We start from the raw sequence: 114549 nt of genomic DNA on the forward strand, positions 1-114549 counted from the left end.
CAATAAACTTTACTTCTGACTAACCCAGAGAAAGACTAGTGAGTGCATTTCTCACACTACCACCGTACAAAATAGCCTACAGTGAAATGAGGCACAGCAGGTGGACAGCACTGCTTGCGCCAGCACACATCAGAAAGCATCACTTTGGATGTGCAGCAGGAAAATATGGGTGGAAGTCATCTTCCCAGTGAGGGAGGTGTGAATGGATGACGACGCTGTGTACTACTGACAGTTAGTGGCCTGTACTTCTGCTGCAGTAACCTGGTAATGTGCAGATCAGCCCCAAGAGAAATATCAGGGCCACACAGCTGATCGTGGCCATCAGACTGCTCTTGTGTTATAAGAGGGAGGGAGGGGGAGGGGGAGAGAGGTCCTCTTTCTGTTGTTTGCTCTGTATTCTGCATAACTGGGTTCACCACTAAAAAAATCTGAACTGTTTTTGTCATGATCATTCTAATTTGTCTTTTTCAACATCTTGTCCAGCTTTCTATTCCTCTTTCTGAGGTGAGAAACAGTAGAGAAAGAAATCACAGGTCAAAGGTTTTCATGGGCAGGTGCCCCAATGTTTTCACTTGGTAGTCAGCTGCATAATAAGTTTAATAAATATAATAAAATGAAGTGTGGAACTGACCCTGAAGCTGCACTCAGCCAAATAGCAAAGAATGAAAGGTTGGCTTGTTTTACAAATGTGGCACTGCTTTCCTGCCTGGGAAATAAGAACAACTTGACCCAACCAGCACAATCTTCTCTCTGCTGCTAAAATTCCAGAAGGTCGAGCTGGGCCTCCTATGGCCACCATTTTTCTTCTAAATTGACTCCAAAGATCATTTCACACTATTTATAGTGCCATGAGAGCATCAAGTGCAATAAGCCCCTTGTGTTCCTTTGAATCATAGTCAGCCTGCCTTTTCTACCAGCTTATTATCACTTAAGGTGGCCAAGAGGCTGGCAAAGTTGGCCGTCTTGTCCTTTTCAGGAATCATCTTTATATGGAATCAAACACAACCAGACTGTCTCCTTTTCCTCTGGAGATGATTCCAGGCAGGGCAGGCACAAGCTGAAAATATGCCTCCAAGGATGTTTTAACCAGTAGTCTACAGGCGGAGAACATACTTCCTAAAGGTTGGAGAAAGATGGAACTGAAAATGGTGAGAAATGGAGAAACCACCCAGGGCAGAAACCTTACTCTTTTCCTTGAGCTGCAAGGTTGGATTTAAGTTGCAGGAAAGGGGGAAATAGCATACTTTGTAAGGTTGGGCATAGATTCCAAGATACTGCATGAAAACAAAAAGTGTGAAATGATATTTTCTCCAGTGCTCCTCAAGGGTGTCTTTTCATTTTGCTACTCACGTTCCAGTAGAAACATTTAAGAAGGATCTAAAGTCAGAATGGTAGTGATAGCATAAGCCGTTGAACAGAGTACAAAATTTCTTGGACAATTGGAAGCGGGTTGTAACCTGGAAAACAGTAATTTACAAGGGTATCTTTCATCTTTATATCACATTTCAACAGAAGGTCAAGAGATTCACTGATTGCCCATATCTAAATAACACTGTCATCAGGAATGTGTTTACTCTCCTTCACATAATGTGCACCAAAAGATTCCAGAGGAGATGCATCTTTTGACAAAATTCACAAAAACAAATGTTATATTTTTAATTACAGGGTCCTTCACTAATGCTCTCTGAGAATTTTTTGCTCTCTCCCTATTGTTGCCCTTGTCCCAAGTCTGCCTTCTTCCTTTGCCCCAAAATAAATCCTTCTTACTGAAGACTTGATTATCTACAGCATCAAGAAGTAGAAGGAAGATCTGATTTCTAGATCAGGCTGGCATTATTTCATGGAAGGAGCACTAAGAGAGGAGGCGAGGGGGCTGAAATTGGGGGTCTGCCATTCACTCAATCATATTTACAATCTGTTCAGTTGTGTCTGTGTTCATTCTTACAAAAAACATTCATTCATCTCTCCCTGGCAGCACCTTCCCTTTGATCCTGCCAACGTGTTGGATGGAGCTTGCACAAGTTAACTTCTCCATTAATCATCTCATTCATCTGAATATGAAACTCTACTGTATATCCAACTGACCTAGCTTGTTCCCCTTCCATGCACCGTGAAGCTCTCTCTCTCGGACCCAGCAGGATAGTGATCCAATCCCTTATTTTCATGGCTTATCTGGATTGCCATTTGCTGCAGAGATCTCTGACAGCCAATAGCAATAGTATTAGAGGAGACAGTGGACATCAGAGAGCCCTGGCCTGCCCCAGTGCAGGAAATACAATAATAAAATCTTGCCCAGAATGGAGAGGAAGGAAGGAAGGAAGGAAGGAAGGAAGGAAGGAAGGAAGGAAGGAAGGAAGGAAGGAAGGAAGGAAGGAAGGAAGGAAGGAAGGAAGGAAGGAAGGAAGGAAGGAAGGAAGGAAGGGGTATGGGAGTGTTCTATATAACTCAATGAGGTAATTCAGTCATTTAATGGTGTTCATCTCCCCTTAACATTACCACAATCATTGAATAAAAACAAAGTTTCAGCCAAGAGAAGATTTCCAGTTTTTTTTTTTTCTAATAGAAATCTTATTTGAAATATCTTACAAAATAACCCCATTAATACAAAGCAAATGTAAACCATTGTCCACATATTGCAGGCTGGAAAGGACTTGACAGGGGAGACAATGACTGATGATCATCATATCACTCACAGTGAGTAGTACAAACCAGACTCTGCAGTACTTTCGAGACATATGACTTGGTTGCAAATATTATAATCAGTACAACTACTATAGAAATTTTACATAACTTTTAAGAAAAGCTATATGGCTGATGGTGAAGAGGGATTCTGAAAGCACATCTTTCTTAGGCCCACTCTTATCCTTGGGCCAGCTCAGATATTGCAGACCAGAGATGGGGCTACCTAAATTACCCCTCATAGGTCAAACTAGCCATTCCAGTGCATACAGAAGATTCATTGATTTACATGGTAGGCAGGCTGCATTTTAAAATGTTTCCAATCTAAATCATATATATTTTGTGCATTAAGACCCAGGACAATGTTCTCTGATGGATGCTTCCATTTTTGTTGTTTTCCCGATCTCCTCACACACAGCAGGAATATACTGCAAGATCCTATTCACCTATTCTCTAGGGCAGTGTTTCTCAACCTCGGCAACTTTAAGATGTGTGGACTTCAACTCCCAGAATTCCCCAGCCAGCATGGCTGGCTGGGGAATTCTGGGAGTTGAAGTCCACACATCTTAAAGTTGCCGAGGTTGAGAAACACTGCTCTAGGCTTTCTGTTTCTTTTTCTTTCTTTTTCTTTCTTTTTCTGCACTTCTGCTTTCCTTCTTTCTCTTTACACATTCTTTTCTTCTATTCTGTTTCTCAATTATTCGTTCTTGTTCGTTGTCATCTTTCTGTTTTTAAAGTTTAATAAAATTATTATTAAAAAAAGAGAGAGAGAGAAACACCGCTGTAGGCCTAGGTTCTCATGCCAAAAGATAGGCAGACCTTCTGCTGTGGCAAAACCCCCCCTATTTTTATTGCTTTGCTGCCTTCTAGTGGTCACCCACATTTTGGGTAACACTGGTCATTGGCGGTGGGGGGGGGAGAGTTTCATTAGACTTGGCTTGCAGAAGTAAAAACAAATTAAGTAGAACACCTGAAGTCCAAAGGGGACAGAAGAGGCTCTGTGGTCATTGATGCTGTTGGATTGGATGTGAGGAGCAGAAAGCAAGAGAAATGGGGGACTGAATCAAGAAAGACCCTTATTATCCTATATGCCACAGGAGAGTCGCACATTAAAAAAACGGCAGAGCTTCAATCACACCATTGCAGCTGCCATCTTGACTTTTTTTTTTTTTACCTCACCCTATGGAAACCTCAGCTTAGGCCAAATTATCTGCAGGATAACCTACCCCTGTACCGTCTGCCTTGTGCTTTCTGCTCTTGAGTGAGACACCTTTTGCAGGTCCCGCCCCAGATACATCTAATATGAAATCTGTCTTTTTCCATCACATGGACTTCTCTGTGGAATAAGTCTTTATCCGTGACTTTTAAAGGTTCTCAAACTGCTTAGGCTGGTGATTGCATGGTTTTTAAGGTATGCAATGTATATGTTGGTTGTGAACCGCCCAGAGTCCCTCCTTGTGGGGGAGTTGGGTGGTGATATAAATTTGATTTATAAATAAATAAATAAATAAATGTGTGTGTGTATTGTGAGAGATGGATAAAATATGTTATTATTGACAAAGAAATAGTAGCTTGAGCATGCTAAGAGTGCAGCTGTGTGAGAGATAAGGAAGTAGTGTTAAGTGTCATGGTTATCAAATAGTGGCAAATGGAGAGGAAGTTGTCTCCTTGTGTGGGACAATGTAAATAAAAACTAATTTAACCTGGGGCAGTCTTTATCAGTATAATGCAATTAGCTGAAACCTTGAGCAAATTACCATAGACTTGCAATGGATGAGGTGGGAGGGACCAGGAAGAAATCATAGAGCGGCCGGAAAGAGTGTACGCCCTGAGTTAGCCAATGGGGAAAAGGGGAGGGACTTGCGATCGGGAATGTATATAATTAGGCCGGAGTGTGTATGTGGGTGTGGCTTCTTATTTGCAATGAAGCCCACCAGCCTTTGCAAACACTTCCAATAAAACTTTACTTCTGACTAACCCAGAGAGAGATTTGTGGTGCTTGTTTCTCACAGTATCACTGCCCACAGCCATTTGGGATGGAGTGGCATGCAAATTTGTAAATATTAATGAATTCCATAAGTAAATGGTGTGGGCAGTTTTGCCTTATCTATAAGTACAAGTTTGCCCACCTAATCTATTATTTTATACTTGATCCCAGTGGGTGGACCTCTGTTTTTAATAATAATTTTTTGAAACGTTTTGAAAAGAATACAAGCTTGAAGTCTCCCTATTTCTAGTAGAACGCTACTCAATTTACCTGATTAATTCCTTGCTTTTGAATTCATTGGTCAATTAATCAGTTACACTGAGTGATATTTGCATAGTCAAAAGCTCAAACGCCTTTTCCAAAAACCAAAAATATGTGCTTAACTCACAAATTCACTAATTGCAATTATCTCTTACCAATTCAATCATCTTTCACTGATTAAAGTATAAATGAAAAATAGCTCTCCTTTGGTTTGTTTAGAAAGAAAATGAGAAGAAAGGAAGGTTATGTTGTTTCATTCTTAAGTGACTTGAGGGTGCAAAAATAGAAACCTCCCGCCAAACAGAGGAGGGGAAAAGGCAAACATTTAAATATGATGATGGTTTGGTCCCTTTAGAAAGAAACAATATCCTCTGTTATTAAGACTCATATATCTTTGCCACACAGTGGAATTCAGAATTTGTTTATAGAGCCTGTCTGGTTGCATAGCTCTGCAATTTCCATCCTTCATCTGCGTAAAAGCAGTTGCTTTTATCCAAACATGAAACCATCACCAATCTCAGAATTGCTAATAATAAATCTGAGTATAAGCCTTCACCCGGGTTCATTCTGCCACACTAGCCCCCTAAAATGAATGGGATTTTGATGTTCCTTCTTTCCACTGACAGAGTACCGTGAAGGGCTACAGATCTGGAGTAGGCAGATTTCGAGTACCATGAAGGACTACAGGTCTGGGATAGGCAGATCTCACTGGAGATTATATCCCACCTTAATTAATTTCCATAATTTGTACTTTCTCCTTTTTTTCTTTTGCCTCGTTTCCCACCATCAGAAGTATCTAAGTGCAAGATCAGAGCATCACAAGTGTTCTTTCTTTCATTCTCTGCAGACGCTCCTGGCAATTTTTCAGGTACACTTTCACTGAGAGTTGCCTAAGAGTGGAGCAGCTCAGGGATCCACCAAGCTCAGGGCTGCCAGTGTATAATTAATCCAGCAGCAGCTTTTAAGGGAGTTGGTCAGAAGTCTTGAGTCCCAGTTTTTGCACAGGGAATGTGCCATATTGATTTGTTGCAGCAAAGTTTTTTTCCCTGCTAACGGTGTCCATTCTGGAAGAATCACTACCACCACCACCACCACCCCATTCCATGACAGCCTTTCTGGTCTGATTGATTAGAAAAGCCCTATCTTCCCCATCTATTAAGGATAGAAATGCTGTGTATAATATGGATGGAAATGATACAAAGTCAAGCTTGAGTAGACCTTAGTCCTACATAACTGGCCCCTTGTCTCCATGCCCAGGGCGTCAAACGGAGCAGCACTTAGGGAATTTGTGGGCACTTCCAAGATGACCCTTGTTAGGGAAAGTGAGCCCTAGAAGCCACCTGAGAGTGCCAAGTTCTGTTAAGGTTCAAGCAAAAATGCCAAGTAAATACTGTTCCCCAGTATGGTGCCTTCCTAATCTGTTCATTTTTAAACTCCCATAATCACCAGTACACATGATATCTGGTCCTTTTCAGTTGGTGGTGATGAGATATGTAATTCATCACATCTGGAGAGCTCTAGTTTAAAAGCTGTTCCAAAGGGTAGAAAGCAATTCCCAAAACTTTTCCGTTACTTTCACCTATACATCTCTTCACCACTGAAGTTGTTGTGATGCTACATTGTTAGTCTGAGTGATAATTAAAGTCATACCTAGTAATTTTTCTACCTGGACAAAGCACAGTTTGAACCAGGAATCTTCCAGAAGCAGAGCATGCCCCGTGCCACTCTCACCCTGAGACATAGGTTAGAGTTAGTGCTACGGATTGGCCCATGTCTACCCATGAGCTTTAGGGGAAGATGGAGATTTCGTCTGCACCCCCTGATTGTGTTCCTCCAACTCACTAATTTAGGTTACTGTCAACTTTAGTTAGGGTTTTGTAACTTAGCGTAGTTGCATAAACACAGTCTATTTGATTAAGTATGGTTCAGTTAACCAGAAAATTCAATAACCAGGTTACGTATGTTATATGAACTCAACCTTAGTCAAATACTCAGCCATCGTGGCATATTTGTCAAATCTCTGCTTCTGACAAAATCACCGAAGGGAAGTAAATTTTCCCCCAATCTCTCTTTTTCCACTGATAGTCACAGAATGACAGACACTACCTGAAGAATTCTAACATCATAGGATCTGATGTGATTTGGTATACCTGGAAATATGAGGATAATTACTCCCTCAAGAAGATCTGCCCTACATTTCCAACCTCTTCTCTCCTCCTGAAGGAACTAGGATTTCCCTTGTCATAAGATGAAGAAAACTAGATTACAGATTCTAGCATCAGATGGCTACAGCTACAGCCTATTGAGATGTGGCCATCACTGTTAGCTATGCTCATCATAGGCATCCATAAGAACCCATGATGATAGTATACCCATGCAATAATGCCATGATATATGCAACATCATTGTGGTTTCTTAGACATCTGCAGTGGTAGTGGCAGCTATGGAGTAGGGTTCTTGTTAGTAACAAGGCTAGTAGCGGCAGCTATGGAGTAGGGTTCTTGCTAGCAAGGCTAGTCTGACCAGCAGAGGTAACTGGAGCTTGGATGATTGGAGGTTGTAGTGGCCTGGAGTCAAGAAGAAGACCATCAATGGCCCACTGGAAATTGAGATTTCTAGGGAATTGTTATATCCAGTGCTATCTGCTGTTAGACTGAAGCTGCTTGACAGGCTGGGGGTTTTGGGGAGGTGGGACAGTCAACCCAAACTTGGAGGAGGGTAGCGCTGCCCACTATGGGAAGAAGGCTGGGCCTTGTTGGGGGGCTGGAAGAAGAATTTGTCCTCACTTAAAAAGATGTTGCAAATGCAGGTCTGGCGTGCTTACAGTGCCATCTGCTGCCAGGCAAGAGGAATTGCTTCACAGGGAGAGGAATGGCAGAAAGACAGCGGACCTAGATCAAAAGGGATCAGACCAGGGGGCTGGGAGGTGTGGGGGGGGCTATAGCAGCTGGGGACTCTCAAAGCTATTAGAGATGGCAGTCACACTGAGAGCTCTGGAACTAGGAATTGCTACATGACATGCTCTGACGTGTCCCCTATGCATTAGGAACTCTAACACATGCATGATTAGCTTTCAGTAGTCATTGGTCATTGGTTTGTGTTAATGGTGGTGTACAAAAGTTTTTAACTCAACAGACAGCATCTACCAAGTCACTGGTGTGTAGCTATTCACTGCAACAACTATAGTGTCACCCTGATACAACCCTTCAAGGTGTAATTAGATATCCTGACTGTGAAACTACCGTAAAGCTGGATTCCCAAATCACGACACAGAATTTCAGTTGTTTCCATGTGGCCAAAGAAGAATGTAATTTCCTGAAATAAATTATGCTTTATATAATATTATTCCCAACCCTGGTGCTTTACATATGTGTTACATGAAGACTCCCTTCACCTTCAGGCAGGCGAGGGCCTGATTATTTATCGTTCTCTCCTTTCCTTTGGTTGGGGACCTCTAGATGTGTTGCACTTCTCACCCATTACCTTGTAGGGAAATCAGATGAATTGCAGTAGAGGCAGGACAGTGATCAGCGATGAGGACAGCCAGTGTCACGATGTATAGTTTTCTGTCAGTTTCAAGGTAGGTGGACGGCCCTTCCGTGGGGAAAAGCCCTCAGATTCGAGCTATTCCATGATTTTCTCCCTGTCTGTGTGTCAGTTTCTCTTTACTTAGTATTCTCTGGCACTGGAGTATGCTTAGTGTTCAGGGGACGGGTTCTGGAATTTTAGCCACTTAAAATTAATTTCCTAAATATTGTCCTCTGCTTTTGCAAGTTTCGGGGGTTCTCCTTAGTGTATTCTGATATCTGTTCCCCAGGCATTGGTTAAATGCACACAGTGGGTTCCATGTGCTTCCCAGAAGCTTTTTGATGTGCTCGCCTCCCAAGACTCTGAAAAGGTTTTACCAGATTATAATTTTATATGTGACCAAATGATGAAAGGATCGAAGGACTGAAGAGTAATCACATTAAGCTGATTTCATTTTAATTAATTGAACTGTAAATGAGTTCAAATGCAGACTTTAGCTCAGTAAACATCACACAGTGGAGTATAAATGGTCCATGTTGGCAACATACAACAGCCCAGAAAGGGAGGTGTTGCAAAAAGCTCTACGGCTGTATTTGCACAACCTATTGACTTCACTGAACTGTGATTTAATAAAATAACCCAGTTATATGGATTCACACAACATGCCTGAGCAGGTCAGTTTAAGTATTAGCATTTGCGCAACATAGTAAGTTTGGTTACTGTTGACTGTACATAGATTGTCTGTGTACTGTGGTTACATTAAGAAAGATAAACACGTGACTACACTGAGTCCTTGAGCTACAAATCAGACAATATTTTAGCCAAGTTATGTTGTGCAAACCCAGCCTGTGTCCTTTCTACTTGCAGATTTAGAGAAGACACAATAATTACCTTCAGTAACTTAGCTCCATCTCTTATTTTATTTCTACTTTGGTTCTCTTGTTGAGGACCAAGAAAACTGAGGCCCTATAGGTATAAAATATTAGGATTGTCCACACTTCAAATTTTATCCAGAAATTGTGCTTCAGAATGTGCAGGAGCATAAATTCAGCATCTCACAAACAGAAACATCCCCAGCACTATTCCAGAGGATGGAGTACAATTTTGGGAGAATATGGAGCAGCCCACACACCTGATAACTATACAGTGGTACCTCGGGTCACGAACTTAATTCGTTCCGCGACTCTGGTCGCGACCTGAATTGGTCGTGTCCCGAATCAAATTTTCCCATAAGGTTCAATGTAATTATGGTTAATCCGTTCTGAACCATATGTTTGTTTGTTTTTAAACCACAAAAATATGAAACAAAATACAGTACAGTGCAGTACGAAGAGAGAGAACGCTAACCTTGCTCGATGCGACTTCTGGCGTGGAGGACAGGAAGGCGGGTGCGGAGGCGGTTATTGCTTGGAGGGAGAATCCCCCACCCTACAGGAAGCCACGACCACGTGTCATGGCAGGGAAAATGGCCGCGGATTCTGTTCGTCACCCAATGCGGAGTTCACGGACGGAAGCAAAATTTTGCGAACGGTGCCGTTCGTGACCCGAATTGGTCGTGAACAGAAGCGTTCGTGACCCGAGGTACCACTGTATCTCTAGAACTTCTCAGGGGTGGGAAGTAGAGATAGGGTGTCCAACTCTTCACTGATAAGCAGTAAGGAATTAAACACCCTGTGTAATCCTACCATTTTGGCATTCACTTAGTCCCCTCTGCTAACAGTTTTTCCACAGCCAAATCAGCTGTATGGATTTTAAGTCATTTGTTCACACATAGTGTCTTATTCATCCTGACTTATTAATGTATTCCATAAAAACGATGCTAAATATTATATTATCAAATGCAAAATGTTCTTCAGGGGATTGCTTTTCTTTCTAAAAGCTCTTTCTCAAACAGGCTTCTTAAAAGGGAATGTTGTAAGGCTGAAGAAAATGCTAACCAGTGTGTGGAAGTGATGGAAATTTATGAAACAATTCTGAAATCACGAAGCCTTGTTTTAAGAATGAACTCCTCAGATTCTTATCAGTATAAAGGCCACCTCTGTAGTTTTATGTTCTGAGTCAGGTGTGTGTGTTTAAATCATGCTTGTGCTTGTTTTATCGCATAGTGACATGGCCTTTACTTGAGAAAGAATCCATACAAGCGCTCTTTTGTTATTACTACCCCAAGGAATAATGTTTCAATTGTCCTCAACCAGACCATTCCCCTTCAAGAACCTGGTTCTCCACTACAGGTCTGAATGGAAAAGCAGGGGAAATTATATCCATACCTGACCATGGTGAATCTCTGGCAAAAGGTATTTATTGTTACAGTTATTTTTAAGACAGAGGCCTGTGGGGTCGAAATCAGCACCCCAGCCACCCTCAGTTCAGCAATGCCAGCCTTGTAATACCTTGGAGTTAAGAGACACAATGGAAAGTTACAGAGGAAACACAGAAATGAGGACCGTTTTTATCACACAGGGGACTGACAATGGCAAAACACACAAGACAACATTCACCCCAGAGGTGATTTCACCTCCACTGCTTGCTCTTGGCTCATCACCAAATTTAGATTATTTTTCTTTCTTCATTGCCCCAGCCCACCCCCACCCCTTCTTTGACACTTCCCTACATAATCGGTATTCTTACCACCCCTCCAGTATGTGGATTCCATCTTGAGAAGGACCCATATGGGAAAAAACAACAGATCAGCTCACTGTTTGGGGGGTGTCTTCTGATCCATGCCCACCCTCTTCCCTCCCCAGATACGCACACTTCTTCTTCACAGCTTCCTCTTCCCCTTATGTCCCCCTCCCTCCCTGAAACACACGAGATGGCTTCTCCCATCAATTCTTTACATTCACAAACAACGAAAGCAGAGGACAATCCCAGTTCCTCAGTCAACACTTTGCATTAAGGCAGCCTCCACCATGTACTGCCGCCTGCCGCCATCTTTCCTTGGAGCCGTCAGTCCAAATTTTTATCTGCCTGAGTGCCTCTTTACCTTGAGGCCTCTTCCTTTAATTCCTTGTTCTTCCGGACCTCCTCAGCATGCTTATCCTGAAAAAGAAAAAAAGAAAAAAAAAGACACCACAAGATGTGGCTACAGTCACCAATTTAGTGGGATAGGCAAATTCATGTATAGGACTCCCATGGCTTCCATTAATCTCCTTGAGGAGCAGCATATCTCTGAATATAAATAGCCGTGGAAGAAAAATGGGGAAAAGGGCCATTGCTATCATGTTCCTAGAGGCATCTGGTTGGCTACCATGGAAACACAATTACTGGATTCACACAATACGCTCCTGGTGGGCCTTCAGATGCTGCTAGCACTGTGAACTGAAGATAATAATCCTGAAAAAGGAGTGATCCTGTTCTTCTTCACACACACACTGTAGTCTACTATACATGTCTTGATCTAATCTAACCCACACCTTCCATCTCCATTCTTACTACCATTCCCCCTCACCTTCTCCTGCAGACGTTCCAACATAGCAGCTAAATGTGCCTCTCGGTTCTCCTTATTGGACTCCATTTTCTGCATCAGCCTCTCCTTGGCAGTTTTGATGAAATTGTTGTTCTCCTCAATGGCTTTCTGGATGACCTCCCGTTCATGTTCCCGTTTCCCTGCCAGATGCTTCAGGAGTTCTGCTTCCTGGTACTATACCCATAGAATAATATGAGAATGATATACACATATTGGGTCTATTGGATGAAGGACAATGAAGCAGACCCTAGGTTAGATACTGTAGGCTCCAAGTAAAACTCCACTAATAAAATCTGTGCTTTACTGGGCTATTTTGCAGTGACAACAAGATTGGATCTCTTGACTTGATAAAGGGAGAAATCCCAACATCTAAACAGCTGATAATGCAAAGACATTCTGTTAAAAAGTCAAAAATCAGTACTGGGATTCAGTAATCTGCTTGTTGTGTATATCTAAGCTGGCCAATTTCTGCACTCTTGCCTCCTGCCCTGACCCAAAAACAAAGTTGGGGACGTTTATTGCTGAGAGCTTTGCAACAATAGATGAATGTGCTCAAACACAGCTGGAATATGTCATGCCAACTCCAGACAAAAGTATCAATATATGTGTGTGAGGCATGCATTATTCCCTTTAGAAGAAGGTTTCTATTTTACCTGGTTTAAAATTTGATAAAACTTCTGCATAAAACTATTCCAGGGGATAGCTGACATTCCCAAATGTTGCATTGCTATGTCCTTCTTTTCCCTTTCTAAAACCCTAAGTGTTGTCCAACCTGGCCATGCTGACTGGGGATGATGTGAACTGTAGTCCAACAGTAACTAGTTAAATTGATGAATGGCTGAGAAGGTAGATTTCCAACTGTCCTACAGGGATTTTGACATTTGTCAATCTCAGTTTTCCAACCACATTTCTTTCTGTACCCTGTGTTCTTCAAGATACATTTGGGAAGTCTTCTTTCACCTGCTGAGTGCTTAAATATAGCAGGAAAACCTGTTCAGTTTCACATATGCAGGTTTTTTACATCCCTGCCTTCTTCTCTCTGGTTGAATTAACACTGTTGGGACAAAGTCTTTCAATTTAACTTATGCCAGTTTCCCTTGCAGGTCAGGATCTCACTTCCCTCTATGCAACCTAAGAGCTCCTTTATAGAGTACTATTAACCACCAGCTCAGGCAGGCTAGCCTGGCTTTTAATTTGTAAAATGTCAAACAATTGTAATGAGATGGATAAGATATGACCTTTCAAAGATCACGTAGTACAAAAACAAGTAACTTATTGACAGCAGCACAGCATTTTTTAAAATAGTGTCCATGGCCTGGTGAGGTGATAACATTTAAGGGGGGTGGGGGCTGGATTCCTTCCCCTGCTTAAAAAAAAGGGGGCAGAATGCCTGGAGTTTTGTTTTCCACTTCTTTCAGTACAACAAGCCTATGTGAAAGCTGGACCTGAAAGTACCTCATTTCTTTCAGCTCCTACTAGAAATCAGTGGCAAGCCTTGGCACCCAATTTGGGAGTGACAAAATATCTATATGTTTTATCTGTACACTGCTTCCCATTTAAAAAAAAAACAAACTCAAGGTGGTTTACAATACAATTCAAACAGTGAGTTAAAAATTAACAGAAACATACTTTAAAACACTATCATGGATCTCCACAAGGAATGGTCAAAAAAGTTAAGATGGCAGCCATGATGTGCTATCTAAGCCCCAGCTGCAATGCATATAAAACAGGCAGGGCTTTCATTGCACCATCATGGCTGCCATCTTGATTTTTTTAACCACACCTTGTGGACGTTCCTGAACACTATATAAAATATACAAAATAAAATAAACACTAAGAGAATAATGTAGAGGGCAAAAGAGGAGTAAAAAAATTAAAATATCATGAGTAAAAGCCTGGGAGAAGAATAATGCCTTTGCCTGGTGCCAAAAATACAATGAAGATGGCACCAAGGTTACCTCACTGAGCAAGCCATTGCGAAGTTGGTGAGGCGGTTAGGTTTGGGCCTATATTTGATTCTTCTCTGAAGTCCAAGCTTTAGGTTGTCATGAGCCTACAGTTCCTTTACATATTTATATTCTTACCTTACATAGTTGAAACTTTTCCTGTTATTTTCCTATTCGTTACAAATTTTATGCCTCTCATGTAATCTCATAAAATTCTTCAAGTAAACTTCAGGTAAAGATACTTGAAGATATTCTTAGCTTGTGTCTTGCCAAATAAAGCTACTGGCAAAGGAGAGGTTTATTTATTGCTATCTGAGTGTGTTGTCCACATGAATGAATCTGTTAGACGAGCCCACAGAGGGGTTCATCAAAGACACCCAGATATGAACATCATAATCTATTTTAGCAATTTCTCCTTTGTGCAAAGATTGATTGTTCTACTCAGTTTTCAGGAGGTTGACTTGATCACCTCTGGTTTCATGCATGATGACCCAAGCAAAAGGAGATCTAAGGCCTGCCTTTACAGTGGTACATTGCACTTTGCATAATCCTTGTCAAGAGTGGGGTTATCAAGAATGCCTGTCAAGTCCTGTATAATTATTGACAGTAAACTGAGATGTCTCCCCTGACTTAACAAAGCTACCATAACAAAGAGTCTCTCTGGGACAACCACTTGCCAAACTTTAAATGTGTTCACCTGGGTGTGATTGCCAGCTTAAGGAACCCAGGGCTCTAACAAAATGTTTCCCAAAGTATTTCCAAGTGGAAAGGAGGGGACAAAGATCACTTCCTAAGATCAAGGTAACAGCAAAGGGGTTGACTCAGGATCTAAGAGAAAAGCTGAGCCAGGAAAATGGAATTCATTCACCTCTTTCCCCCACAGTTGTAGTCCAGAAGCCATTCATGACTACCTATCAAGGTGAGGCAGGGGCAAGGATAAATGAATGATGCCTCCTAATGGATTATTAATAATTCACAAGCTGGAAAGCATCACCAATTTCCTTCTTCCTGAGATCAGCCCATCCCCTGGAACTGCTTTGTAAGCAATTGGAGAGTTTGCTAACATTTTGCTTGCAATTCCTATCCCTCTCATGGTTCACAGGTAGAGCTAAAAATGGTTCCCTTCCATATGCTCTAGCTTATATTAAGCACGTGCCTAAGACTTCGATATTATGCATATCTACAGGACTGCATTATACTGCATTTTATCAACAAGTGGAATTCATTTCCATTACAATTGACTAGTTGTGCCCATGAATTGCACTCATTTGAATCAGGCATGATTTTCTTCTATTATTTTATTATTTTAGTAAATATTATTTACCAAATGGATTGGATTAGTTAATAAAACAAGGCAAGTGTGTTTTAAGAGCATATTTTCCAATTCAATGGGGAGATGTAGCCAAAAGGTCATCTTTGAGAGCCAGTGTGTTGTAGAGGTTAAGGTGCTGGACTAGGGGCAGAGAAACCTAGAGTCAAGTGCATAGTCAGCCACAGACCTCACTGGATCCCTTTGGGCCAATCATTCTGTCTTAGCCCAGCCTACCACAAGGTCATTTTTCAATGGTTAAGTTAAACAAATGCTTAAATATCTCAACTGTAATAAAATATTTATATGAATAATATTAATTAAAAGTATTTGAAAGACACTGAGCTTGTACAATATACTTAATCTGGTTTGCACAATATATTGAACCATAAACTAACCAAAGAGGCTGGGTTTGCACAACACTTTATGCCAAAAAAAGTCTCCTAACCAAGATTAAACTTAATCAATTTTTGCACATTGTATAAATGGAACTACTAAGTCAACTGACCCAACTAGTACATTGAGTGAACTCAATCAGGCAGTGCAAAATTGTCAGTCTTTCAAATTTTTGGTAATGATTGGTCAGAACACAGGAAATTAGCAATTATATATTTTCTTCTAGAGCAGGCTTCCCCAACTTGGGCACCTTCCAGTTGTTGGATTTAGTTCCATAATTCCCAGCCAGCATGGCCCTGTGGAGAATTTTAGGAGTCGATGCCCATAATTCTGGAGGCATCCAAAAAGGGCAGATTTTTTTCCTAGAGTAATTTGATGGAACCCTAGGAACCATCTTTGTTTTTCTAGAGCAACGGTTCGCACTTTTCCTGACATTGAAAAGAGTGGGCAGATTCCCTATCTGTCTATTCACGTGATCAAATTATCCTCTGTAATGTCTAGCCTATTTACCAAGCTTGGTGCTATTGGAGAAGGCAAAGACTAATGCCCTGGTCAGCAGAATGACCGGAAGAATCTTCAAAACAGGATGGTTAGCTCAATGCATTTTGAATGAGTGAATAATATACTTTACTATCTAAAGAGGTGGCTCTTTATTACCATAAAGTCCATTAAATTTCCTAACCATACTGTAGCTACTGTGCAGATACAAACTATTTCTCACCTTACGTCGCTCCTCAGCAGCTTCTAGCTTCTTCTGGATCTCCTCCAATGAAGGGTCACGCCGTCGAGGCAGGGAGGCATTGAATTCAGGGATTCCATCAAAAGACGGTGGCTTAAGGATAACCTCAAAGGATTGCCCTGAGGTGCGCTTGTTGAGCTCAATGACTTCCATGTCAGATATGACACACCAGGTCAGGTCTACAGTGTCTACTAAAAAAAGAAAGGGAGGGAAAAGCTGAGAAATAAGTATGCCAAGATAAACTAGCAATGGGCAGAATTTCTTTAGGCCACAGAGAAAATCACTAGAAATCCATATCTCACAGAGAAATTTGAAGTTTCTTATCTGAAGTTTCCTCTTAAAATTGAGGTCCTTCAGTACAGACATGATGGGGTTCATTAGCAAAGCAGTAGGCATGGAAGGAAAGGGTTTCCTGAAAGAAGTGTACCAAGTTTAGAAATCATTGTATGAAAAGTCCCTTCCTCAGGTGCCTACTCTTCCCTCATGCTGGCAAATGAAGCTGAGCTGAGAGAAGAAGGAAGCAATAATACCTTTCTTCTCAAAGGCCAAGTTCATACAATATGCTTAATTGGTTCGGCTAGAAACCTAGCAGCTGCACTGGAACAAGACCTGAAACTCAGCTTAGCTTAGCTTGTTTTGATTTTTCTGCAAACCCAACCTGCTTCAATAGTTTATTATTCCATGTACTATGAGAGTCCAGAAAATTGGCTTAATTCACTAAGCCAACTAAGCACATTTTGTGAATCCAATTACAGAATCCTAGAGCGTCAACTATATATCTCATTTTGCATTATCTATCTTTTTGTTGTTCAATCGTTAAGTCGTGTCCGACTCTTCATGACCCCATGAACCATATTGCGCCAGGCCTTCCTGTCCTTCACTGCCTCCCTGAGTTTGGTCAGTTTCATGCTCATTGCTTCAGTGATGCTATCTAACCATCTCATCCTCTGCCGTCCTCTTCTCCTTTTGCCTTCAATCTTTCCCAGCATCAGGGTCTTTTCCAAAGACTCCTCTCTTCGCATTAGGTGACCAAAGTATCTGAGCTTGAGCTTCATTATCAGTCCTTCCAATGAACAATCAGGGTTGATTTCCTTTAAGATTGACTGGTTTGACCTCCTAGCAGTCCAGGGGACTCTTAAGAGTCTTCTCCAGCACCACAGTTCAAAGGCCTCAATTCTTCGGCGCTCAGCCTTCTTTATGGTCCAGCTCTCACAGCCATACATTGCTACTGGAAAAACCATAGCTTTGCCTATGCGGATCTTTGTCGGGAAGGTGACGTCTCTGCTTTTTAATATGCTATCTAGGCTTGCCATAGCTTTCCTCCCAAGGAGCAAGCGTCTTTTAATTTCATGGCTGCAATCTCCGTCTGCGGTGATCTTGGAGCCCAAATAAATGAAGTCTGTTACTGCTTCCATTTCTACTCCTTCTATTTGCCAGGAATTGATGGGTCCAGATGCCATGATCTTAGTTTTTTTAATGTTGAGTTTCAAGCCAGCTTTCGCACTCTCCTCTTTCACCCTCATCAAGAGGCTCTTTAGTTCTTCTTCACTTTCTGCCATTAGGGTGGTATCGTCTGCATATCTTAGGTTATTGATGATTCTCTCTGCAATCTTAATTTCGGCTTGTGATTCTTTCAGCCTGGCATTTCTCATGATGTACTCTGCATATAGGTTAAATAAGCAGGGTGACAGTATACAGCCTTGTCGTACTCCTTTCCCTATTTTGAACCAATCGGTTGTTCCGTGACTGGTTCTAACTGTTGCTTCTTGGCCCGCATACAGATTTCTCAGGAGACAGGTAAGATGGTCTGGTACCCCCATCTCTATAAGAATTTGCCACAGTTTGTTGTGATCCACACAATCGAAGGCTTTTGCATAGTCAATGAAGCAGAAGTAGATGTTTTTCTGGAACTCTTGTGCTTTCTCCATGATCCAGCGAATGTTGGCAATTTGATCTCTAGTTCCTCTGCCTCTTCGAAACCCAGCTTGTACATCCGGTAGTTCTCGGTTCATGTACTGCTGAAGCCTAGCTTGTAGGATTTTGAGCATAACCTTGCTAGCATGTGAAATGAGTGCAATTGTGCGATAGTTTGAGCATTCTTTGGCATTGCCCTTCTTTGGAATTGGAACGTAAACTGACCTTTTCCAATCCCGTGGCCACTGTTGCGTTTTCCAAACTTGCTGGCATATTGAGTGCAGCACTTTAACACCATCATCTTTTAGTATTTTAAATAACTCAGCTGGAATACTGTCATCTCCACTAGCTTTGTTGTTAGCAATGCTTCCTAAGGCCCACTTGACTTCACTCTCTAGGATGTCTGGCTCAAGGTCAGTGACCACACCAGCATGGACATCAGGGACATTAAGATCTTTCTTGTATAGTTCTTCTGTGTATTCTTGCCACCTCTTCTTAATCTCTTCTGCTTCTGTTAGGTCCCTGCCTTTTTTGTCCTTTATCATGCCCATCTTTGCACTAAACGTTCCTTTGATATCTCCAATTTTCTTGAAGAGATCTCTAGTCTTCCCCATTCTATTGTTTTCCTCAATTTCTTTGCATTGTTCATTTAAGAAGGCCTTCTTATCTCTCCTTGCTATTCTCTGGAAATCTGCATTCAGTTGCTTATATCTTTCCCTTTCACCCTTGCTTTTCACATTCCTTCTTTCCACAGCTATTTGTAATGCCTCATCAGACAGCCATTTTGCTTTCTTGCATTTCTTTTTTCTTGGGATGTTTTTAGTTGCTGCCTCCTGTACAATGTTACAGACCTCCGTCCATAGTTCTTCAGGCACTTTGTCTACCAAATCTAATCCTCTAAATCTATTCATCACCTTCACTGTGTACTCACAAGGAATATGATCTAAGTCATACCTGAGTGGTCTAGTGGTTTTCCCTACATTCTTCAATTTAAGCCTAAATTTTGCAGTAAGAAGCTCATGATCTGAGCCACAGTCAGCTCCTGCTCTTGTTTTTGCTGTCTGTATAGAGCTTCTCCATCTTTGGCTGCAAAGTATGTAATCAATCTGGTTTCTGTATTGACCATCTGGTGATGTCCATGTGTAGAGTCGTCTCTTGTGTTGTTGGAAAAAAGTGTTTGCTATGACTAGCTTGTTCTCTTGACAGAACTCTATTAGCCTTTGCCCTGCTTCATTTTGTACTCCAAGGCCAAACTTGCCTGTTATTCCGATTACTCCTTGACTTCCTACTTTAGCATTCCAATCCCCTATGATGAAAAGGACATCTTTTTTTGGTGCTAGTTCTAGAAGGTGTTGTAGGTCTTCATAGAAGCGGTCAACTTCAGCTTCTTCAGCATCAGTGGTTGGGGCATAGACTTGGATTACTGTGATGTTGAATGGTTTGCCTTGGATACGCACTGAGATCATTCTGTCGTTTTTGAGGTTGTACCCCATTACTGCCTTTGCCACTCTCTTATTGACTATGAGTGCAACTCCATTTCTTCTAAGGGTTTCTTGGCCACAGTAGTAGATATAATGGTCACCCGAATTAAATTCACCCATTCCCATCCATTTCAGTTCGCTGATTCCCAAGATGTCGACGTTCAATCTTGTCATCTCATGTTTGACCACATCCAGCTTGCCTTGGTTCATGGATCTTACATTCCAGGTACCTATACAATATTGTTCTTTACAGCATCGGACCTTCTTTTCGCTTCCAGATACATCCACAGCTGAACGTCCTTTCGGCTTTGGCCCAGCCGCTTCACTCTTTCTGGAGCTACTTGGAATTGCCCTCCGCTCTTCCCCAGTAGCATATTGGACACCTTCCGACCTGAGGGGCTCATCTTCCGGCATCATATCTTTTAGCCTTTTAACATTGTCCATGGGGTTTTCTTGGCAAGGATACTGGAGTGGGTTGCCATTTCCTTCTCCAGTGGACCACATTTTAATAAGATAAAATAATTAATAGAACACAATCTAATATAAATTGTCATCCATAATACATTGAGGCCAACACAGAGCCATGGGAAGAGTGGCATTCTCCCTCAGTTATAACTGTAGCTTTCTTAGCAACAATATGAGTCTCCACTTACCTTCATATTTATAAGATGGTTTATTTAAAGGGTCTGAAAGGAAGCAGGAACAGAAGAGGGACACCAGGGGGAGCTCTTTCATTTTTTCTTTGTAGGCTGTGGGAAACAATAACATTTCCAAAGAAAATTAAAACTCCATTACAAAAAAGGAGGCTTTACTAGCAATTTCAGTGGCATTCGTTCCTGGTTTTGCTTTCTTTGCTTCCCTCCTCATCTCATGGCAGAGAACAAATATGGAAAGGAGAGTGTCTCTCAAGGGGGGCGGAGGGGAGGAAGAGCTGCTATTGGCTCTATTTTCATATGCTGAGTTCTGATAATGCTTTTATACAAAGTCATAACGCAGTTGCATTTGAAATGCTGTGTGTCCGCATCTGGTCATCACATCTCAAAAGGAACTTCTGGAGCTGGGGAAAGATACAGGAAACAAGCAACCCATACGGAGAATAGAAAAATAATGAATGAATTAGGTGCTCAATAGTCTTTAGAAGTTCTCCTGCAAATTTGCAAGCAGAGAAATTGGGTAGATGATCTGAATTCCTCTAGCCATTGGAGAAAAAAAATCCCCAAGGGTTTCTCCAGGACTGAGCTATGCCAGTATCATTGCTGCTAAAACATCCCATGAGAAAAATTTACTCTTGATATCTTCCTTGGGGATTTAACTATAGCATGGGAAGCCAAGGAGGCAGCAGATCTCTGGTGAGAGAACGAAAGAGTGAAAAACAGGACGCTCACACATACTGTACCCATTGGCCACTTTACAATTAAACTAGTGGAGTCAACTTTGCAACTTTTAAGATGTATGGACCAACTCCCAGAATTCTGGGAGTTGAAGTCCATACATCTTAAAGTTGCCAAGTTTCAGAAATACTGGTTTACTGGCTCCTTGTGTGAGCATATTGTGGAAACAGAGCCAATCTCTCTCATTTGAGCTTTTCTTACATTTCCCGGCTGCCAGATTAACGTGTTATCCAGACAGCAGAAAACTACGTCCATGTAAAATTGGCTGTCCCCACTGCTAATCCCTATCCTGTTTGGCTTTGTGACCTCTCCCTTTCCAAATGTCACCACCCAGTGGGAAACTATCCTCCAATCCCAACAGCCATGCAGGGAGAGGACGGCCATGAGGTCGGACAGGTGGCAACTTTCCCTGCTATATGGTGCATAGTTTAGCCTGGGAAAGCCAAAGGGTTTGGATCGCCTTGCCGACTCTGTCAGCCTGAAAGTCCAGAGATGGGGCGGGTGGGGGGGTGCCAAAACTAGCCTGAATTGGTCAATAGCCACTAAGCTAACGCTATTTTCCTGTGTCATGAAGAGCATGAGCAGTGAAGTTGTTGTCAGCATAAAGGAGATCACTACTGTAGCACCAGCACAGCTGAGGGTGACATATGGTAACATTATGGGGATATAGCAGAGTAAAGATGGATGGATGGGGTAGCACTGCCCCAGACAGACCCAGTGCGTAATTTGGGGGTCCTCCTGGACTCACGGCTCCTGCTCAAAGAGCAGGTGGCAGCCGCGGCCAGGAGGGCTTTTGCACAGCTCCAGGTTGTGCACCAGTTACGCCCTTTCCTGGATCGGGATGCCCTTTGAACGGTCACTCATGCCCTTGTTATCTCCCAGATAGACTACTGCAATGCACTCTACATGGGGCTACCCTTGAAGAGTATCCAGAAGCTTCAGCTGGTCCAGAATGCAGCCATGTGAGCTATTTTTGGGGTCCGAAGGACTCATATAACACCATTTCTCCGTGAGCTGCATTGGGTACCGGATTGCTTCCGAGTCCAATTCAAGGTGTTGGTTATTACCTTTAAAGCCCTACATGGCATGGGGCCAGGCTACCTGAGGGACCGCCTCGCCCCCACGATTTCAACCCGTCCCACCCAATCTCACAGAGAGGGCATGCTCCGGACCCCCTTCGCAAAAGAACTCCGACTAGCGGGGTCCAGAAGGCGGGCCTTCTCTGCTGTAGCCCCCGCCCTTTGGAACATCTTGCCCCTGGAGGTGAGACAGGCCCCCTCACTCCCAGTCTTTCGGAGGGACTTGAAGACCTGGCTCTGCCATCTGGCCTGGGGCGGGGAGGGGAGGGAGGTCATCAGATATGGGGTTGGCTAGCCCCCTAGAGGTCTGGTGTTGCTTCCATCGGCCTCCTGGATTTTTCTTCTTCTTTTTACTCTGTGTAAATGTGTGTTTTTTTATAAATTTTAACTCTGTATTTATTGTTTTAATCTGTTGTAAGCCGCCCAGAGTCCCCCATTGGGGGGAGATGGGCGGGGATAAGTTTGATAAATAAATAAATAAAGAGCAGTTATCAGGGGATGTTTATACCACAGTTAAATACCCGTGGAGGAAAACCCTTAAAATGGGAGCATTCCCATACCTGCCAGTGTCATGGTGTCTGCTGTTCTTAGTATCCTGCTGCTTTGGTGGCTGTCGGGGGGGGGGGGGGAATCGTAGCCAGCGGAGAAGGGCCTGCCTGCAACCTGAGGAGACAAGCAAAAGATAAAGCAGCGCATGGTGAATCTGAATTTGCTTTTGTCCTTTTGAGGCAATGGAGAACAGGGGTTGCAAGAGGATGTAATAGTTCACATGCTCAAAAATGAAAAGTTCTGCACAATGATCTTGTGCAGGCAGGTCATTTCACCTACTACACAAAAAATAATTACAGTTCTGCCCTGAGAAATACCTTGAGTTCTGCAAACTACACAAATGATGCAAATGAATCCGACTGGAATATATTGTCATGTGTATGTTCACCTGGCTGTGTGCAGAGAAGCAAAGGGCTCTGTCAGGCAGTGAAATGCCCATCCTCCTGGCTCTTTCCTTTACATCGAGCACCCTGGCATGGCTTCCCAGCAGCTTCGCAGTCCTTCCAGCAGGCATCAGACTCAATCCAGTTTTGTATTACCTCTCCACTCAATTTTCCTATGTTCCCTTTAAGCCTAGATGCCTTCTTTCAACCTTGAACCACAAAGGACCCTAATCTAGTATAATACATTGTGCAATGACCATATTATTCTATTTACAACTACAGCTGGAGTAAATTCCAGTATTGGTCTGCTGGGATAGGAATAGTTTAACTCAGTGTTTCTCAACCTTGGCAACTTGAAGATACGTGGACCTCAACCCCCAGAATTCCCCAGCCAGCATTTGAAGCTGTTGAAGTTCACACATCTTCAAGTTGCTAAGGTTGAGAAACATTGGTTTCACTAACTGATAGCTTCTAGGTTGAGGGATGGCCACAAAGATGCGGCACCCAGAAATGCTGGCTTTTTGATGTGGAAGTCCTGAACTTCCACAGCTCTTAGATGCAGACCAGGTGCAGTTCGCAATTCTGTGACTTGTTTCCCCAGTTACTTGATGCATTTGAAGATAAACAAGTCAAGCAAAGAAAGGGCTCTTTAATCTGTTCATTTCTGCCTATTTGTCCCCTAAAGATCACCTTCCTGCTTTTTTTGCTGCTCCATAGAGAAAGACAGCGGATTTGGGCAAGATAGCATTAAATGCCCTTGGCATATGTTTAGACATACTTCACATAGCCTCAGCCATCAGAAGTGTAGTGTTGTCTTTTACCATGCCATCGTTCCATCATCAGCATCACTTTGCTTGCCCAGCGCCTGGAGCCTAGGTGGGTCTGGATGGAGAAAAACAGGCCATGACTCAACCGTAGCAAAACAGAGTGGCTTTGGCTTTTGTGGCCCCTTGAATCTGGAGATTCATCTTTAGCTCTTCACGGGGTAGCACTTCCCCTGGATCGAGTTGATGTGCAACATGGGAGTCCTCCTGGACTCACGGTTCCTACTCAAAGAGCAGGTGGCACCTGTGGCTGGAGGAGCTTTTACACAAATCCATGTTGTGTGCCAACTGCACCCATTCCAGGACTGGGAGGCCCTGCTCGGGGTCGCTCATGCCTTGATCACTTCCTGATTGGACTGCTGCAATATGGTCTACATGGGTCTGTCCTTGAAAAACACTCAGAAGCTTCCGTTGGTTCAGCATGCAGTGGCATGCGCTGTTCTGGGTGCACCAAAGTTCGCCTGTGCTACTCCACTATTGTGCAAGCTGCACTGGCTCTCACTATGCTTCTGGGAGTAATTCAAGGTTCTAGTTGCCGCCTTGACGGGCCTACATGGTACAGAGCTAGGTTACTTGCAGGATCATCTCTCTCTGAGGGTTTCTGCCCATTCCACCAGATGCAAGAGAATGGTGGTGTTCCAGGCCCCCTCTGTTCAATAATATCATCTGGTGGGACCTAGGAGATGTGCCTTCACTGTTGTGGCACCTGGCTTATAGAGCAGTTCTATAAGCTCTGAAATCCAGAGAACTCCAACTCTGCTGGCCTTCTGGAAGGCTATGATGACTGACTCTTCCCCCAGGCACTAGGATGGGATATTAATTGAGCCAATATACTGTAGATAGTTGTGTTGTTGTCTGTTATGGTGTCCTGGCTATTGTATTACAGTTATTTTAACTTTGTTTTTATTTTGTGATTAGAGGCTTTATTATATAGTTTTTTGGACTGCTGTTAGCTTCCCAGGGTTATATATGTACAATGGGCAGCCATATAAATTCTATAAATAAATAAAGCCCATGTGAACCATTCTGTAGCCAAGCCAGGTATGTAGAATTCATTCAATTACAGAGATTGTTTTAAAGGAGTAGAAGAAGCGCCCTGGGCAATGCTGACTCAGAGCCACCTGAGAGTTTGAATCAGTCTTGGAACACATCGGCACCATGTCTGGGGTGACTCCAGTATGTGAACACAGCACTCACAGCCAGGGAGGGAGAATGCAGCTCAAACAATGGGACCTTTTCAACAGAAGAAATAGGAGATGGAGCTGCTCCACCCAGAAGCAATTTAGGCCCCTGCCCTTTAAGTAATCTGTGGAGATCTTGAATAAAGGCTGGCAAACAGAGAAGGCTGTGTGCAAGTGTGATGCTGAACCATAATGCAGCCTAGCATATTGTGCAAATCCATCTGATTGTAATTTATTCCTCAAACCATGGTTACATGAATCAGATCATAATGTAATAGGGAGGAGGAATAGCAAGGAAATTGGAAAATGATTTTTTTTTTAATAGTCAAGCCAGTTTAAGGTATTGGAGTAGTCAAATTTCTAGCTGAAAGAATCGTTCAGTTCTGCATAAACATGACACACAGGAGCTGTTCTAGATCCAGTGAAAGGTCCATCTCCTCTAATCTAGTCTAACGCCTTGCTTCCAACAATGACCAGCTCGATGTATATGCATGGATACTTCCCAATGCTGCAGCAAGAGACTCTGGAGAAGAGCAGTGCTCTATACATTCATTCCCTGCCCATTTGACCCAGTTTCTGTGAAACCATAAGGACCATCCCACTGACAAATTACATAAGACCCAATAGGTTGCAGCAGTGAAGAAGAAACTTCCCAGCTTACAGTGACTGTGGGTTGGAAAAAGAACTCTTAATCAATTTCTATAAGTGACACATAGATTGGACTTTGTACTATAAGGCCAATAAAAACCTATCATCACTTATTACTAGATGGTTTCTTCCCAGCCATCTTTTAAGCTCCATCAACAGATAGATAACTGACCCCTCTCAGCCTAAAAAAAACTTTATTAATCCCATTTGTGAATGGTGCCTGGAATTCTCAGCCAGGTCTCCTTGTATACAGTATATTTGCACCATGCAAGCACAAAAGAATTATGGAGTAAAGGTCCAAAGGAGGCAGTTAGATTTGATCTCAGCAATTCAGAAACTCAAATTTGCTGAGCTGCAGGGGGAGGGGGGCATTTCCAGGGTTGCTTGCTTGCCCAAAAAACCATTGTGTAAGTCAGTTATTGACCTAAGTATGGGAACAATGCTGCATTTCTTTCCCAAAACTGATGAGGATTGTTCTTGGGAGAGGAAGCACATGTTCAAAATCACTCCCCCTCCCCCATGATAACTTTACATGTCCCAGGAATGAGCCATGACCCTGAAAGTGACAATGGTGCCTCATAGGATTGATGCTAGTTTTAAAATAAATTTAATTTTGTTATTAGTTGCTTGAATTACAATAGCTGAAGTCCTTAACAAATAGAACACCCAGAAGTCCTCTTGCTAAACCTTAAGTCAAGAGTTTGACTGGGGTTTCCTACCATGGAAAAAGGTGGAGTTTTGCATACAGTCTCAGAAGAATTCCTGCTGTTCCACTTGGAAGACATGTTCTTCAGACAAAACTTCATTCCTCTCATCCTCACAGCATAGCAAGTCTCCCTGTCTCTCTCCCTCCCTCCTTCCCTCTTCCTATCTAGGATTCTCCAGAAGCTCTTCTCCCTTCATGTAAAGGCAGACTCAATTTCTAAAAGTGGGGTTTTCCCAGCAGCCCCCTTCCTTTTCATCCAAGGCATATTAGTGGACATTATTCAACCCCCAGGATCAACGGCTCTTCTTTCCTTTGTTAGGAGATCATGTGCTCAACGCCTTCACCGGTAGCTCTGGGGACTGACTGAGATCTGCCCTCAGCCGCTCTTCACCACTACCCCTTTCTTGCTGAGACACCCCCCCCCCGCCCCCCTTCCTTTGGTTCCCGGGAAAGCTCTTGGATCAAGAAGCCAGCTTGGATGATGTGGGGCTGTCTGGGAGATGGACCGTGGAGTGAGCCCTAGGCTTGCAAAGAGAAGCGCCGCTGTCTTGCCAGTGGCTTCACCAGGGATGCTCTGGTGCTTCGTTGGGAGGGAGGCGGAAGCCACAGCCCTGTATAATGTGGGATGAGCTCACAGCAGCTGAAAGCAGGCAGGGAGGAGCAGAAAGAGGAGGGCATGATGAGGACCCGACACTGCAGCCTTGTACAAAAAGGACAAGCTGGAGGACCTACAGACATTTTGCATCTGTACAAAATGGGCTTATTTCTTTAATTACTTGTCTCCCTTCACTCTCCTGAAACTAAGTGCTCATGCATTTCCAAACACAACAGGCATAACCCAAAAAGATCCTGCTACTTATGCTATGCCATTTTTAATGCCAACTGAAACCCTTTTACTTCATCTCTTTGGTTGATCCTTTTAATTTCTTTCTCTTTTAATCCAAACAACCTGCATTTGTACTTTTTAGATCTTTATGCTGCTGTTCCTTTTACTCTGATTTTGCTCTGTACCTTTTCTTTTCAGATTATCTTTTACTACATTCTTTTATTTGATGGTTCTATGAACCTGCCCAAGAGCTGCAGTGGCAATAAAGAAATGAATCCATTTCCACCCAAAAATATTAAAACAATTCAAAAATTCAAAGAGAGAATAGCTGTTGCTTCCCCTTCAGTAACTATCTCATCCCACACTCTTACATTTGAGATAAATGCAGTGGAAGTGGGAGAGGCCTCCCAGCCTTCATCTCCAGATGAGGGAGGGAAAGAGAGAGGGGAAAAAATGCTGATTCCTATTTTTCAAAAAATATACCACAGGTTCATCACACATGTATGAGTGTGTGTGATTCCTTTCCCTCCTTTAAGCATTTCCATTTCTATTTTTACCAGTAACTTGGCATCGCCCCCTTTTCCAAGCAATACTCTACCCACCATTGACAAATAATTGCAGTTTTTGTTCAGCGTTTGAAGGATTGACTAGGAGGGAGGAAAGAGGGAGGGCTGGCCTTCCTTTTGAGACCACCAATAAAATCAAAAGTAGGGAAGCAGCAAGGGAAGGAAGATGGCTCTCCTGCCATGAGATTACCTGTAGCATAGACATTATCTGCAAATATAAAGGGAAAGGGGAGGAGAGAGCAAATGGTTGATGCTGCTACTGCTGCTGAACGTGCTATGCTTACTTACCTGATGCCACAGAAATCTGCTTTTGTTGCTTTTACCCACATGGGAGGAATTTCAACGCGGGCAGGAAAGATACACTCACCTGTACACCTGCATTTGATAACATGTGACTTGTTGGGAAACCTACAACCAATCAAAGCATCCCATGTGTGCAAATGTCATTGCCAATCATTCATTCCTGCCCTAGAGCTATTTGGAAAGCACTCTGCACGTGCTCCCAGGACCTTTATCACTGTTATGCTTCATACTTGCCAAAGTTGTCTGATGATGGTTAAAACGGAGTCTTCAGGAAGAAAACCCTTCTGATTGTTGACTGGTAATAAGCCCTTCATCTTTCACCCTGAACCAAGCGCTTTGGGGATAAGAAAAGCATAATGTGGAGGTGGGCTGATTTGGGTCAGTGGAAGCTGTGGCGAAAAGGGAATCATAGCATGAATTGGGAAAGGTCTACCGAGAAATGGAATCAAAAGGATTTGGAATAGTCTGTTGCTGTCTAGAGGCAGTCGGAAGTACTTTTTCGGGCGGGGGGGGGGGGGACAATAGGCAGAGAAAAAACTAAATCTGGAGAACAATTGCTATAGAAGGATTCAGTCAATAAACATTAACAACGTTTAGCCTGAGGAAACTAGGACTTAGTGCTATGTGGGAATGTAGTCATCATACATGTCACAGAAAGAGCATTTCTAAATTAACAGAGCTAACTTTGTACCCATTGTAGAGGACTGTGAATAGTCCCCAATACTCCCCTTGGGGGGAAAAAAGTCTGCATCCAAGCAAGCGAGATTCTCTACCAAGACAACCAAATTTGACCACTTCTATTTTAAAACATCTAATTTTTTGACAGACATGAAAAAGCTTAAATGCTTTTTCAAGAGGTGGGGTAAGAGCTAATCTTGGTTTTTCTGGGTAGGAATGGGCTTAGAAAACTGCTAAAGCAGCCCTCCCCTTAACCACAGGAAATGTTATGCAGCCGTTCCTCTGGCTTCAAAGAGTTCAGCAATAGCTAACTCAGATTGAAGGCAAGAAACTTTCTATCAATAAAGAAATAAAAGAGAGGGAAAACTAGGATGTTTCAGGAACTTGAATTCTACATCCCATCGTCTTGGCTGTGCTTTCCTGCCCTCTGATAGCATTGTACCACAAAAGCAACCTTGCCCATTGTTAGTTTGTCTGGATCATGGTGAGTTCATTGCAAATTTGCGAGAGAAGGAATAGCTGTGAAGAGAAAGAAAGAAATGTTCTGTAACTACCCGCCCCCGCCCCCAACAAAAAAGTGCCTCCATTCAGTGCAAAAATGGCCGGATTTAAAAGATCTTCAAAGCTACACTGTTTGTCTCTCTGAGAATACCCTTGTTTGCCTGTTGCAGAAAAACTGAGAGTCTTATGGCATTTAAGATTAACACATCTATTACAATATATGCTCGCACAGACTTGGGGGCATTGTCTCTAAATGAACTCCACTTCATGAAAGCTTCTGCCATATAAATGTTTGTCTTCAAGGTGTCACCAGATTTAATTGTTGCTGTCTGGAAGCTGTTTTCCACAATGTTGCTGTTCCCAAATTACTGATCTCTCTCAGCCCAGCATCCCAAGGGCTCCAGATTTTATATTGCATCACAGGACACTAATCAGGTTATGTGAAGTGTATTATACATATTACAACAACTAATAAGAAGCAGTTATGTCTTACTATGTGAATTGTTAAAAATAGAATCATGTACAACAAGAAAGTGTTGTGGAGGAGGGGGGGACAAGGGACTTTGAGGGCTGGGGAGAAAAAAGAAATCTGTTTTGATTGCATATACTGTGTCGGCACAGGGTGAAGAAAGAAAAAGAAAAGAAGAAAGTATTAAACATTCAGAAATGGAGGGAGAATAATGTCACTGATAAAAGGATAGCAAGATGCAGAGACAGAATGTGTATATGAAAGTACTAAAACAGACATTACTATGTAAGATATGCAAAGAGGAAAAAGAAGATCAGAATATGGATGCAAAGATAGAAGAGACTGGAGTCTTGAGCACTGGCCTCCAAAAGTCAAGACTGGGGTCGGATCCTGCCCATCACAGCCTTACCTGTATCTAGCCCCCCTATTATATTCCTCATTTTGAAAATCCAACTCTCAAGAGACCATTTCTATACTTGGTAGAACATTTATTGTTTTCTTCAAGTTTCCCTCCATCTGCCCAGCCCCAGTTCCTAATGGGAACCTTTCTTAATCCTGCTGCACTTACCTCTTTTTAAGTCCGATGCTTGGTTCAGCCGCTCCCAGCTTCTCGTTTGCTTCCGTTCAGGGAGTGATGCTAAAAGATCCACTTAGCATCCACCAGGCTGCCAAGTTCACACCATGACATCATCTCTGAGCCAGCTGATTGGCTGTGGTCATGGGGCAGCTGATTGGGCAGCATCTTCTTGGGAAGAAGGAACTGCCTGAGTAATCTCTCGATGAGCCAGGTGGGTTGGGGATGATGTCACACAAAAGATGTGATTTTCTTCAGATGAAGAAGGAAACGCAGCATCCCTGCTTCAAAGGGATGTACCATAGGAAATCTAAGCCACCCACACCAGGGCTGCCAAGACAAGCTTCCATCCTCTAGAGCAAACCCATTGTTATCCAAGCTAATTACAGGGGAGGGGGAGTTACGCTTGGACTGGAAATTTGCATTTCTACATCTTTATCCAGGAAGAATCTCTTCAAGTCAAGATTGAGGATCTTTGGAGGAAAAAGGGGCTTTATTTTATAATTCTGTATTTTCTTTTAGGGCGAAGTTGGCTGAAGTGGGAATGGAATTTGGTTGTTGTTGTTTTTTAATGCATTTATTGGCTGAGTTCACCCTACTCACTATAATAAGCTAAAATGGACTTGGGCAGTTAATCATTTAGCATGTTGTGGAAAACCATCCCTTGTCTTAGCGTGTTGTATGAGCCAAACCAAACCAGCCATAATAAATTGTTAACCTAAGTTTGGCTTTTAATTGTTTGTGTGAACACACCCACTTATAGTATGTAACATTACATATAGTGCACTTACATGCTATGGAGGATGAGAGCATGGGAAATTCTGGGTTAAGGACATCTCAGCAGTCACAGCTCCACAGCAAACCTATTTTAAGAGCATTTGTCAGAATTGCTGCATACAGTATATGACTTTATATATCTTACATGATTTGCATACCTGCTAAATATGGTTATTTATTTATTTTTTATTTATATCAATTTATATGACTGTCCAAGTCACCAATATGACTCTGGGCAGCTAACAGGAATGAAAACTCAATAAAAATGCAAAGTATATTAAAAAATTAAAAAATACTGTTCCAGCCAACTAACACAAAATGACTCCTGAACATACCACTCACCAATAGCATGAGCTCTATTACTCTCCTGGCCCCCTACCTGGGAAAAAAACCCGGTCTTCAAGGCTTTCTGAAAGGTGAGACAAGTCAGGGCCAGCTGAACCTTGGGCAATATGGTGTTCCAGAGGGCAGGAACAGCTACAGAAAAGGTGCACCTCCTGGGTCCCACTAGATGACAATCCCTAATAGATGGGACCCAGAGTATGCCCCTCCTGCCCAACCTAATGAGATGAGTGGAAATCATGGGAGTAAGGTGGTTCCTCAAATACGCTGGCCCCATGCCATGTAGGGCTTTAAAGGTAACAACCAGTACTTTGAATTGCACCCAGAAGCAAACTGGAAGCCAGTGCAGCTCATGGAGCAAAGTTGAAACATGGGCAAAGTGAGACACCCCCATAATTGCCTGTGTCGCTGTACTCTGGAGCAAATGTAGCTTCTGGATGTTCTTCAAGAGCAGCCCCATGTAGAATGCATTGCAGTAATCCACTTGGGAGGTGATCAGACATGAATGATGGAGCGCAATGCCCCTGATCCAGGAAGGGACACAATTGGTATACAACATGAAGCTGTGCAAAAGACAGGAGTTTTGAATCCAGGAGGGCCTACAAATTGCACACCAGTGCTGTCTGGGGTAGTGCAGCCCCATCCAGAACTAAGGGTGGAAAATCCCCAGATCCAAGAGGCCCTAACACCCAAAGCCACTCCATCTGGCTAGGGTTTTGCTGAAGTCTGTTCATCCCCATCCAGACCCCCACAGTCTCCAGCAATGAGACAGAGCTTCCACACCATCTCTTGGTCCAGCAGGGGCAGAACATACAGCTGAAAATTATCAGTATATTGATGATACCTCAACCACCAGCTTCATGTAGATTAAACAGGAGTGGGGAGAGAGTTAAGCTCCGAGGCACCTCACATAAGAGGGGCCGTGGGGCAGATCTCCCCCCCCCCAATCAACACCAACTCAAATGGACCCCAGAGGAAGGAGAAGAACCAACATAACATTGTACTCCTAACCCCTAGAACTGGTCTAGAAGGATAGCATAGTTGATGGTATTGAAAGCTGCTGAAAAATCGAGGATAGCAAGGATCAGTGCACCATCCCATCTTGCTCCCACCAGAGGTCATCCACAAGTGTGACCAATACCATTATACTGAACAGATATTTGGGGGATATCCATGCTTTTTTGTAGTTCTTACTGTTTATGAACTTACGCTTACTGTCTAAAATACAGATCACTGGTACGAAATGTCAAAAACAGAAAAGATATAGTATTTGTCAGTCTCAGAAAAAAATGGCTTTTATTGGTAAACATTAAACTTATATGATTTTTTTCGTCAATGATCAAATGTATCCTTCCCTTCTCCTTTTCCACAATTCAAGAAATTCAGCTCAAGCTCATAACCACAATTTGGCTGTACAATAAAAATCAGGACCAAGTCGTTTGGTGCCTGCTAGATGTTCTGGACTAGAGTTCCAATATTTTTGGGGAAGAATTCTTTTGGCTATGCCACAAATGATAAGATTTGTAGCCCTAAGTATTTAAAGGGCATCTGGTTCCTTCCTTCTGTAAAATACATTTACCAGCTGATGACTCTAATAGACCAGATATACCACTGTGCTATTAACTATGAGCGTGGAGATAAACATTATCTCTTGCTGTTGTCCATATAATAAGGTTAAGTTTAAGAGCGAATGCATTTTTTTAAAAAAGCAATCCTAATTAGGAGAGAAATTAAATTAAGAAATGAATTTAGCAGGAGAAGCTTAAAAATAGACCAAAATAATAAAAACACACATACACAAGGAAAAACAAAGAGATAGTGTTGTTGTTAAACCCACTGGTACCCCCCAAACTAGTAACCACCAAACTAGTGGTATGATTTTGATGACTCATCCAATATGCTGATTTTCTCATGAAAGACATTAGTACAATTGTGTCCATGATAATGCAACTGAAATGTCCAGTTGTTACCTCAATTTGTGCATAATATTCTTGTTTACCAAAAGGATGCAAGCTGATGAACTTTCCTGCCTGCAGATTCACAAAGATATTCCTGCACATTTAGAAGAATATAAAGTCATACCTTTCTTTGTATGTACAGGTGTATATATGTATCCTCAGGTATGTGTACTACTCAAGTGTATCCAACTGTGTCATTTCTGCACTTTTGGGGGGAAGCGCCCAACCAATACTTTTATGCACGTTAAATTCCAATGTATAGAGTCAATATATCACAGAATATCTTATTTGTGGGGAATTTATTGCCAACAAGTTTGCTCTGACTTTAGGGATGAAACCTACTGAAAACTCCAGCCATCTCTGCTCAGTGATTCAGAGGTTCTCTGTGAGATCCGTGAGAACCTCTGTGAGAGTTGAATAGAAAGGTATGCTGTTTAAATTCCAATTCCTCTTTGACCTTACCCACTTTTTCCCCTTCTTAGCTAACCAGGTCAAGATTGCTTCCCAGAGTAATTGGAATGTTATGTTCAAAAGCAGAGGACTAGATTACTTCCTTCATGCTGTTTAACTTCTCAAAACTATTTAAAGGGCTGCTACTGAAAATTGAGCAATGAATTAGATGGATCTAATAGTCTGGTCTAGCAAAGTTCATACATTCCTTAGGTATCATGACTACCCTCTGGTTTACATCCAAGGATACAGTATGCAACCCTTCTTTTCCCCAGATCTTTATACAACCCACAACACCAAAAATTTTTTTTCTTTTTTCTTTTTCTTAGAGAAGCCGCCCTGCCAATAGAGCTGTCTGTTCATTTAAATATTTCTGAACGTTATGAACATTCTGTGAAGTTGTTCTGATATCACCATGTGTGGAAACGCTAGACTGAAGATCATCCCATAGAATTACTAAGAGGGAACGTGTGTAGGCAATACTCAGGCCTAGAGCTTACCAGTCTGCAACTTAGACACTTGGTTCACAAACAAATTGAAGACTAAACTCTGGTTAACAAACCACAGTTGTTCTGTTCACATACTCTGCTATGTCAAAAAACAAAACAAAACACCATACTGTGGCTTAATATTCTAATTCAAAACACACACAAATTGCCCAATCCCATTTTACCCAACTCTAAAACGTTGTGCAAGCCCAGCCTAGCTGGAACATCTGTGCTCAATTGTAACTCTATTAATCTTATGGAAATGGTCATGGGAACCCTTATTCCTTTTTCTTCTTTCCAGCCTGAAGCAGCAAGGGGAAGCTTGATTCTGCCCCATGACCTGTGGGAGCCAGGAAGATCAAGATAGGGTTGTTGCAACTCAATATGACTGCTACAACTGAGCGAGATCAGGTGACTTAATGGCTAAAATGTTGAATGAATCTGGGGAGATCTAAAGTCAAGTCCCCACTCAATCATAGTGCTTGCTGGATGATTTTGGGCTGATCGCTCTCTCCAGTCCAGCCTACTTCATAAGCCACATTTGTTGTGCAGGTAAAATGCAGGATAGCTTCAGTGGATACCACCTTTACCTCCTTAGAAGAAAGGCAAGGTATACATGTTGTCAGTCAATCAGTAATAAATCTATATGGAAGGCAATACTTTTTGTTGAAAGGAAAGGTCCTATTTATCTGGTGATATGGATTTAAGCCTAGCAGATCCATTTAGAATGGCTTCTCATTTTGGGGTCATTTTATAAAATAGTCAACTCTCTTTCAGGAGTATATGGTCACCCACATTACGTCACATTAAGCCATGTTTTGCTTAAGGATGTTTTATTGAATGCATCAAAACTGCCTGGGTTTAGCTAAATCAAAGCTAAACAGACCACATTGATAGTATAGTGTGTGAAGTCAGCCTCTCTGTGCCTAATAGTGATGTATAATCTTGACAACTAAATCAATAGCCCTCCTACAGCAAGAATCTAGACTTTAGGAACAGAAGTTCTTTCCCTTAATAGATTATTTTTCTTTTCACAAATATTCAGCTAGAAGATCCAGATTGTGTTACTGTCGCTTGATATATCATGGCAGCTAAAAGGTGAGAAGAAGAGGAAGAATATGATGAGAAAAAGATGGAAAACCAGCCTTGGAAGGTTTGGAGGCTGAGCTGCATCTCCCAGCCCATCAGCCACCACCAAACCCTCCTATAGAGAATCCTTATTATTATGTTGTCTTTCTTTTAAAACCTTCTGTTTCCACCCACGTCTTGCTGTCTTTTTTCTTATACAGAAAAGCCATTAGGAAGGAAACAATGGAATACTTCCAAAAGATCTTTTGGCTTATAACTTTCCAGGCCTTTCCTCACATGCATTTAACCACAAGGTCCAGATGCCCTGGCAACATCTTTTTCTCTGCTGTATTCCCATAGTTGCCTCAACTCCATCCCACAAATGAGACAGTTATATTCTAATATCCAAGGCAACTTCAAGTTGGGTAAAATTGGTTAAGTTGTTCATCTATTACCTTGGATGCATTAGTCTTAGGGGAGTACGTCAATTCAGCAAGAAGGCAGGTGATGTAACAGTATGTGGGAATGACCTTGGGAGACAGAAGGAAGAGCCACAGCCTAGGCAATGGTCTGATAAACAAAATCTGAGTCTGAAGGAGGGGTGAGGGTGGTGAAAGCATCTCAGAAGGGATTCTCCCTAGTTTTCAGGAGAATAAAAGTAAGGGAGGGGAGAGGAACTTTCAGACTTGCAAGATTCTGTAACTATAACCTTACAATAAAGATAGAGCTAGTACTCTTGGTTGGTGCTTCTTGTCTGGACTACCTCAAAGGGCTGACAGATGGAAAGAGTCATGATGCAAGTCCCACCCTTTGGTATGTGCTGATTTTGACTCCTCCCTGCAGATGCCACTACTTGGAGGGGAACTAGGGGACTGGCAGTGATTCGGAACAAAGATGAAAGAGGCAGGAGAGGGATCAGCATTAGGAACCACCAGTTTTATGCCAGTCCGGTTTTCTGCTCACACAAAATTGGGTGGATAGCACTTCAACTCACCAATGGGGAAGGACTCTAAAAGCTGCTCATCTAAAAAACCTGTTAGATTTTTACTGTTATTTTTGCAACTTTGTCAATACAGAATTACATGCTTTCTTTAAGATACTGGGCAGCAAATCATATTTATATACCCTGGTTGCTTTCATCTGAATGGTTCTTTCAAAGACTATTAGGAATCGATGCAGAATGAGATGCTAGGGTATTTACTGGATCTGGATGACTGTAACATCAATGTTGAAGGTACTGTACTGATTACGTAGTTTCTTGCCGGAAAGAATTGAAAGTATTGTTAGGAGGGGTGCCTGTAAAATAAGAAATGATCTGATGTCACTATCATATGACTCACTATTATGTAAACATTAGCTGTTGAGATCATCTCAGTGTCTCACCCCCACTCTCAATATTAATGGGATAGGAGTTTTTCTGTATGGGTCCCAAGACAGTGGGATTTCCTGTGCAAAGATCTTTGTCTAAGTGTGTTTTTGCTTGCTCTTTGTGAAAAGTGAAGGCTTTCATATTGGATTAAAATATTGTCTAATCTGGTTATTTTTTCAAATTAAGGAATCAAACAAATATACATTTTTAAAACAAGAGGTTAAAGCATGAACAATAAATTAAGATGACAAAATCACTTCTTTCAACGAACATTTACTTCTTGCAACAAACCACATGCTACTACCACCTTTCTGCCCCCATCTTAAAATTTCTCCATTCATTTCTTCATCTTTAGTCAATATTCTACCAAGGTACACAATGTTTTGCTGTCAAAAACTTTGGTCTTAGTTTTCAGATCCATACTCATTGTATCATATAATTTATCTAATATGCACTGCAAATCATTTGGGTTTTCAGGCAACAAATGGAATCTACATACAAATGTTCACCTCCACAACCAACACCCCTCTATTATCCCCACAATAATTACTTATACGTTTATCCATAAATACATTAATCAAAGGGACATCACAGTTTTGTCTTACTCCCTGCTTAATGATGAGCCATTCACTAAGCACATATTGCTTTTACTGTATTATATTAGCAACTGACCTTCAAATCCATACTTGTACAAAAGATTCTGTAATTCAAGACTACTAATTTCATCGTATGATTTCTCTAAATCAACAAATGATCAGAGATCTGCCAAATAACTTTTCAGGGGCAAAGTGATCCCCCTGTAGTTTTTGCATCTGTTTTTGCTGCATTTCCCTTTGTATAGGGGAGTAATACACAGGTTCTTGCATAGATTCAGTCTTTATACACACTTTAAAATCACACAGCCAATCCATAAGTAAACCGCAGCCCTGTATTAACATCTACTCAGTTACACTGCAGCTTCTATATCAGGAGCTTTATCATTTTTCAACATTGTCAAGGAACATTCCACATTGACATTTATAGCATTTGTTTCAATTCCACTCTCTGACGTATCTCCATCATTCCAATATCATCTGTAAAATAATCCTTCCAGTATTACCTCACTTCAGTTTCATCCCAAATCATTTAAATGTTGCAAGAACAGCATCACAAGTTAACATACTGTTGCCTGCACCCCAATAATATCGAAGAAGCTGCAGGATGGGGCTCTCCTACAACGCTTACTACAGCTGCTTTAGTTCTCTCTGCTCTTCCATTCTTTTAATATCATTTTTATGGGCTACTTCTTATTCTACTCCTTTATATCCACCTAGTTATTTACTATTCTCATCAATACACTTCATTTCATTTCATTTTTTTTCCATTTTCCTTCATCCCATTTTTTAGAATTGGTTTTTAGTTTATCCTAGGAAGCTAATCTCTAAACAACCTTGATAGGGAAAAAGAAGAAAGAGCTTGAACAAACTCCAGCCACCCAAGTCCCAGAAAGCCTCAAAACAACTAAGATGGACAAGTTAACAGCAACTGTGAATTGAATTTCAGTAGGTGGGGATGTTTTATTCACTCTAAATAATCCACCTGACCTCCTATATTTAACAGGAAATGAACCTGAAGATCTACAGAGCGATATAAAAATGAGCCCTCTCCTTTTTGGAAAGTAGACTCTCTGTCAAATAACCTAGTGAACAGCTCCATCACAGAAGATCTGACCAAGAATTTAACAGCACTCAACCTGAACTGCTGGCAAAACAGTGCTTTTTTAAAGCTGACACTACTGTATGTCTTCAATCTAGCTGAATCTTACAACCATTGACAAAAAACCTTGATGTTATATACAACCTTGTAAGTCACTCTTCTGACTGCCGGGCAACTGAAAGGCTATTCTGTATAGATAGGGAAGGGCCAATTTATTGCTCCCTGGAGAACTAAAGTGACCACAGATCGCAATGGAACACACATGCCCTGACCTCCCATCTCTCTGATGCTCCATCTAATTCCTTGTACAACCAACTCAGATCAACCTCATTATTAGAAACAACATCAGCAACCAACACAGATAGTCAGCCATTCTCTCTCTGTGCCAGTTGCTATGAGCACCAGTCTCCCATAGAGACACAGAAACAACAGACTGGCTTCCTAACCTCATTAACTGCAAAATCTTAATTAAATTCAAAACTCCAACTATCCCGCTCATGATATTCAAAATGAGACAATATCTGGAGTCCTTTTACATGTACCCCAAACATGGTTTTTTGTGACTTGAACATCAAACTTTGGCTGTCTAATATAAAACAAAAGTGCTCTGACAAGTCTCTTCTTCAAAGGCAATTACCTTAAGAAGTATCAGCTCAGAAGATAAGCTAACCTTGAACACCGATAACAGTGACTTGCCCAAGGAGCATTTAACTCTCTCAACTCCAGTGTCCTCTACAAAGAAACCTGGTAAATAACTCCTTTACACAGCTACCAAAGGAATTCTCCTTCAAGAGCAGATGACCTAATACAAGATCTGTTAAACTCTGACGCTGCATTGCTTACAACACCTCTATCTGTCATCATCAGCACTTGTACCTCTACCTCATTCTTCTCCTACTTTGCCCAATCGTACATCCAGCCTCTTTCAGTACGCTGGACTACAGGAGCCATGGACCCACAAACATCACACTTCCTTGCAGAACTACAAAGCATATCAGCTGCTGAACCTGCTCCTACAGTTGTTTTGGGGCCACAGCTCAGCAGCAAGGGGATGATTCCTTTATAACTCAAGGAGCCCATTCCAAACTTTCCAGTGTATTTGCACCAGAGAGAATTCAAATACAATTTCCTCATGCCTGAATGACCCACCTATTGCCAGATCCTCTCAAACAGTTCTTGATCACACTCTACTGCTGAACTCCTGGAATATAACCAGTTGGTGCTCCAAGTGGAACAGCCCCACTTTCACTACTGTATCAAGCAGATTTTCTTCCTTCGGGAACATGGGAGCAAGAGTTGGTGACTTTGGATAGTTTCATCTCCTCTCACTTCCTGCAATATCTAGTTTGAAGAAGGAGGTACCCCTAGAGGGCATAACCACCTTGATCTCATCTGAACCGCAAGTAATTACTTCTAAGCCAACAGTGTGTACCTTCCTGGATATTACCTGAGTTAAAAATCAGGATTAGTCTTCTATTGATGTTTATATTCTCCTCTACCATCACCCCCAAGCGAATTTCTTAGACCAATACTTCCTAGGACTTATTTTGGGATTATATACAGGATTTCAGCTTTGATTTTAGCTGGTGATTTGAATGCCAGAGAGATGAGACGCCTGATGACAAATCCCTACATTCTAATGCATTAAATATTGTGTCTAACAACCTACTTCATCTTGCCATTATCACACCAAAGATAAAGACATAACAAGAGGAGGTTGGGGATAGACTCTTTTAGCTATCAAACATACTACAGTTTGCACAAGAACAACTTAAAAGATAGCGCTATTCCTGTGCAAAGGACTCTTACAATCAAACCCTCAAACCCTTTCCTGGGTCAGGAAAGAATGTACCCTTCCAAGGCCAGGTTAGTGGCTGCCTTTAAGACTGCCAAGCAAAACAACAACTGCTCTCATACCACTTTTCATGCCCTTAAATGCATGAATTCTTTTAGGGGTGAAGAAACTGCAGAGGCAAGGAACTGTTTGGGAGAGACTAACCAAACAAGCAACCCTGCCACCTTTGAGCAATTGGTTGCCAGTTCAGCCCCTTTGGCATTGGGAACTCAAGCACTTCTGAGACCTAGTTTATCCACTTTTACCATTGGTATTAAATAAACCAGCTAATGATTCAATCCATTCCCCACTACTGCATAACCCTTTTCCCAACTGATGTCAGCCGTTCAAGGTAAGCCAGGTCAAGAAACAGACTCCACAAACTCTACTTTATTGACACGGGCTATTGTAATAGAATCTTGAAAGCCTGACAGCATTTTCCCTCCCTCCTCTTATACTCAAGAGCAGTGTTTCTCAACCTTGGCCACTTGAAGATGTGGGGACTTCAACTCCCAGAATTCTGGCTGGCTGGGGAATTCTGGGAGTTGAAGTCTGTACATCTTCAAGTGGCCAAGGTTGAGAAATTCTGCTCAAGACAGTTAAGGTGGAGTTAGTCTGAATTTCTTTCTAATGTGTTCTTCTTGTCCTATGTGATATTTTTCTAACTGCCATGACATAGTTTGTCCAAGGTCATCTCTAGCTGTTGTCAGCTGGCCTCCTGTCATTATTTCATAGTCCCTTAAATTAATTTCTCAACTAAAAAATGGCAAAGCAAAGAGTTCATTTCAGCTGAACTCTTTAAATTTAATGCAGAATGGAGACCCATTTTGGCCTCTTTATTTACCCATGTTGACCAATCTATCCAAATGCCAGGAGTGGAACTGCTCAATAACTATTCCAATCTTCAAAAAGGGGGACATGTCTAATCCAGACAGCTATTACCCAGTTAGTCTGCTCAGCATAATAAGTAAACTGTATGCCAGACATCTGCACACACAACTGATGATTCAGGACAAAAATTTAGCTGTAGAACAAGCCAGCTTTAGGCCAGGTTTCTCAGGCTCTGATCAAGGCACCACTCTGCAACAGCTGAAAATATTGTCGCCTCCTCAGAGGAACCCTCTGTGCTACCTTCACTGACTTGAAGGCAACTTTGATCTGAACCCCCAAGTGCGGGTCTGGCAAAAACTAGCTACCTGCACTATTAGTCACTGGCTTTTGTAGTTAAGCTATCTAACTAACTTAGATATCAAATTTATCTAACATTATAATGTTAGATAATGTCAACTCTTCAAGGTAGACCAGACTAGGAAACCAGTGCTGGTCATGTCAGTCAGTACTGTTTTTATTGTGAAGCTATAGGAAAGAGATTCTTGCAAGTCTGAATATGCTTTTCCCCCTTTCCTCCCTTTATCTTCCTGTGAACCAGGGAGGGGCTTGTCTAAGGCATTTACTCATATTACTTTCTTGGCCTGGGCTCAGGCCCCTTTTATCTGACCACTGCTTTGGTAGCAGCTCTTCCTTCTGACCTTCAAAGTCATTCCCTCTGCCCTCTACAGATGAGGACAGTTCTGTGAAAGCTAAATGCAACATCAGTGGTATTTTGGCAGTATCAGTCTCCACACAAAAGGGTGTCAAACAAGAGTACGTTTACCTGCCCCTTTTTTTAAAAAATAATGTTGTTATTGGGATAGTTCAGGCCCTTTCAAATGTGGCTTTTACCACCCCCAAATCAGAGACTAATTTCCATACTCCTCTGTGCTGATAACACAGATATTCTCTTCCTCACCCAAACTGGACCCCACCACAGCCATGAGAGCTTGGCTGAACATTGCCAAACCAGAGGACTGGAAAAAAACTATTCAAAAATGAAGGGGTTGATTTTCCCCAAGCAGTATAGCCCGCAGGTGTGGGAAAGCAATAGCCATCCCACTGAGCTAGTGAAAGTGTTTAAATAACTAGGCATCTATTTCCACTTTCTGGATATGACAAACCTGACAGCTCACAGCCTGAGCTTACAAAGCTGCCTGTGTAGTCATCAGATTAGCCAGCTGCAATGGGAACATATTGCTCCCAGCAGCCATTAATGTCTTCAGTGCTAAGGTGTTGAGCCTACTGTTGTTCAGTGCCCAATTTTGTGCATACTCTGATTATTCACATTCTGAAAACCATCTGACCTAAATTCATCAGAACTTTATTGTGGGTCTCCCACTCCAATCTGAATGTGCTTCCTGTTATGCAGAGTGCAGCTATAATCACAGTCCATGCCAAAAATACACACCAGTATTAGAGAGATTTAAAGAATGCAATGTCCTTATCTTGTTCTCCAAAGAAATCCAGCCAGAAGTTATAGAAAATAACTGGTTGTTTATTGAGAAAAATAAAAACTACATAAAATACAAGTTTCATGCAAAACAGAAAAAATCACTTCTTCTCGTATATGTGGCATCCAAGACTTATCCACTACACAAGTTTAACAAAGTCTCTAGCCAAAAACTCTCAGAGAAGAGGTACGCTATTGGTTATTAGTTACTACTACATAACCTATAAAACTGATTACATGATGGCTAAAATTCTACTGAGCAGTGAGACATGTAATCCTCACACTTTATTGACACTATACGCCACCCCTTCAGTAACTAGCATACAACCGCCAATAGGTGGCAGTAAATAGCAGTATACGTGCACACTAACAGAAATAACTGCAGATGGCCTGTTTATGTAGTCTAAACAATGTTTGGAGATACCGAGATGCATTTCTTCCCATGAGAAAATCCTAACCCTTCCTTGGCTAGAACGTGGATGCCCGTCTAGCAGCTCAGATGAGGATCTGTCACCTGAAATATTGGCTAAAACAGACCCTTTAGGGTGAATTGCTGGCCCAACTGACTTTGGTAAATAAGATTACTTCCACTTGGAAGAAGATGATTGGCAACAATTTGTCCTTCTGTGGCTTTTCTGCTCCATTCCTAATATGACTTGGAATAGACAAAGCCATGCAAGTAATTAAGCAAAGCATCCTTGATCTGGATAAACAGAATGACAGATCTGAAAGTCCATCCTACTGTCCCAAGGACCTCTTCCATACTACTCTCACCTACCCCAATTACCTCTATGCTTCTGCTACACAGAGAAGAATATTCACATGTTCACATGGCAAGGTTTAACGCTTTACCCCCAGTGCTGACGGAAGGGAGATAACAACAACATGCTTTATGTAGAACGTTTCTGCATATGTTCCGTCTCTGCAGTATCAAATCAGTAAACTATGTTTTACTTCATTGCTTTCTCTATTGTGCTCAGTGTGAAGAGGTCAGGCTGATCTGAAATTAAAGTTATTTACTTTTTACTTGCTGACTTCTCCACTGGAATATCCAGGAATGTGGCAAAGCTTTGCTCAGTTGCAATGGATTTCATTCTTATGAGGGTTAAGGGCACTGAATCTTCTATTGTCTTTTTTTCCCTTCTTTTCTTCTATCTTTTATAGTCTTTAGATTTATCACTCACCTTCTGTATCCTGCTTTTTCTTGTGCATTGTTTATTGGCCTCTGGCCATAAATTAATAGAGTAAAATACTTTCTTGCATGTTTTAGTATAAATTATCAGATCTGCTGAGTAACTGTGGTTTTTCACAGTGTAGCTGCTCATTATTGGATTGATTACTGTTAACTGCGTCTCCTGGTATGATTAATCTAGAAAGGCTTCTGCCGTTACATTTTCTTCTTTTATTAATAATTTATTCAAATATTTATCTTTCCTCTACCACAATATTAAAACTGAAATAAACACCAGATAGGACTTAATATGTCTTCCAGAAGAAACTTTTTTTTTTCCTTTTAAAAACCCAAGAGGTTGCATTGTGTAACTGTGGGGCTTACACACACACAAAAGCACACACCCTCAGAAACATTAATAATTCTAACTAGTTTTTTTATTATTATTTGCCCAAAAACTCATACCATCACAAAATGATTAAAGGTCAAGGTTGCTGGTTATTTGTTTTTAACCATTTACATTATATAAGATTTGGAAAAAGAAATAAAAATGGTAGTGTGTCATTTTTCGATTTATTATGATAATAATAAATAAATAAATATTATATGTGCATATTATTATTTTCTTTTATATTTTGACTCCATTTATATTGCAATGTTTGTTTTTGTATTTTTATTGATCAAGAAAGGCCCTAAAAGATATTTCATCTATGAACTTCAGATATCATGCCAGTATTTTTAAAACCCTAGTATTTGACATAGCTGCAATATGTTGTTTTTGCTTTCATTTTTGAGAACTTTTACCCCTAAAATAAGATTTTTCCACATCTACAGTATATTCTGTTCCCTTTGGCAGGGTCAATAATTCCTTTCCTAACCAGAAGTTCTTCAGAGGAAGAAAAGATCAGAAATGATCCGTTCCTTTAGCACTTCAGCACTTTGCCAAGTCAACTTTACAAAGGGATTATCCATAAGGAGGGATGGGGGTATCCCACAGTGACAACTGTATACAAATTCTATACAAAGCTCACATGTAGGAGCAGGGAGGTAAAAATTGGCCATATGGTAGATGGAGCATCACAGTGCAAACCACGGCTCTTTTGAACATGCATAATGTCAACATGTATCCCAAGAGGCAGAGCTTGCATTGTGATGCTCCGTCCACTATATGGCCAATTTTCACACCTCCCTGGGGACACCACTGGGTGTCAGCCGAAGAACATAGACCAGACTAAGAAACTGATGCCATATCAGTCAGAACAACTTTTATTATAATAGCTATAGTAACAGAATCTTGCAAATCTGAATGTGCTAGAGGTGTGATAATATGTGGGAATGACCTTGGGAGACAGGAGGAAGAGCCACACGCTAGACAACCATCATGCAAAAAGTATCTCAACCTGCAGAAACAAAAGGAGCATGGGAAGGGACCCACCCTAGTTTTCTGGAAGGTAAAGTAAAGGAAGGGAGAAATACTTTCAGAATTTCAAGACTCTGTTACTGTAACCTCACAATAAAGGTAGCATTAGTACCCATGGTTTGTACTTTTTGTCTGGACTACCCTGAAGGGCTGACAAGGGGCTTGTCTGAGACGTTATTTTCCTGGCCCGAGCTCAAGCCCCTGTTATTTTACCGTATTTTGGCAGTAGCTCTTTTTCCTGTCCTTCAAGGCCATTCCCTCTGCCCTCCACATTGGAACTATCCCAGAGATAATCCAGCTGTAACCATTTTATAACTAGTCAGTTTCACAGAACCAACAGAAAACTCTCAACATGATTCTTCCTGATTGTATAAGTAGCATGCACTTTTCTCTAGCAGCACTCAACAAGGAAAAATGATAGTAGCACAATTACATTGTACTCATTAGTGCAGGGAAGCTGTTGGCTGTAAAACCTGCCATGAAAGCCTTGGTGTGGGGAGGGCAATAACTTCTCAGAATGAGTTGATGGCCAAAAACCTGGGGGCCTTTAACAAAAATTACACAAATTCATAAACCCATAAGAGATATTGATGGCTGTATATTTTCTCTCAATTCTGGTTGTTGGAGAACAGAAGGTATGAGGTCACTATTATTGTTATTAATCATTTGACTTATATCCTGCCTTTCCTCCAGGATCCTAAGGAGTTCTATATACCACTTCCTTCTCTGTTTTGTCACAAGAATCCTGCGAGGTAGATTGGACTGTGTGATAGTGACTGGACCAAATTCACCCAGCTTCCTTGACTGAGGGTGAAATTGAACCTTAGTTTCTCCTGTCCCAGTCCAACCATTTACTACTATACCCCACTGGCTCTCGCACCCTGCTTGGGAATTTCCCACTGGTGCAGTTGCCAATGTGGGAATGGAAGGCTGGCTGAGACAGACCTTTGATCTGATCTGGCACAAATCTTAGATTTCAAAGTTTGGGCTTCAGATGAGGATTTCATTCATTTAATATTTCTTAGCTACCTTTCAAGTCTCTGGTGTAGTAGAATTCAAGTATCAACAGACAATAAAAATATTTTAAATGTAGTCCCAGTTGAAAATTCCATTGGAATGGAAGGAAGTTTGTGCACACCTGAGAATGAACATCTCTGCATTGCTAGAATTCAGCACTAGCCACGGCCGCCTTTGCAGTGAAAACTGTGAGCCTGCAACACGCGTTCACATTTCCTTTGTTAGGATTTATATCACAGAGCTGAGGTGTCAGTAAAGAGCACAGGCAGTGCCACTGCAGGAACCGATATGGTTCAACCTCTTTTCAGGGAAGAATGGGAGAAAAAGGCATTAAAAGGAGTCACTGTATTTGTTTAGTGTGGTTAGACAATTTAACTGAAATGAAGAATTTGGATGGCATCGTATTTAATGACTGCAATAATCATAAATCAGAAAATGAAAAGCCTGGAAGCGGGTGTAGAACACCACAAAGACTAAAATCAATACACAAAGGAGCTTTATTACCGAAGAGTTCTTTGTTTTCCCCAATTTCAACATTCCAAAAAATTTTCTTCACCCGTAGCATCAGAAAAAGAGTACTGAAGATCATACAAGGCACTTGATTTGATTACTGAATTTTACCATTTTCTAGTTTTACATGAGACACCGAACCATACACTGACCTAAACTGGGTTAGCTTAACTTATTTAGCTAAAAGAACACCAAACAAAGGTTAAATTTAATCCAGTTTTCTCATTCTAAGCCACTTAAAATCTTAACTGAGTTTCCTCATGCTAAGCTACTTAAAACCTTAACCGAGTTGCACACATTGCGCAAATATAGTGCTAAGTCTTGGCCTGGCTAAGAGGTATAAGGCACACCCCAAGTATGAGCTGTGAACTCCACAATCCTTAATTTCTATACTGATACTTCAAGGAAATACTTGAGGTTGATCAATGGATAGGTTGCCCCAAACTATCCAGCTTCCTTAACTCTAGTCCTCAAGACTCTTGTATTTTGGGACTCCTCCAAAAGACTCTGGCAGCAATTCTGGATCCCTCTGGTCTGATCCCACAATTTACTTCTGGCTCAGCTGCAATGTAGTTGAAACCAAAACATAGCTGGCCTTCTTTCCCTAAGCAGCACTTTGAAATGCTGCAGCCCCACAACATTTCTGGGCAATCCATTTCCTCTCATCAATATTCAAATCTGCTGAAATTTGCATCTTCTTTTGCATATGGATTACTAGTACTTAGGAAACCATTTAATATGAATATAGACATTTGCGTGCAGGGCTCTTGCTGTGTCCACAGTGTTGCACACAGGACAATCTATACCAGTGTTTCTCAACCTTGGCAACTTTAAGATGGGTGGACTTCAACTCCCAGAATTTCCCAGCCAGCCATGCTGGCTGGGGAATCCTGGGAGTTGAAGTCCACCCATCTTAAAGTTGCCAAGGTTAAGAAACACTGATCTATACCATAGAACCATTCAGTCTATGAGCTGGAAGGACTTTATAGGTCACCTAGTCCCTATTCAGTGCAGGAAAGCAAATGAATTACCCACCTGGGGCTTCCAGAACATAACTCCATATCTTTATGTGTCACAGATCTGAGCTAAGGCATGTACAACAAGGCAGAAAGAAACCAGTGTCAGCAATCATTCACCACCCCAAACATTAGGGTTACTAGATCTGGGCTACAAAAATCCAGACAACACTAGATGATGCAAAGAGATGTAGAAAACTCTAGCTCTCTGCTCCTGTCTAGTGATCAACCACATATATGCAGCCCAGATATGGTAACTGGAAAAAAAGGCATTCAGATCCTGCAAATAAGCAAGCATCAGCAGGCAGGAATCTGAAAAATCTTGCATCTGACTAGAAAATACAACACTGCTATTCCTAGTGCTCACAACATGAGCTTGATTTACAGAAGCCTGTCACTTTTCACAGCAAGAAGTTCAGCATTAGCAAAGGGTAGTTTCTATAAATTGGGCAAACTATTAAAGACACAGAAGCCATTTTAAATAAAAGCAATCAGGGTTTGGACTATTTCCACCTTAAATGCCCAGCATCCTACCCCTCATTGTGGCATCTCCTTGTGCCCTAAACCTTAGGAGGAAGTGGAGACTTTTCATGCTCCAAAAACTCAACTATCCAAAAGGTGTTGGTACAAATATTGTTACATGTTGTATGAAATCTGTTTTCTGCCTGTGCTACAGCTATTCAACACTGCCTCAATTTTTGGATACAGGCTTAAGACAGACAAAACATTTGCTCTGTACAGCTCTAGGCAGAGAAGGAAGCATCACTAGAAATGCCCAAAGCCAGTTCCAGAACTGCAAAAGAATTAATTCCCAGCTAGACTTCGGCATCGGCCCGATAGGAAGGCAAACTCTCCTGACTGGGTGACGGTGACATAATGTTCTCAGATCAGAGCCAATGAGAACTATTGGGTCTATTTCTAGCCCCATAAATCTCTTTCTGTGCCTGGTGCATCAGGAGGAGGAGATGGGTTGGTGATGGGAGTTTAATTACAATCTTTTCTGCTATTTTAGAAGGAACAAGGAAGGGCTTCTACCAGATGGTTAGATCAAGAAAGCCTCTAGCTGTCCTCCCTCCCAGCTCTGCCCCAGCCCTCCATTTCCATCTCCCTCCTTCCTAGTTCTTCTGTAGTCTCCTATAGTGAGGCTACAATGCACCTGATTTACCTCCATTGATGCTGTCATGGTCACTTGTAAATTGCTAAATCAGAGACCAGCAATCTGTGACAGAATGCAACCATCTGAATGGGAAGGAACCAGTGATCAAAGCACAGCATTCTGCAACAGTGGTGACTGTCCATGCATTTCAGGGTCCAGTTCACCATGCTGACTTTGATCCATCAAGTCCTACATGTTTTGGACCAGGCTACTTGAAGAACAAATAACAGCTGAACAAATGAATTGGCTCAGCTCAGATCCTCTGGCAGTTTGGCATTTAATTCTCAGACCCTGTAATTTGGGGTTTCAAAACATGGCAACAGTCAGATAGTGCTGCCGCCCAGCAGTTCTAATAAGGTTTCACTCCCCAGCTAAGATCAAATTATGTGTTCTAACATGATTAGACAGACACAGCACTGGGGGAAAAAGTAGGCATGTTGCCCATATAGAGAAAAAAAAATCAAAATCCATATTAAAGCAACACCATGGTTAAACCAACCAATTATAAAACTTATAATTGTTTCAAGAACTCTACAGTAGGTAAAATGATTGAAATATAGGGGTGAAAGGGAGTGGGATGAGGAGAGGGAAAATGTATCTGAGGTTTCATCCATGTCTATTGAAGTTTGGTGGCATGAAAAAGAGTTCTCAGATATGTACATTGGATCTTGGCAGATGAAGAGGTAATCTTAGGCTGCAGCAGTGGCTTCAAAAAACTTTATGGAAAGAAGAAAAATAATGCTTCCCCATGTTTGGAAGTATAGGCATAATTCATAGAACATTCTAAGCCATAACAGATAGATTCACACAACACACCCAATTTGATTACTGAATCAGTCAATTTTTCACAGTTCCATTCTACACTGAGCCTTAAAGCTGATCAAATTGGCTGGATTTGCACAATATACCCTGCCACTAAAAAGGGTTAAAGTTCACAAGTCCAGCGTGATCAGCTAGTGCAACTGCTAGGTCCTCAGTTGACCTGATGCTGTATGAACCCAATTAATGTCACTGAGTTCATACAATAGGCTAATCTAAAATCAAATAAGTATATTGTGACACTGTAGTAACTCAGCAGAACCCATAGGTGGAAGACCCAAACCTTCTGTCCCAAAAGCCCTCTGATTCTTCACTCCCTGACCTGGCCTCCTACCCTTTGGAGTAGTTCTCACTGCCACAACCTATTTGCTAGAGAATCCCTCACCTGGCATCCTTCCCCTTCACCTTGGCATATGAGAAATACAGGGCTTCTACGTCTTGTATTAATTTCTGATAACTACTAGGTAAACGTGACAAAAAACACAATTGCTATAGCATCATCTCATGGCCATCTGCCACCCAAGTGACTAGAGCAGTGTTGTCCAAACTTGGCCACTTTAAGATGAATGGACTTCACCTCCCAGAATTCCCCAGCCAGCATGGCTGGCTGGAGAATTCTGGGAGTTGAAGTCCACTCATCTTAAAGTGGCCAAGTTTGGACAACACTGGACTAGAAGTTTCAGCCCTTCTCTCCTTGGAGCTAAACCAATCTCATAGGGTATAGACAAAATTAAACTTTATTAAACAGAAAAAGCTCCAATGTCGTAGCCCTTTTAAACTTTAAATATTAACATTCAAACACTCAGCTCTGAGGAAAAAGATAACTTACAGAGCTGTCCAATTCCACAGGAAACAAAAGCTTCCAAAGGAGTTAAGAAGGAAAAAGTCTAATGTCAGATGCATTGCTCCGATCAGACCATAAGAGGGTGCTGGTCACTTTACAAATTGCTCACTTTACTATTCAGCTGCAGATGTACATAGCTCCAGCTTTTGAAAGAAAAGTGATGAGTTCAAGTCTGTAAAGCTAGATCCTTGACACAGCCCAAAATATATGACAACTGTGGGAATTATACAATATTTATTTTATTTAGAGACATAAACACAAGTAACAAAGATTTAATTAGCACCCTCATATCAACATAAATCAACATTCTAATAGCAAATGCTTACCTATTTCTACAGAAATAAACAAGCCTGCTGAAACAAGCATTGCCCTTGCTTCCCCTTTACTTGTTAAATCCCAGTTTGTCCTTCCTTGGTCAGCAGTTACTCCTTTTCTCTGTTCTCCCAGAGATTTGCTTGCAGTCTCTCAAAATCTCTTCCTCTGTAGCAGAGAAGGGCTGGAAGATTTGATTCTGCAGGGGACAAAGTCCATATCAGCTAGTCAACGGGCCATCTTGCATTTAGACTGATTAGCCGTAAAGTCAGCTTTGAAAGTTGCTTTCCACAACAGACTGATGTAAGTACTTTGGCCTATCCTGCTGGCCAGGCAGTTCTAGAGAGCGTAATCCAGGCAAAGAATGTAATGCCAAGCCAAGAATCTGACATTATATGAGACTTCAGAAATAGCTGCTACAGTTAACAAAAAAACAAAAAGTAGAGGGACCAATCTGTAGAAGTGGAGGCTTCAGTAGATATTAATGCACAGCATGTGTTTAAGTTTCCAGGCAAAACAGCTCCATTACTCAAGAGTAATAAGCCAGGAATAGCTTCTTAATGTTTAAAAATACCTGACACATCTTGTCAGGTATTGAATCTGGCTCTCAACTCAAGAAAATGTGGTCAGTCAACCATACAGCCAAATTCATCAGCTGCCTAATGAGACATAATTCAAAATGCCAGAAGCAATGTGAGGTATGATTTTTATGTTATCTTGGGCATGGTAAATCTCCTGGAGAAATTAGAAATATGCTTTAGAAGCTTTTGAAATTTCAAGATGAATCGTCAAGCTCAGCAGACTAAAAGAGCTTTCAGTGTTTGTGCTTCTGAACAACTACAGTAAAAACCTCAGTTCACACATGTGTAACCTTTTTAAAATATTTTGCACAGCAATGGGTGTGTTTTCACCTAGGTGTGAAACAAATTGGGCTGAGCCATTGCTATTCTGTTGGATTTTATTTCTCCATTTCTTTTTTGTGTTTCTTGATAGTTGTTATCTACTAGAAGAACCTATATTTAGTCAGGCATTGCTAACTTAGGCTTATGATGGACTCTTTCGCTTTGTCTTCACCACTTTATTATCACTATCTTTCTTTAGACCCTGCAGAATGGAAAAGACATGCTGAGATTCCCACAGCTTTGCAAGCAACCCAACCACACGTAGGATGCCGAACAAAACAATGGCTTCTGCAAGGAGGGGCAAGATGGCCTTTTCAGATGTTGTCAACTCTTAATTCTCTTGAGCTCTTGAGCATTGAGGCCAATGCAATGGAAAATGAGGGTTGTAGTCCAACAGCTTCTTGTGGGCCAAACTTTGCCCATGTTTGTGATATTAGCCCAATTATGACACATCAGCAAACACTGGAAGAAGGTCAGATCCTGGATGGCTTTGAATCCTCTAACAATTCTCTTCTCCACTCCACTCCACTTCATCCCATCCCTCACCAGATTTTGTAGCTTTGCCTGGGGACCGGGCAGGATTTGTCCAGGAAAACTCAAGATAATGCTCATACCTGTGGAAGAAAATAGGAGGAAAAGTTTGACTTACTCAAAAGGGAAGAAAATGACTCAGTTCTGCTATGTGAGAAACAGAAATACAGATAAAGTTGAAAGATCATGAGCCAGTATGAAAGAAAATGTAAAGTATGGTGCTCAGTGTCTACGTTCACACAATACAATAAGGCCAGGCTAACAAATCACAGTTGCTGTATTCATGGAATATGCTATGACTAAATAAAAACAAAAAAGACTTCTCACACCCATATTATGGTTTTAACATGGCCTTGTCCACACAGCATGCTAAAATAACCGCTGAGTTCCCACAGTATGTGAACCACAAACTAATCAATTCCATCTTAACCTAGCCTAGCATGTTGTCCTAAGTCTATCATCATGTCCTGTCACTATGGGTAATCTCAAAACAATGAAAAGAAAAAACAGATCCAAACAGAAAATGGTGAAACTTTGGGGATCACAGAGTATCCAAAAGAGACTGCATCTTAGTATCTGAGTGATGAGAACATCTCAAGACATGAGGAAAGCTTTTAGTTCGACCAGCCTCTGAAAGTAACCCTTGCTAATCAGTTGTCCATCCCTGGAAAGCTCAGGAGAACCTATGCAGCTAAACTCTCTAATTAATGATCTGCCCACCATGACAACAGAACTATAGAAAATTCCCCTACACTTGAATCACCATCATTTTCCCACCAATAAATGCAACATTAAGAGCACCTCTATCACTCCTGGCAAGCGCCCTGACAAGTCCCTGAAGTTTTCTTGGTAAGGTTTTTTAGGAGTTGTTTGCCATTGCTCCCTTCCTAGGGCTGAGAGAGAGGGACTGGGCCAAGGTCACCCAGCTGGTTTTGTGCCCAAGGTGGAACTAAAACTCAGTCTCCCGGTTTCTAGCCTGGTGCCTTAACCACTACACCAAACTGGCTCTTGAATGGCTGGCTTCCTGTTAATGCTAAGCCATGACTACCTTAACCACAATGGTTTGGTTCACACACAATTCTAAGTCAAAATCAAGCAAATGACATTTTGACTTTGCATAACATAGGAATCCAAGTGTCTAGAACTATTAGGGGTAGATTCCCAGAAACTATGAAGTCCTGAGTCACTCCCAGTTGTGTGGCTTCAGCACATTGAAGTTTCCCAGTGTGGTAAAGCAGAGTAACTTCCAATACCATTACATTCTTGTCTTGCTACTGTTCCAAAGTGGGGCACTCATCACTGGCCTAGTTATGCCCAGCTCAAAAAATAAGCACACACAGATCTTTGCTCCTAAATGTATTCAACATAATAAAGCTAAAGAAATTAACTGACTAAACTAAATGAAAACAATATAGTCTTGTGACATTTTATAGAATAACAGTGGTTTAGCATACGCTTTCCTGGAGTACAAATCACTTCATTTGAATTTGTGCAGCATTATCCTTGCAAAAGAATATGCTGCTCTGTCAGACTGGTTGGAGGAGAGGAGAAAATGGTAAAAGGAGATGATTGGTAAAATGAAATGTGGGACACGTAGCCAAAGATGATTGCATATAGATAGTAATTATTCATAGAAGGTTAGGTAAGTTAACAGACTTTTGAATGCAAGTCATTTATTTGAATGCATTCTTGGACCATCTCCTTGTACATTCAAAAAAATGCTAGCCTCTTGATCAAGTAACCTCCATAAAACTATTAATTTTACCTCTTGCTCTGGTTCTTGATGTAACTGTGCTGCCAACTTACACTTGGAGCTAGAATCACCAGTCTACGGCAATTTGATCTCACCATCCGGAAGCATAGCTTGTAAAGTAAAGAAGAAAAACAAATTGTGTTGGATTTCTCCTGATTACTTGGACGTATCCATGGAATTTTCTTTGCATTGCTTTCTTTCAAGATGTTTTTTCAACTTCTCAGTCTCGCCTTCAGGAACAGAATATCTTAGTGGTCTCCCATCCAAGTCTTGACCAAGCCTAATTCTCCTTAGTTTTTTTGAGATCAGCCAGTGTGGGGGCCTCTATTAGAAACACCTCCTTATTCTTCCCTATCTGCAGTTTCCATTTCGTATCTGATTGTAGCAAGCCTGATTTCTGCCCAGCTCTGTTGTTCCTTACTTACTTCATGTATGCAGTGAAATCCCTGCCTCGTTCCCTAAACCGCTTGGCTCCCTCAAATTAGTTTTTCAACCGTCACCCCTAGGAATGCAGCACAAGCAATGCAAGTTGTGATCGTTGGGGAGATGAGCAGCTAAGGACAAAATCCTTCTTGACATTAACCAGCTGAACGGCAGAGGAAGCTTCACCGGCTGAACTCCTGCCTGCCTTCAGTAAAGGGCATAGACTCCGCTTAGCGCCCGAAGGGAGTCCTCTGCCATCCAACCCTGCCCAGAAAGCATCCTTCAACTTCCAAGGGGGGGGGGAGGAGAGAATCACGAGCTTCTCCCCCGCGCTCGCTGCCGAGCAGGAGGCTCGCAAAGTGCGGGCGCCTCCGCGATCGCTCCCGGCTGTCAGCTGATCGATGGCGGTCATGTGACGGGCCGAGGAGGAAATGCACCCGAGCCTCTGCGGGGGATAGTTGGGGCCGCCTGACTGGGAGCGGGAGGCAGCAGCGATGGCCTGGACGAGGTACCAGCTCTGCTTGGCGGCCCTGATGCTGGTCACCGGCTCCATCAACACGCTCTCCGCGAAGTAAGCCGGGGGACCGGGGAGGCAGGCCCGGCAGCGGCTCAGCCAGTCTGCCCGCGTTGGCTGGGGTGGGGTGGGGTGGGGTGGGGTGGGAGGCAGTCGGGCGAGATGGGGCTTCGGAAGAGCGGCTGCCGTAGAAAAAGACCAGACGGGAGAGCCCGAAGATCGACCGAGGCTTGCGAAAGGGGTGTAAGGAATGGGGGTGAGGGGGGGAGATAGTCTGTGATGAGGTCACCGAGATCCTCCATCCTGCCAAAGCATGGAAGGGGAAGGGTCTCTTGCCATGGCCCTTTCCTAATGCTTGCTTGAATGCCGTTCTTTCCAGAATAATTGGGTTCTGTTGAGTCATGCTGGCTAGACATTATTTGCAGTTATCAGAGTTGGGGTGAGCTCATGTAATGGACTAACCCGGATCATTAACCCATAGTTGCTAGGTTTACCTACTTGATACACCTGCAAAATAAGTCATATTATGGCTTAAGGTGATCGCCTGCTCAACATGGTGGGATGGGTTCCCACTGAATTACGGTTACTGAACCCCATTACATATAGGCCAATGTGTTATGTGGACTGAGCCAATTTGTTCCCAGTTGCTGGGAAATGTCATCAGGAGACCATCAAGCTCCAGGACTTACCTCCTGCTTGAGACCTTCTGAGAAGTAACTAGTTAGCCATTGTGCAACTGAATGTGAGACAAGAAGGACTTCGATCGTGCACAGCTCTTCTGATGTTCCTATCACATAGCGAGGTGTCTGAAGCAGGGTTCCTCAACCTCAGCAACTTTAAGATGGGTGGGCTTCAACTCCCAGAATTCCCCAGCCAGCCATGCTGGCTGGGGAATTCTGGGAGTTGAAGTCCACCCATCTTAAAGTTGTTGAGGTTGAGGAACCCTGGTCTGGAGGACACATTCTAGACAGTGACTTGGATTACATATTGTGCTAAACCCAGGTTTCTTTCACCATGGCTAATGGAATAATCCGCATTGGTTGGGTTCACACAACATGCCTTGCTCTACACCTTGCTTTACAGATCACAGTGGCTGGGATCAGATATCAGGCTAAGCAAATAAGCCAAACTCAGGGCGATGCATAAGCCCTGCCGCCAAGCTTTACTGCGGCATCTGCTTTAACTGGCCAGAGCATATTTTATCAGATGCAGACAGCAGCCATATAAGCTAGAGGTGTCAGTGTGCATAAGTTGAATGCAAATGGGAGAAGGGGGAGAAAAAACCCTCAGTTTGTGGAGATTTTCTCCTTTCTGTTTCCATTTATTGGATATGAGGGAGTATCCTGGAGATAAAAAAAACTTCTTCCTTCTCCATATATTAAGGGCCTCCGGTTTCCTGGAAGGGTTTATCCCTTAACTTCATCACCTTTTTTTCTCTTTGTTTGCTTTGCCTATTCTGTCTGAGACTTGACTTCTTGGTAAATGAGGGAATTGCTCCTGGAGATAAAAAACAGGAGACAGGAGACAGCAGATCCCAGGCTGACAAGGCAGCCAATGGTTGACCCATGACTGTTCTTATCACTTGATTTATAATACTTCAAGTTTGTTATCAAAATTGCAGTAGAAGGGAAAAAAGCAAAACACATTGAAATAACACTTCTCTGAATGAAGAGGAATGTAGTGAAGCCTGATTTATTCAGTGGGACAAAAATGTCATGTCAAGGTGGGTTCTGAATGGAAACAAATATACATTTCTGCACCTTATTAGGAAGAGGATAGAAAGCTTGCTAATAGTGCCTGACATATGGGAGCAATCATGTTTAGGCAGCCTTGCCCAACCTGTTTGCCTTTACCTGTTCAGTCTCACCCAACTTTCAGACCCTTTAAGATCAACTCTCTTCGTTCTTTCCAATATTTTACAATTTCATTTAACGTTTCGAGATTTAAACCAGTCTCTTACTTGATAGGGTCAATCTAGCATTTTCTTTACCAGCCTTGTTTTCCAGTACTTCCAACTATTCCCAATATAATTGACTTTTCTAAGGAATTTGATCTCACAATATGGCCGAAATAAGATGGCCTGAGCTTGGTAGTCTTAGCATCCCGTGATAGTTTTGGCTTGATGCAATCTAAAATCTCCTTGTTTGTAATTTTTGCTGTTGAAGGTGTGCACAGTAGACATCTCCAAACCCATAATTCAAAGGAGTCTAGTTTTCTCCTATTCACTTTTTTATTGTCCAGCTTTCATCATCCCAAGTAGTTATAGAAAAACAATCATATTTACTATTCTGTACTTGGTATTGAGATTGATGGCCTTGTTGCTCCATATCTTCTTCCTAGTCACTGAAGCATGGCCAAGTGATACGGCCCATGAAACCCATTTAATTTGGGGTTAAGTATCTCCTATTGGATCATTTTTGGAACCGAATGATCAAATAAAATCCTGGACTGATTCAATTTCTTTGTTGTCAATTTTTATCTTGATGTCACCATTTCCAGCTATTTTCATTACTTTAAACTTCTTCTTCATGTTTAGCTGCAATCCAGCTTTTTCATTTTTTACTTTGACTTAGAATAATTTGTTTTATATCCTCTTCATTTTCTGCAGTAATATAGTGTTGCCCGCATCTCTGAAATTGTTGATGTTCCTGCCACCGATCTTTATTCCAGTTCTGATTCATCTTAGTTAAGGTTCCTCAAAACTGCCTCTGTATATAAATCAAATAGAAATGGGGATAGAATACAGCCCTGCCAGACATCTTTTCCAATCTTAAACTAGTCTGTGTTTTGACAGCACCTTCTTTGTTGTGTACAATGATTTTATTGACTGAATTAAGCATTCTGGAACATTCATTTCTTACAAATACTTGGATAATTTTTTAGTTCAGTCGAAAGCTTTGCTATTGTCAATGAAGCATAAATATATATCCTTCTGAAATTCACATGCTTGTTCCGGGATCCCACAAACACCCACAATGTGGTCACAAGTACCTCTTCCTCTTCTAAAACCAGCATGGATGTTGAGCAGCTCTTTTTTCATTATATGATTTTCAACACTATTTTGCTAGCATATGAAATCAAAGCTTTTGTGTAGTAGTTGGAACAGTTGTGGGTGTCATCCTTTTGGGGGATTGGGATGAACCTGACCTTTTCCAGTCTTTCAGCCATTCGCTGGCATCCCATATGTTTTACTTAATTGTGTAATTGCTGCTGTTGCTGTTGATTTAAACAATTCTGATGAAATGTTGTCATTTCCAGGGGCTTTTCTTCTTGGCAACTCCTTCAGTGCCCCTGCTATCTTGTCCTCCAATATTTAATTTATTTACAGTGGTACCTCTAGTTACGAACGCCCCTCCTTACGAATTTTTCTAGATACGACCAGCTCCGGCCCCAAAAATTTACCTCTACTTGCGAACTCCGCCTTGAGCTACGAACCGGATCCGCAGCCATTTGTCCTGCTGCCACGTGGTTGCGGCTTCCTGTGGGCGAGATCGCGGTAGCAAGGAGACGTTCGGTGAGGCTTGTGGTGTGTTTTGTGGCGTTTGGAAGGTTTTTGGTGTGCTTGTCAGCATGGCTCCAAAGAAAATGCAGAGCAGGCTGGCAACTGACTTTAGACAGGTTTTTCCCCAGAACTGAGCCTGCAGCTAAGAGGCAAAGAAGAGAGGAAACCCCTGAAGGAGATCTCCCCGATGTCCCTTTGGAGGGGGACTCTCCCTCCAAACAATAACTGCCTCCCCACCCCATTCTCCCTCTTCATACTGTGCTGTACTGTACTTTTTTTCATGTTTTTGAGGTTTAAAAATAAAATGCATATGTTTCAGAACTGTTTAGCCGTATTTACACTGAACCCATAAGGGGAAATTTACCTCGGGGTGCGACCAAATTCGGAGGGTGGATTAGCCGTATTTACATTGAACCTTATGGGGAAATTTGCCTCGTGGTGCGACCAAATTCGGAGGGCGGAACGGATTAACCATATTTACATTGAACCTTATGGGAAACTTTACCTCGACTTGAGACCAACTCAAGTTGCAACCAGAGTCACGGAACGGATTAAGTTCGTAACTAGAGGCACCACTGTATTTTATTTATTTAAAGGATTTGTATGGCCGCCCATCTTAAAACACAACTCTGGGCTGCTCATAACAACAATATATCTGACTCTACTTCTGATTTCTGTTTGTCCTGGGGTGAAGAACATTAGTCGTTATATGCAATTCCTTAATACAGTATATTCCTTCCATTTTTTATTTTCTTCTGATCATTTGTTTTTCCCCCATCTCTCCCCTTATTTTTTCTTCGCCTGCAGGAAATGATATCTGAGTTTTCTTTATTAGGGTAAAAAGTGTGTCCTTCTCAGTTGCTGTCTTCCATTACTTTCCAATGCTCATCCCAGTACTTTTTGTCATTTTTTCTAGCTTTAAGTTGAAATTCCTCCTTTAGCTATCTTGCTTCATCTTTGTTAGCTGTGGCTTTCACTTTCCTTCTCTCCTTAGCCATTTGGATAGTTTCCTCTGATGGCTTTCATTGGGTTTTTGTATGGGGCATGTTTATTTTATTTATTTATTTATATTTCAAATTTAGATACCGCCCATCTCACAAAGTGACAAATGTTTCTGGGCTGTTATTTGATAATGTTTTTCATTTCTTTCCATAGTGCAACTGGCTGTTTTTCCATCAAGTTAATTAAGTTGAATTTATTTTAACTACCTATAGCAGTATTGTCCAAACTTGGCCACTTTAAGATGAGTGGACTTCAACTCCCAGAATTCCCCAGCCAGCCATGAAGTCCACTCATCTTAAAGTGGCCAAGTTTGGACAACACTGACCTATAGAGTTGAAATCTTGTCAATATTGCCTTTCCTAGGTACTATATTCATTTTGTCGTTGCAGAATTTGAATTAAAGCCGACTTTGGCTACAAGCAGTTGATGATCCGAGTCACAATCTGCAGCAGGGAAAGTTTGAACAGAGATAACTATGTTTTTCCATCATTGACTTCATAACATGTAATCAGTTTAGTTGCAGTACAATACATTTGGCAATGTCCAAGTGTACAACAGCATTTTGGTTGAACAAGCCTTGTATTGGTAATCCTCAGCCAGTTTCTGTGATGGAAGTAGACTAAGTAGACACTTGCTTCATTTCTTTCTTCTAAAACAAATCTGCCAACAATTTCTGCTTCTTCACTATCTCCAATTTTGGTGTTGAAATCTCCCGTAAAATATACTCTTATCTTTTTTCAGCTCTTGTTATAACACTTCTTGAATGTCGGCATAGAGCTGTTCTTCAGATACTTCTGTTGTTCGTACATAAGTTTGGACAAGTGGGACATTCAGAGGTTTGGCTTGGATCTGAACAGCCATTCTTCTTTCATTTAATGCTTGGAAGCTGTCAAATATTGGGTGATTTTTGTTTGTTTGTTATCAACGCTACTGCATTCCTTCTGATGGTGTCACTTCCAGAACAGTACACCATAAACTCATCTGACCAAAAGTGATCTCAGTGATGCCAAGAATGCCTATTTGGTATTTGTCATTTCTTTCTTGATATCTAACTTCCCATGGTTCATGCTTGTGATGCTCCACATATCAACTTTGTTCATTTTCTTCCAGTGCAGGTGGTTCCTTTTGTCATAGGCTTCTTCAGTGTTCAGGCTCCTCAAAGGATTTCTCTTTCTGCATCATCATTTCCTAGACTGCTCATAGCACATTGTTGCTCTTCCCCACTAGCATGTTTGATTTTTTTTTTGCCTGGGAGTCCCCCTTTCTGGTACCATCTTTGACTTTTCTTTGAGAATTTTTCCATAAAGCTTTGGTGATAACACTAGAGTAGATCATAAGGTTTTTCTCCAGCCCTCCCCATTGATCCCAGTTTGGGGCCAACCTATAGATGTGTTATCAATTCCCCAACTTAGTGTCCTCCGAATGGGTTGAGTATAAACTTGTATAAACCCCAGCCAACCTGACCAAATCTAGCTCCCTGAGGACATGCAATTGGGAAAGGTTGCTCTGAGTCTGAGGCTTCTGTTCTTCTTAAGTCTACCTCATAATAGCTGGTCACATTCCCCCCACTTATAGGTTTCCTCTGATGGTTGTGAACACTGAGGAGTCTGTTTAACTGTTAGAAGTTGTAGCTGTATTCCTGATTCTTACAGATCTCATCAGTGAAATCATTGCCACAGATTTTGTTTTTTCTCCTTCTTGCAAACTCTAGTGATGAGTAAGCAAGTATACTGAACGATGACGAGTCATGACATTTCAGGGGAGGTTATCTGGGTCTGAAATTCTCCTAGCTTAGCTAAAAAAAAAAACTGGCAGTAGCTGCTTTAAACTTGTTTGCACACATTGTGTTATAGTACATCAACCTCATGTGATTTGTGAATGATCAGATACCCTCTCCAAGAATTTTTAAGGGGTTTAGATGGAAGTGGCAGTAGGAAGAGCATGACAGTTATATCTGAGACTGCCCAGAGCTATTTGGGAATGGGTGGCATATAAATTTGGAATAAATAATAGGTAGTTAGCCAGCTGGGGTTTTGCCTGTATTCAGTCTGCTGGTACATACTGGCAAGATGGAGAGAGATCATGGTTCAGGGGCTTTGCATGTACAAAGTCTCAGGTAAATCTTTAGCAGTTTCCAACAGTCATATTGCCCCTGCCCCTGATCTAAATAGTCTTACTCCTAATTCTTTCAGGTCCCTCCTCATTATGCTATTCTGAATTAGCCTTTGTCATCATTCCTTAGCTCTCATGTTACTGCATTTTGTATCTCATTTTGTTGTCTTCCACATGTTGAAATGCCCAAATAATTGTGGTTTGATGCAGGAATGGGTAAAGTTTCAAGGTTTGGGTCAGCTATTAAGGTTTTTGACTTTTTGGTGACATCACCAGAGCGTTTTGGACTTCGGTGAGAGGGGGTGTTAGGGTAGGAATGGGAATCATTCCCTTCCTCACCCTTAAAATCCCTTCCCCATCCCCACCCCATGAAAAAGTCTGGAATGGTGCCACTGAAATTCAGCCATTTTGCTTAATACTATGGCCTAATTCACACAACAGTCTAAAACAATGGCTGAGTTCCCACAGCACACTGAACCACAAACTTCCCATTGAGCATAGTTAAGCCTGTTTTGTGAACCAAACCAGTTTCAGCCATCTGTGGCCTTCAGACTAACATCATGAGTCCCTCTGGTAAGATCTGTCTCTCCCTTCTGAACATCCTGCTCCCTGAGGGAGAAGGAGAGAGGTCAGAAACAAAATGGGTGAATCCCACCCCCCATCTTCTGCTTGCTTCAGCCTTCTGCATTCTTGGCTTGTAGTCCCCCAACAGATTTCCCAAGGGAAAAAGGGGGATGAAACCTTGATTTAAATTAAAAAACTATTTTGATAATTTGAAACAAATGGCTTGCAAAGGAGAACTAAACCCTTGAAGCTGTGCAGGTGCTGGGAAACTGGGACCCACCATATCTGTAGCACGATGATTCCCAGCATCCTAGTAACATAGCCATGCTGGTTGGGGAAGATGGGAATTATGGGAGGGCACCAGATTGGATAAGGCTGCTTTATAAAGGCTTTTATCTCAGCCACTAATTAGTTGGACTGGATGACACCCTTTGAATCACTCTTGCCTTTCTGTAGTTCTGCAGCATTTTATTTGCTTAATCAACAAGTTTCTTTCCTGCGGTTTCATTCCAAACCTGTTAAGGCATATATTATTTGTCTAATAAATACATTTTGATAGGTGGGTGGTACACCTGCATTTTTAAGGACTTGGTGAGAGCTGATTTTGTCCTTTCGGTGGCCATTTTTTATCTTTTTTACTGTGAAATTTCCCCTTCCCATTTTCCTAAAGATGATTTCTGTTCTCATTGAAACATAGAACTGGATCCCCCTAACTCAATTTAGAGTCACGTTCTGTGCTGAAATGGCTATGCCAGTGCTTCCCAAACTTTTTCCTCCATTACCCAAAACCTGGTGGGTGTGTGCGAGCGAGTGAAGGGCGGAAGGAGGGGCGGTGCATGTGAGCAAAGAAAGCCGTGGTGGGTGAGGAAAACTTACCCAAGCAACCTGCAACCTCCCCTGCTGGCTTCCCCATTGACTTTGTTGGGAACCCAACAGGAGAGGTTTCAAATGGTGATCATGTGACTGCAGAACACTGCAACCAGTCATAATGTGAGCTGGTTGCTAAGCGCCTGAATTTTGTTCATTTGACCCCGGGGTGCTGCAATGGCCAGAACTTTGAGGACTGGTCATAAGTCCCTTCCTTTAGCACCATCATAACTTTGAACAGTCGCTGAACAAATGGTCGTAATTTGAGGACTACCTGTATTATAAAAACAATATCATTGAATGATCTTTATGTCATTTCAAACAATTACTATTGGTAATTTCATCAATTTTCATCTTAACAGGAATACTTTGGGAGATTTTTGAATATATTTTAGTATACACAGCAATCTTTAAGTCAATTTAAATATCCCTGTTGTGATTGGGTAATGGCTTCATGTGTCATTACTGAAAGAAAAACCACTTTTACCCAATTTTGGGTAATTTATCCACGTTTGGGAAGCACTGGGCTATGCTTTGCCAATGCTTATTCATCAAAAGGGGGAGGAGAAATATTGGTGCATCTGCAATTTGAAGGGTTAGAAAAATATGTACACCCCAAAAGTCAGCCCTATTCCCAACCAACTTGAGGCAGACCTCTCTGCCAAAAAGAGGAACTTTAGACCCTCCAGCTGTGATGGACTGTAACTCCCATCCCAGCCATGGTCAGCAATAAGAATTTATGGGATGTGCAGTCTGCAATATATGGAGAGTCCTTTCTCTGTTTCCAGTGTTGGTAGAAAAACCTGGCCAAAGCATTGTTGCAAAAATATTTCTAGGAATCTGCCTTACATTGAATCTAGAACTATCTAGTTTGATGCTGTCAATGCTGACTGGCAGAGAGGCTTTTCACATTTCCAGACATAAATTTTTCCCTACCCATCCTGGAGCTGCTGAGGATTTAAACCTGAGGATTTATTCTGCATGCAGGGTAGCTCTGTCACTAAGCTATGCTCCTTCCTCTGATCTAGCTGTTCTGTAATGAACTAAAAGCCTTTATAGCTACTCCATCTGATATGATGACAGTTTCGAATCTCAGCATGCTACAGATACTCTTTTCAGATCTGGTTTGGCTTGCCCCTGCAGAACAGGTAGTGGCTGAGACATGACATACAGCATAGCATTCTGTATCCTATCAACTCTGTCTTGGGTGTATTTCTTAGTAATATTCCACCAGTACGGAAGTCGGGGAGGGCACTTTGCATCCTGATCCCTTTTGGGGCTGCTAAAGCTTAACAAGATCCTGTGCTATATTTTGCAACCAATCAAATAGCGACAGTACTGCTTCTCACCCGTTTTTGTCAGGTTTAATTCATTCAAAAAGATTTTAAAAATCCCTGTCAAACGAGGGAAAAACAGTCCCCCAATCCAGCCCTACCTTCCATGAGCATTGCTGAAAAATTGCAATGTAAAAAAACCCAGCTGCCCCCTCCTGCCCAAAGCCCCCAATCCCCATCAATATAGGTTTAGCAATAGCCACGGTCTGCTTCCTATATGACGTAACTGCTGGGTGTCTTTTTTTTCCTTCAAATGTTAGTTTTGGCATAGGTGAATAGCAGCTTTGACACCTGAGCTGTGAGAGATCTGCTCTTGTGTTACTTTGTCTGTTATATCAGAGTTTCCAGTTACAGGAACCAGAGGAGAGATTTGGCCTGGTGTCAGCGAATAAACTCTGAACTTTTATTTGCAGTGAGGTGTCCAAGCTGGGGGCAGGTCCAGGCAAAGGAATGTATCACAGAGCATTTTTTTTCCCTTACAAGATGAGCAAAGCCAATATACTGGTAACTGCTTAATTTATGGTCATGAACAGCCTTTCCCAGTCTGATTTTCTTCTGATGTGTTGAGCTGTAAGTTGGAGAAAGTTGTTTGCAGTACTAATGTGCGTTCAAAGAGCGATCCTTCACATATCTTTCAATTTGGCCTTGCTAGCAGAGCTGACTTAAGTCAGAGTAAGTGTCTTCTACAATGTTAGAATGAAAATGGCCATTTCCAATGGCCACCACCCCATCTATTAAGAAGACAGGTTTGGCTTGAGGTAAGAAAGAGAGAGGCATTCTCGTTTGCCTTTTCAGGAGCTGAGAGCCATCTAAGCAATATTATAGAAATGTTTTGGCAAATATTGGGTTATTATACCTCCACTTCTAACCTGGCTTCCTCCAAGGCCTTTCTTACATGAAATACTCAATTCTTGAAGAGAATATGTGTAGCTCAGGGTTGAACTGTGGAGTCCTTGGGGTTCTCTGAGCTTGGCTGGTTTCTTGCAAACATTTCGTTACCCAGCTAGGTAATATCTTCAGTGCTAGAATGGAATGGGGTTTGCTCTCTATTTATATACAGAGAGCAAACTCTGAATTCCTGGAAGCTTGGTATTCAGACAAGGCAGCCATCAATAGGCACATAGAGATAAACAACATCTACACACTATTCAAAAGTGACAATAGAAAAGAAAACAAAACGCCAGAACATCTCCTCACCAGCAATCATCACCCAGATAAACAGAGATTAACACCAAGATTATCACCAGACATACAATCAGCAGTAAACAATGCCCTAATCAAGGAACTACCGGGTGTGGGGGGGGGGGGAGAATAAAATAAAACCCACAGCCCCACCAACACTGCCAGGACACACCACTGTATATAAACAGAGAGGAAACCCCATTTCATTCTAGCACTGCAGATGTTACCTAGCCGGGTAATGAAACGTTCATAAGGAAACAGCCAAGCTCTGAGAACCCCAAGGACTCCACATACTCAACTCTGTCTATAGCACAGGCATCTGTATATTTGACCTCTGAGATCCCCAGTGTAGCAATGTAGAATGGCAGGTAGCAATCTGATAAATCAGTGGTTTGTAGTAGATTATGTCCTCCATTGGATGAACCAATTAGGCCCCATTGCCATTTTGCACAAGCTTTTACAACAACGTTTCACATCCCAAGTGTGCCAAAATGTGATATAAATCCAAAGCTTGGGGACACGTATTCTAACCAAGGGCTCACCCCTTCCTTTCAGGTGGGCTGACAAGCTAAAGGCACCAGGCTGTGGTGGAACAGAGCCACACAACTTCCAGCATCCCTTTCTGCAGGTAACATTGGCAGGATTCTGCACTACTTTGTTTCATTGTCTAAACCATTTTAAATCACATGATAGCTGGGGAATTCTGAGAGTTGAATTCCACACATCTTAAAATTGCTGCAGTAAAGAAACGCTGGTCCAAGCTCATTTCTGTGATGCCAAGGGTTGGAATCTTCCTTCCTATACTTGAATCCAGTGTTTCTTTACCTCTGTGTTAAAATTCCTCTTTTTTTCTTTTCCCTTTTTGTGTCGAATCTGCAAAATTCTTTACAGTGCTCAAATTTAAGGAAACAAGCCAGCCCATTTTCACTCCAACATTCATCAACATGTATGAAGTCAAGAGCCCTTTTGCCCTTTCACCGCTGCTAAGCAGGGGCATTGGCAGCAATGGTCACTGGTTCAAAATAACAGGCCCAGCTGGGCAATTGAAGCCCTGCCCCTTTTTAAGGTGTGTTGTATGCCAGAGACTTACTTGTGATCCTGGGTGATAGTCAAGCCAGCATTTCTCAAGCTGAAATCATAGAGATCATGGAGATGTAACCAAGTCACATATAGAGTATTTTAACAGGCATATCTCAAGCTCTTACTGCAGGTTTCCAGCTGCATGTCCACAGTCGGGTGGGAAAAAGAAAAAAGTAAACATCATATTGAGTTGAGTTCAAATCCTGATTACTGTTTCACCACATCAGTACAGTTTTCCTGGCAACAGTACAAATGGTGGGCCATTGGCGTCTTCTTAGATGTTCTTTCAACTCATCCACAGTCCTAGGATTTCCTACTGGTCTCCCATCCAATTCCTATCTAGGTCTGATCTTGTTTAGCCGCCAAAGCCAATCATGATTGAGCAAGCGCTGCCATCTACTGAGTCTTTTAGGGTAAACACAGTTGAAATGGTGATGAACCTACACTGGAAAGTCCAAATCCTTGATCCAAACCAACTTGGTAATCTGTTCCAGTTCTCTCAGGGGGCTGAGAGGGGATGGTGGCTTTTGCTGGAGATTTGCTATCCGTGACAGTCCAGTAGTTCACAAACCCTTTGGCTTGCATTCCAGGCGGTAGGCATGTTTCTGGGGGAATTTTCCTGCCTGGCTGTCTTCTACCTCCTGCTCTGCAGCGACCAGCGGAGGCCAGAGCCCACCATGGCACCTCCTCAGCCCTTTAACCTATTGCTTTTCCTGCCTCCCGCACTATGTGACATGACAGGGACTAGCCTCATGTATGTGGGTAAGTGTGTTTTCCGATGGATGTTCATGCATAAAACCCAGCATGGGAGTGGGGTGGGGGAGCTTTGCTAAGAATATGATACTCTAGAGGAGTTTAGCTCTGGCCTTGAGGAGGAGGAGGGAGAGGGAAAACAGTTGATCAGCCCTGGGAAAGGAGAAAGCGTGAGAAAGAGGCTCAGAATGGCCCTCCCTTGACCTCGTTGTCCTTAAAAAGAAGCAAGGAATGTGTACAGATTTTCAAGATTCTGCTATTATATCCTACAACAATAAAGTAAAATCCCTGAGGTGTCTGTTCCTTGGCGCTTGCCTGCCTGAAAAGGCTGACAAATACCTTCTTCTCCCTTATACCTTTTAACTCTTTTTAATATAAATCAGAACTATTTGGCATACATATCCTATAATAGTTACAGTACTTACTGGGCTATCCCTCCTTACTATCTTACTAGTACTCTCCTACTATCATATGAAAACGATGCCAACAACCTGTATGAAAAAAGGAGATTTTGTTTTTTTATCCCTGATGCAGCATTAATCTTAGAAAGGGCAAATATGCTCTTACCCGTGGAGCTGTTTCAAGAAAGGTTACATGCTAACCACAATTGTTTATGGCAATATTTGCTTGGGGGGGGGGGTTGTATGTCTGTTTTAAAAATGCAATCATAATTCCATTCAGAAGCAGCTGTTTTTAATGTAGTAGGAAAAGCAAACAGTTCAGAAGAAGTGCTGTGACAAGTAGAAACTAGTACTGTACTAATATAAATGTTGATAAGCTGATCTTGTTTTTAATATAATTAAATTACACTTGTTCAGCACTGTAGTTTGAAGGTGATCCCATTGTTCTAGAACCCCCTTGAGAAGTATGTCTGATTTTCCCATTAACTAACTGATTTTAAACAGGACTTAATATCTGGTGGTTTAAATTGTCTTTAATAACTGGCTGTTTAAATATCTCTGCACAAACTGACACTGGTTTGTAGTTGAAGAGTTTTAAAAGAGAGTTCTTTTAAAGACTAGCTTTTTGCCTGGAAAGGCAATATGTTGAATGCATAGTTTACATCTGATGAAACTGAACATGTAAAGAGTGCCAAATAACGTTTTGGAATGTAGTGCACAACTCTTGATATAACCACCTACAAGTTGGGGAGAGAGAATGGAAGGATTTCCCTCATGTAAGCACTCTTTATTCTGTACTGTATAGCCTCTTTACCATAATTTTTCTTCCCCTGATCTCCCATCCTGGAGGAAGAAAAACTCTTGGCACTCAATAATGTCTAGAAAGAGTGGGGAACAACATAAGCTCTTCTATTTTGGGTATCAGATCTGTAGCCCAACTTCCAAGCGTACTTTGTTTCTCCTGCTGCAAATTCTTCTCTGATCATCATTTTCCCCTCTTTCCCCACTACCCATTTTTCAATTCCAGCTCTGAACATGACCAGCGCTTCTAGCTTTCAGATGTTGCGTGGAGCTGTGATCATCTTTACTGGCCTGCTCTCAGTAGCTTTCCTGGGAAGGAAGCTGGTTCTGAGCCAGTGGCTGGGCATCCTGATCACCATTGTAGGGCTGGTGGTGGTTGGGCTGGCAGATTTGCTGAACAATAATGATGAAAGCCACAAGCTCAGTGAGATCATCACAGGTATGCAGGGAATGTGTTCTAAAACCAGTGGCCTTGCGGTTGTACTGAAGTGCTTTCCTTTGCAACTCATGCTCCTCACCTTCAACCAGAGATCCACAGACTCACATTCCTGCCAGATGTTCTCAATATCCAAAGATGCTTCCTGACCATGCTACTGTCTCCTTCCTTTAGCATTGCGATGTTTAGGTTGGAACATTTTCCTGTTTCTCCAATCCCAGACATCTTAGTTCAGAAAGCAGTGTCCCCATACTTTCTTTTTTAGATTTCATCACTCTAATTCAGACTTCCCACACATAGTGCAGGAGTACGACCCCAGAATTTCCAACCCACAGGATCATTGACCAAGAACTACAGATGCTCTGTTCTAACACATCTGGAGAGCTGTTTGGGGGAAATTGATATGTATGTTGCAAATAGCACCCCAAAAACAGAGCATAAATATACTGTACCTCTTACCATTGAATTTATATAGCAGGGAAAGGTAAAATCAATACCTTATCCAGTAGGTCATTGATCATTATGTACTAACAGTCTATCTAGGTTAAAAAAAAATATTCATATAGTTCCAAAATAGCTTTTAAGGAGAAGGTTTCCAGAGTCTAAGCCATCCTATCTCCTCCATTTATGGGCTGCATCCTGACTAAGCACATGGTTGATTTTAACACAGGTATAACCTCTAGAGGATCATTGCTATCGTATGACAGATATTTAAAGCTTGGGGCTGTCCGGTGAAATGGATTGGCAGCAAGTCAAGAACAATTTCTTCCTGCAATTCACAGTTAGAGCATTCCACGCCACAGGCTGTTGCAGCTGGCTTAGATTATTTATATTAAACAACTAAAGACTAGAATGCTTATTTGCCATTAAGTACATAGTTAAATGGAATCTAAGTGCCTAGTTTATTATTTTATATCATGCATTTCTATTAAATTAAGTGGTTTCAATAAACCTAATATGCAATGTAATAAATAACAATAAATGTTGTTTGGGGAAAAAGAAAGAAGCATAGGGCATCTATCTCCACACGTAACAGAATAGATGGTTATTTCATATACTTTTCCTTTCAGGATTTGATAGAGTAAATAAGTGGGAGAGAGGGAAGGTATTCCTTATGGAATGCTTAGATTCTTGCTTCTCCATAGGTGACCTTCTCATCATTATGGCCCAGGTTATTGTGGCCATTCAGATGGTGCTGGAGGAGAAGTTTATCTACAAACACAATGTTCACCCTCTGCAGGCTGTTGGCACTGAAGGTATGTAAGCAATCTTGGGATGTTCACAGATGGAGGTCTGGGGTCACGTGGACCACGGGCTACCATCTCTGATGGAATGGAAAGATGGTTCATAAATAGTTTGCTGTTACAGTTGGGCCATTCCTATGTTCCATGAAGACCATCATGAACAGCAGTGAATTAGTGGCTAAAAGGATGTTCCCCAAAAGATTATTTCTATTACCTCAGTGTACAGGACATGGAATAATGGGATTAATTTGTATTCCTGAACCAAATATTCAGTGGTCCAGATAGTCCCCATAAATGTTATGATTCTATGAACTATGATAGGCTAACTCAGCACCTTGAATTAGATCTGGCAAAGTGGCAGGAACGCCAGACACTCAACTTCAAATGTCCTGGACAGAGAAGGACAAAATGGCTGCCATTTTGGACATGTTCAGAAAGGCAGTTTAGCATTTGCCCAGAGAGCTGCCATCTTCATTGGTTACAGTTAAGAGCTCTCTAGTTATCTCTAGTTTTCCAAACTGGGACAGAGATGATTTCCCAGTCATTATGACTCAATTCCTCATTATGACTAACTCAGATCTATAAAAACAAGGGAAGGGATACATTTCTTAGAACGCTATCTGTGAAATACAGCTCCATCTCCTTTCTCCAGATTGCCTCTCTCTATCTATCCTATTGGCCTAGACCTTTGCAGATTTCCAAAAACTCTGGATAATGGAGTAACTTATGCTTCTAGTGGGATATTAGTGGTCTTTCCACGTATTTGCCTTTTTAAAAAAAATTTAAAGTATCTATGTGCCGCTTTTTATCTCAAAGATGATTTAAAACAATCAGTAAGAAAAGAACAGTGACAAAAATAAATAGAAGAACTGCAGAAGGAATTCTCACATGCACCAAATGCTTAAAATTCATCAAAATCCAATTTCAAAGACAGTCTCCTCAGTCCTACCATTTTAAGTGACATTTCAAAGCCCTCAAATTGTGCGCTGTATGGAAAAGTAAATAGGGGGCATTCCCCATCAGAGGAATTGAGTATAGTGCTTTAAAGTGTTGAATTAGAACCAAGGAAATCCACATTCAAATCCACCATCTGCCTCACTGGGTGACTTTGGATCAATCACTTCTCTGCCTAATCTACTTCACAAGATTGTTGTAAGGTAAATTGGAAGGGAGATGCCTATTTAAGCTGCCTTGGGCTCCTGAAGAAAAGGTGGGATGTAAAGACTCTATGGGTGGATGGGGTAGGCAAACTGAAGGTTTTTCATCTCTGCCCTATATAAATTTTTTAGCTTTCTTTTCTGTCTGGGACTGAAAAAGGCATAGGACTTAGATAAAGCACAGCAGGAAATTAAATGCATAATTGCCATTCTAGACAGGAGTTCCAAGTGTTAACCTGGAACATCTAGTTAAAAGCTGTCATGGGAGAGAATGGCAGCTTGAAAATGACAGTGGAGAAGACAAAAATGGAAGGTCTCCTATTGCAGGAGACACAATATACACTGCTATTCAAAATCAGAAATGATGCAAATAGTTAAGTAAGTTTCCTTCCTTCAGATTTTGATGGCACCTGTGAATTGCCTACTCTCTTACACTTCCCAAAGTGACCAGTTTTCCTCCTTTCTCGCTTGTAGAAAAATATCGCCTTTTTTTAGCGATCACTTTCCTTAAGGAAAGGAAAGCTGTGTATGGACTGCAAATCCCAGAATTCCCAGAGAGCAAAGCTGAGCATTCTGGGAGTAATAGTCTCAACCTATCTAGACAGCTATAGGTTGGAGAAGGTAGCTTTGTGACTACTGGAAAGTATTTTAAGTTGAATGTCTCCTGGAGTTTCAGCAGGTAGCAGTACCTGGCCAATCTTGCCTGGACCTGGAAGCCAAATAGGGTACAGGTGGGAGATTAGCAGGAACTTCCAGAGGTGTAGCCAGATTGGGAGATTAAAAAAAGCAATGTCAAGCAACTTCTTTACTCTTGCCAATGAAACTGCATGGCTGCATCCATGTGATCACCAGGACTTGAGCCCAACTCAAAGACGTCTTTACCTTTTTGACAGGAGCCAATTGGAGGATAACCTAGACTCATGATCCTCCTGGGTTTCAGTCTCCTTCATTTCTTCCTCCTTTTTAACAGGTTTCTTTGGGTTCGTCATTCTCTCCATCATCCTGGTGCCCATGTACTTCATTCCTGGGGGCAGTTTCAGCGGTAGCCCACGGCAAGTACTGGAAGATTCTATAGATGCCTTCTGCCAGATTGGCCACCTGCCACTCATTGCTGTAGCCCTGCTGGGCAATATCAGCAGCATTGCCTTCTTCAACTTTGCTGGCATCAGTGTCACGAAAGAGATCAGCGCTACCACCCGGATGGTACTTGATAGCCTGCGCACCATGGTCATCTGGGTTGTCAGCCTTGCCATTGGCTGGGAGGTCTTTCATGGACTGCAGATCCTTGGCTTCCTCATCCTCCTTGCTGGAGCTGCCCTTTATAATGGACTGCACCAGCCCCTCCTTGCCCGCCTGCCGTGGGGGAGGCCACCAGCAGGGGTTGCAGCCAGAGATGCAGATAGAGAAGGTCTCCTGGCCACAGATGAGCTTTCCATTAATGGAGATAGTTGATGGCAATGGAACTCTTACTGCTGCACCACAACTTTGGACCTCTTATTGAACGAATTAGCCTGTATTGCTGGGAGATCAGGCTAAAAATGCTCAACTGGTTTCAAGATCTGCTTTGTAGCTCTGGGGATGCTTTGCTTAACTTTAAACATCTAGATACTTCTCCATCATTTCATTCTTTTCCCCTTTACTGAAGGAAGCAAAGGAAGCTTACCATTTCTCTAGCAGCACAGAGTAGAGGTCTGCTGCTGCTAAGCAGCCCTCAAGTGGTTATGGGCTCTCTCCTGGGGTTGCTGGGAAGCCATCTAAAATCTTGCTCCATCTTTCATCATCAGCATTTTGGGATGGGGACAGTGGATGTAATTGGCAACGTTTCCTGGAAACCTTATAGCTCCTAAGCTGTACATATGGGTGGGTACCTGTCACTTCATTGTTTATCTTCTGTTAAAGTAACATCACAGAGCAATTGGAGGAGGACATTTGCTTGTCCCCAGTAGTCCAATCTGCATAAAGGATACTCTCATGCTTCTGCCAAGCAGAATCTTGCCTACTCTACTTAAAAAAGAAGAGTGCAAATAACCATCTTTCCCTGAATTGCAATTTTCATAATTTCTCATTCTCACTACTTTTTCCAAAGCGACCTTCCCTAACTTGCTCCTTTCCCTATATTGGCCATGTGGGATGGAGAAGATGGGCATTTTAATTCAACAGATGCAAGAGGGAACATCATATTGGGAAATGTTTCCCTAATCTGCCTATGTATTCTTTGCCTTTTTCTTGATCCTTTAGGTAAGAGCTGCCCTAGTGAGGTCTAGCGAAGGGCTTTCAGTTGCTGCTTTCCCTGTGCTTGTGAGAAGTGTGCTGCTGACCTGGGGCAAAAGCTGGCTTGCAACCATGCTGGTGTTTGGGTAGTAAGATGGGAGCTGCTTTATTCAGCAGCCTGGGCGTCAAGGGCATTACATGCTACAGGCTACAGTCTGGAATTACAGCCCAGCATCTTTTGCCCCCTGATACCCAAGATCTGGGATTGGTGAAGCCATTCAAGCTGCTAAAAAGAATCAGTGGCCCTGGGATCATGCAGTTACACATTTTGGAAGGAGGGAGCAAAAGAGTTACTTATATGTGCTGTTTTGCTGTTTTTACTGAAAAGGCCTAGAGTTTAGAGGCCAAGTGCCAAGGATTTTTTCTGAAGCAGGTTGGGCCTTTGGCACAGTTGATGTACTCCTTTGATGCCTGCTCACTTATCCACGCCTGTCTGAGCAGCAAGGAGGAAATAGGGACTTAGTAGGAAAAGAGAACACATGATTCATTTCCAGACCATTGCTGTTTCCAAAGATGCTACTGTCCTCCCTTGAGCCCCCCTTAGAAGAAAGCCCATGATAGAGCAGACATCCTGATGAGCTGTGGACTATTGATGGATCTTCGGGGCTCCATTGCACAAAGGGTGCCTTCTTTTCCAGGACGTCCTAAGTAAGGCCATCAAGATACCTGAGATCAATTGTCCAGGCATGAGCAATCCCTCTCTCCTTGACAGCTTTCTTAAGTGCTGAGCAGATCTTGCCCTTGTGTCCTTGGCAGCTGATGACACTGTTGGGTCATACTCGGTTGGGGCATGGGATAAGGGTAACGGTTGGGTTTCTCCAAGTTGGGAGATATTAACAAGAACGCAGTTTTGTAATCAATAAAATACTTTCTGATTTGAAATCCTTTCATGTCTGTTAAGCTGAAATTTATTTTTTTAATGTGGACTTTTTAAAATAATGTTTCATCAGCACAGCTCTCCTGAAGTCTCTGCAGGAATGGCTGGGGGTGGGTCTCAGAACAGTACCTAGATGAAGAGAACTACGATTTGAAAAGATCAATAGGCATGTGACAGCAATAATCAAATGACAACATATGGAGGTGTTCACACATACACTGGGGGTCTGGATGTAACCAGCATAATGTGTTGGTACACAACTTACTGATGGACTATTTAGTTTTTTAAAACAAGGTTCAAGTCCTTCATGATAAAAAAAAAAAACTTGATTTTTCATGAGCTAGACTTACTGGCAGTCTTAGGTCTTGCTTCCTCCTCTTTAAAATTCAGACTGATAGATCTGCAGCTTTGCACATACATATTTTCATAATTTGACCTTAGGTTAGTCTGCTGCTGAGGTTTTCATTCTGTGGGTGTAGACCTCCTCTTAATGATTGCTAGATATCTTAATGTTGGGAAAGTGCAGAATTATGGCTTGCTTGAGTTCCAAGTGATGTAAGATTGAAAACACAGGTAGGTGAGCTATTTAGCCAGGCTGCAAAGATGAAGCGGGCCACTCATTTTAGAGGGGAATAGTGATGTTGGCACCTGTCTGACCTAAATACCTAAAAAAAAAATAAATTGAAAACTAGTATGCTGCAAAGCAAAATACCAGTGATGGTATAAGTCTAATTTACAATGATTTCTCTATTTCACAAAGAGTGCATAAGCATTCTTACGAAATTAATCTGGGGGTGACTGCAACTAGTGCTTTGTTTGGATATGTGTAGATTTTCCTTATTCCTGATCCTGTTAACCTGGAAGCCAAGCACTAAACTTAGAACAGCATTCAAGAAAGAAGATACTCTTACGATTGGCTCATTTGACAAGTGTTTATGAAGTGCAGTGCCTCCAATTAAGCAAACCCAACTTAGGGTTTTATCACCTTCATTTCTCGGAGTTTTCATTTGGAGGAGAGTTGTAATGCACAAGTTCAGCCTTTCTCAATTTGATGCCTCTCAGATAGAACGGATTATGTTCCTCGTGATTCTGGGCCATCACATCCATCGGATTGATGCAGCTGGAGATAATGGTAGTCACAGCTGGGCCAAAGGGAGAGGCACTGAACGACCAAAACAGGAAGCTCCCTTCCTCAACTGCCTAAGGGGCATATTCTGAAATCAGCTCTGGACTAAAATTATATTTGTAAACCACCAAATCGTTGCAGACTGTTGAGATGGCAGAATCATTGGCTCAGTTATTTCCTGCAGGGGCAAATGCCGGGATATAGCAGTCTGATCTTGTAAGGCTCTTGTGCCACTCTGAACATAACGAATTACTTGAGTTTATGCAGTCTACTATATTTCTAAGGGTTGCATGAACCATTCAGGTAAGGGGTGGGCAATCTTTTAATATAGAAGGGGTCTCCGATGTGAAATGAGTAGAGTATTGTTCCTTTTTCCCGGAGTTTTAAGGTATATACTACAGCTTGGAGAAGCTTTTCACTTCAAATTGTTGACAGTGTTCAGCAATCATAGCCAGATTGTGGTGCTGGGGGCAGAAAAAGAAGGCTTAGAAACCTTAATTGCCTTAGCCACCCAGCATCTCTAATTTTGGGGGGGGGGGGGGAAGAAGGATCATTTCTGACCTTTTTCAACAGAGCAGGGAAAGCAAGGCAATTCCCAGAAATGTGGGAGAGATTCTTCAAAAGAAATGGCATTCTTTCATTTCTATTTCCTGTTATTCTTTCTTTTTATAAATTGGTGCTTTGAGCCTATTTGCTAAAAGACCTCCTTTCTTTAGAAATAAACATTTTACTTTAGAAATATTTCTGCAGTGATTGCATGCAATTGGGAAAACAATGTTTTTTCTGGACTTGGGAAGAAGTGGTCCAACCATCCATATAGGGCAAAAGATATAGAAGGAAATGTGTATTAATGTTTCTTTGAGGGGATCCTCCACAAAGATTGTATACTGTTTTTATAATCCTATTTTGTCAGTGTCTGGCATTACACACAATATAGGTCATTGCCCAGAGAGGACATTCAGTCCAGATACACTAAAGCCTAAAGCTAGGTTAATGAAACCCAGTTTCTGCGTACATATGAGATACAATGCCCAAATAAACTTTATTATGCCTTAATAAGATGGCCTGTTTTCCATTAAGTAGGAATGAAAAGATGGTTCCTTCCCAAAACAAGCAATATTCTGGATGCTCTTGCCATCAGTTTTGCTTTTAATATTTATCTCACCCAGGGATAGAGTTCTGCACATGCTCAGAGGCATTTATTCTTACGTTGCAAGCCAGGGTGAGACGTAGGGGCATTGGAACATGGTCTGCAGGGAATGAGAGGGCTGTTGATCTGCAGAGGCCTCTGGGACAGCTGCAAAGGAAGGTGCCAGCACAGGCATCTTCAGTACAAGTTGGTGCTCTAGGACAGAATCTACTACAGTGGTGAGAAAATGGACAAAGTCAGGAGGAAGAACTGGGACAAGGGGAACTCATGTGATGGGATGGAATTATGAAGCCCAAGCTCAGGGAGACAAGCATTTTCTTAGCTCGCCAGAACCGTGTAGGAGGATCAAGAGGATGAGACTGGCACCTCCCTGAGGAATTCACACTGTTGTGGCTGGAGGACTTTGGGAACTGGGGGTTTAGTCTGGGAAGATTCTTGCTGGAGGTTGTAGCTAATAAACATAGCTGAACTGAATTAGCATTGTCTCTTGGAGTTCCTTGGGCTAGGCCTGACACTCAGCACAGAAAAAAAGAGACAGTATTCATCCAAGTCCTCTGTGAACTCCAGATTCTGCAGTCAGTCCCAAGCTTGGCCAGGATCAACTGGATCCCAATCAGAAGCAGCAGGGAGTAGGATCTAGGAAGGCAGAATGGAACCAGATGTGTACACAGGTTAAAGTCACAGCTGCTTTGTAGCTCTAGGAAGAACAGACTAGTTACTTCCAAGAATAATTTTCCCTTGTGGGATCCTTTGAAATCGCAAGCAAATGGGAGCTGTGATTGATTAAATGGCCAGCTGAGCCCAGGTGGGAGCAGGGTTACCTTGCAATTTTTCCTGTGCCATGGGGGAAGTTTTCCTGATTTCAGTAGTGCAACAGAATCTGGGCAACCTTGTTTGGGCTCCAAACCTATGCAGTGACAGGCCTGGTTAATACTTGGATAGGAGACTAACAGAAAACCCCAATCCTGTAATCTCCACTGGGAATTCAAAAAGAATCATGCAAGATGGCAGTGACAGGTCACTTCTGTACTGTAGCTAAGAAGACTACATGGGTGTGTCATGAAGTCACCAGGAGCTCAGCACAATTCAAAAATTTGACTTGACTTCGCAGAAACATATCTTTAATGCTGCTCCCTATATCCTAGCAATGAAAACAAGATCTGGAATGTGTCCTTTGAAGCACATGCAAAGATTTCTGAATTAAGAGGGTGCACTGATTTTCCTATTGCTGTTTCCTATGTATGAACAGAGGATTTTTCTGAAGCAAAATGAAAAGCCTGCTCATGACTTTGTGGGAGCTTAAAGCAATGAGAATTGGACATAAGTGCCCCACTTCCCTCTGAGCATATTTTGGGGGTGCTTCAGCTGCTAAGGTTGCTTTCCTTCCCGGGATGTGCTGGAGCACAGCTCTTATCTACAGCCAACCTGACTAACAGCCACTTTAGTTAACGGGACCTCCCTGAGCCTCTACAGCTGATATGCCTTACAGTCAAATGGGCTGAGCGTTTTTCTCAGCTGACATTTGTATCCTGCCTCTGTGAGGGCTACCATCTTTCTTCTGACCCAATGTCAAATACTTGGAAATCAAGGAGGAATTCTCCTGCACCCCAAAATAGGTGGTCTTGAAAGACAGAGCCAAGAGCAACCAGAGTGTTTGGTAGGCCTTTTCTGCACTCTGAAGTGGGCTAAATACATGTTTCTATAAGTAACTTGTTTCATAGACTTTTGCGTGTGTGTGTGACCCTTCGAGTCAGTGTTGCCTCCTGGCAACTGCCTGGACAAGTCCCTGCAGTTTTCTTGGCAAGGTTTTTCAGAAGTGGTTTGCCATTGCCTCCTTCCTAGGGCTGAGAGGGAGTGACTGGCTCAAAGTCACCCAGTAATCTTTGTGCCTAAGGTGGGACTAGAACTCAGAGTCTCCCAGTTTCTTAACCATTACACCAAACTGGCTGTCCTTTCATAGAGTAGAGTTCACATAAGGAGTTAACACATGAAGTCGCCTTGGACTAAACCAGAGTATTTGCAACAAGAGGATGGTATGAATTCAAGCTGCCCCTTGGCTTTAAAGAGCTCACCACCATCTTTACCCCTCTTCCCAGCCTCCTCTGTGCAGCTGAGGACCATTGCATAGCAGGTAACTGTGATAACATCTTTTTATGGGCTTATAAACACCTGACTTGCAATGGAGTTTCATTCCAGTTGTAGAATTAGCGAGAACTTGGAGCAATTCTCTCCAGTATATAATTCAGTGACTTCTTAAAACCCATTAGATTTATAGTTTAGCAGACTATATATTATTTCACCTGCTGGGTGAGATGCTACACACAGCTTCCTTCCTACATGGCTGGAAGGAAATAAGGGAAATTAAATGCAGAAAGTACAGGCCAGTAGCATTTGAGTTACCTACAATGTCCCTGCCTGGAACAGTTGCTGATAATAAACATGGCATTGGGTGAGCCAATTACCACTTGTAGTTAGAGCAAAAGAAAAAAAAAAAGGATCTGACTCATCCAAACCTCTTGATTAATTGTAATTCAGGGCTAAGTAGCTGTTATTGTTGAGAACCTACCTTGTTTCTCACAAGAATCCTTCCAAGTGCAGGCCCCTCAATATAAATAGCTTCTCCTGGAGCCTATTTACAGATCCACCTACATCTAATTGCAGAAACTGGCAGCGAGAACAGGAGGAAATGACACATGTGTCGTGATACATATGATGCAACTTATGTACTTACATCAGACGTTGTGATGTCATTACATAATTGTGCCTTTTGTGTGATGTCACAACATGCATATCGTTTTGAAATTGCAGTTTGCTGAAGACCCCTATTTATCCTACCACCCTTAGGGATATACAACAAGCATCCACCGGAGTTGCAAGAACAGATAAAAACAGAGTTCCCAAAGGTTCCACCGAAATTACTGGAGGCATTGCTGTGCTCATGTGGGTTTGTGCTACAAAATTCCTCAAAGAACTTGTAACGCTACAAAGGTGTGAACTGCATGGCCATGATTAAGCTAGTAGGTGTCTTTTGATGGCAGTGCTTGGATAACTAGCAGTGGGAAGAAAGGAATACAGAGGTCTGTATTGTGTTCTCGTGTTCTTCTCTCAAGTCACTGTGGGCAAGATGGGGAAGGGAGTTAGCAGACAGTGGGCTTTTGCCTCCGACATCCTGGCCAACCATTCACAGAGTTCACACTTGGAACCCATTGCCCCAGGTGCATGAAACTTCTTTGGGCCATCATTCAGCCCCTCTCCCGAAATCCAAATCCCATTTCTTCTCTCGCTCAATCCCCAAAGCACTTTTTCAAGCATCGGGCCTAGAATCTTTTTATTTCACTGTGTGCATTGGTAATGACCCGGCAGCAAAAATAGGGCAGGCAATACAGTGTAAACTACAAAGGCAGACAGGTGGGGCTTGGTGGGCGAAGCTCCCTTGTGGCACTGTGAGAGCACTGAGGCGGAAAGGCAGGAAGGCCAAAGGGGCTATGGCTTCTCTTGCTCTCCCTTGTCATGGCCTGAGTTCCAGGATGCAGGCAGAGTTACTCTCTGTTGGGGAAAAAAGAGTGCATCATTCCAGAACCAAAAGGAATTTCTTAGTGCTAGGATAGTCCATGGAATAACAATGTAAGTGTGAGAGAAAGAATGATGGGAGACTTGTAAGAATAAAAAATGTGTACATACGTATGTGTATGGGTATTAAAAATGGCTCCATCAGTTACTGATTGGTTCAACAGCTCTCATATACAGGTAGTCCTCAGTTAACAACTGCCTTGTTTAGTGACTGTTTGAACTTACGACAGCTCTGAAAAAGTAACTTTACGACTGGTTCTTAAATTTGTGGTCATCACAGCATCCCTGTAGTCACATGATCACCATTTGTGAACTTCACAGCCAGCTTCCAACAAGCAAAGTCAATGAAGAAACCAGCAGTAAGTTGCAAGTTGAGGTCACATGATGTCTCACTTAACAACTGTGGGTGATTCGCTTAATGACCACAGCAAAATTGATGTTGTAAGCCCCTGATGTTTCCCTTAACAACTGTACTGCTTAGCAACAGAGTTGCCCATCCCAACTGCGGTCATTAACTGAGGACTACCTGTATAGCGCTAGAGCCTAGTCACAACTTACTATAAATCCAGAGTTGCTCCCCCAAACAATCATCATTCTGGAGATCTAAAAATATTGTCTCTTTCTCTCACCCCAAATGTACATATATTCAATCTTCATGGATAAAAAGTAAATCCATTTCTAATTTAACACAAAATCTGCAAGCTGAACATTGAGAAAGAGGAGGATGGAACTGACTATCTATTCTTACAGACTCTGATACTATTTTCTTAAATAAAATGGTCTAGAAATGTTCTTATCCAAAAAGGTTCCTATGAGCTTCCTATGGACTTCCTTCATAATTAATGATGTTTTAGGATACTTCAGCTTTTCATGGCCTTAAGACCTCCAAATACATTGGGGCTCCAATTCTCAATTGGCCACTGATAGCAAGTATTTAAATAAAATTTTAAGTATGGACAAAAACAGTTATGGGAGACTTAAAGTTGGTCAATCCTCTCCTCCCTACTTCCATTTATGCCTCACAGAAAACGTGTTTGGCCTTGGGTTACTCATTGCCAAATCTAAAATAAAGCATTAGGATAATTTTTTGTGGAGCAACAGGTGGCCCTTTTTCCTTTCTACTACATTTCCAAATATTTCCACTAAATATCCCAAGATGGTTCTCTCAAGAAAATAAGCCAAGGAGCTCTGCTCTTGCACTCTGAAGTGGTATAGCCCACTTCATATAAGCCCAGCTATAAAGGAAACTATACTAGATCAACAATTGTAAATAGATGTTGTTGTTTTCCATTTAGCTGAACTCAGGAGACTATCCAATTCCAACCCCAGCTCCCCAGCTCCACACTTACACTTCATTGCCCTTGTAATCACGCAGGGCCTCCCTGGCCACCAGATCCATGAATCTGTCGTCATCCCAAGCGACATCTCCTGGCACAGTCAGGGATATGGGGTCAGAATCAAAGACCTGGACAGTCACTTGAGTATCAGGAGATTTGGATGGGTCTTCTGGACTGGAAGGTTTAGCCACCACCTTGAAAGAGGAGGACCAAGCATTAGCAGTGCCTGATTCTACCCAACTATCAGTTCTGTTTCTAAAGGGAAAAAACCCTTGCCTTCTACCACCCACCCACACCAGCCTGTGAACACAAAACAGAACAAGTAGAAGGATATATAAATCCATTTCCTCTCTCTCTGTTTGAGCAGGGTTCCTAACCTTCTTTGGGCAAGCCAGCAATTCTTAAAACTATTGAAACAATCTTGCAATCCAAGATGTCCCTCTCTACACCCCTGCAATAATATAACTTGGGTTCCTTTTGTTTGCACCTGGAAAATAGGCAGTCCTCATTTGAGGCTAAATTATGCATGCTAAAGGTTTTGCTTGCTTCTCTATTTATTTAGCTGAATAAGGCCATTTGTCCACCCAGCCTGTTCTGTCTACTCTGCTTGAAGCTTCCCTTTCCTGTAACTTTTCCCAGACCTGCTCTCTTGTATCCCTATTTCATTGGAGTTGCTGATGAGTGATGCTGGAACTCCTCCATTCATACCCAGAATTATTACTCTTCTATAATATTAACATTATAAAACATGCTGATTCAGGCAGGTAGAATTTGCCCATCCACTACATCTTGGCCAAGGGTGTACACTGAGAATATCCCCAAGGAGTTAGAGGGGAGGATGCTCAGAAGCAAGCCTTCTCAGCAGCAGTCCCCATTCTGGAATAACCTGCCCCCCAACCCTGAGATTAGGATAGCCTCCTCCTCCCTGCTGCCATTTTGGAAGGCAGTGAAAATTATTCTCTTTCAGCAAACCTTCAGGGTAGAAGAAGCTATCATCTAATGGGAGGCAACTGCTTAGAGGGAGGAGAGTTCAATGGTATATGGATTTCTGATTCTAACCAAGTGTAACAGTATGTGGGAAAGACCTTGGGAGACTGGGCCAAGAGACACTGCCAAGGGAATGGTCAGATGAGGGACAGCATAGCCTGCAAGTGGATAGTGGGTGGGGCAAGAGGCTCAGAAGAGACCCTCCCTAGTTTCTCAGGAGGAAGACTGTACTTTGAGACTTGGAAGATTGATGTTGGCCTCACGGGGTAAACCAGATAGGAATTACAACCAGATTAGTTAATTCTACTTTATTGTAAAGCTACATTGACAGAATCTTGCAAGTATAATCCTCCCCCTGGCATCTCCTTTACAGCTCAAGACACTAGGGAGGGTCTCTTCTGAGCCTCTTGAGCCACCCACTATCCAGCTGTGGGCTATGCTGTCTCTTATCTGACCATTCCCTTAGCAACATCTCTTTGCCCAGTCTCCCAAGGTCTTTCCCACATACCATTGCACCTAGTGATGTTTTTACAATACTATTGGAAGCTGCCTAGAATTGGTAAATAGGTATCATATCAATGTATGCAATAGCTAAATAAACAAACATGCTTAAAAGGTTGAAGATTTAGTGGCTACATTCACACATGTTAACCTTAGTTAAAGTGTTTGTAGCTTCGTTTGTGTGCACCTAACTATTTGGCTACTCTATGACTTAATGGACTATGCAAAACCAGTAAAGGGGCTAATTCAGTAATCAAAGTAAGCAAGTGAGGCAAATGCAGTCAATAACCTACCGTGATAACCTTCAGAAGCTTGTCATTCCGAGTGGCATTGGCTAGCTGAGATACCCAACCAAATTGTCGGTTGAGTTGATCCAGGATGGCCGTGGTGTTGAGCATTTCTTCCTGGAAGGCCTTGAGGATTTCATCGTATCTCCGGGTAAATCGTTCGGCCAATCGCAGAGCATCTTCAAAGCGTTCCTTAAGTTTCCTCTGATCTGGATCCATCTGGGAGCAATCTGTATGGAGTTAGAAGAAAGTAGAGAACAAAAGGGATCACAAACCCAAGTAAGAGAAAAGTAAAGACTTCCTTGCATGACTGTATGGACAGGCCATATAGGGGGTTTTTTGGCAATGGTATAGAAGTGGTTTTGCCACTGCCTTCTTCCAGGATGTTTCTTGGACTTCTGGAATCTCCAGGTGATCTGCCATTCAAGGGCAAAGCAGGCTTGATCTGGCTTAGCTTTTTAAGGTCAGTCAAGGCTGGCTATGTGCTTCCCCTGCTGTGACACACATCAAAGCCCAACCTTGGAAACACTTCAGAAAACACACTCATTTTTAGATGCCAGGGCCAACAGTCCAGCCAAGAACTAAAGTGCCCCCATCCTCAGCAGAGTTCCCCAAACCCATTGCAGCTCCCACCTCTAATAGTGGGAAGGGAAGGGAAGGGAAGGGAAGGGAAGGGAAGGGAAGGGAAGGGAAGGGATGGGAAGGGAAGGGAAGGGAAGGGAAGGGAAGGGAAGGGAAGGGAAGGGAAGGGAAGGGAAGGGAAGGGAAGGGAAGGGAAGGGAAGGTCTACCTAATTTATTTATTTATTCAATTTATATAGCCACCCATCTCAGACCAGTGACTCTAGGCGGCTAGCAACAATAAAAACAGTCAACACTTAAAACAATACAAACAATTAAATATAAATATAATGCTGATGTTATTTAAACAATGTCCTGGCCCCTATTTGTATTTGTATTAATGTCAATGGCATTCAAATGCTGTATCCATTGCAAACACTTCATGAAGTCACTATAATTCTATTTTCAAGTACAAGCTAGTAAATCTAGTTTGGGTATATCTTTAAAAAATGGCATCATCATAATACAAAAGCTCTATACACACTCTTTGTTTAACTAAATCACTTACACACCAGGTAGCTGCATTCAATATATTAAATTTTGTTCAAGTCTGGCTAGTTTTCATGCCATTTAGCATATTGTGTGAATCCACCCCATTTGGTTAGTTTACAATTCAGTGTTGTCCATGAATCCAGGGTATGAATTAATGCAATAACCAGAATAAAGGTGTTACATGAACACACCCCAAAAGTCATGTTGGCAAAAGAAAACAAGGTCATAAGCAATCTGCATCTAAAAACAACTCTTTTTTCAGTAGCCCAGAGATGGGTGGGTACCTACAATGAATTTTACTTTTTTGCAACCCAGCCAAAATCACACCACTGAAATTTAGTAGCAAACCTCCAAACACTGGAGATGCTATTTCCTACCAAACTGAATGAGAAATAAAAGATACACAAGCCATAAGATTTGGTTTCCAACTAAGTAAGCAAAAGGGGCGTTGAAAACTATCAAAAATGTTCACGAGAAAATCCTAGCCTTTCCTGTTTTGTACAATAGGTTGCCTTTAATAACTGATCCCATAAAACCATGGTTGTCAACTGCAAAACATTTCCATCTTCTGTCTTAGCCTCTTCCAACTTACCTACAGCCAGGATCGCCTGGCATTTCTCACATTTTTCCTTCATTTTCAGGCAGCCAGCAGAATTGCGACGGATCTCACGGCAAACCATCCGGTTGTCATTGTGACCGGGAGTTGCTAACGGAAAGAATGACAGAAGATAGCACAACAGACCCCAGTTTAGCCAGATGTATTAAGTCACAAGCTGACATTCTTAATAAAGCCAAGAATTACTTGAATCCTGAAATTTGGAAGCAGCATCACCCCACTCACCTTTTAAAATATACCCTTTGGACAGAATTTGGATACTTTTGAGCTCTAGAATATTTTTAGGGCAGGCACTATGACAGATTTTACATTCACTTTAAATTTTAAATCCAAGTATCTTTTCGAGCAAGCAATGGCAATTTAGAGGCTCAATCAGTCATTTTAAAAGCAAGACTTCTTTCCCCCACCCAACCAAACAGGAAGCCTCAAGTTCTTGGGAAGAATGCAGCTCTGAAAGGAGGCTAAGAAAGTTATTAAACACGTTGCACTGGAAACCCCTTTCCAGGAAAGGGGAGTCCCATCCATGGGCCTGATATCCAACCTGAGGAAGACCCATTTCAAACAAGGGGTTGTCTCAATTTCTGTGGCTACCCAAAAACTGGTATCTAAAGTGCATCGAGGAGAGGCAAGTCAGCTGAAGGAGAGGGTAGAGCCCCAGGAGGCTAGGGTGATTTGGACAACTTAGAATGCCCTCCATGCCATTTTATTTTTGTTTGGATGTTCATGTTCAGAAGCACCACGCGCATAGAGCTGTTGTTTGAAAAGGTTGTCCTCTATGCCAGGGGCTTTTAAGCCTGGAACCTGTTAAAAAAAAAAATGTAAAAACCCCTGATCAAGAAGCAAACCTCTAGTGATAGAAAGCAGGCTGTGTTTTTTGCCCCTAGTCTCTTATAGAACCCCACTGCATTCTCATGGAACTCTAGGGGTCCCCCATTCTGAAAAACCCTGCTCTATACTATCTTAGGAGTCTACTTGGAACACAACGTAAAGCACAGAATCTGGGTCACACCCCATAGCTCGGGCCCTGATCTCCATTGTTAAAAGGCCTTAATTCTGCATAGGTTATACATACCCAAAGTTCACAGCATTGCTCCACATACGAGCCATACCCTTCATTTCACAGAGCGGGATTTACACACATGGGGACCAACATACACAGTTCACTTTGCTATGTACAAAAATCCCTGTCACATCATGTAGAACCCAGGGTGCAGTTGGAAAAAAAAGTATTTCTGTTCGTCTCTATATTCCAGGAGTGTCAGGCATTGTCTCAAAAATCCTAGCTGGAATTATCGCTATTGGTTTTGTGGGTTGTTTAAAAAAAGAAAAAGGGGAGAGGAACGCCTTGTGCAGATTGAGACACATGGCAACACCTTGCAAGGTGTTCATCCAAACTGCAGAGTACCATATCCCCTGCTGCTGTGCTCCCCCCTCTTCTATTCACCTTCCATCCTATGGGTGGGTCTTCCTGGACATATATACGTTTACGTGTATATGTACACGCATGCACGCACACACACAGTTAAATTTATGTTATAAGGCTAAAAGCATCAAACGGCAGATACCGGCAGGCGCAATAAGCAGCTTAAAAAAATCCCTTTCCACAATGCTTTCTAATTGTTTCTGTTCCTCCCTTTACCAGCAATGCTGAAATAGCAAAGGGGTTATGATCTTTGCTTCGCATAGCAAAGGTTACTATTTTTCTCCTTGGGTTTTTGAACATAAGTCTGGGCTTTACTGATTTACCATTTTTCCAGTCACCGGAGTGCTTGAGATGCTGCACATCTGTGGAGGTTATTGGCAACCCATTTCAGAAACCTCACCTTGCCTCATCTTGCTCCTCAGGCTGCGACAGGTCCATCAAGGGGAAAGTGGCTTGATGGCTTTTCAGTTCCCCCCAGTAAGAAACCCCCATCATGGGAATATTTTTTGTAAATAGCAAGACAAGGGTTCGGGAGTGCCCATAATTTATTTTACTTCATTTTAGCATGGAGTGGGGGCATTTGTTGCTGCTGCTGCTGCAGAACCTGTGACAGCTCAGGGCAGGGTAGTGATTTTCACTTCCTTTCAGCATTTCTGAGCTGGCAGAATGAAGACAATCAAACTGCTCTTGACAGTCTGAGGAGCAAAAACAACAGCAAGGTTAGAGGGACCTTACTTTCCACATTGGAAATTAGAGTGGGGGAGCCCCCGGCTAATCGTTACAACCAAATTGCCCAATTACAGTTTGTCACAGAAGACAAAGAAACTGAGTCTAAGGCTGTTACTGAACAACGGCTTACCATGAATATGAACCAAGCAAGTATTTCTCCAGCCGTTGGGAATATGCTAGGCACCGGCAGAAATCGGAAGCTAGGTCTTCCCTTTTTATGCCCACTAAAGCTTTTTTCCTTGTGTATAAATGGAGCAGGTAGGCAAGCAAATACAGGTGTTTGAGAGAGCCCCAGTGGCCAGGCTCAATCTGCAGCCCAGGATCTCGCCTTACCTGTTGGGAATTGCTCAAAAGGAAACCCAGGGATTCCTCCTAGACCCTGGTGGTCCCACTCCATGGCTTTCTGAGCTCCCTCAAAGAGACGCTGGGTCATCTCATAGAATGGTTGGAAAAGCTGGTGGAAACCTTGATGTGGGCGGTAATGGCTGGGGAAGTGGGAGAAAGGGTGCACGTTCCTGGCAACACGGGAATGGGTAAATGGGATACGGATGCTGTGGATGGGGGACCAGAAGGCATCCTGGAAACCACCAAAGGGCAACTGGAAGAAAGGGGAGAGTTGCCCATAGGCCTGAGTGCTCTCTTGGAAGAGGTCATCCACACCATCTTCCACCAGGCCGTAGCGCTCCTCAAGGTCATCCAGCCTCCGGCCCTGCTCTTCATCCATGTCCATCAAGGAGTCAATGCGCTCCCCATTCACCCAGATGGAGAAGGGGGAAGAGTGGTTCAGGAACTCTTCCAGCTGAAGGAAAAATATAAAAACTTAACTCCAACTGTGCTCCAACTGGAAGCCTGCTGGCTATTGTAAATAGTTAAGAAACAGTTCACTGCCCAGAAATACGGTAATAATCCGTGAGCTAACCAAGAGAGAGGCACTGCGAGAACTATCTGTAAAGCTTCCATAGGTCATAACACCATGCCCTTAAGCCCAGAGATGTCCATGATTCCATCCTATTCACTCTACCACTTGTTATCCATTCATTTCCAGAATCAGTTTAAGTTTACCTTTAAAATTCTAGATCAGCATTCCTTAACCTGATACCTAGGTGTACTGGACAAGTTCTATTATCCCCAAGCAGTTCAATTAGTGGGAGATGTAATGCAGACCCCACCCCACGCCCCCAACAGGATCAGGTTGGATAAAGCTTAACTCAGATACTTTAAGAGATTCCCTCCTCCTGCCTGTTTCTCTCCTGTGCATTCAACTCAGCACCTAATGATCTGATCTGTATCCCCCTTCCAACAAAGGGGGAATGAAGAATAAGGCTTTCCAATCACTTCAGAATGTGATCAGGTTCTTCAGATTTAGGAGAATTTGGAGAGCAGAGTAGTTGAGCCTATGCCATTATTTGAGAGTTTATTTGATCTAGAGGAGTTTTGCTTCCTATACAGCTGGTTGTACAATTGTTTTGATGACTGTATTGACTATTGCCGGTATCCCCTTTGTGGCCTGAGTCCCCACAGAGCAAGTAGTGCCAAATTTCTTTACATTTTGGATGATCTGAGACCTTTTAAGGCACGTATTTCCCTCCTTAAAAATCCTGAACTCCAACCTCTCAAACAATCTTTGCCTAATTTGGAGGGCACTCTTGAATGTGCTGTGGCCCTTCAGTCAAGAGAAGTTGCACACATCCTAGTGAATCTCACTTCCCCAGATTTTAATTTTGTATCCTGTGATACTCAGCCATAAGGTTCAGCCCAGATAGTACCTTGAGGGTTTCAAGGCTCACCTGAATCCCCAAACTGCAGTTATCCAGAAGTTCAAGGCTAAGCAACCAGTATCACATGGCTCACTCACCTGCCTGCCAACCAGGCCAGCACCACTGTGGCATGTCCGGGTATAGAACTTCATGCAGGTCTGCTTCAGGCATGGTTTGCATTCCTCCCAAAGGGCCAACATAGTGTCATTACACACTTCCTGTTCATTCAGTTGCTTCTCCATATCCTTTGCAAGGAGGAGAGCCTCCTGCAGAGGAAACAGGGTTGTTAGGACTTTCCAAAAGGGCTAACAAGCAAGACAAAAGGAACTAGAGCTGGAATGGAAGGCAGTGGAAAAGGAACAAAGACCAAGACATGAAGAGCAGATGGAAGGAGCAGGTGAGTTTCCTTCAGTTAGGTGCAAGGCTCAAGGTGCTTAGAAAAAAAAACTCTAATTCCTTGGAGCATTTGCAATCCTGGCACATATGCTTTTGGAAACACAGTATTTACAAGAAGAGCCAGAGCAAGCAGGCAGCAGACAGGGGTTTTTCTTCTAGGGTCCACAGGAGATGCTGATGGTGAGAGGAGCAACTGGATGAGCAGAGGACCAAGAGGATCCATGAGCAAAGAACCAGGGAAAAACTGGGGGGCATTTGCAGTGAACTGATGAGGATTCCAAGAGAAGCAGCTGGGAGAAGAGGCCGTCTTGACAGAACCAAGTCAGCACCAGTAAAAGAAAACCATGGAACAAGGCAGCCTTGGACTGAATGACACTGCAGAGCAAAAAAGGTTGGTTCAAGTGCTGGGGAAGGCTAGAAGGGAACTCTCAGTGGGTTCTCTTCTTCTCCCCCCTATCCCTTTGGGTACTGCAAAGCTTTCTCTATTGGAAGGGAAAGCGAGGCTAGCTAAGGAGGAAATCAGATAAACTGAAATGCACACATCTGAAACTTTTTGACAGAAGCTTGATAAATACACGCAAGGTTATTTTGTTAAGTTAAGCTTATTTACCTGTCTGCTCACTTAAGATAGGATCAGGACCAACTGCACCACCTCACTGTAATCCATTGTAAATAGTAATGTTTAATTAACATCCTGGCTCTATGTGGGTCTGGCCTGGTCCCTATCCTCACCCACCCTCTGATAAAGCCTTACAATAGCTCTATTCATGCGTTTTAAGTAAAAGCAAGAGGGGAAAAGGGCTGCCTTATGTAACTCTGCTTCCAGCGTCATGCGAACCAAGCAGCCCCTCCCCCTGGCATCCATACACAGGCTGGGTTCACACAATGCACCTAAGAAGGTTGTGTAAAGACCTTTCAACTATTTTAATGTAGCATGCTAAACCTGGTTACCTTTTTCTGGATTAGCATGCTGTGTGAACCAAGCCCATTTAGTTAGCTGATATAATGTGGTGTACGAATCCAACAAACAGGTTAATTCAAGTTAAATGTGTCATGTGTGAACACAGCCCCACCGTGTAAACAATGGCAAGGATAGGGCAGCCATTGCAAGTTCATAACATTAAAAAAAAAAAAAAAAAAAACCTTCCCACTGACCTTCATGCTGAATGCACGAGCAATGAGAAAGGAACTACCTGGTGCACACCCTGTCAGAGGGTGGGGCTAGCTGGATAGCCCGCCCACCACCACTTTTCCTGATAAGCATGATGCCTCAAGAAGGTTATCTAGTTTTTCCCAGCTTGGTGCCTGCCAGATAACTCCAGCAACTGCAGCTCCAGCTTAAATTGCAGTCATCCCCTGGGGACAATTGGCTGGAGAAGACTAGTCACTTCAGGCATAGTAAAAGTGTTGCTCCACACTGAAAAATGCATCCAAAGCCTATGGGAGTTGCAAGCTAGTAGGACATAGACAAGTACTTGAGACTCTAGGTTAGGCTGCGGAGAAGAAACTCCCTTGCCCCTTTCTGAATGGCAAGACTTTCAGTCCAAATGAGAGAAACAACAACAGCATTGCAGAAAGCCCTGATGCCAACAGACCTCCTTCTTCTTCTTCGTGTCTTCCAAACTATTCAAGATCTCCTGGTGGTCATTGCTTGTCTGTTCCATCAGTAGCTTCATTTGCCGGACTCCATTTATGGCGTTCTCCAGCTCTGTGTCAATGTACCGGCTTCCTTTTGCAGACATATCTGTGGGAGGGAAAGAAAAAGAGTTGGAAGGACACATCAGCACCATTCTGATATGCTCTTCCTTGGCACACAATATTCTTACACAGAAGGAACTTTTCAGGTACTCTTTAAAATAAAATAGACAGTATTTCATAGAAAGCATGAGCATAACAGGGAAAGAATGTAGCAAGTTCGCAGGAAGACCATCAAGATGCCAAAGGATCTAGAAACCAAGTCTTATGAGGATTAAAATATGTGGGAATAGTTAGCCTACAGAAAAGACAACTGAGAGGAGATACAGTAGCAGTCTTCAAATACCCAAAGGGTTGTCAAAAAGAAGAGTGGACTTATTTTCTTTGATTCGAGAGGGCAGGACCAGAACAAGGAAGCAGGTTCACACTAGATCTCCAGAGGAGCTTTTTAAATGCAGGGCTAACAATTTGGACATTATGTACACTGAAATATATCTTATTCTCTTCTGCCCTGGAACATTTGCTCTCATAGTTTCCCTCATGGGAAAACTGCTTGAAAATTCCCTGCAGAAATTCCAGAATTTGTTCTCCAACAAGCCTGTTCTCCAACAAACTTGACATTTCAATATCATTTCCCTTCCCCTAAGAAAAAATAGTTCTAGACACAGATGAGGGAGGCAGATACATTGTACAGATACATGGTGTTGGAAGCAACTTACAAGAATCTGTCCTATTTTGATTTTTTGCAAATCAGACATCATTGCTTCGGGGAACTATATTGAAAACCCATTCCAGAAATATCATAGCTGGAATAGCCTTCCCCAAAGTGGTGCCCTCCAGATCCATTGGCACTACAACTCCCAGAATCCACAGCAAGCATGATCAAGAGCTATTGCTCTTCTTTGCCTCTCTCCCTTCAACTCTGCACTGATTAGACAAACACTTGTTACAGTGCCAAGATCAAGAGAAGTCATTGTTCCTTTCTATTCTGCATTGGTCAGACTGCACTTAGAGTACTGCGTCTAGTTCCGGGTAACTCATCTTAGGAGGGGCTTTGAGAAACTGGAGTGCATCCAAAGGACAACAACCACATTAATACGGAGTCTGGGAAGAGAAATTTATGAAGTATGGTTGGAGGTACTGGATCTATTTAGCCTGAATAAGCAAAGACTATAGAAATAAGATAGCTGTCTTCAGTAATGTGCAGTAACTGTAGTATCTTTTATCATGTAGAAAACAGGGAAGAATTCTTCAGAGATGTCCAGAAGTCATGGCAAGAAACAATGGATTTAAATACATGGAAGCAAATTTTGCCTGGACATCAGGAAAAACATCCTAATGGTAGATACGTTCAACCATGGAAAAGACAGCTTCAGGAAGTGGTGGATTCTTGATTCACGGGGTGTTTGAGCAAAGTAGATACCTGCACTGAGCAGCAGACTATACTACATGATCTTTAAGGTCCTTTCCAACCCTTCTATTCTATGATTCTGCGAATAAGGCTTTTGTCTCATTTTTCTCCCCTTTCCACCACAACAGTGCTGAGGAATTACATCATGCTGCATTATGTATTACAGAATGTATTACTTCTATTTTTTAAATTGCCCAACAATAAGAAATGAAGGACAAGTGAACAGCTTTCTGTCATCCAAGAACACGGAATGAAGCCCGGATCTTCCCTACACAATTCTGCCAGACAATGCAAGCTAGAAAGTGAGAAAAAGGAGAACATCTCAAATTAAGAGATTACAGAGAAATGGAAGAGGTTTCAAGGGACCCTTCAGAGTTGGACCAGGGGAGCAGCCAGTCCTTGGACCACTCTGGCTGACCAGGTGACCAAATGCATGGGACAGGAAGCATTAAGGACACCCCTGACCAAATGTAGCAAGAAGAGAAAGTAGAAGCATGGGAAAAACAGAAAAGCTTGAAATCAGTATTTCCACTTGCTCATCTGGAAAATGAATGAACTATACTGATGCACATTTCTTTTTCCCTTTTTTCTCATTCTTACAGGATATGAGTTATAATAAATGCATTATTCCTGGGCTTATTTTCTTGAACCCCACTGCGGAGAAACAACCAAAGCTTTCCACAAACACCAGCACTATATCCTTTCAATTGTTTTATACTGATCAGCTTATAAAGAGAGACGCCCACAAATGCCAGAGAGTTAAGCAGGGATTTGCTTCTGGGTTTCCCAAAAGGTTGATAATCCACACCAGCCTTCCCCAACCTAATGCCCTGCAGATATGGCAGACTACAACTCCCATCATCCCAGCCAATAGCTGTGCCAGATGGTACCATTACCTGAGAAATCCGTGCTAGTTAAAAAACAGCTCTGGATCTCCACATCCCACAAGATAGCAGGGGTCAAGGGCTGAGCCCAATTATTCTCTGCTCAGCTACAGATATATTTAAAGATGTAGAAAAATTAATTTTTTATTGAAATTCATCAAACCCACCTAGTGCCTTGGCCTGAAAGGTGGTTTTATACTTCATCTCATACAAACTGCTGGGTTTTTTATTTAAATTTTTTTGCCTACCACAGACATTGGCACAACCTGAAGTAAGGAAGTGGATGTGAGCAGAAAGGCATGTAAGCCATTTCTTTTTCTCCCCTTTTGCACGGAGCAGAAATGAGAGAATTTGTGTTTCTCCAGGACACGCAACAACTCAGGGTAGGATCATGATTGTTGCTCCAGTTCTCACATTGCAAGGTTGGCACAAGTGAAGCCAATTGCAGATCATCTTCAAACTGGGCACGGGAGTGGGGAGAGTGGTGATATGAAAGTGCCAACAGAAGAGAATATCAGAAAATTTAACAGGATAAGGCAGAGAGAGAACAGACCTTCCCACCCAGGGTAAGTTTATACCTCTTCCCCCATCACACATACCTTTCTTCAGAGTCATTGGGAGTTCAGCAGCATATAAATTTAACAAATTATTATTAGTATTATTCAACTGTGGCCACTAGATAACTCCCAATGTTGGAGAACGTGGCCTTAGACATAAATATTGATACCTTGACTGTAGCCACTATACAGCACTGTCTTTTTCTGATCATTCAATGTAATGCATATCCCTGAGCTTAAAAAGAAAATAAGCCATTCAAGTTCATTAAATCAGCGCCATCTCTGCTTCTTCCATTTGCTTCTCCTAAACAATCTCTGGATCTTTCCAAAAGGCATTACAAACATTTCCTTGCCTCCCTCTGGAGAAAAATATTTGACTGCAAGCCTCTTGCATAATTTGGCAACACAGTCAAAAACATGACATGACAAGGCAGCATTAATTTCCCTCAGACTAGCCACAAAATGCTGTGAGTCACTCTTCTGGGAAGTGACTTCATGACCCAGGTGGCTGGTTCTGAAATAGTGTCTTTATAAGCACTGCCAGCAATTTTTCTCTTTTTGCAAGCGTGGGCCTCCTGTGGCTCACCAGATAGTGTTTTGGTATCTTTTGCAGATGCAGAAATCATATACACAAAAGCCTATTCCAGCGCATCCACTAATTCCTCCGTTTCTCAAAAAAACCCCACAACTGGCTGCAGTTCAAATCCACAAATTCTTTGCCAATCAGGAAAAAAAAGCCATCAATTCTGATTAACAGGCATGAACAGTACTCACGCTGAAGCTCACTAGGAGGAATAAGACAATGCCCCCCTCGTGAAGAAACCAAGATTCCCAGCAATGAGAGTAACAGACTGGGGATCATTTTCTCAGCAGAAGGAAATCCAGGTTCCTACAAAAAAAAAAGGAAAATAAAATAGGAGAGCCACATTAGTCCGTTAAACAACTGAGTTCAAATGTGGTGGACCAGGGAATACACCTCATTGTTTTGATTTGTTTCTTAATAGTAGGAACTTGAAATTGAAATTCTGTATTTCTTCTAGAGAGCACAATAAAAGCTATTCAGCACATGTAAGAGAGATGGGATGTTTTAGTTACAACACTGAGATTTTGGAATTCTTTGACAAAGGCAACTACTTGTTAATCATCATCAGACAAGTGCTGGAGACCTTCTCATTCCAATGATTGGCTAGAACAGCATGCTAGAACTTCCCAATGTGGAATCCCTGATTATTGGCCACACTGGATGAAGCTGTCAAGAACTGTAATTCAGCAATATCTGGAGGACCAGAGAGTCCATGCCCCTTTTGGAGAATTTGTTTTAAATGGAATCTGCCGATTTCAGTTTGCAACTCTGCCATACAGCCTGTTTGAATGTCATTTTGTAGTTCAGCTTTGCTGTCTGGGAATGATGGCAGTTGGGAACGATGTCCAATGTAATGAGCAGGATTAGCTGTTTCCTTTTTATCAAGAGTTTTATTTTTCACTTTGAATTCTTAGTGAATAATGGAGTAGAAATCAATAAATGGATGGCATACTGACTGTATGCAATGCTGTTTCTTTACTACTTCAAGGGGTAAGAATGAAGGCCAGATCAGGAAGACTTGTTCCACACCCAATTACTTCTGTTATCCTTTAGCTTCCAGCATCAAAGCCAATTTAACGTATTTCTGTTTCCCAGGCTTCCAGATGGCAAGACAGCCCCTAAAATGATGGGACCATTATGGACCAGGGTAAACCTACCTTCAGAGCAACACGTTAATGTCAGCATAGACATGATCCAATAAACCAGAGGATTCTCAGACTGGAGAGGGTTCACAATTAAATTTGAGGAAGGCCACACTTACTCTCACTCTGCCTGGGCGTGGGTAGCCTTTCCTGCTTGACCAGCCTGTGCACAGGATCCAGACACCTCTGCTCCCTTCTGACCGTCCTTGCCCTCTAGGCAACGGCTCCTGCGAATTGCTCCCAAGCACCAACCAACCAACCCAGCCAGGATCAAGGCACTCTTGGAAAGCCTCACCTTTCCTCTCTTCCAAAGTGTTTCTTGGAGGTACATCATGCTGGATCCTGGTGCAGAGTCTGTGTGTCTGCTCCAGGAAGTCCAAGCATGGTGGCTCTTCTATTCTTTCAAGAAGACACCTCACAGTGGGAAACCAGTGCTCTTAGGTTGCCTGTTGCAGACACACTAGGAGCCAGGGTGACCCCCCCAGCAAGAAATCCAGAAGAAACTGACTTTGGAAGGGGAAACCAGTGTGACACACCTCCGTCCCATGAGCACTGCCTGTTTTACCTAGAATGATTACGATCGCCACTTTTGTTTTAACTGTGTCCTGAAACCTGGAGAAATTATATTTGTAATTCCATTAAAAGGCATAAAGATGCTACTGAGAAGTGTTTTGGGGAAGCACTGGTCTCTGTACAACTCAGAATTCATTTGATCTCTTCTCTGCAACCACTTGGACTCTAATCCGGTGTGGTTTCCTTCCCCATGACTGAATTCACACAACATGCTTAAACAAGGTATTAAATTAACCCATTTCCTGGGCTTACACAATATACTGAATCTTTAACTAACCACAAGGTCTATGTTCACCCAATATGCTGCACCATAGAAAAAAAAAAGACAAAGTTAAATTTAGCCAAGCTTTGAAGTGGTATGCATTCAGCCACTATAGTACATCTCTACCTGACTTAGTCAGAAGTGGTATATGACCCAGCCATTCAGTTTTTAATGTAAATATGAGGAAAAAAGAGATTATTGATCAGAATGTACGTATCCATTTTTCTCTTTTTCTCTCTCCTCTCCTCCCCCAATTATTAAAAAGACAAGAGAGTCAATAGTAGAGAAAGCTCAGAGATTTCTCTTTGAACAACTGAAACTCAAGTCCATAATTGGTTCCTTATATGCTGGCTGGGGAATTCTGGGAGTTGAAGTCCACACATCTTAAAGTTACCAAGTTTGAAAATCATTGAGTTAAAATATGCACATTTGTTGCCAAAATTTGAAATTATATTTTTCCTATGTCCTCATTCAATTGGACAAAAAGCTGGTAGTGTAATCTGCAGGGGTAGAAGGGGAAGGTCATGCCCTGGTTTAAGTAGAGCAGACTAAAAGGTGTATGTGTGAATGTTCTGTCTTTCACTGTACCATCTCTAATGGTCTACATCTTCTCTGGCTTTCCATATTTACCATCAAGCCTCATGAGAAGACATGACAAGAGAATTCCTCCCATGGAAATTTTTCAGATTTGAAAGTGTGGACAAATAAAGAGGCTGCAGTATGATGGAAAGATGCATAACAGAAAACAATTGCATCCAGAGGAGCACCCTCTGCCACCCTCAACAAAAGGCAACTCAAAGATGCCACCGAGAAAAAGTCAAAAAAGATTCTCACGTAACACCAGAAGAGAGTATCTGTAGCTCAGGGTTGAATTGTGGAGTCCTTGGGACTCTCTGAGCTTGGCTGTTTGCTTGCAGACGTTTCATTACCCAACCAGGCAAAACATCTGCAAACAAACAACTGAGTTCAAAGAGTACCAAGACCTCCATTCTCAAGTATATTGAGAATACAGCAGAAAAACAAAAACCTCCTTTGCAGCTGAAGAAAAAAAATCCTGAGAAATTGCAAAGCAGTTTTCAACACTGCATTGTCCAAGACCAAGGAGAGAGCCTGCAAAAAACCTGCCGAGATTCACAAAGATACAGAGAGAACAATGCATACTTTGACTCATCCCAATGTCTGTTCTCCCAGATGGACACATGACACAGCAAAGGGTAAGAAACCTAGCCAGCCTTCCCAGCTTCAATCACCAGCTAGATTCCACAGACAAGAGGAGCAAATTGTGCCAATATCTGCTTTCCGATAATTCCTCTATTGTGTCCAACTGAGGAAGAGTTGCATAAGGGCTACCACTTGTATTCAAGGCTAGCAAGGGGACAGATGGTTCTCATGGGGAACTGCGAGGAGAGGGCAGGGGTTCACCCAAGCAGGCTACGTGTCCTTGATTTTTCCTGGAGGAGCAAAAAAGGAAAAGGAGGCCCCAGTAAAGCACCCACCGTTTTCATGATGCTGCCTCCAAGCAAGGCAGGCAGACAAATCCCAGCAAAACAGAAACAACAGAAAGAGTTTTTCCCCCAGATCTTTTTCCTTAAAAAACCCAAGCTCAATAATGTTAATTGCACACATCTGGTAGCAACTAACCCAGCACTGGTGATAGTTTGCATGGGTTGAGGAAAGGGAGGAGACTGCCTTGTTTTGGGAGACATGGTATATTCTTTCACTGCTTTCATTTACACAAAATTCCAGCAGTGATAAAGGTCTTCCATGAACGTCTGAGCATCAAAACCCAGAATGCAGTGGGACTCTTTAAATGAGGATAAAGTACTCTTCATTTGTTTTGATCTTTATTGGGCTTGTTTTGATCATTAAACTAGGTTTGTCACACAACAATTAACTGCAGGCTTGGTTTTTAGATGACATCCATGCATGTTCCCACCAGTGGCCACAACCACAGCACCTTCTCCGCAAAGGAGGTGATGCCTCTTCGGCAGTAGTTGTTTAAAGAAAAGGCCATTTTAAAAATCATGTGTGAATACGGTCACTCCTAACATCTGTTTTCGTTTTACATCTATTTCCCTGCTTTCTCCCTCAAATGTCAAGTCTGTAACGCTCTCCGGAGAGTAAATCACTCCAAACTTTGAAGACTTAGTTCTGAATTAATACACAGCAGATTGCACTGTCAAAGTTGTCCTTTAGAAAACATAAATCCTTACCCCAACAAAATGACAGAGAACTGGGGAGGGAGGGAGTTTGACCTTGCTAGTGTTCAACTCCCCTTAAAATAATAGGCTACATGAACTTTCAAAGAAAAACAAAAAACAGCTATTTTTAAAAGGTCCAGTGCAGGGTTTCTCAACCTTGGCAACTTTAAGACCTGTGGACTTCAACTCCTAGATTCCCCAGCCAGCCTTGCTGGCTGGGGAATTCTGGGAGTTGAAGTCCACAGGTCTTAAAGTTGCCAAGGTTGAGAAACACTGGTCCAGTGGGTTGCTTATCAACAAGGACTTCATAAAAGCTATCCAGTGCATTCCAACAGAAGTCTAAGAGCAAGAGCCCTGTGACCAGGTAAGGAGTAAGAATCACTTTCCCACAACAAACATTTTGTACTTGCCCCCAACAAGGCCACTACTTAAAGGGGAAAGGGTGTGCTTTAATCCCTTCCACAAACTAATTCCTGTTGTAAAGGGGAAAGGATCTGGCCAAGTCCTTGGCTACACAGAGCTCAGTGGCGTGGGAAACAAGCAGTAGAGAACAGGACCGTGATCACGCTGCCAAGGGGAACAGCAACCACTCAATGAAACGAGGGCAGAAGGAGCCTGACATCTCCAGTGAAAGGCTCTCAAGTAGCAGGGTCAAGGCAGACTTCTCTCCTGGGTCATTTCCTTCTTCCGATACCCCAGCTCAGTGGCAGAGCACCTGTTTTGCATACAGAAGGTCCCACATTCAACCATTGAATTCAACCTAAAAGGAGACGTTATGATTTCTCTGCCTGACATTCTAGAGCGCTGTGAATGGTCAGCACAGACAATGCTGGCTGACAGGAACCAACGAATTAACCTGGCCCAAAGCAGCTTTGCAGACAACTTTCTCACAACACAAAGCATCACCCCCGCACCTTCCATAACTCGACACACATTTGAACACACTTGAGAAAAGACACAAAAGATGACAGTCAATGCTAAGAATTTTGCATCAGGTGAACCTTTTCCTATGATTCTAGAACTCATTTGCACAAAGAGTCTGGGTAGCATTTAGGGAGATTTGGAGTTGACTGCAGATAGAGTTAAAAAAAAAAAAACAGTGTAGAATTGATGAAAATGAACAGGAGGTGTTAAGAGGACTGTGCAGCACTTAGGGCAACTCTTTAAAACAGTTGCATATTTTCTGGCCTCAAGGATGATCCAGGCAGGGGCAGGTAGGAGAAACAGAATGGTTTAAGGTGTGTATGTGTGGGTGGGTGGGTGCATGTAGTACTGAGGTTCCTTGCAAACGAGGAGGAGAGGAAGAAGAAAACCAATTGTTGCCTAATTTAGGTATCACCCGATTATATGAAAGAGAAAATTTGATCTACTTCTGCTCACCAGGCATCATTGCATATCCCTCTGTTATGCCCCCACCTAACTGAGAGTTTTAGTTTTCCTAATTTAAAAAGCCTAAAAGGTTAAAATATTCCTGTTGTGGAGGTGCTCAAAGCCTCTGGTCCATTGGGTTGCTCTTGGCTGCAAATGTTCTGTGCATGCATGGAAGGGAATCCAAAGAAGATGTTTCTCTATTTTCTTTCAGATCCTGCAAAGGATCCAGGCCAGACCTGCTAGATCCTGGGCAAGGTCATTGTTTGACTCCCTGCCCTGCAGACGGCCTTGATTGTGAGAATCTCTGTCAGTAGCACAACATAAATCCTAGTTGTATGTATGAAGCCAGAACCACTGCACACCAAAATTGGGATGCCCAACAGGGAAATTATAAGCACAGATGTTTGTTGTCCTTTCAGAAAAATACCTCCCTGACAACAGAGATCTCGATTGACATCCATTTCACTGTCCTTTCTTTTCTGATCCTTTCAGCCATCAAGTGACTAAACAGAAACTAAAGGCACAGAAAGGAGGCTGTGGAAACCAATGAAGCTGGAGATTTGCCTTCTGGCTAGACAAGAAAACAAAAATGTAGGGAAATGCTGGCACAAGCTAAGCTTCTCTGGAGATAAGATGCCAGACGGGGAGGCTGAAACTGGCCCATGGGTGTGAAAAGCATCAATAATTCCTGCCTTGAGAAATGCTCCCGTGCCTCTCCCTTCACAGACCCTGTATGCCCACTTTGGCCAAAGTCCCACATCGAGCCAGATCTTAATGTGGGTTGCTTGGCTTGGCACATGAATTCAGCCATTGTAAATTGTAAACCACAGCTTATGTGACAGCATTATGTGAATAAAGCTCAAAACAAACCACCCAGCCACACCCATCCACAGGCATCATGATGCAAATTATATACGTATTTTACATCGTGATACAAGTTTATGCAAAAGTGTCATTGACGTTATCTCCTCATGGATGTCCATGTCCATGTATACCTGGACTGCTGACTCCTGTATTTTCCACTCCCCAGGATCTTGACTGGAAAGATCCAAACCAGTTTTTAGTTCTGGATCCCTGTTTTTTTCAACCAAAATCAGACATACTCTACAATTTTAAAAATTAAAAAAACAATAACATTCAATTCAACCTTGAAAAGCTACCCTTTAATCTGAAAGTCCTCTTAGACAAGCTGAGATGTCAAGCTACAGCTGTTTCAGGGTGAAACAAAATGCTCTCTGCATTTGAGTGCATACTCAGAGGCACTCTTCTTTATATTTTGCATAGCTGATTCCTGAAGAAAAATATAATGACATCAAAGTATACCTGCAGGCTTTTTTCTTTTTGGCAAAGGCAAGCATGACTGAAGGCCAAATCCTAGAGCTGAGCAGTAACCAGGAATTATAGAAAGCTGGCAATGCCCAACAGAGGCCAGGATGCCAGCATGAGGTAGAGCTTGCAAGCAGATTTTTACAGTCTCTGCTTATAACATGCCAGTTTCTGAACTGTCTTGTGATTGAAAAGATGGCAAAGCCTCATCTCATGAACAAAGAAGAAAATAAGTGCAACCGTTTCTGCAAACTTAAAATAACTAGCAAGCTCAAATGGGAGACCATTTCCCTCCAGTTCAAATGCAGGCCCCAGGAAGCACCCCATTCCAGGTGTATATAATGCATGTGTCAATAAATATCATCTCACATTCAGTCATGTTACAAGGCTAGTGTTCAGCATTCTTCGCCTCTTGTTCTTTTTACATTCCAGCACACTTATCTGGTTTCATCATATTTCAGAACAAAAACAAGGGTAATTATTAGAGAACGGGCCGTTCCAGTCCCATCATTTGCATTTAAGGAACAACTTGCCCCAGTGGCTAAAAATCTGAGGGATAAACTTCAAAAGCTGCCCATGAATAACTGGGGCAGAAAAAAAAATGGTCTGCAGAGCTTATGAGCCAGCCAAATCCAGCATATCAGGTGATGTTGGGGATCTGCCAAGTTTTCAAAACTCTATGCCTTCCAGCCCCCAAGTGGCAGAAAAAAATAGATCCTTTGAGATCCTGAGACATGGCTTCTGGTTTGCATTAGTTCCCAATTTGTTCAGGTCTAACTTAAAAAAAAAAAAAAAAACCTGGCATGGACTGCTATAAGCAAAAAAAAAAAAAAGGAGTAAAGACCTCAGTTCTATTGACCTGGATGCTGCTTTAGTAGAAAAACTGTCAAAAATGGAACATGTGAAAGAATAAAGTAATGATGGGGCAGAAACAGCTACAGCAGAGCAAAAAACAGACAGACAGTGATTCCCTCTTTTTTTTTATTTTGGCTGGGGCTGAGCATGACCTTGCAAATTTTATCATGGCTCCATTTCCCCAGCATCCAATTTTAGATTTCAAGACAGAAGTATGTCCTTTAGTACTCTGATAAGCACCATACTCACCAGAGGCCGTAGATCAATAGCAGAAGGACTATAAAGCTAAACAAGGCTTACATTAATAGAGGATAGTGACTGGGGCTTGGCAGCCGTCAGCAGAACTCTCCTTCAGAAGCTCATTCCTTTGCAATCCCCAGGAACACAATGCCTGAGTTTTAAAAAGCACACATTGGACATGGACCACCCCCCCCCCCCCGCCCATCTAGACATGATTCTGGAAGCTGGAGTCTTTGCTTGGTTGCTCTTTCTCAATACCACACTTTGGGTCTTGCACAACAGGGACACACCCATTGTGTAAAGCAACATGAATTGGGAAGGCAATGAACCCCAAGATAGAGCTGGGCTTTCACCACTAGGCAGTACTTCCCATCCCCTGACTTAGAAGTATTTTGTTGTATGCCACCCAGAGTCCCACTGGTTGAGTTGAGTGGCCAGATAAATGTTTGAAGTAAAGAAATAAAAAGCGTGCCCCGCTTATTGAGGCTAAGACACCAAACGTCCTACAACTTACCAAGAACCCCCCCCCCCCCACGAAATCCCATCAGGAAAGAAGAGCCAAAGCCGTTGGCACCATGCCTGAATTTCCACCCTGTCTAACAGCTAAGGGGCATCACCCAGCCAACCTTGGCTGTGATCTCCACAAAACTAAGCAGGGTGGAACCCAGTAAGCCCTCAGAAGGGACATTCCCAGGAAATCTCATAACTGCAAGATGGAAGAGTTTTTAAAAAATGGGGATGAAAGCCTTGGCAAAGCATTTCAGCATGCGCTGCCAGACGAATGTGTTGCCAAGGTCAATTCTCTTTCATCTTTTCCCGGAGATGCTGAGCATTTATTTTGTACACAAAGCATGTGCTCTTCTAGGGGCCAGGCCCTTCTTCCCGAAGTTCTTCCCCAGCCCAGAGCATCTTACCTTCCCCAACCAGTGCACCACACAACCTGCCCGCCTCCCATTTTCACGTACGAACCGGCTACTTCTTCCAGCCATTTCTCCCGATCTTCTGCCTCGTGCATCGTCCTCCCGTAGCTCTCCCCAGCGCTGCCAAGAGATGCTCATTTCCGACCGCATCCCTGCCGTTCCCAAGTTACATTCGCACCCACCAGGATGACGGCGACGCTTTTCTCCGTCCCCCAAAGGAGGGGAGAGAAAGCCCGCAGCGCCGCAAGCCTCCTTTCCCAGGCGGAGGACAGTAATTGCTTTCCGGTCGCCACCTTCCCGGCCTCCGAGACCCTTCCAGCCTGACGGAGGGAGTCCGGAGAGCTGCGTCACTCCCGCTTCCCTCCCGCCGGTCGTTCTGACCCTCTACTTTACGTCCCGGAAGCAGCCTGCCTCTGAACCCCCCGATGGCTAACGGGACGGGGATTCACTTTTCCAAACTCTGCATCCGCTCGCCCGTCTTGGCACTTGGGTATCTCAACCGGCGGGCCGGGGGTGGGCCGTTTCCCTAAGCGATGGGACGGAAAATCCTACCGGTCCTGCAGCCGGAGGGCGCGACGGTACCTACTCAGCCCGAGCAAGCTCCCCACCCACCACCCGGCGTTCAGATACCCCCAGCTCCCCACCTTGACTCTGCCACAGCTCGCCCCGGACAGGCTGTGGCGCGGTGGCCGCTGAGGTCTTATATAGGCCACCAGCCCCTCCCCCTGGCCTGAGCTCGTCACAGGCAGACACCATCCCACCCCGCGTCCCCTCCCCACGACCAGACTGGGAAACCCGCCGCAAAAGCGCGTCTCGCAGAGCCGCCGCCAAGGGACGCCCGCGCTCCACTGCTGCAGGAAAAGAAGCGCCGCGCTTTCCGCGGGCGCAGGCAGCCCGAGTCCTGCGAGAGGCGGGCCGGGAAGGCAGCAGCTCGCGGGTCTCCGCTGCAGAAAAGCCGCAAGCGCTTTTGGCGCGCTGCATCTTCGTGCGTAGGCCGGGAGGCTCAGTCCCTGGCAATTGGGCCGGTTGGTAAACCGGGTGACGCCGCCTGCGTTGAAGCAGGACTGATGGTTGTACAGCTGTAGTTAATGGTATCATCGTGGTTATTAAATCAACCAAGGATGAACATGTGCGAACACCAGTGCTTTCTGCTGCAGTCATGCGGCTCGATCTTTTCCCCAGCCAGAGTCTGGCTTCCCGGGCACATAGGAGAAAGGGATTAGTGTAGTTGGTGGTTTTGCAGAGGGAAAGCAGTGGATAGGAGGACAAGGTATCCGTTCTGCTTACCAATTCTGCCTTGGAAATGCACAGGCACTTATTCACAAAATTCAGCAGATGCAAGCTTCAGAAGGTTGTGCTCACTCACAAGTCATTTCACCATTGACTCTTTCAAAATGGAAGCATTGGATGGTGTCAAAGTGTGCTGATCTGGTGGTGGAAAAGCTGCATGGAATCCAGTCCATATGGATCTGTTATGAGCTCAGAAAAGAAAGGAAGGGGTGGGCACATGGGATTGACTCACTCCAAAGAAACAACTTTTGCCAAATAAACAAAACCTGCCATGGTAGTTGTTGATTCAGCACTAAAAACAGCTGAGAAGGAAATGACATCAGTCCAACATGACTGCCGGAATGAAACCAAGGTAGACATGCAACGTTTGAAAAGGAGGGGAAAAGAAAAAAACCTCTGTTCAGCTGTGGTGTCTTGCCAAATCACCAGGTCTATTTGGCCTCATGCAGTGGTTGTGTGTGTGTGTGTGCATGCGTGTGCACCTTCAAGTCAGTGTTGACTCATGATGACTGCCTGGACTAGTCCCTGCAGTTTTCTTGGCCAAAATTTTCAGAAGTGGTTTGCACTGACTTCTTTCTAGGGCTGAGGGAGAGGGACTGGCCCAAGGTCACCCAGATGGCTTTGTGCCTAAGGCAAAACTAGAATTTTACTGTTTCCAGTTTCTAGCCTGGTGCTTAACCACTACACCAGACTGGTTCTCAATGCAGAGCTTAGGACTTAACCAATCAGGCAGAGGACAATTCTTCATTTGAAGAGGAATCTATCACCTTTCTAAATAGCCCTAAGAAACTAGCTACTATAAACCTATCTCTGACTACTCTCTGAAGTCAGTGGCAGTCACAACTTGACCTGGGAAATTAATTAATCCAGATAGACAGTCTTGTACATTGAGTTTTTATATATGAGGTTTTGAACCACAAAAATGGATGCTCCTACATTAGAACATAAGACTCCTCCTGGATCTGGCCAAGAGCCTGTCTAGTCCAGCATTTGTTGTCACACTGTGGCCAACTTGATGCATTCAGAAGCTCACAAACATGGACAGGTAGGCAATAGGCCTCCCCTTCTTTTGCTCCCTAGCAGCTGGTACTCAAGGGATGTGTAATGGTCTGTAAGAATGTCCTTGAATGACAGGAGAAGCAGCAGCAGCAGTCTAGGCAATGGTCAGATACTGTAGCATTAACAGGCTGGATTCCCTATCCCCACCTCTATACATTCTGTCTATAGCTGGGTCAGTGGAAAAAAAAATGTTACGCTGAGTTCAAAAGATGGGCCCTGAAATAAGAAATGGTGCTGGGACAGAATGTTCTAGCTGAGGTGTCTTGGACATTGCTGTGTGCAGATTTAGCAGAATGAAACACACAATCCATAATCTAACAGGGAGGATATCTTAGAAAATGGATATTGGTCTGTTTGACATTAATTATGTGCCATCACGTTGGTGTCAACTCTTAGAGATCACACAGATAGACCATCTCTGGGATCTGTTCCTGATCAGACCCTTCAGATTCCCTACTGCTGTAATTGGGTCCCTCCATCTAGTTCAGTGTTGTCCAAACTTGGCCACTTTAAGATGAGTGGACTTCAACTCCCAGAATTCCCCAGCCAGCCAGTCCACTCATCTTAAAGTGGCCAAGTTTGGACAACACTGGTCTAGTTGCTGGTTGTCTTCTTTTTGCTTCCATCTTTCCCGGCATACTGGACTTTTCATGGGACCTGGGTCTATACATAATGCGTCAAAAATATCATAATTTGAGCCTGGTCATTTGTGCTTTGAGTGAGAACTCTAGATTGATTTGTTTTATGATCCATTTATTTGTTTTCTTGACCATTCATGGTATTCTCAAGTTTTATCCAACACCAAAGTTCAAAAATATCAATATTTTTTGTATCGTGCTTCTTTAAAATCCAACTTTCTCTTCCATAAAATTCACAGGGAAAACCAGTGCCTGCACAATTCTGATCTTTGTAAGTATAGACATTTCACAGCATTTTTTCCAAGGACTTCATTATTACCCTATGAAATGCTACTCAGGGGCATATTACTTGACCATTCCTTTACTGTTGATAGTTTATCCTAAAAGGCGGAAACCATCCACCACTTAAATACCCTCACTGTCAATTTTAAGGATGGATGATCTGTTGTCATCAGTTTGGTCTTTTTGGTGAATTCCAAAAGCCAGTCAAACGGCTGAAATTAAAGCTAGTAAGCAGCTGAATTTAAAATACAGTAGTCCACATGTTAAGAACACCCTGTTTAAGGATGACCCATAGTTAAGAACGGAGCCTATTATAGCAAAATTTGAGTTAAATACATAACAATTCGAGTTAAATAAACAATGATTCATGTTCATTACACAATACTACTTATACAGTATTATACAATAATACTGTTCTGGCTTACATACACATTCGATTTAAGGACAGACTTTGGAAATGGAATTTGTTCTTAAACTGGGGACCACCTATAGTGTTACCACTTAGTTGTTTGGAGAGAAAAATCAGATGAGGGATAGTAGACCATAAGGAGATTTGGAAGAAAGAAGAAATGCAAAAACTCAATTTTCACGTCACACTTATGTGTGCTTAACTTACTCATGGGCCACTCACTCCATATTCTGGACCTGGACAATGCAGTGAACCATGAAGCCAATTAAATTCTGAAATTAATAAGTTCAGCATGCAAACACCACTAGAAGCCCAATAGCATCCCAGGGGACTGCAAAGGATGGTCACAATCTCAGATATCTTGGGTAGTTCTGGTTTCTAGAAATCCAAAGTGACAACCATTTTGGTTACCTGCAAAGCCACAAAAATTAGAGTAATGTGTCATATGACTACCTGCGGCTTCTCTTTAAAGTTGGTGTCTGTTCCCAAGGACTGCAAATAGTCAATATATAACTCCACTTTATAAAAAGGGGTTGAGGGGATACACATGAAATGAAGCCCATCTAGTATTATGACAGTTCCAGGCAGGGACATCAGTGTTTGTGTGGGTGTGTGCCAAAAGCATCAAGATGACATCTGTGGCCGTGCAGTGGTTACTTTGCATGGGCTTTTTTTCTGACCCCCACCCCCTGGTGCCACTGGTTCTAGATTAAAGTGCAGGAAGTATTTCTAAAGAGAAAATAATGATATATAAGTTTTGGTGGAAGAGAACCAGCAAAGATAAATCTTGTCTCACTAATCTTCTAGACTTTTTAAAGATGTCAATAAGGATGTAAGCAGGATGGTCCAATTGGCAAAAGACTTTCAGTAGATGTGGAGAGAATGGTTCTGAAATCTGCAAATGACACAAAACAAGGGGGAAATATCTAATACTCTAAACAATGGAAGTTAAATTCAGAATGATTTTGATAGGTAGAAAAGGGACTAAAAATAAAAGAAGGAAATGTAACAGAGCTAAATATTTTTATTTATTTATTTGTTTATTTATTTGTTTATTTGTTTGTTTATTATTAAATTTGTATGCCGCCCATCTCCCCCAATGGGGAAATAGGAAAATATGAAGTTCTTTAATTAGGAAAAAGAAATCAAAGTCATAGCTATAAGAGGGGATGCTTGCCTTGATAGCAAAATATGTGAAAGGGATCTTGGGACTGTAATTGATCACGAGCTGAATATGAGACAGCAGCATGACATAACTGCAAAATAAGCATTTTCAATTTTAGACTGTATCAGTACAGATTTCCAAATCACAGGAAGTGATGTTTCCAGCCTATTTTGCACTGATCAGAGCCCACTGTGAATACTGTAATCTATTTGCCTCAAGAAATAGACAGTTTGGAAGAGATTCAAAGAAGAGCAGTAAGGAAGATTGTCAGACTTCTGTCCTATCAGCCTGGACTGGAAACAGTTAATCCCATAAGCAAGTCTCCCTGAGCTCTGATCAGTAGCGTTCAGTTAAAATAAGGTTAAGGTTACAACTCAAGAATTCCAGTGAATGCCTTACTTTCAAATTAGACACCTTATGGCAATGTCTAATATATATATGCCATAGTAATACATGGCAGAAAAACTCTTACCTATTTATTTTCTTGGGGTTTTATGTTGAAGGGGCTGAAAGCTTTCCTTTTTCGGGAAGACAGGCAGGGGCATCCACTGTGGGGAGTCACAAATGTCAAAATAGCAGTTACAACCATGCCATTGAAGTCCTTTTCTTTTTTTCATGTATTGTTATACTGTGCAATGCTTCATTCTTGTGGATGTGAGCGCTATATTGAATTTTTGGATACCCCTGTATGGAAGTCCCTGAAAGCTGGATAATAGGCATCTTTTGATTGTTTCTGTAACTTCTAGTCTTTTTATTCGTGTAAGAAATCACTCTTATAATGATCAGGGAAACAAAATTCTATAGTGCTATATAAAGGGCACTGTTCATGTTTACCCTTGACAAGAGAAGAGTGTACAGTATGGGGAATGTGATAGCACTCTTTGAGTACCTCGAGATACTGTACATCAGATAGAAAGCTTAGATCTGTACTCTTGTCATCCCAGAGGGTAGGACGCCATAAAGTATTAGAAAATATTAAGAGTAGTTGACAATGGAACCAACTACTGAGGAACGTGAAGAGATATGTTCTTGATGGGTATTCTCCACCTTCACAATCATAGATGGCATCCTGTCAGCCCTTAGGGGTAGTCCAGACAAGAAGCACCAACCATGAGTACTAACACTACCTTTATTGTAAGGTTACAGTATCTTGCAAGTCTGAAAGTACATTTCTCCCCCCTCACCTTTACAGTCCAAGAAACTAGGGAGGGTCCCTTCTGAGAAGTTTCCCATGCCCCCATTCCTTTTGCAGACTTAGCTGCCTCTTATTGCATGCAAGCACTACCCCTAAAAATATCAACCAGAACTGAAATCTCTACAGTAATCTGGAAGGGTTTTAAGACTGAGAAGCTAAAATATTGGCATAACTATGACAAATATCAATTGTATGTTATTTTAAAATAACCATGTCAAGACATGGAATGAAATTAAAAAAGATACGTTAAGATGGAATAAACTACAGTTGTCACTGTTGGGTAGAATCTCTGTGATTAAGATGAATGTTCTACCTAGAATGTTATTTTTGTTTCAGACAGTACCTATTTTGACAACTGATATACAATTTAAACAATGGCAGAAGGATATATCTAAATTTGTATGGTGGGGGAAAAAACCCAGATCAAATATAAGGTACTACAAGGTGCAAAAGAAAGAGAATTGGATCTACCTGATTTGAAATTATACTTTGTTGCCTGTTGTTTAGTTTGGATGAAACAGTGGGTATTGTTAAGAAATAGAAGGCTATTGGAGTTAGAAGGACATGATTTGAGATTTGGATGGCATGGATATCTAAGGTATGACAAAGCTAAGGTTAATGTAGATTTCAAAAATCATTATATTAGGCAGGCCATCCTTAGAGTATGGAATAAATATAAATGTAGGTTCTGCCCAAAAACACCTTTGTGTCTTTAGTGGAAGAAGCATTTTATAGACAAGAAATGATGAGTAAACATAAATGATTAACTTATCGTGATGTATTAGAATTCTTTCAAGGGGATTGTAAAATGAAATCAAGAGAAGATTTGACAACAAGGATATACTTGTCAATGGTTTTCTTATTACAATTATCAGAAAGGTTTAAAGTGGATGAAAGATTTTATGATTTTGAACAAAGTAAGACTGAGTTTGAAATAGAATTATATACTAATGATGAACATGTTATTGCTAAAATGTATAAACTTTTGCTGAAATATAAGACAGTGGAAGAGCAAATGAGAGAATGTATAATAAAATGGGCTAAAAACTTTGGCTGTAATATACAAATGGATCAATGGGAAAATATGTGGTTGAAAGGACTGAAATTTACATTATGCTCTAGCCTTAAAGAAAAATTTTATAAAATGTATCGTTAGTATTTGTCACCAGATAAATTGTCAAGAATGTGTAAAGGTATTTTGAATCTTTGCTGGAAAAATGAACAACATGGGCATTTTATCATATTTGGTGGACAAGTAAAAAAAGCCCCCAAAAATTGGATACAAATACATGCCTGAATTCAGAAGATTTTAAAGGTTAAAGTACAACTGAAACCAGAGGCATTTCTTTTGGAACTAATGGACAGGCCACTAGAAAAAAATCACGGAACTTTGTTTTTATATATGACAACTGCAGCAAGATTATTATATGCCCAAAAGTGGAAAGTCACGGCATTACCCACAATGGAGGAATGGTTGATGAAGATGATGGAACGTACAGAGATGGCTAAATTAATGTCCTTAATTAGAGAAAAGACAATACTGTAGTTACATTTATGGCTGACTGGAAACCCTTTATAGACTTTTGGCATGAAATGGAAAAAAATGCAGTTGTGGATTTGATGATTAGGGGAAAAAATGGATAATAGAAAAAAGTGAGCTTTTTTCATAATCATAGAGCAAGAGATAATTTTGTAAGCATACTTATATTTCCTGCAGAGAAAATCGGAGGCTTCTTCTATTTTTTTTATTCTTTCTCACTGCACTTTTGCTTTTGCTTTTTTCTTCCTGTCTTTTTTTCTTTGTTCTCTCCATTTGTATTAGTTGGTATTAGCTTTTATGTTCTCTTTAAAACTTTTAATAAAATTTAATTTTAAAAAAGTAATCTGGAAGGATAAGGAAGTGGGTGCAACTACAGAAAAAAATCAGAAAAGAAATATGTGGGTGTCTGTTTCAGAAAGTGAGACCACAGTGTTAAGCAAAATGAGCTGCAGTCAAGTCAGAAAAAGTCCAGTCAAATTAATGTGTGATGTAATCTAATCAAAAAGGCTCAGTCAGCATGGGGGGGGCATTTAACCCACTCCTGTCCTGGTTTGCAGAGGTCCTGCCTTACCAGATGTGTCAATCAGATGTAAGTTCCCAGCCCTTGATGTTAAGTTACAAGATAGAAGCAGGTAATTTGCAAGATGTTGGACTTTGCTTCAAATTCAGATGAATAATGTCATTGCTCAATATATGTCAGCCTTGCAAGGTAGTCCAGACAGGAAGCACACCCAGATGAACTAATTCTATTTTATTGTAAGGTTACATTAACAGAATCTTGCAAGTCTGAAAGTACATTCCCCCCCCCCCGCCATCACCTCTACAGCCAAAGAATCTAGGGAGGGTCCCTTCTGAGATGTTTGCCATGCCCACATCCTGCTGCGGGCTAAGCTGCCTCTTATCCCACCATTCCCCTGGCTGCAGCTCTTCCTCCTGTCTCCCAGGATCATTCCCACATTACAATATATCATCTGAAAAAGAAAGGAAACTGGGGAGGAATGCTGAGTAAGCAGGAACAGGCTATTGAAACAATCTGATTGTTACTATTTGTTTATTTCCTTTAATACATAGAAATAAAGAAAAAAGGATACTTTAAAAAAACCCAAGTAGGAAAAAAGAAAGAAACCAAAAAAGACAAAAACATAGTACAATACATACAGAAGACATTTTACCTGTTGAACGCACCATGAAACCTTGATCACACAGAGTGCCATATTAAGCAGTCTTTCCATTAGGTCAATGGAGAGCCAGTTCATAAGCACAGAACAAATACATATCATCAGTTCAGGACTGTAAATCTGGGGTAGCACTATCTTTCCATTGTGAAAGAATAATTTATTTTTTTGCTGTACCTCCTACTTGATGCAACTATAGTTCTGTATATAATGATAGATTTCAAATATTTGGAATGCAATTCAGAATCATATTCACTTATTTAAATCACATTATTGTTCCTAAACCATTTTATCAAAATTATTGATATAAAACCAAAACAGTAGTGGGGCAAGTTCATATATGTATACATGTCTCTTTCATCAGTGTATAATTCCAGCATAATGAGGTTGGCAGCAAATCCTTTTGTAAATGTTCCTCGAGGTGTCCAATCAACACGAAAAAAATCATTTTGAATTAATATCATTTAAGAAGATAAAAAACATACTTAATATTCTATAAGACCCTTAGCTACTAATGGGTTAATATGTGGTATTCCAACTCTTATTCCAAAGTTCTTGCAAATAACTAATATTTATCTTAACAATACTCTAATTATTTATTTAAAAAAAAACACAATAGATTTGGAATCACCCAGAACACATTTCACCCAAACTATGAAAACAAAAAATGCTTTAGTAAAGAATTAGCCCGTTAATAATATTTTTTTTAAATGCAAGTTTCAGACTGGGATTATCCCAAAGTGAATTTTATCATATGAATAAGAGTCTAAATTTTATTTTGATCCTGAATTCTTCCAAATATGCCATGCAGCTTTAATACTAAAATACAGTGGAATCCTGACTGAAAAAGGAAGTGAGCTTCTGCCATGATATCAGAGGAGTCACATAATAATCATAATGTTTTTTGGATTTAGTCACTTTTATTCAAAATGTATGCCCAATGATAACACTGAAAATCAGGAAAGTTACTCCACAACCACCATCATTACATGGTAAGGTTAATTTAGACAGAATTCTGGGTGTTAAAGTCCACACATCTTAAAGTTGCTGAGGTTGAGAAACACTGAATTTAGATAAAGAAAATCTAGGGGCTTGTCCTTTTCATCTGAAGCTTTAATCACCTCTTAATCTGCTTCAAATCTTTAAAAGAAATTGCTCAGGTGTATACTGTATATCAATCCTGAAATAATAATTCATTTTTACAACATTTATCCTTCCCCATAAATTCATTACAAGTTTGTTTTATTTACATCAATATTAATCTGAGATAAACATTTTGAAATATTTCTCTCTGCAAATAAAGAATAATTATCCCAAGTTATGTAAAAGAATTCAAATATCAAGTGAAGCACTAATGTTTACATTATTTTCTAAGTATATTGTATATGATAGAGCGCCAGTTTGAAGTAATTGTTAAGGTATCAGGTTAGACACCAGGAGACCATAGGTTTTAGCCCTGCCTTAAGCACGAAGCCAACCAGGTGACCTTGGGCCAGTCCCTCTCTCTCAGCCCTAGGAAGGAGGCAATGGCAAACCACTTCTGAAAAACCTTGCCAAGAAAACTGCAGGGACTAGTTCAGACAGTCGTCAGGAGTCAACACTATCTCGAAGGCACCCCCCCCCCAAAAAATATTATAAATGAAAGGATGTATAAGATGCCAGGTACTTGAGAAACCAGATAATTTACCAAACTGTTGTACTAATCAATAAATGTTGGTATAAAATGTTAACTATAATCAATAAGATATAATATCAACATAAAATTATATATTACGTGAATGGATGTTTCATCTGGAGAGCCTCCCTTGTGTCAGCAGAGGGCAGCAAGCACAAACCATCTCTCCCTGGTATGAAAAAGAGAAGAGGAGTGGATGAAAGATGCTGATTTCTCTGGCATCCTGCGCTGTCAGTCAGCCATCCTTTCTATGTTGGGAAATTTTGCATGGTGAAATCAGGGAGCCATCAGTAATTCAAATGATGTGCAACAAAAGCCTTCTTCGTAGACTACTAGTTTTACAGAGAATCTATCTAACCTGACATTCCACCATAGTAGACAAACCAAACAGAAGGCGATCATGACTTCTCTTCCTCTTTTCCAGTGTACATTCTCTCAATATAGCTGAATT

At 42.1% G+C, this 114549-nt stretch overlaps 3 protein-coding genes across 5 annotated transcripts; 1 reads left to right on the forward strand and 2 right to left on the reverse strand.

Moving 5' to 3' along the window:
* Positions 1-10738: 10738 nt before the first annotated feature.
* Positions 10739-54703, reverse strand: STMN4 (stathmin 4). Of its 2 annotated transcripts, XM_088152509.1 has the most exons (9): positions 54565-54703; positions 54152-54249; positions 50968-52469; positions 31176-31247; positions 22737-22839; positions 20360-20455; positions 16294-16502; positions 11904-12095; positions 10739-11494 (listed from the first exon to the last, which is right to left on the reverse strand). In XM_088152509.1, the coding sequence occupies exons 5-9, from the start codon at positions 22747-22749 to the stop codon at positions 11435-11437; spliced, it is 570 nt and encodes a 189-aa protein (XP_088008635.1). In that variant the 5' UTR covers positions 22750-22839; positions 31176-31247; positions 50968-52469; positions 54152-54249; positions 54565-54703; the 3' UTR covers positions 10739-11434. The 2 variants fall into 2 exon arrangements, with proteins under 2 accessions (XP_088008635.1, XP_088008633.1); XM_088152507.1 differs by having other exon boundaries at positions 54152-54686.
* A 217-nt stretch (positions 54704-54920) lies between these two features.
* On the forward strand, positions 54921-77361 carry SLC35F6 (solute carrier family 35 member F6). 2 transcript variants are annotated; one of them, XM_088152506.1, is made up of 7 exons: positions 55001-55133; positions 58449-58590; positions 66195-66267; positions 67310-67481; positions 68901-69113; positions 70256-70366; positions 72482-77361. In XM_088152506.1, the coding sequence occupies exons 4-7, from the start codon at positions 67319-67321 to the stop codon at positions 72961-72963; spliced, it is 969 nt and encodes a 322-aa protein (XP_088008632.1). In that variant the 5' UTR covers positions 55001-55133; positions 58449-58590; positions 66195-66267; positions 67310-67318; the 3' UTR covers positions 72964-77361. The 2 variants fall into 2 exon arrangements, with proteins under 2 accessions (XP_088008631.1, XP_088008632.1); XM_088152505.1 differs by lacking the exon at positions 58449-58590 and having other exon boundaries at positions 54921-55133.
* Positions 77362-80245: 2884 nt separating this feature from the next.
* Positions 80246-104403, reverse strand: CLU (clusterin). Its single transcript, XM_007438470.3, has 9 exons — positions 104315-104403; positions 94972-95086; positions 91246-91394; positions 89353-89520; positions 87831-88296; positions 85322-85435; positions 83624-83847; positions 81855-82036; positions 80246-80481 (listed from the first exon to the last, which is right to left on the reverse strand). Exons 2-9 carry the CDS (start codon positions 95057-95059, stop codon positions 80475-80477), a joined length of 1398 nt encoding a protein of 465 aa, XP_007438532.1. The 5' UTR covers positions 95060-95086; positions 104315-104403; the 3' UTR covers positions 80246-80474.
* Between the last annotated feature and the right edge of the window lie 10146 nt (positions 104404-114549).

This window comes from Python bivittatus, unplaced genomic scaffold (assembly GCF_059951505.1).
Source record: "Python bivittatus isolate LINGU-HERP-01145 unplaced genomic scaffold, Pbiv_v1 ctg000690_np1212, whole genome shotgun sequence".
Classification (NCBI taxonomy): domain Eukaryota; kingdom Metazoa; phylum Chordata; class Lepidosauria; order Squamata; family Pythonidae; genus Python; species Python bivittatus.

What these genes read in the sequence shown, in the direction of transcription:
- SLC35F6 (XM_088152505.1), top strand. Translation starts at nt 55,057, where the DNA reads ATGGCCTGGACGAGGTACCAGCTCTGCTTGGCGGCCCTGATGCTGGTC. An exon ending in GCTCAGTGAGATCATCACAG is followed by an intron (nt 69,114 to 70,255) that starts GTATGCAGGGAA and finishes GCTTCTCCATAG; the next exon opens with GTGACCTTCTCATCATTATG. An exon ending in GCAGGCTGTTGGCACTGAAG is followed by an intron (nt 70,367 to 72,481) that starts GTATGTAAGCAA and finishes CCTTTTTAACAG; the next exon opens with GTTTCTTTGGGTTCGTCATT.
- STMN4 (XM_088152509.1), bottom strand. An exon ending in CTGCTGAGGAGCGACGTAAG is followed by an intron (nt 12,096 to 16,293) that starts GTGAGAAATAGT and finishes CTATGGGTATAG; the next exon opens with TACCAGGAAGCAGAACTCCT. An exon ending in TGGAACGTCTGCAGGAGAAG is followed by an intron (nt 11,495 to 11,903) that starts GTGAGGGGGAAT and finishes TTTCTTTTTCAG; the next exon opens with GATAAGCATGCTGAGGAGGT.
- CLU (XM_007438470.3), bottom strand. Translation starts at nt 95,059, where the DNA reads ATGATCCCCAGTCTGTTACTCTCATTGCTGGGAATCTTGGTTTCTTCA. An exon ending in TCCTCCTAGTGAGCTTCAGC is followed by an intron (nt 91,395 to 94,971) that starts GTGAGTACTGTT and finishes TCCCTCCCACAG; the next exon opens with ATATGTCTGCAAAAGGAAGC. An exon ending in ACACGAAGAAGAAGAAGGAG is followed by an intron (nt 89,521 to 91,245) that starts GTCTGTTGGCAT and finishes TTTCCTCTGCAG; the next exon opens with GAGGCTCTCCTCCTTGCAAA.